Source organism: Aphis gossypii, chromosome X (assembly GCF_020184175.1).
Source record: "Aphis gossypii isolate Hap1 chromosome X, ASM2018417v2, whole genome shotgun sequence".
NCBI classification, from domain to species: domain Eukaryota; kingdom Metazoa; phylum Arthropoda; class Insecta; order Hemiptera; family Aphididae; genus Aphis; species Aphis gossypii.
In genome coordinates this window covers 15416047-15560225 of record NC_065533.1, presented here as the reverse complement: position 1 = coordinate 15560225, position 144179 = coordinate 15416047, and the positions used below count along the sequence as shown (strand labels likewise).

Sequence of the window (144179 nt, the reverse complement as noted above, 5' to 3'; positions counted from 1 at the left end):
GAATGCGACAAAAGCGTAATATAGTGTTTTGCATGTTTGGAGCTAGCTTATTAATTATTCGTTTAGTATTTCCATAAGTAACCGATTAAAATACCATAAAAGGTTACTTTTATTAAGAAATAATAGTAAAATAAATGTATTAATTATTAGTTGAACGATGCATTTTTTAGGTAAATTGTGTTTTAATATAAATATATAAAAATGTGATTAATATAATATTTTTTTTTTAGAAATATAGCATTAACGAGATATGCGGCTCAGATAGGTACGAAATGGTTTACCTAATATTTTTTACTATTTCAAATAGTCGTATACAAATTTTTTTTACTGGCAGTAACTTGAAACACTTTTTTTTACTACTATAGGTGTATATTTATATAATAGTAAAAAGAATATGACTGTTTAGTAATTTTGGAGAATTATTGATTACAACCAATTTGTTTTTTTTTATCTGATTCGTTTTATTCCTGCAATTTATTCTTAAAATAAGCTTTGCGATTAAAACAAAAAATTAAAGTATTTATAATTGTTCACAGGATGCTGTACTTAGATACTGTTTTTCATGCTATACGCATTCCTATGTTGTGTATTCTAATATTTTTAAATAGCTATTATAACAAGTTATATGGAACCAAGTAAAATTTTTTTTATCATTATTTATAGGAAAAAAATTTCAAATATTAAAAAAAATATTTCACGAGTTGAAAATCAAAAAATAAATATTTGGTGAAAATTTCAAGTATCTAAGGTTATTTGTTTTTGAATTACAATTTACAATATCTAATGTTGTAAACATAAGAACTTTAAATGCTAATTAAAATAATAATGTGACTTAAATAAACTTTTATTGTGAGTGAGCGGAGTGCCCCGTAAATGAATGTTGGTTTACTACACCACTTACTTAGACTTAAAATACATATTATAACTTATAAACTATTGATCTTAATTTCGATTTTAATGAATTTAAATATCCGAAAAAATACATGTTAATAATAACAATAAAAATGGTGTTAGGAACACTAAAAAAAAGTCCAAAACTATATTTATTTATTTTTTTAGTCTTATTTTTCCCGATTATTTTGAAAAAATACTTGGATTTTGGATTTTTATTAATAAAACTTGAGTAGTTTGAAACCACTATTAAAGTTGAAAATTGAAGCACTTTTGCTACCTCAACAGGCGATGACAAATAAAAAAATGTAAAAAGTTCAAAATTATGTCTATAAATAGAATCCTAAAAAAATTTATTTTAATCAAAAATTATTTTGTTAAATTTTAAAATTTAATACAATTCTTCCTCATTATTAAATATTCAAAAAAAATTTTTAAAGTAAACGAAAATTTAAGTAATGAACAACAAACAGTGTTGGGAATTTAAACTATTTTATTTTATGCATAACAATAATTGGTAAATACGTCAATAATGAATATAAGTCAACACTAAACACGACATGATTACGAAATAAGATAGTTAAAAATATAAGTCTTGTACCCTAGTACCCTAGACGAATAATGTGTTCAACGAAAATAAAGTTGAGTTCTATTACTCGAAAAATATGAAGCACAGAATATACGCAATAGCACGACATTTTATCACGCTAAAATATTGTAAGTATGATAAATAATATAAACCGTTGTAAATAGCAAATACAATAAAATAATCATTAAGGCAAGGACTTACGTGCATTTGAATATTTTTTCTGGTTAACTTTATCGTATGCTTAGCAAGTACCAATATATTTTAAGCGTTTGTAATCAAATACTCAACATTTTTAGTGCACATTTTTGCATATTTTGATATTTTTGGATTTAAAGGGTATATTTTTGATTTGAAGAGCATATTTTAAGTTTTACTGCATATTTTAATGGTTTATCGAAAATCAAGCATTTCGGTGAATATTTTTCAGAATTCAAGGTCAACAATTATTATAATTATTATTAGAACTGTGGATTTGTATATTAATAATATCAATATTCTAAAAGAAAAATCGACAAAAGCTTATCGTTTGCTTAATTCTGTACCTAGTCGAGTTTAGTGAATCTGTATTTTCAACGGATAATTTTATTTTATTTTGTAAAATCTGTAACATGAAAGAAGCATGTGAACAACGTTTTAGTATAGTACAATACCTAAAAACTGAATCATTACAAACACATTAGAAATAAAGCATGTTTAGAAAACAAAAAACAAATAATGTGCAACAATTGGTTACAAACCTCAATTCAAAATTATTGATAAAAACACATTTTTGGGGTGGGGGCATATAATTAACTGCATATATTTAATTTTTTGATGCATTAATACATATTTATAAATGCATGTATTTTAATGATTTTTAGTACATAAAAATCTTAGCCATCATAATTATCATTATCTTAATATTATTTGTGTAGGTACTCATCATAATATATATTTAATTTTTGTAATGTTGATGTTTAAAGGCGTTATGGAACATTAATATTTTCTTTTAACAAGGATTACAATTAATTAAAACAAATTTAAAATTTTTAGAAATCAAAATAATTATTTAATAAAATAATAGTAGGTAAGGTACCGCTACTATATTCAGTAATAAAAAGTCAGGCAAGTGGGTACTGGGGGTAACCGCTCTGCTGAACAGTAGGTGTTGAGTGGGTATTGGTAATGAATGTGTTAAATTTGAATTCAATAATATATTATATTTCGTAGATACCTATACGAAAAATGATTTCGAGTGGAGACTATATCACTATAAGTACTGTTCATGGTAAGTTTTTTGATATAGCTATTAAAGTAAATTTATTTTACTATATAGAACATAGCCACATAGGAAGTAAGTTAACAAGTATTACATTAAAAGGTATTAGCATTTTTTCGAAAACATCGCATTTATTTTATTATTAATATTTAATTACTATAATAATATGTATTTATGTCTAATTACATTATTGTTACTAATTTTTGATCCAATGCTACCTTTAATTATAATAATTTTAATAATTTCGTTCTATTTGAGTTTCAAATGTCTATATAAAAAAAAATCGTCCATCTTTAGTCAATTTAATTTCCGGTAATGTTTGACAAAATTAAATTTTCATTTTTAGATATAAAAAAAAAATTATGAATTTGCAATAAAATAATTTACTGATTTTTGTGATCGCTTTCTTCAGCAAAAACAAATATATTGTCTTTTATTTTTCAATCGGAGTAGGTACATAAAAACGGACGAGGAACTTAACCCAACCCGACCCGACTCGGTGAAAATGTCAAGTATCTGAGGTCATTAATTTTTGAGTTACACTACGATTTCGATCTCACACATCGGCGTGGTGCGGCCACAGTATATTTCATAGGTTTACAACGAGTGTATAAATAATAATACGTACTGTATAGGCCATTTGTGCTATTATACACTTTATGGTTTTGTTTTGCATATAGTTTTTTCCCTCGTACGACTCAAATACTTATACTTTAACTGTATAATATCGGTACATATTTCCAACCGACGTTACACGCGGGTATTAGGCGTGTGTATGAACGTATAGGCATAACGCTCGTATACAGCACACGTAATAACTGGTTGTAGAGCACTCGGTGATTTATGTGTTCCGGTTTGTCTTTTTTTTCCCTTTCAAAACAAAAGGCCGCCGAACGCGTTTGCAGTCGTCGATCGCAATATAATAATAATAATAATAATAATAAGTATGACTTTCGAGCACCGCGCGTGGTTGTTGTGTTTTGCTCGAAATCTCGCAACAAATAAATTCGAAATGCTCCGATCGGGCAGGTTATTCTCTCATACCAGTCAGGTATATTCATTCTACACGTAGGTATTATAAGTACCTACCTATGTGCATCGTACGCACGCCTATGGGTATACGTTATACGTATTATGTTTTGCGCGCGTGCACAGTGCGCTGTTCATTATTTCGTTTCGTTTTCAAAAGTGAAAGTCCGAAAATTTCATTATAATATAATATACCTATATATATATATATAGCCAGGTACCTCCTATACGGTGTACCCATACGTCTTTCGTATATAATACACATTAATACCGTATTATTAAGGTTTATTGCAGCATAGTATAATACATTATATAGCTGCGAATGCCGTTTTTGTTGTTTTTATTATTATTATTTTTTTATCGGGTTCGCAGATCGCCGACATTCGACGGTTCGCCGCTATTAAACTCAATTCCGTCGGACGTACGGCTGCAGCAGTGCTTTACGTCACCCACGCGCGTGCTCGTACTATGGATATAATAATATAACGTATATTGTACTAAACAATGTCGTCGTATGTTTTGTAAAAAATGTGTAGATACCCGTACGGAATTATTACGGGATCCGGTAAACTACGGTTCAATAAATGAACCCATTTACAATAATATCAATATCCGGATAAATCTGGTATCGCGATCAGCACAATGCACTTATCATACTAATAAAACAATGGTATTGCATACGCAATTATAAGCGCAGCCAATGTATAATAGTTGCCTACTAGATCTGATTATAATAATTATAGTAGAATAATTTATACAGCTGATAGTCTTACGACCGAGTGATCGCAGCTATTGTTTTGAAATCTCAATAACTCTAATATTATTGTCTTTAAAAAATCGATACACTTATTTAACGAGTCAAAATTTTTTTTTTTTTTGAAACAAATCAAAAAAAGTTTATTTTTCCAAAAGTATGGTGAAATCTAGCATAAGTCCTAATGGCGGTCAACGTGTTATAAAAATTAAAAAAATTGTTACGGGATCCATGGTAAACCACGTTCAACATATGACATATAGGAACCTATTTACAATATTATACTTGGATAAATCTGGTACAGCTATATCTATTTAAATTTTTTTATTATAATATATTGTTTTTAGTATTTTTTATGCATAATATTATGACATTATCGTTTTCATAAACTAACCTATCTATACCGAGGTAAATTGGAGTGTATATGCCAATTAGATTTATGCTCCTGCTGCATTAAATTAAAATTATGATATTAGGTAAGTATATATACCGCAACGTAACTTTATATAATGTAATAATTTATGTATAATATGCGAGAGATTTGACTTTCACGAATATTTTTTTTTAAAACATATTTTGAAAATGTGACGTTTGACAGTTTAATTGAATGCTACTATTATTGGTATAATATATTAAACTGTATTTTATTTATTATTATTATTATTATTTTTTTTTTTGTTCCAAATGATGTAATCAATATACCTTCAACTATTTAAAAACGTTATTCATCGAAAAAATATTTTAAATCAAATTTTTCTTATGTAGACGGGTACCCCGTGTATTTGCACACAGCATTAGTAAATAATTATGGTAACTATAAGTGATATTATATATATTTTAAGTGAATCCGTTGATTTTATCGATCAGTTTTTGATCAGTAGGCCATCATGTAGTATGTAGTATGAGTGGTCTAAACGTTTTATATCACTTCATATAGACTCCATTACTTCAACAAATCGTATTTAATTCTTTTATATTATGTCAGTAATTACGATGTATACAGCGTAAAACTACAAACAGCCGTTGAATTTTTTCTATTAAAGAAGTGCCAGGAAGTTCGATGTTAAATCGTTTTTTTTTTCGAGTGCGATGATTAATCACAACACAAACGTTGCACTGTTGTCTGTAACAGTGTAACACATCCGCTTCAGTGGCCCACCCAACTTCTGTATCATGTATTTTTTTACACTGTAGGTACTTATAAAAGACAATGAACAATAATACTAGTAGTGTGACATGCTCACATAATAACACATGATATGTGGGTTATAGTCCACAGATACTGTAATAAATTAGGTAAATTCTATATATGTATATGTGTATTTAGTATTAATATTATATAGTTGGGTATTTTATTATCAAATACGATTACAATTTGAATACCAATAAAACATGTAGGTATATATAAACGGCTATATAATAGGTAAGTTTTTTGAATGCCAAACTGCAGTTTTAGAGGTTATTATGACTATCTGCCCACCATAATCAACATAACCATAACGAACAGGTTGGTATCTAGTACCTACACACAAACAAATAATATATATCATATATTATTTATTAAAGTCAATATTGTAATTCAAGAGTAAAATTTTATTGATTTGATACCTATTTAATAATAGGATTAATCTAAAAAAAGTTGTCGTCAAGTATAACAGAAGTAATATACGTAGAATAGTTAAGTGAAATAGAAAAATATAAGCGGTGAAAACAATATAATTTATGTATATGGCTTAAGTATATCAGTATATTATGTACGAGTAACCTAACTTATATATGGATTCAAAATTTTACGAATAATAGATAAAAATATAAATTATTGGGTGTATAGGTACCTAATATTAATGGTGTCTAGTTCGTAATTAATTTGAGTAAAATAAGTAACTCCATGCTCCAGCATTGTGAAGCGTATTGAAACAGTATTAAAATAGTTTAGAATATGAATATAAAAAATAAATATAATATTATTATGTTTTAGATTAGATTCTTGTTTGTGAAAGGTTAGACACGGTAGTATTATAATAATAACATAAACCAAAAGAAATATATTTATATAATATTAAATATAAACAGTGTCTGATTAGGCGAGTACTTGGGTTATTTAGCTTCAATTTGGAGTGGTCTCATATTTTTTGTTAGTTTGTAATTTTTGTAATTTTTTTGAAGACCAAAATTTTGTAATTATTTTAATTACGGGAAGATTTTGCAATATATGAAGAGGAAATATTCAATATCGACATAATTTCCGGCTATTCACTAAAAAGAAAAATGAAAGCATCTAAAAGTAAATATTTGGTCAATACAAACAGTCAAAGTGTCAACGTCCAGAGAAAATTTTATTTTTAATAGCACATTATATTGTTTGATTAATTAATTTTCGAACTTAAAAAAAGAAATATCGCTTACTTAGAAATAGAAGACAAGTTTAGTTTTTTGTTCAAAAGCAATATGAAAAGTCAAATATTACCAAAAATATACGAGTACATTAAATTTATTAGATTTTTTTCTCCAATGACTTGGATAAAGAAATCTTTTTTGATGAAGTGCTACAATTCTAATATTTAAAAACGTTATTTTTTATGATAGAGTATATAAGTATATAAGTATATAAGTCTATGGTTGATTCTCAATATCAACCTTAATACCAGAGATCAAAAAATATATAAGCTATACAGCATACATTTCCCAACATTGAAACTGTGTTACAAATCTATTTAAACATGTTTTGTGAAAATTATAACAGCAATCAATCTTTTTCGGCATTAAAACATGTAAAAACTCGATTGAATCGTGTTAATCCCAAGATGGGTCAGATAATCTTACATTATTAACAGTTAAACATGAAATAACTGGAGAATTATCATATAATGATGACATCTTAGATGACTTTGCGAGAGACCCTAGAAAAATCGATGTAATCAAGTGTAACATGCAATGAATCAATTTGTTTAGTACAAATCTTATATTAAACATTTTTGAATAAGATAATACGAGGTACTTTTAGTGCCTGGCCTCAAAATTTGTAAATCAGACTCTTAAAAATATATAAATAATATAAAAATGATTGGTATAATTTTTTGTATGTCGTACATACGAAGTGGATGTAAAAACAAAAAATAATTCATTAATAATTTTTATTAATCAAAAATGTAATTACATATTATAGTTAAATGTATAATAATATAATATACATACAAGTTTTAAGTTTTAAATTTTTACGAATAATGTTTTAGAATTATAATACATATTGATTAACAATGTTATTTATCGTTTAAATAAGATATTTTTAGATTTATATGTGATCCTAATATGAACAACTGAATAACTGAATTTTGTATCCGATTTTCAATCCTTGAGTATGTTATAAAAATACAATCGTTATATAATTTTATAAACTAATAAATATTATAACGGTATTTTGTCCTGTGCTTATTAACAATATTTTTTTATGTTTGACAAAACGACATGCGTAATATATATATAATTATTACATTTTATATATATTTATAAGCCTTTTTTCGTGACTCAAACACATAATATAATAGATATACTTAATGTTATCTCGTATAATAATAATAATTATTGTCAAAATCATCAGGAAGCTCTTGACGTTTCCTCAATAGTAATCTGTTAAACGAGCGACAAAGAGTGCTGTACCTATTATAATAACAATAATAAAAAAAATGGAAAAAATAAAACAAAAAAAAAGCGCACTATCAATCGTTCGTTAAGTTACCGCCGTTACCCGTAAGCCACAGAGGTTTGTGCACGCGTCAGTTCGACGGACGTTTATGCGAAGAACAAACACCGTTGTCAGGTATGTATGTATTTTATAGTCAGGTGCCGTATAGTGGCTTTTAGCCGGCGGCGGTCGACTCATTTAACTAATGCACTTTGTTGTTCGAGGCCGCGGCGCGTTATCGGGCCACCGACTCACCCCTGCTTCGGGCCTTCACCCATCGCCCGACGGGTGTCGTATAAAAGCGCGCGTGTTTCGCGTTTAATACCGAAATTAACGATTTCTCCGTCGGTCCGTCATCGTCGCGGTCGTCGTAATAATATGAAAAAATGACCGCCGTATGATAAAAAAAAAAAAATAAAAAAAAAAAAATAGAAAAGCTTTAGCGCCGGATATCGAAATACCTCAGACCTCGCCTTCACACCCTTGCATCGGCGGGACCTCCGACAACCCCCTTACCGGGGGTGGGGGTGGGGTAATAGGGTTAGGTACATACATATAAGACTATACCTGCGATACGTGAGCGGGGTATGTGTGTGTGTGTGTGTGTGTGTGTGTGCGGTATTAACCGGAAAAAACGCCGTCGACGGGTTTCATTTGGTTAATGGACGCGCCGCCACTCGCGTGACTTCCGTCGGGGGGATGCGCGCGCGCGCCGCCGCTGCCCGCCGCGCGGGGTGGCGATTACTTATTATTGCGGAGAGAGACATATTTTACGCTCGGGACGAGACGAGACGAGCCGCGGCGGTCACACGCTTTAAGGGGAGGGGATGACCGATGGTAAAACGGCGCACACACGCACACTCGTCGTTTGCAGGGGATGAGAGGAGAGGGTGGTCGGGCCAGGGGCGGCGGAGACGATGACGATGATAATAATAATAATAATAATTTATTGTGTCGATTCGACTTACAGTTCACGTGCTGGTTTGGCCCGATGGTGTAAATAATGTTTTTTTATTTTTATTTTTTATTTTTTGGATCTATATACCTATACAAACAGACCGACACACAGATACACACACGCACAAGCCCTCGCGCGCACGCACACACATACACGTCACTAAGTGTAGGTATAGAAATTGACAATCGTTTGATTTACTGCACAAGACTATATTTTATACCATTTTCCAATATCGATAATATCATATCATTATAATATTATCGTACGCAACAACAAATAAATAAGTAAAACAAAACGGCAGTGAAATTTATTTCCAATAGGTAGGTCGCATTGTCGCAATAATGTACATTGTACATTATTATTCACACATCTATATATATTTATGCGTGTTAATATATTATACGAGCATAGTAGTGAGCTGTATAGAGTACATAGACATTGCATTGCAAAACATTATATTATATTTTTTTTTAAACCGACTACTCATATGAATACAAACGATAATATATATAATTAAATATTCTGCTTTCGTTATTGTAGAAATATTTGTTGCGCCAGAAAATCAATTTCTTTATATTTATGTGCCATTTAATATATAAAAAAAGTTATAAACAACACCTCAAATACTTAAGGATAAGCATTTAACACGAAAATTACATATTTTATTTCATTAAAACGATTTTAACGCTCTTTAGAAATCTCAAGCTTATTTATAAATCTAATTTTAAAAGTTAAAAATTAAAATTATTTACACTTTATTAAGCATATACCTATGGATACAATCTGATCGCACCGCACTTTGTTTCCTCGGCAGTGTAATAACGTACATTTTTTCTTACTGAAATTTATTTGTAAACACGGGAACACGATAAGTAAAATTTTAAGCAGGGTAAAAAAAATTCTCTATCTAAGCTTAATATAATGCTATTTTACCATCTGCAGTGAACGATAAAATGTATATACCTTAATTAATATTTGTATTTGGTATATTGCAGTTAATTAAAATAAATTATAATAATTACAAGAAGAATTTAGAAAATAAGAAAATAAAGTACAATCAAAATTATTATTCTGTATCGTTAAATAAGAACTGCACATTTCTTCGTTTTATTATATCCAAGTTATTATAGGCAATAATACCGTATAGTAATATTTATTAAATTATATGGTAATATTATTTTTCGGGGTGGTGAGAAAATGCTTCGTTTTGGACCCACCTCTAATAGACGCCAATGTTTGTAATAAATTTAATGTAAAATGTAAACAGGAAAAAGTAATTATACAGCTACATTATATACCGACAACTATTCTCGAACAGAATTACTCGAAACCATAATCATCTACCAGCGCAAATAGGTATATATAGTACTTTTATTACATTAACAGCCGTCACTGATAAAGTTTCCATAACTTGTCCGCTTTTTGCAAAATATCGTCGTTTAAAATCCAATTATTCAAATGTACCTACCTGCTGTTTTGCAAAAATGCTCACGTGTGACTAGCAACGTGCATAACCCGGAGAATTTCTAGTAATTTAAATGTGACATTAATTTTATTCGTATCATTTATGCAGAACACTCGACTCAGTGTGTCTTATCAGTTGAAAGTATCGTGAAATAAATAAACTCGTAGAGATATACAGAGGTGAAAAACAACTGAACACAGTTGCATGAATAATCAATAAAATTAACGTCTCAGAATTCTCAGAGTAGCCGGAACAACGTTTCTCGTCTGGCGCATTAGATGCAAACTTCAAACACAGTATTTTTGAGTAAAAACCACCGTTTAAGTTCCTTGAAAGTGATTGTGTTTATTCTTCAATCACGTAATGGCATAACTCATCAGTGTCAAACATTTGTATATTGGGAGCATAACTGCACAAGTCGGGTGTTATACGAATTACGATTCGTAATATTTACGACCGATCGTGTAAGGTCGTAAGGATAATACATTTTAAAATATTACAATTTCACGTATACAGGTTTTAGTAAAAACTGACAATCTTTATAATCGGTTAATTTTTTAATAATCTATATTCTCTCAATATTAATATATATTTTTATGTATAATATTATAGATATTACCCGCATTGAAAATGTTAAAGCATACATTTTTCTTCAGATTTTGTTTTCATCCCTATAAGACCCTAGGATTGGCCTAGGTATAGGTACATAACACAACTAATTATGCTGAAAACGATTATTACACTTTGATTAGTACATTTAGCAAAATTTTACTGATTTTCATATTTTTGTTAATATTTACCCGATGTATATTTTGAAATAAAATCTGCATAGTGTAAATCGATGACATCATGTGTATTAAATTATTTTCTTTATATATTATATATGCACACATTTATTTTTGATGTAAGAAAATACTACAGCGATTGTGCACGATTTTATGACAGTTTTTTCATGTAGAGGATAATATAAATTAATATTATAATATAAGTTATAACCGTATCGGATGTTTTGTCGTCACATTCGTATTGGATAATGTGTAATTTACCGGCCAATGACCATAGATCGGTTTATTATCGATCGTAAAAAGGAACAGTTCACTGCGATTGATTATTACTAAATGAACAAACAACACGATTTGTTTCTTCTTCAATTCATAATATTTAATGTTTAATTTATGATTGTAGTCGCAGATATAAAAAAATATTTCAAGCCGCCACTGCATTATCGTTCATAATAATACGGTATAAACATCGGCAAATCGTATACTTATATAGACAGACTTATACATATAATGTATGTATACTGAATGTATGATCGGAAGTTGTGTAAGATTTGCATTCATTTTTTCCATATGCTTCTGAAGAGCAAAGAATTCAGATTTTGCCTATTTTTTTTTTTTATTGTTTTCATTCATGTCGTTCTATTGTGTTTCTAAAAATCTTTTTTATAGCTTCCGTCAATGCTTTAAATGCATAACTAGGCGGAGAATAAATTTCTATAGAATAAATAGAAGCACGTTACCATCATGTCTAACGGGCTGACTGGCTTATTCATTGTTTATTTGATACACCTATTTTGTTTGTTTGATGTGATTACACATGTCTTGTTGCAATAGTTTATTGCAGGTCCGTGTTTTATTTTTCAGTAAAGGCGCAACAACAATATTATAGTTAGTAAAACATTTTTTTTTTTTTTGTTAAATTCCTTCTACCTATAGCTAGTCCTAATATTTATTTAATCCATAGCAATATGCGACTCTGTTGACACATTTTATGCAATATAGGTAAAAATGTATTATAAATATCACAGTACAGCTAATATAGCAATTGGTGTAAGAATGTGTGGAAATTAAGTCGAAAAATCTAGAATGCCAGATTTGTGGTAAAAAGAATGATTTGTAAAATAAATGAATTAATCGTACTAATAAACGTGTTTACGGGTGTTTATGAATATGCTATAACAATAAAAATTGCATTTTTTTTTTTATCAAAATTATTATGATTTCAATTCAAAAGATTATATATTACAATTTTAAATATCACCGAATTTTTTATTTTTTATTTGTAAGTAACTAACCATCACATTAGGTATAAGTCAATCTATATAATATTTTCTACGATATTTAATAATGTACTAGGTGCTTATCTGCAGTGCTGGCCGTCTAGTAATGCTCTAAAAACCGTTTTATTCAAAAACAAATAAAACTATTTTGGAACATTTCAGAGTTCAGCTAAAACTGATTAAAAGTCTACTTACCATTATGGTCGTACACTCGCACCAGCTTCAATCCAAGTGACCACAGTTTACCTTTTCATGACCCGAGTGATGAACACAGAAATACGTGCGATGTTGTCGTTTTTATTTACTAAATACATTATAATATTGTCGTTTTTGTCCTTAAGAATTATAAAAAATTGTTTATGAATGTCATAATATATATATATCATTAATAAATCATACATTTTAAAGCGGTATCCTTAAATAGGTACTAGTTTTAATAAATATTCTAGTAAATATTCAGAACTTTTAAATTTTCTTTATAAGTCATTATTATAGTTGCACTAATTTTTCAACATTCAATAAAACTCATATTTTTATGATTATGTTACTCTCAATTGACCGAACTTTCATCAAATTTTAACCTGGGTTTATTGTAAAACCATAATCACCGTAATCTCCGATGTACGGTGTATATTTGACTCGTATCGTTTAAATCACTATTGAGAATAATGGGCCATGTCTTACGATTAAAATATACATTTGATACAATTTGTAAAGTACAACGATTAACGAATAATTAAACTAGTTAGAAAAATTCACAACGTTACATTCGTTTGACTGTGCTCAATCGGGTTGTTCAAAAAGGTAAATTGCTCTCAATCGGGTTCTACCGGCCGGTTGTACCAATACCTTATACATTTTGTGGTGTGTTACACAAAATAATTTGTTTACAAGATAAACTGTACAAAAAGATGATATCAGTGTACAATTATTTTGTCATAAAATTCTTTCAAAAGCAAAAATTATGGTGAATATGGATTCTCTAGTTTGTTTATTGCTAAAACACTGACATTTATACTTATTACTTATACTTATATTTCTTTTGTCATCAACATAAGTAAACCATTATTAACAACTAACATAGTTTGTTTATATACATAATACATACAACATATATATATATATATTTTTTTTTTGTCAGAAATAGTCAGTAGGTGAAAATTATGATAATACTAAGGAAAACCTGAAAACAATATATTATATAGGTATAATAGGTATATATATGATCTGTTCACTGTTGTCAGTTATACAATTTCTATTAAGTTGATTATCATGATATACAACACAAACTTATTACGAATATGAATTTCAAGTTATTTATTATGGATTCACCTTATAAATAATATATATTTCTGTATATTATTCTATGAAAAATAATTAGTGTTAGGTACCTATCAGTTTTATAAAGTTTCACATAAAGTAAATTAACAGTTGAACAGAATTAATTTTGATTTGCTACCTTTAATAGTATAATAATGGATTTGTCTATTATTAAACATAAAGGTAAAAACATTTGCTATGTTTGCAAATTGTTTTTTACGATATTTTAATTTTTAAGCTAGTTACTTTTATACTTAAATATTTTACATAATAATATTTCATGCCATTAAAACTCTTAGTCATTCACATAATCGTTTAATGATAATAACTGAGAAATATTACAAGACATAAATGTTCATTTTATGAAAAATATTAAAAAACTCGTTTAAGAAGCTTTGATGTATACATATGATATGAGGTTTATTATTTGTTTATTGTAAATCCTCAATTATAGTTTTTCATTATTTTGTAATATATACTTCCACTTTCAAAATATTTGCTTGAGTCACTCCGTGGTAGGTAATTAATAATCATTATTGTAATAACCATCATCATTAAAATTGATACTTGTATATGGATTATCATTGTTACTAATGATTCTACAGCTAATTGTATGTAGATACCAACACTGAATATTAATTACATATTTTAATTCTGAACGGAGCGATGGTGAATGTATAAATATTTTATAATACTGCATGTGTGTGTGTTTCTTAATTTTATCATCGTCTGTTATTCGATTGTTAATATAATGTTTAGATTTATAATATTGGGGGTGGTTTTGAGTAGCTAGTTGGATCTATCTAATTGCTATTCTGTGGGATTAAAATTAAAAAAAAAAATTTCTAGTAGTTTTTGAAATAACCAAGAGGAACGAAAAAAAAATATGGAAAAACAATAATAATTCTTATACTAATCCATTTTTTCCAAAATTGAGGTTTTTATTTTATGGTAATTCAAAAATAAATAACCGTGGAAACTTAAAACTTTCATCAAGTGCTTAAACTATTATTTTTATACATAGTACAATCTTAAAAATGTCGATTATTTTTGAGTAATTTATACATTGTTGATATTTTGTTTTTAGTTTTTTTATTGTACTTATATGATTATATGAATAACATTTGTTTCGTTCTATCAAGAATTTTGACAAATTAATATAAGATCCACATAATTTGTTTTAATATTCTTATACAAATATTAAAATTACACGAACTCACATTATTTCATTTTTATAAATTCTAACCAAGGGTTAAAGTTACTATTAAAAATAAAATCACTATATACGAGATAAGTCTTGAGAATTTATTTACGAATTCAATTAAATATACATAAAATGCGTAATAATAATATTTTATGTATTGGATATTTAATTTTATGCTATTCATGATATGCGTAATACTTATATATATGTTTATATATATTATATTATAGCTTATAATACATAAATATGTAGGTATATATAATATTATATTATATATTATAAGTTATAATAAATTAAAAAAAAAATCAGTGTAAACTGATGTTTTAATGATTATATGCATAAGCTTAAATGCACCGAATGAGTCTTGTGGTTTTATCACTAAAACACTAATGTAGTGTCTAGTGTCTACTGTTAAGAACTTATAGATATAGGTAACATAAAATAGCAAATGTTTTTATAACAAAAAATCAATTGATAAGACGTACAGAAACCACAAATGACCCTGTATTTTGCTACCATTATTTTCGAAAAAAAAACATTAAGTGATTTCATAATATATAGTTTTACTACCTGCCGGACGTTAATAATAATTCGTGTATCCAACAATCAGTGTATTAATTTAAAAATTAAAATCGAAGGTTACACGGGAGCTCGTACTATGGCTTCAGGCAACCGCAAGGTATCATATATAAATGTATTCTTATATATTTATAGGTACTATAAACATAAATATATTCTACTATTCCAGACGACTGTAGTTGGTCGATTTTGATTATGTACTTACAGACATTGTATGTACATGACATACGGACATGTATCGCATATAGGACGATTACTTGGTTGCTGAACAGTAATTTTATTATAGTAATTAAATCAGGTATTTATAATGCGTTGTTGACGGAACTTATTAACATTATTTTTTTTATGACGAATATAATATATTTTACATAAACAAAATCGGTAAAATTAGTAATGTAATTTTCAATAATTTTTCATCAATCATCTATGAAGCAATGTTAAAAAAAAATTTTCAAAAACGTTAGTGTTTAGTCATCTAAAACTCTTAATATGTGTAAGTTGTTTAACAATAATAAAAACTAATAAATAATGAAAATGATGAATAATTATTATAGATTGCTAACACAGTATAGAATCTAGGAAACAGTTAATACAAATATACTATTTACAGCAGTGGATGCCAAATAAGTATTTTATGGCCTAAAGAGCAAAACTATTTAGGGGCAGTTTATTGCTATAAAAAACTGATAGAAAGTTATAGGTAGACCTTATAGTTATACTAAGTAGTTATGATGTAAGTTTCGTGACCCATGGTTATAAAATAATTAATGAATTAATTAATTAGTTTTTTATCTTATAAGTTGACAAGTTTAAGTCAAATTCATACTACGAAGCTAATGTTCATCTTTCATAGGAACCTTATTTTTCGGTTCCAAACATAAACATGGAAGTGGATTCGAGATGTCATGTAAGTATCCTGCTTCAGTCCTCTCAATAGCTGAGCACGGGTTAAGGGTACTGGAAAGCACTCATCTATAATAACGCTATATAGATACGCAGAAGCAAGTGTAATAAAGGAACCAATTTCGTCTTCGTTCCAAAATACTTTTCTTATAGTACGAAAATCATCAAAAGTTTTTACTGTACAATAATACCATAGGTATAAGACTATTACACCATAAAAATGTTTTTAAATCACTATGATTTTATTACCCTATGCTCTATAAACTGTCTTATTTTCAGTCGGTTATAAAATTGTTGATTAATAATTTTTTATTTGTTTTATTATAGGTAGGTCAATAATTTATTTTATGTTTATACAGCGCCTACGCGTCATATGCTATATATTACTGCTTTAATACCATCGTTAGACATTAGGCATTGTGTAGTTCACAAACAATTAGTATTTTGGATACCTATTATGTGACTTAATATTTTCATATTCATTTTTTTTTTTTTTTTTTGAATAATAAAACGCATCGTATTATTCTTGTGTGTTCAAAAAGTATACGCACCTCTACAATATACGTACACGATACATATGAGTGCCTGTACATTTTATTATACCTATATCGGTGTCCGTGTAGAAACATACCGAACGCGTGTCTCCCGTGTAACGTGTTATATATAATGTGTGTAACCTTGGCGTAAGTATATAAATGTCACAATGTCCGCCTACTCGTTTCTCGGGCACACACAACTTCGCCACCGCCGCGAAAACCGCGTGTCGAAGATTTATACACTGCGAGTATGATGTACCTATATAAAAATATAATAATACATAATATTATATACCACAGGTACGTAAACACATTATATGCAACGGCCGGGTGGATACTTACCTACATATACGTTGCACCACGACACTGATACAACTATATATACCTACCCACTGGCCACTATTATTATTACATACTAAAGCATGCGGATGTGTGTCCAAACGATATCGCACAACGAATTACGTGTACCATATATAGATACATAATTTTTTTTTACTTTTTTTTAAGTCTTTTATATTATACGTTATTATAGTGTCCTCGTCGTACATCACACTGCAGACTGCATATACAGCACGTACTCCTGCACGTAGCCCTTAATCATAAATTTTGGTCGTCGTCGTATTGCGTATACCTATAGACTGGGTATGTAGTGTAAGTGGCGTAATGATGCGAGGTTTTCGGTGACGCTAAAATACTCCGGCCATAGTAATATTTATGTCCACCACGAAAAATTGCAAAACCAAAACACCCCCTAAGACATAATATTCCACATAAATACCTGTTAACTTAAAATTAAACCTCGATTACCTATTATAAAAGTTATCCTAGTAGAAGTAACTGAAGTAAGATAGAGTGGTTGGTCTCGTTTGAACAGAAAATTTTGGTCTTTATCAAAAAAAAAAAAAAAACCAAAATAGTTTAGCTCTCCACTGGTATATTGGCACTGTTGAGTTAGTTAGGTAAGACTATTAACAATTCATTACGTTATTACTACATTATGCCTTATTTTCAAAAAGTAAAGTTTGTTATTTTTACATTAAAAAAATAAGTAAGTACACCACTACACCATGGATTTTAAATTTTTTAGTTTAGTGAAAGTAATGTATGAATATAATTTTAACAAGATGTAAAAAAAAAACGTGTTTTGAAAAATTGATTCAAAGCACAGCATAAGTGAATTAAAATTTTAAATAATTATCAATCACCTATCCATGAGTATAGAAACTAATACAAATTGTATTATTATTTTTTCTGAATTTTTTCTGAATTATTAATTTTTTTTTTTAATTCTTGATTAGTACATAAAACTGTGATGTGTTTTAATAATTTCCATTACATTTTTATTAATTGGGAAATATGCCATTCTCATTGTAACACTACTTATAGGTTAAGTAGGTAGGTAAATAACCAAATATTTTCGTTTAAAATTCATCATTAAATTAAACGAATTTGAGACTGTATAAGCTTAGCTGCTATGTGTATACTTATATAGTATATTATATGAATTTAGATTACATAATGTTAAATATTATAATATAGGCACAATAGGCACATAGATGTGTGCAGATCTTTCTGGCAGTGGAACAGAAGTTTCGGTAACGCAAACTATGATCAGTTATAATTTTTTTTTTTTAAATAATGATTTATTAATAACAATCGCGATTCAAGAGGTATACGATTGTCTAGTATTTTCAATTTATATGCTATATTTGGAGAAACAAATTTAGCCCGCAACAGAAGCAGATGGCCACCTTCACCGTCCCATGTGGATCCCTATGGTTAGAAGAAGAAACATAACAATCTTATGTACAAAATTCATCTTTATAATTCGAATAATTGTTTTGTATAATATATTTAGGAAATAATAATAATAAATTATAATAATACAGTACATATGTTTTTGTATTATCCAAATACTCATCGAATAACCATCAATCAATAGAATACAATTCAACGTCAATATTTCATATAGAATATAGTTATGAAAGATTTTAACAAAATTAAAAGGTCATCATCGACATTTACAAAAGATATAATTGCATATATATATATATGTTTGACCTAGATGTGCATGATCCCGATAAATCTATCGTTTTATGTAGGTAGGTACGTAAATGGTAAATGTTACCAGACATTTTTTCACCGACATATAAGTAATAGTTCAAGGAACAAATGTTCCTTATCATTAAAATCTGTAAAATATATTACATATGTACATTATACATTAACCAATAGGTAATTATTTATTTGAAGCGAAAAGATTGGTGTAGTAACGGTCAAAAAAAATTACGTAGATTCATGGTTTAACATAATAAACGATTTTGTTAAATGTTCAACAAATTTATAAATAAAACGGTTTTTATTAAACATTTTGTTTTTTCAAATTCATAGTAAATAAAAGTAACATTGCTACTAAGAATTGGGACAAATTTACGATTATAACTACACTACTTATAATTGACATGAAATGTTTAAGTTTATGAATTGTGTATGTCAAAATTTGTTATCCGATACTTGACAATAAAATTATTTTTTATGATTTTCTAAAGATTTTAAAATTTTGCACATGTTGCAATAAGACGAATAGAAAATAAGTTTTGTATCAGCATTAGTATGTTGTTTCTATAACATACTATTGTATACCTACTACATTTTCGGATATCGTTGTTTGTCAAATTATTGCGTAATGCGTATGAATGATCGATGTGTAGTGTTATGTTCTATCGTGTATTTTTTAGTTGGTAACATAACAGATTTATCTTGTACGTTAGTTTTATTATTTTAATAATAAACTATAATGGAGTTTACTACAAGCATAAGAGGAAAATAATGATTATAGGGAATGGTCGTTTTGAGTAACACGATTGAGCATATAGAATATTTTATGCGATGTTACCACATTCACGTTGCCAAAATGTTGTAATTTATTATTTTGACATATTATTCTTACACACTGTTATATTTTATAATATCAGACACAAGCCGTGAGCCGAGTCCAGCTTTATCGACAATGTTATCGATTAATAAATTAATTCCGGAGTAATAAAGTTCTATGGCGTTTTAAACATTTACTATTGGTGGAGGGGAATATAAGACAATTAAGATACGATTTCAAAATTATTATAGAAATAATATTAGTGTTCGATCACCTATAGTCGTGTCACATAAAATGCGGTTCATATAAATGCGTAGTTTCTATTTTTTTTTTTTTATATGGATCTAAACAATATAACTATAATTTTATCAGAAAGAGGCAAAGAATTGGCTTTAGTAAATTTATACAAATATAAATTAATTGGAGAAAAAAAAGGTAATATCTTAAGAAGAAGGTATACAAATAATAAATGTTCAGCAATAATTATTTCAAGTTTTTAGAAAAAACGTAAAGTAATTGAAACTTCAGGACAACATAATCACGATCAAAATTCAATTGAGAAAATAGAACAACAAATACTGAAGAAAATTGCAAAATAAAAGCTGAAGAATCAATTTCTAGATGGTCAATTAAAATTATACGCACTGAACTTTTAAATTCATCTTCAACATCAAATATAAGTAGTCAAAATGTAAGAAATGTACGGAAAGCAATATATGATAAACAGAAGCAGACCTATCCTAAATTACCAACTTCTATGGATAAAGAAGCAATTTATCAATTAAAAAACTTACAAAATGAAGAATGTTTTAAATATAAGGATCGACAATTCATTTACATGCCGACCAATGATAATTTTGTTTATTTAACTGCGGAGCAAAATATAAAATTTATGACAAATAATTGTATTGAGAATTTTGCCGATGGCACATTTAATTATGCTCCAAAATATTTTATTCAAATGTATACAATACATGAATATAAATATGGATATTACTTAGCTATCATTTGTTTACTTTTTTTTTTACAAAATAAAACTAGGTCTTCTTATGGTTAAATGTGACAATTTTTAAATAATTTTTGTTTACAATTATGCGAAAAAAATTTGCAAATTAACACATTTCATGTTATAAAATATAATGATTTGTTTGTAGATTGTTGGCGAACCTTCTCTCAGAATAGCATACATGGACAACAGTAATGAACTAGAGAAATGGTTGAACAATCATACTCATGTCTCTAATGCTATCTTCAGCGTAGAAGAAAATTTTGCAGTATGCAAATTGAAAAATGTGCTAAAAAACTATGGAACCAACGTAATAGATGAATGCATTTCTGGATTATCACAAAAAATTAAGGTATTTATCAGAAATTTCCCTATTTTTTCTTAGTTTTAATTTTTTAGTATAGTTTTTATTACTACATAGGGAGTGTGGTCCAGTATTCTTTTACAACTGATCCAGGCCGAACTGGCTCTTAATAAAAACTTTGGCTGTGAAAAATCGTTTTTTTTTTTATATCACTTATGGGAAAAAAGTTCTCATTGTTTCAAAATCTATTATTTTTGTATTTTTTAAACGTGTATAATTTTTTTTGTAGTTTCGATATTAAAAAATGAAAACGATATTTCACAGCTAAAACTCTCTCTTTTATGAGGTGAAAATTTTGTTTCTTAGTAATGACTGTAGCCTCCTTGGTTCTTTCACGCGTAAAACAGTTTTACATTTTTAAAACGGAGACCACGCATGCCGATGTAGCGTCCTCTTAAAAATCTTTAAGATAAATACACAGCTCCGCTCTGCTGTGGTTATCGAGAAATCATTATTTTTAAAACTAATTTGAAAAACGTAACATTTATTTACTTAAGTTATTAAGTTTAAGACAATAACCTATTAACTTGGCTTAAAATTCGTAACTATCATTTTTCGTATGTGTAGACACGATCGCGGTGGATAGGTTGTTGTATTTGTTTGTTTTGTTGGTGATTACTATAATTATATATATATTTTTTTTGTTCATTTGTTATTACTTATTACCTAATCCTGTAATTATTTTCACTAACGATGTACGAATGGAATTGTAATCTATTGAACGAGAGTAATTTTTCTTACGTATATAAAGCTGAATAATGCACTATTGCACGAGTAAATAATTACAAATGTAATTCGCAGTCGTATTAATAATCGATGATAAACAAGTGGCAATTACCGATATATATACATTATACGAAATAGTTATTATACTCAGCGTTGTCACCGGCAGCGAAAACAACAGTAGCTACGTTCTTATACTTACATAATACACGACATGTTAGGTTTACGCGATGTATGTCCAATGCAGTGCCGCTACCCGAGGGCAATCATTTTTACAGACAACTCAACACCATCACCGCCGTCGCCAACAGCATAACAGGTTGCGGAGGGACAACAATCACAACATTAAAAATTATAATACATTATTATTAGGGCTCGGACTTATGTGCATTTGCATATTTTTACCGGTCGATTATACTGTATGCTAATTTCCCAGTAACCACATAAATATTATATGTTTCATGAAAGTGTGAATAAAATATAAAAATACGAATTATTTTAGAACATAATACAGCGCATATTTCAAGATTTTAGTTTTTATAGGTTTTAAGGTCGTATTTGACCTTTTCATGAAAATATACACTATTTTTTTAACTTAAATAAGACTATGCATGCGATTTTGAAAAACTAAGGATTTCGATAAAAGTTGTCTAGTTATTTTATAGTAAAAGAATTAAAGATAAATGCAAAGTCTACCTACTCAATTATTATTTTACTATATTCATTTTTTTCTTCATATAATTTTAGTTTTACTTGGATTTTATACTATTTATTTTAGAAATTATAATAATATAATATTAAATAAATAACCTATGCTGTTGCTTGTTTTAGATAAAATTCCACTCTCCTTGGATCTGAGTCACCTACAAAGGTTTCAGATAAAATAAAGTTATAATAATATATCGAATTATTATTTACTCATTCATGAAAATCAAGATGTCGCCGACCTTTGCAACATAATCTTAAAATAAAGCAATACAAATAAAATGATTATGTATGTGTTCGATAAAGATGATGACACATATTTTTAAATATTTAGATCTCACATCTTTTAAATGGGTATCTATATAAAAATATAAATAGGTACCTGATTAAAATAGTAAGTTGGATAACAATTTAATTGTACTTTACATAGTACCTACCATGTAGTTAATGTCATCAGTGGTAATACGTAAGTGATAATTCGTGACTTGTACATTTTTATGGTTTTAATTTTTAATTACATACATATTATACGGGTAGTATTGTTATTTTTTAATTTTAGCTAAATATACAAATTTCATGATAAATATAAAGGAAAATAATTTAAAAAAAATCTAAATAATGGGGGGGAGGTGTTTTTACATGTTTATCAGTGCTTGGATATCTAAAACACCGTTGATCGGCTAAAATCGTTGTTTTATTAATGATCCAAATCTAATCAATAATTCAATTGGACTGCAGATGAACTAACGTTCTAGGCTCCATTTGGCTTAACACCGATCGACATCGGCTTGCCCCTCAACAGGGTTCTTCTTAGAGTTAATGAGTTTTTTTAGCTCTTATTATATTAGTACCTATAATATATGCTATGGCATATACTTTAATTTAATGACCCAGATTGTAGGCCAGACCTAGAACAGATAGCCTGCTCAATAGAGTGTTAGTTTGTTGGGAACCAATTGTATTCTAGGAAAACTTAATATCTTTAAATTTAACGACGTCGCGGCCGTTTCTCGGGTCGAACTTTTATTTGTTAACTTTAATATTATAACCATTTCAAAAGCTGTAGGTATTATACATAAAATAAAGGACAACACTATACTGTACTTCACGAGTTGTCATTGGTTACGATAAATAAGTTTTATTACTATACAACTGTGATCATAAAAAAATTATCACCCTATAAAATACCAAGGAGATAAAATATCCAATCGATATTTTGGCGGCCAGTTTTTTAATTGACTTAAGTTTTTAAAGCTTTTCTATTTTAAAATATTTCTGATACAGTTTAAACACAATAAAATTAATTTTGTATTAAAATACTACGTTCTAAATTTCAAAAAATATATCATATAGATAGTCAAAACAGAGTATATAGTAAAACAAACCAATTTCGCCGTAGTTCAAATTTTAAGTCCATACACTTTGTTTTGTCTCGGTTCAAAATGATTATTGAACTTAATTATATCCTAGTGACGGGAATATCAGTGACATATATTGTTCCTGGCATTGTTACCGCGGTAATACAAATATTATAATACACGCACGTACCTACTTAATCCGTATCAATTATTGATTAACAACGTAATAAAAACAATAATTATATTGAAAAAAATAATTTATTGCGATATTTGAATGTTTCTCATTCGAGAGAGTTAATAATTTATTTATTTTAAATAAAAATGCCGTACAGTCCTATAAATAAGTGCGGTTTACCGGCGACTATTGACATACGCCTACAGCATAGGTTTTCCGACATTGGAACGACTCTATCGCGTACAACTTATTTCAATAAAACAGAGTCACTACGATTACTTCAGATGCATTATATGTTGACGAAAGAAAATGGAATTATGGATATTTCAAGGTTCGTGAAGTTTATGAACGTCTTTTTAGGATTAAAAAACGTAGAAGCCTTAGACAAAGTACATCAAATCAGTTGCAAAACAAATAACAAATACTTAACAGGGCCTGAATTCGTCATTGTGTTGTCGCTGCTGTTAAAGGGAACCGTCTCCGACTTGATTGAATTTTGGTTCGATCTTTACAAAGATAATCTCAGATCAACCGAATACAAATGTAGCTTATTACAAATGATCGACACGAACAAAGCGGAGCACCATCAAAAACTAAACATCGATTACATCACGCACTTAGACGATAGAATATCGCTGGAAGACCACCGTAAATTTGTGAACGATATCGTGACCGGGTTAAAGTTATTGCAGTCAGTTATCCCGGAGACAGACAGAAAAGTGCCGTTTATGCTGTTATTTACGAGTAGACTGTTATACGACGATGTTCCGCGTGGTAACGTGAAATCTTATAAAGTATATGATTTTAACGAGTATAGATTGAAAAGTATGCAAAAGACAATATCTAAACTGATAACACTGCTAGAAACTAGTATGTAATAGTAACGTGTTCTATACTATATTATCTTGGAACCGTTTTCAACGATTATAATATATTTTTTATAAATATTCTATCGTGCATTTAGTTTAATTTTAAAATAAATTATCGGAATATTATAATATTATTCTGGAGTATTTTGTAAGATCGACGGAAGAAAACACTACTGCAGTTTTATGTCTTACTAGACAAACATTTTGCACTGCAAACATTGGCAATTGAGCACTGCTCTTTCTGTGCAAGGTGTGGGGGTTATAGGTACTGACTACTGGCTAAAACCTTATTTGAAATCAATCAAGTAACAAACGGCGAAATTAGTGAATGAGACAAAATTTGGGAACTGTCAGTTGAAGATTTCAACTTACTTAAGTACGTGCTAATTGTATATTTGTATCATAGGATATCGTAAAAAGTTTTCAAAGTAACTATAAATTTATGCTCTAATATAATAATTGTAAAGACTGAAGTTTTAATGCTTTATCTATTTATTTACCTGATTTTATATTATTACAATTGTAACATGGTTAATGTTAATTAATAAAAATAAATTATAAGACCATAAATTAATTATTGATAATTAATAAGTAAATTTTTTTTTATTAGTATTTTGCGTTATTGTTGCTTATAAATCTGGTTCGGTGGTTCCTATACTTATAACTTTAAAGCTGCGATTATTAAATGTATATTTATATCGGTGCATATTTTTTATCTACCAACTTGATTTCTTTTCATTTCTAGATACACGTCGACTAGTTACAAGAGATTTAACATAATATTAAGTATATAATCGTAAAATTTATTAATTAAGAATATTTAAAAAATAAAAACTGACAGCCATATAATATCGTAATAACGAAGGTATGTTCTCTCTACGTAGACCGGCGCTACAGTAAGGCACTATAAAGGGTAAATTGCTCTAAATTCGATGTTTCTCAACCGCGACTGTAGGTATCTACCTAATCAATCGACATAATTAAACGTTAATTTAATTAATATCTATCATTTACCGGTGGTGGTGTTTTTTCTCATACAAATTATCCCAATTTATTTCCACCTCTCCAGTAGCCATGTATAGTAAAAGGAGTGATTAGCCGAAAAGTAAAAGTCCATCGCCGTGTGTTTAATGTGGCTGGTTTTTTTTTTTTTTTTTTTTTTATTCACAATGCCGGACCAAGATTGATTACACGCAGACATGAAGGTCATTTTTATACGTGTAATCTAACAGTTATGCTCTAATTAATTGTAAAACAGAGAATACTCTTGTACACAGTTGACTTTTTTTTCTTCTTCCGAGTACACAATGCGCCTCGTCCAAAGTGTTCGATTCGCTTTGTTTTTTGACAACATTCGTGTAGGTACCACATTCGTTATCACGCGCGTCCTACAATCGCCACGCTCATTGGACACACACAATATTATTATTATATTCGTGATGACCATCAGTGTGTCCGACTGCTTCAGTATATACGTGTATAAGACGATAACTTATTCAAATTTAAACGAGTTTTACGCAAATTTTAAAGTCACGTTGTGTCAAAGTAGGGTTAGGTTAGGTACACCTATTGACCTACCTCATCAGTGATACAGTGACTCTATACTAATAATTTACTCGTAAATCTTAATGTTATCGTTTGATTTGTTAGCCGTGAATACTGTCCCTAGAAATTACATAATTTACACTGTTTACAGAAGGATACAATCGAACATTTCAAGCACAAAATCAAAAGAAGAAATTGAGAAAAGTAAAAGTATACATTAATTTATGATGGTATACTCGTTGATATGTTCAGTGTTCACCGATATTGATTTATCGGTACTGGTATATAATAATATATATATGACTTGTTATGATAATTTTTGATTTATTCCTTACGTATAATTATACAACAATTGTTAAATATAAATAATATTATATATTATATTATATTATAGGTACTCATTAAATTGAAATTTATGTCGAAAAGGTGTAATAGTACGTTTTGTATTCATTTTGAAAATTAACCATAATTTTGTTGAAAATTTTACTTATTACAATAAAAATTCAACGCACGCGATCTATATAATCAAAGTCAAAATAAAAAAAAACTTATAGTATAGCTGTATTGCACTAAGTAAACCAAAAATATTAGTATCCAATGATACTAAATTATTTATCAGGCAAAAGCATTTTTATGGAGATATAGAATTGTGAATTACTTAAATTGTTAAAATATAATTGTAATATTTATAATTCTTTTATTAATTTATTTATTATACTTCTAAATGAATTAAATTTGAATGTAAGATTGCTCTTATCAAGTAAGTAATTATTTACCAACTTAATGTGTTTGGTATACTTTTTGCAGTATGATTTGATAAACACTGCTGCTGTCTGGATTATTTACAATTTTTTTGCTCGTAAATGTCGCTTCATTTTGACTCATTATTTGACTTAAGTTTTCGTTATCGACATAGTTTTTACGAGAGAATTTTTGCGACATTTTTCTTAGTTATGAATGTTATGGTCCACGTTTTTCGAAAATGTTATTTTGCAATGGCGTCAAACTTTATAAATATATAAAATAAATTATGTCTCGACCACACTAGTAATTAGAATAGTTTTAATTCAGACGCATTAGTGTATTTTTTTCTTTTAAATATATTACAAGATAAGCTGTATAAATATAAAATATTAGATGCATGCAGATTTACGAATGAAATATTATATTAATAACAATAAGTACCTACTTGCATTTTGTGTGTGTATTTATAGTTTTTTTCCTAAAGGTATATCTTGATTTCTTGGTTTTAAATTCGTTAAGATTTTTTGATTTGAAAAGATAAGCTTGTGGCGGAATCGCTAATTCATGATCAACAAGATTTACAATATGTATATGTACTCCAGAGTCCATCATAATTAATTTGTATACTATAACATATATGTATTTTTTTTTATAAATTAGTTTTATGATAATATGTAAAAATCAGAGAATTTCGTCCAAATTTAATATGCATTTTAAAATGTACCCATAATTTTTAATGTTTTGAAATAATTATGTAATTTTGTTTTTACCTGAATATAAATGGATGTGTATTTAATTTATGTTTATACCATTAAAGCCCTATTACTTTGTCACCGAGTGATGTGCCGCCGACGTTTTGTAATAGCTTCGGGACTCACGTGATTCGACGCTCGTGGTAACCTATTATAATATTATTCCGTTTTCTCGAATGCATCAATGTGATTTCTTGCGCGTACCGTACCAAACATAATATAATTAAGTTAAGTCTAGAAAAGATAAATGGTTTTTAATAATATTCAATCATGTACAAAATCGTATCGCGACACACTGACACATGATAAGCGTATACTGTGCGGTTGTCACTGACAACTTTTCAAACATCTAAAAATCGATCTTTGCGATCAACCGCCGAAACATATGGGTAACATGATTTAAATGATTGGTATCGATACATTTTTGAGAAAGTAATGTTTTATGCCGTCAAGTACTAGAATGTTAGTTTTATAAACGTAAATATGTCTTAGAAAATCATATGATAGACATATATACCTATAGGTATAATAGACATATTATTATTAGTTAATTTATAATTGAACATAATTCATTACATTTTACATTGAAATGTATACACATTGTATTGTTAAAATATTGTAAATTATTATCATCTACACTAATATTAGTATAAATTAAGTTTCTCTCAGAATTTAAAATAAATTTATCATTTAATAATTCAAAATTAAAATTCATGATAATAGTTTTTATAGTGAATAATCTTTTATACTTAATGTATATGGACTGATGAGATAGGTACACTCTACATCGTAGAGCAAGTTCACCGTTTTTATTTTTTTAGTTATAGATAAAAACAATTTTGGTGTCAATGTTTGCATGTAAAAGATGTTTACATAAATATTGTTATTATTTAGCAAAGCTCGTATAAGTACTTTGTTTAATTTATTGTTTGCTGAGGGCTTATGTTTGCCACTAAAGTTGTATTGTTATTTACCCGCATACTAATATTTATATTTTATGAAATATGTAAATATTCCCAAATATCGACATCATTTTTTTTAACATTCACCTGCATATTTTGTCATTTTTGTATTTCTAGGTAAAATGAAAAAAATGTGTGACGTCATAGTAATCCGTTGTATGGATTGTATTTTTGAATGGTTGTTGTTGATACTAAACATACAATTATTCCATAAATGATCAATCTAACACAATATATAGAAAATATAGAACACATTCGAATTCACTCAATAAACTGTTCTGACTTTTACGCATGTCCCTGTAACAATGAAATACAAATTAATTTTACTTTAAACCATTTAAATATACAAATGTGCCATAATTTAAAACGGCAAGATCATATTAATATATAATATATATTTTAAAATAAATAGCTGTCTAATATCTTCAAATAAATAACATCTATTCTAAACAATTACCAACATGGAGGTGAAGCAAATAAAATTAATCTGAATAAATTATAAATCACCAAAATACCAAATATTCTGATAATCTGAAATTAATTTTGATTCTTGAATATAAAAGACGAGACCGCCACGAGATTTGAATACATAAGAAGAATTCAACGTTTTTCCGGTTAAAAACCTTTTCTTCAAAGCACCTACCACTTTTTTAATACAAAATAACCTCAATTAATCAATTTCCAACAATTTTAACAACTTATCTAAATCAAACAATATTATTATCTCTTAAGTACATAAATCATTCATACAGTCTTCTTTTAGTATGTTGGTGTAAGTATCTTTAGCGAATTGATCGATTGTTCAAATTATAAAGTATTAAAAATTAAAAAATTAAATTATTTATTTATCTTTCAAATCTATTCATTTATTGAGATATGGTTCATATTTAATGTTTTAAATTGGTAAATATTTCTTAAAACGTAATATGTAACAATTTTAAAAATACCATTTCACATTTACTGTTTTGAATAATATAAATAATAATATTTCAAATAAGGAACTACTTTGTCAACAAATTTATTATACTAGAAAATAGGATTTATGGGCCCCCACATGAAGCTCATAGAAGTGTGTATCATACATGACATACATAATATATTTTTTTATCTATATTTTGTAAATAAATTATAACATGATATGTACTTATTTTTTAGATTAGATTTTGTTATTGATAATTATTATAAGCTTAATATAATTTTATGTACCAATATTTTAAATTTACTATCCTCCATAGGTATCCTCTTTCAGTTCTTCATTAAATTATAAAATTTTTGTAATTTTTGTTTGAATTTTTTTTTAAAAAGTTAATATAGATTAAGAAATAATGAGTATTGATTGATAAAAGAATCAACCCGTACTTGCTTACTAGGTACTTATAGTAAACTATTAAAAACTATTTACCTAATATAGGTAAATGCTATTTGTTTAAAATAAAAACAAAACGAAAATATTTTTAACAACCACACAATCAAATCAATATCTTTTTTTTTATACATACCAAATTCTTTATCCGATTATTTAATACATGCATATCGATAAAAACCTACATAACAAGAAATGTGCCCACAAAATTAAAAACCTTTAAATATGCGCTAAAAACTATTATTGACATTCCATTTGCTTAGTCATGCAATTAATTAATTTATTGTTTCCTTATAGCAATAAATCTAATACGCCTAAAAAACATTCAAATATAACGAGCCCTATATTTAATGGTAATATTAACCCACACAAATGGAATATCGCGATAAATGCAAATCAGGCGATCAAAACTAATATTGTCATAATAATTTACAAAACCCTTTTTATTATCAACGCAAATTGTTTAGAAACAAATTGGACGCTGCAGAGGACTATGAAAACGTCCTTAATAGGGTATGTGCGCGATGTACTTCGACGAGAACAAAAACGGTTTGGCCCAACCGCGAGTATCCGTGAAAATTATGATAAATCATCGTGCATGCATCGCATAAAAAACATTCGTCATTACGCCCATGGACGCGTTATAATGATTAATAATAATTATCGTTATTATAATGTAATACGTGTCATATCAAGCTCAAAAACGAACAGATTTCGATTCAACGTGATATCCACTAGTACATAATAATAATAATATATAGGTCTGGTACACATAGTATAGGCATATACCTAATTTTACTACCTACCTAAAGTATAGGTATACCTATCTACCTACCTACTTAACTACCTACCTACTTATACTGCGCAGTGACAATGGCATCGACTGGAACGAGAAAACTCTATATAGAGTATCGTCCGGTCTATATCGTGTTTAATAATAGTAATATGTACGTGTGTGTGTGTGCACTAAATACTGTGAGGTATACTAGTTCATGCCTCTATATATATTGCTGTACGTATGATATTTTATATGTACAATCCATACCTACTTATAAGTTATAACCCGTTAGTCGTTGCAGGATTTACGTCGTTTACGCGATATAATATAATATGTATATAGGTACAGATAGTGCCCTTTATGTAATACACTTTCGTCGCGCGAGCATATTTTCTATTCTAAAGAGTGTGCTCCAATTTTTCTTTTCGAATTCCTGTATCTGCCCGTACGACCGACCGACAATGTAACATATTATATGCAAATATTTCAAATTGAACGCAATCTCGCCGCCGCTGTAGCAACTCGTTTCGAACATTTTATTTATTGCCATCACGCTCAAGGGGACAAATCGCGTAATGATACATTTTTATTTTATTTCCAATCGTCGTACACAATTTAGAACGTGTGACTGTGGCACACGTCCAAATACCTATTGAAAACGAAAAAAAAGAAACATCGAGTTCGGCTGGTGTACATAATATTATACATTATAATAATGTGTACAATATGTCGTACAGAAACATATGTGAAATGACAAATAATTTTTAGATCTTTATCGCGAAGAACATTAAAATAAAATAAAAATACGTGTTTTTTTTTGTAGTGAACTTTTATGTTGAAAAAAAACGTTCTGTACGCAACAGTAGGTTGGTATAAAAATAATATATTAGTGTCCTCAATAAAATGTGTGTAATATACTAATACAATTTATCAGCGTTTCATTATTGAATATAATACGTTGGACGTACGTTTAATATGAATTAATTATTTAGGTACCTACTGAATATATTTTAGTAAAAATAAGATTTTTTTCGTTAAAATATAAACACTGTATACTTATCGCATCGCGGAGAATGTAGGTATTATATTATACAGTGTGTTCACCAATTTAGGAAATACTGAATTTCTCGGCTGGATAACTTTGGAATAAATTGATTTTTTTTTACAAGCTGGTGGTATATAAATACACATTTTAGATAGGTACATTTCAAATTTTTTTTGAAATTTTTATCTGCACACGCGCAGTAAAAACTTTTTTTTTAATAGAAACACCTATTTTGAACACCATATTCGGATAGCACTAGGTATTCTTTTCAAGCAATTTCGATGAATCAACTTAGTTGTAAATTTAAAATTGATTGAATAAGAGTTATGTCAATTTTAATAAATAATACATTTTTCTATTATTTTTAAAAATTTATAAAACTATTAAAAAATAAATTCTTATTGGTTTATTTGTGAAAATGTATACGTATTATAAACAAGACTAACATAATATGGGTATAAAATTATAACACTTCTAAAAAAAAAATGTACAAATATTCAAAAAGTCTCATTCTTAGTCTAACTTTTGATTTTGTTACGTACAATGGAAATCATTAACTCTAATAAAAATAAGCCCAAATTATGTTTTGAGGGGTACAAAATACAAATACGTTCTAAAACATACCGGGAAAAGTAGTATTACATGACGTTGTAGTAAAGCAACCATGCTTAAATGTCCAGGGATTATTTATACAGATATTGAAATATCAAAAATGGAACAACGTATATTATAACACATAGACCAATAGACCAAACAAGAACGAAGTTGAGGTAAGTAAACAAAGCCGTAACTGTGGAGAGGATTCAGAGGTCCGGACCCCCCTCCTCGAAATTTTTAAAAGTAGAAATATTTTTTAATTATCAAATAATTAACTATTATGTGAATTGAATATTATAATGATAATTTATGTTTCCAATAATGATAATAATCAAATTTTATACTATTAACGTAAAAATGGCAAGTGTTCAGTATCTATATATTAAAAAAATGTTGGACCCCCTGAAATTTTTTTCAGTTACAGCCTTGTAAGTAAGTGTTATAATGAAATTAAAATTCAAGCTAAAATTACTAAAAACAACCCAGCACATATTTTTGGTGAATGTGAACTACAAATTAGACGACATAAGTCAGATGCCACCTGTAAACATAGTCAAGCGCACATCACAAAACCAAAGAACAAAAAATAATCTCTTAGACTCTGATGAAATCGTGAGTAAGTATCAATAAAAAAAATATTATTAAATATATATATATATATATCATATATAGTTAATAGTTATATAAATATATATATATATATATAATATAGTTATATAAATATATTATTAAATATAATATATATAATAAATAGGTAGTTATATAAATATATTTAATATTAAATTGAAAACAGGATATAAATAATGGACTGAGTGTCAAAAAGTGGTTTTTGACTTATTCAATATTTACTTAGTCTATTATTGATTCCCGGTCTTATTTTTTTAAAGAATAATGCAAATTAAAAAAAATACAATTTTTTTTTATGAATGGTGTACAACGGGTGGGCCCCATAATAAAAGATTTTTATTGTTTGACAACGGTGTGAATGTGGAAGACCGTATTGTAATTTTTGCTACAAGTAAAGGTCTTCATCATCTATCCAATAGTTCAATTTGGTATATGGATGGGAACTTTGGTTTGGCCCCAAAAGATTTTCTTCAACAATATGTGGTAAGAGTAAAAATACAAAAACATTTATTATATCTATATTCTATATACTGTTTGTTAAAAAGAAAAAATCAGAAAACGTATGAAAAAATGCTGACCAAAATTCTTGAAATATTGTATCCAGATCCAACGAGCTTTCATGTAGATTTCGAAAAATCTGTAATCAACGCTGTGAAATCCAAAATGAGGTTAGAAGTTGCTACAGATGAAACGAAGTTGGCACAGCAAAGTCTAGGTTTATTAAGCACCAAAAAAAAAATGACCACACTATGAAAAAAACCAAAACTTATTAAAAAATCTCTATTTGGAAATCAAATAAGAAGGAAACAAAAGCTTACCAGAATTTTGAACTGCAATAGCACACACAATACGTTTTTATTGGCCTACTTTTATTACCTACTTAAAAATTGACATTACTAAATTCTACACAATATTAGTGAAAAATGTTTTGACTTTGTACAATACGTAAAGATATCTTTAAACGTGATGTTGTATCACTTGTATAATAAATAATGACCTAACCTTATAATTTATTAATATTATAATATTGTTAATATTAAATAGTTATCAATGTATTATTATCCTTTTGAATTAAAATTGAAAATGTTATAAGCGGGACAAATTTCGAATGATTGGTTACAATTTTGCTCCCTTTAAAAAAAAACTGTAATCATACCGCTGACGCAACCCGATCAGAATTGATATAAACTGTTAGCGGCGTAAACGTGCAGGTACTTAAGTATATAATACATAGTTATAACGAGTACTTAATAAGTACTACTTATGTATAAGTACGACCTACCTACTGTATTACTGGTCTATATAAGTACTGCAGCAATATCATAATAATAGTATAATTACTAGCCTATAATCATTAATCTGTGTCCAAAACGAATTCTCGGGGCTAGATCATTATTATTATAATATATTCTTTCTTTAGCCGCGGCCGTCGCAACTATATAGATGACTCGGCGGCAAGGGTAATCCAATACGCGCACTTAGCGTGTTGTGAGTTAGGTACCTATATTATATTAGGTGTAGCGATAAAGGTAACATGAAATATTACGAACGAATGACCTTAAATTTGACTCGTATTTTTTTTACTGCATTATAAAGTACCTATTATTACTTACACAAATGTTTGTAAAATTGAAATTGTTCGTCTTTTTTTTTTATGCGTGCAATGGACAATACATCTATAGTTTATTTTTTTCTCATTTTTTACTATTCTTCTTGAGTTTCATTTTGATTTATAAGTTAATTTTTTTAAAACCTATTTCAAGGCTCGTTTTTTTCTATTTAAAAATAAATCGATTGGTAGTAGGTAAGTTAAAGTTTCAATTTATACACGTATACCTCTATCAATTTTTTTAGCTGGGTACCTATGATTTTACAAACGTTCATACGACTCCATGCAAATGATTTGGTAAAACTTTACTACAATCGGTCTCAATCAGTTTTAAATCAATCAATTTTAAAGACGGAAAGCAAATTTATAAGTCAAAGTTTTTCAATAAGAACACCTATAATAATTTCAATTCGAACTCATCATATTCCAACTTTTAAATCCTTCATGCAGTGAAAAAAACCCAAATCAAATAGTATAAAGTTGCTCATTTGAAATATTTCGTGTTCAATTTATCGTCGATCACAGTAGTTGTATACTGTACTTTAGGGCAAGTACCTACGTAATGAAATAATATATTATGTTTACCAATTACATATGCGCGTCTCAAAAAAACGTATCCGACAGAGGTCAACACCAACAGGTTACACAATTCGCTGTTGGGTGCTGCTGCTACTGCCCATCGCTATTATTCGTCAGCGTGTTTTGACAGACATCGCTTTCGTTTAGGCCATCACCTTTACACATTATGATACATTAATAACTATCAAGTTTTGGAAAGCTGCAATCTGCACTGCAGCACACATACACCTCTGACACTTATATTAGGCATGTCTCGTCCCGTTTAGCTAAGTACTTTGATATCATAATATATTCGTCGTCGTTTTAAACACAGATCGTTCGTTGTTTACAATGTGGAAGATTATATATTTATTATGCTTAGAGTTGTGAATTTAATACATCAAAATATTCTATTCTAATGCCCCCTTTGAAGATTTTAAAAAGTCTCGCTCCCTTTCCCATAAATTAAAAAATTCCATAATATATGATATATAATTAAATAAATATGAATTTTACTACTTAGTGATGACAGATTTCGCCTCCTCAGCAATTGTAGACGCCCCCCAAGTTGGGAAACACTGATTTATAGAACTATGTTTCACTAGACTATTTAGATTTAAAGTAAATTCAATATAATATTCGTCTATATTATAATGAATACAACGACATATGGTTATATTGTTTTATAATGTCATTATAAAATATCAGAGTTATAGAGGACTATTATACATACATTTTTAAAGAATTCAAATATTTTTAAAAACTATTTATTAAATTAATATTAACGTAAAATTAATGGTACTAACATATTTTCAAAAATATTTTTAAGTTATAACTCATTTTCTTCACCAACTGGTGAATTAAAATTTCATGGATCTTAAACTATACTATAGGTATGTATAATATATACTAATAAAATATAACGCACTAAGGGAACTTTATTTTCCTTATTTATAATAATTTTAAAACGCTTTTCATTGTTATAATTATTATTTATTTATAATAACTTAATTTATTTTTAAATACTAATACGAATAGGTATACGTTTTATTACTTTTGTTTTTACATCACTTAGGTTAGGTTAGGTACATTCTTGTATTTTTTTTTTAACAATTGAATATTAATTATCATTATGATATTAATTTCCTGGGACATTTTACTCAGTATTATATTTCCTCAAAATTATAAAAAATACCAAATAAGCATGTTTTAACCAATAGCCTTCTTGTTTTTAAAATGTGAACACTTTGTAAGGTCGGATAAAAATATACATTGCAAAACGTAGACATTTAATACGCTATTTATTATATAAGTAATAGGTATATATGTTTTAAGAAGAACATATTATAGTATAATACTTATAAAATACTTTATATTATATTATACTATAAAAATGTCATGATATTTTTTTTAAAAATATTTTAAAGTTCGGTGAGATTTAAACACTATTTTATATCTAATACCTAATATATTTATACACACATATTGAATCATGGTAAATGCTTGTTTAAAAAATCAATGTATAGCGGGCTTTGTAGAAATAATTCACTTTACAGATTTTTGAATTATTTCAATGATTTCTGAAATATAAGGAAATTCACCATCTACTTCTAGGCCAAAAAGATTTTTATTAACAGCTATTTATTAAATTTAAGTGATGATTTTTAAATTTCCATAAGAAGTAGAAATAATCATTTTTTTACAAAAAAACAGTGACAAATGTTCATAAGCATAAAAAAAAATATTGAATCAAGAAAATCAAAAATAAACATTATAAATTTATTTTTTATAATCGAATGTAAAAGAACTCAAAAATGGCAAACGTAAAGATTGTTAAATCTCAATCAAAAACATATGAAATGTCTTGATTACGGTAGACAATCAGTTTTTTATTATCTATTACGGCTATAACCATTAACCTTAATATATTGTTATTGGTTAGTGGTTAGTAAGTGAGTAAAAATTACATTGTGCGACATGTGTTTTGTTTTTCGTATATTGGCGCTTATGCCGTACAGTCGTATTTTTATATAGTCATTAATATTTATATACATCATACCTACGACTCATATGAGGTGCGCGTAGACCCGCGTCAACACCCCCCGCCCAAAATCCAAAAGTAATTTTTCTTTTTTTCCATCCGTAGATCCATCGCCGATTGTATTGTAGGCACATTTCATTATAATATTACGTCCCATTTAACATATTATTCGTAACCTATACAGTACAAAATGACTAGGAATTCATATTTATACAGCTGTCAGCTGCAGTACCTATATAATATTATGTAGGTACTCTTTCAATCGTGACTCACTGACGCGAGCTGTGTACGTCAAATGTACAGCTCGTTTTTATTTATTTTTCGTCGTGTGTTTATGTGTATAATTTTTTACTCGGCCCGCGCACCTAAATTTAATTAACGCGATGTTCGTTTCGTATAATAATAATTATTATACTTGACCCTAATGCGAGCCCGTCGCACACAGGTACAATATGTACACGGCCGACACGAAACTGTATATTAGCTTAATGATACTTATTCGTCTGATACCGCCGCGACGACCCTTACGCCGCGCACATGAAATATTGCCCGGTGGGGGCAGTGTTCGGTTACTCGCACGCGCCCACACATGTCATAATAATAATAATAATAATAATCATATAATAATATATGCTCACCGTGACGGTTAGGTACTTCTCTCGGGCGAGCGAACGTCGCGTTGCCACCGCGTTTGCGCCCAGTATTGGATTACATTCGTATAAATGAAAAACAAACACATTTGATAACGGTAAAAGTTTAATGAAATAAAATAATAATAGTAATAATAATAATGATAATAATAATGACAATAATAATAATAATAATAATAATAATATTATAATAACCTTAGTTTATGTAAATATTGAGTTTAATTAAATGGCAAAAAACAATTATGTATTTTTTTTTCTGTATACACGCGCTGCGCTGGAAATTGCGACTCCGGTATACCTGCTACAAGTATTATAATATTACATTGATATTCGACTGACTATAAATCTACAAAAAGAAAAAAAACTCACAATATAACTATAATATATTAATACAGTAACTAGTAATAATAATAATAATTAATATTAATGAAGTTGAAATAAAAGTATACATATACTCGTAAATGTAGGTATGCAATATTATATTTTTTTTAAGTCGACATACGTTCATTAATAATAATAATTAAAACAAATATTTTTTACAATGGTTTAGTATTAATAAATGAATAAAAAAAATAATAATAACATTAAAAAGAAAAATAGTTTTTTTTTTTTTTTTAATATTCCTAACCACTACTTAAGTTTAAAAAAAAAAACAATTATTGCTAGTCACATTTTGTTAAATTTGATTTCGAATAAGATTAAAAACTATATATGTATAAAACAAAAATAATAATAAAAAATAAAAAAATACGTTTTGTTTAATCAGGAAAAACGATATATTTTGATTGTTTTAATACAATATTAGTATGTATATACGCATAGTCAATATATTATATAATAATTATTTCTAAAAGTCGACGAAAACAAACGCAGTTAGGTATATGTACAGTAATTAAATTAAGTAGTCATCCAAGTGAATTTTATTATTATTGTCGAAGCTGAGAATTTGATCATGGGGTTTATGTACAACTAACGTGCAAATTTTTATTATTTACCTACTATCTGAGATAATATTTAAGCGATTGAACAATATCCGTCTAAAAACAGTGACAAAAGTTAAGTACACACAAAAGGTAATCGAGATTTTTACAACGCTCTATGGAAAGCGCTCTTTGTGCGCGAGTACATTCGCCGAATGTTTGTACAAAGGGACAATTATAAAAAAAAAATGTTAAATCATATAATCTGGTATTTACTGATACGATCGTTTGAGACGAGTGGTTTACATCTTGAAACAATTAAATTTTTTTTTTTACTTGAAAAATGTCTATAACAGTATTGGCAAATTATTATTTGGTTATCGTGTACTTATATAGTATTGACAATACATTTGTCAATACCTATGTGAAATAGGTACATATATAATATAATATATGTATTATTATGCTTATTGTTACTGTGTTCAATATAGAGTGAATCATCGTCGACCTAAATACATAATATTGTACAATCGTTACGCTATAATATACTATATTAAGATCAATATAAATGCAATACACCTAAAACTATCACTACGTTTGTGTACCAGCTAGGGGAGTACTCAAAGGGGAGAAAAAGGGTTCATATCCCACCCCCTACCACTGATTGGTAACTGATGGGTATAATATACAATGTGATATGATGTGATTTTCTAATTTTTAGACAAATTATGCAAACTATTTTTTTTTTAAATTTTGTATGAAACTACAATTTGAGAAACATTGTTATTCTACTACTTGTCTGTATATAAAAAATATATTACATTAAGTTTGTTAAACATTTTGCCTTCTTCTTTAAAAATTGAAATAAAAATCTATCATGTTAACAAAATATTTGATGTACTTCGGTACCCAACACGCACATGCACAGTACATTGAATATTCCCGAGCACGCATCTGTTATGTATGATAATATTATTATGGTATTATAAGTAAAATACGAAAGAGAAAAAGTCAATGCAGAGATCTGAAATCGTCCGTGTGGGTTGTTAACTATGACCCTTGTAATTTTTGTGTTGCCACAAAAATCTCAGACCATTATAGCGAATATTATTGTTGAGTGGAAAATGAAATAAAATCTCTCTAAGCAGTATACACCATTGTATAATGCAAAATATACCGTTAAGCTGCGAACGAGATTGAATTAGGCCTTCCGGAAAAACGAATAAATTTTTACTTTTTCGAGAAAAAAACCAAAAGTTACGTATTTCTATCTCCAAATAGAAATTAATGTTAAAACGTTTATAAATATTGTTTGTACTGCATTTTAGTGTTATTTTTTGGTCCAGATTCTTACCAATGACGTTAATCTTGGGCCTAAGTCGTACCAAGTGGAATTTTCGAATGAATAATGAACGTAATATTTTGATGCCGAAAAATAATAAACAAACGTACAAAGCTGCCAAATTAACACGAGATGAAGTCTGGGGAACATGCAAATGTGACTAATAATGAGTAGCCATTCGAAATTCGAAACGGGTTTTCTATGGTTTTTCGTAACATTTGGGTGACGTTATTCCAGCGTCGAGATCATCTGATGATATTTTATATATTATTATATACAAGATAGGTTAAAGAGAGCATTTATCGTCCGGTGACGACAGTTAAAAAAAAAAAAACGATCAAACAGTCGTTTTGACTCGTTGTCTTGGTGTAGACGAATATAACGTACGAGTGAAATAAAAAATTTAAACGATTTCTGAATTGTATTATAGAAAACGGAAACGCATACAAATATTAAAATGTATTGTGTTATCACGAGTGGTTTTCGACTTGAAAAATAGTTTTTCTAAAAACATCGTTGTAAATATTTACGGTCGACGACGGGTGAGCTGTATTATAAAAATAAAAGCTTACGAAACGTCAGTATCAAAACGTCGGCGTTGTTCGAAAAGCCTTAGCGCGCGGAAAGCGCGACTCACGGCGCGAGTGTCGGTTGAAGGGTGGAACGAGGAAATCCGCAACATTAGTGCCGAACTCTAAACGTCACTGTCGAAATCATGACGATAAACACACTTAACGTAATGACGACGACGATCGGTTTTCGGTTCGTCGACGTCCGGAGGAAATGAAAAATGACGCGCCGGTGAAAGAGAACGAAGGTTTTAACCCGTACTCAAATCCCGAAGACTTTGGGCACGAGACTCGTCGTCCGCAACACGACTCTACTATCGTATTCGTCATTTTCGAGTTCGTCGTGGTAATATTGTGGCCGACGACACACGCGCGTCCGGATCGTATATTTTTACATATAATCGCGACTATGACGTTTGGACACGTTTCACGATATTATTATTATTATTATTATTATAATATTTAATATCGTACTCGCACCGCGTACTCATTTAATATACGCTGTGTTTACGAGTGGGCACCGTCGTCGGACCGCAGCTCGCAGACAAGCCGAGCAATAAAAGAGAATGATGAGAAATAATAAAAAAAAAAATGTACAAGTTCATTATGACGGTATAACAATATTATTATTATTATTACCATATCTTTAAACGTAAGTATAATAATACTACCTACTCTCTATCGTATACCGTACGCAGTACTAGTGCTAGTGTGCTAAGCGAGAAGAAAATAATATTACAATAATACGATCGTTACCGACTACTCTTTATAGAAACACATCGTTATTGCGGGGCACGATAACGAGGAAAAACGAAGAAATAAAAGAAAAAAAACCGTGCGACATTTTACTACACTACACTACTACGTTGAAAGATTTGAATTTTATTTATTTTTCTTTTTCTAATCCGTAATATTTGCTAGTTTTTTTTCCGATTTCCCGCGTCGTGGTACTTTATATCATATATTATTTTCCACACACGGCGCGTCCCTCGCTAGACGTTGTGCCGTTTCATGTGCAGCGACAGGTGATCGGACCGCGAGAACGCTCGGTCGCACAGCCGACACTTGAACGGCCGGTCGCCGGTGTGCTTGCGGAAGTGCCGGGTCAGCTCGTCGGACCGGGCGAACTTCCATCCGCATCCGTTCCAAAAGCACTGGTACGGTTTTTCGCCCGTGTGCGTGCGCAGGTGCGCCTTCAGGTGCGAGCTCTTGGTGTACGTCTTTCCGCATCCGGGGTGGCCGCACGAGTGGTTGGCCGACGTCTTTTTGGCCCGCTGCGGCCGCCGTTCGCCGACCGCGCCGCCCGCCCGCCTCCGCTGCCCCGTCACCTTCGCGGCGGCCGCGGCCACGGCCATTTTCACGCCGTCCTCGGGCGGCGACGACGGAGGCGTCATCATGGCCGCCGTGTACGCCGCCGACACGGCCGCGGCGGTGGCCACCGCGGCCGTGGCGGCCGACGGTTGTTTGTGCGGACGGCCGACAGCCGCCGCCACGTTGGTGGCCGACAAGAGCGTCGGCGTCGGCGTCGGCGTCACGGCCGCCGCCGCCGCCGTCGTAGCGGTCGTCGTCGCCATCAGCTGGCGCACCAAGAACTTGGATTCCGCGATGGCGTTTCCGCCGTCGCTGTCGTCCGGCGGGCTCGCGGGAGGCGATATCTGTTGCTGTTGCTGTTGGATTTGCTGCAGCTGGAGCTGTAGCTGTTGCTGCTGTAGCTGCATGAGTTGATGGTTGTGTTGCTGTTGCTGTTGCTGCTGCTGTTGCTGCTGCTGCTGATGCTGCTGCTGATGCTGTTGCTGGCCGTCCATCACTTGACCGCAGTCGTTGACGGGCCCGGGCGAGTATATGTACATCACTCCGTTGTAATCAGCAGGATTGTAATCGGTCAACCTGCGAGCAAAAAAGTCACGGTATTAATGAATAATTTTTTTCATTTCACGACTAAACGGGCCGAGACCCAAAATCGGTAAAAATTATTATGTTGGTAAAGAAGATTTTGAGCAACGACTCTGAAATTAATTTCAGATATATCAATGCGAGTGAATCGATAAACCGTTTTTTAAGTTTGGTTACAAACGCGAATTGGCTGTTCAACCGTGGTTAGCAGAGGGTAGATAATTGCGGGTTGAATAATGTCGGATTTTAGTTATGGTAGAGAAAATGAAAATATATATAGAGAGAGTAAGATATAAACTTTAGCTTTTACTTAATACATAAGCGTGTTAGAATTAGGTATTGTCATTGTTATTATGATTTTTATAAAGTAGGATTATAGAAATAACACCTCCGTGTAAGCTTTTCAGTGGCTAGTCTATTTCTTACATAATGTTCTTTTTTTATTACCTATTTTATTCATCAAATTATTTTAAAATATATCAAAATGGAATACTTCATGACAAAATATTATAATCACAATAATAATGTAAAAAAAATATTATTTAGTATAATTTAATTATTTAAATTAATCGCTTGAAAATTATACATGTTAATAATTTCCATTTAAAAATACATTTACCTATATGTATATTGTTGTATTGTACAACTAGTTACTTTAATATATTTTCCAAAAATAAAAAAAATGAATGTAGGTACAATTAAAAAATCCATTAAATTATATAAATTAAATTAAATTAAAACGATTATAGTGACACACCTATACGATAATCAAAATAAAGATAAACGCACATCACTTTAGATTTAGTGTGATGATTATAGTACTTTTAAATACAACCTTTATACAATGGAAATTAAAGTTTTGAATTAATATTTACGCAGAATATTTTGTTATTGAGTATTTTTTTGAGGATATGTTAACGTGCAGGGTACTTGGACAAAACTATAACGGTCCGTCTGTCGACAATATTATGTATTATATAGGTACCAAAAACACAATAGATAATATGCGTCGTATACAAAGGCGTAATAATAATGATTGATTACATTACCTACTTTTTGTTAAAAAGTATTTATCAGTATGTAAACGAATTACAATAACTTTCTAATAACTATTATAATAAAATCATATGTATATATCATATACATAACATGTTAAATAATACGTAATAAAAATATTTCTAGACGCATAATAGTTGTACCTATATTGTTTGTATAGCGCACACGCGTCCGCGACAATAGTCTGTTATTAAGTTCCACGACTTATCGAAAATCGTATACCTGGCCGGTTAAGTATAGTTAACGAAGATATCGCATTTTCCGATTTGCACGCAGATGACGCGTATAATATATATAAGTAATATTATGTTCCCCCTAATATAATTAACTATCGGTCTATCGTCGTGTGATTATTATGCACCTTTATGCGCCTCGACACGTTTCGTTGTACATTGTGTGCAACGCGGTTATTATGCAAGGTTCGTGTGCTTACGAGCACGAAAACATGTGAACTGCGATACCTATATAGTTGTAGTTATCTAATTGTAATGTGGGTATCTGTATAATGTATATCTATATTTATGAAATGTGTTCGCGTATAGGTTTTCACTTTGTCATATTCGGCGGCTGCGCCTCTGAACATAACATGAAATAAGATATCACACCGCGAACCGACGTATAATATATTGTTAAACAAATTACATGTATACTGTACGATCGTAAATCGCAGCTTTCATTTTTCGTTCTCTATGTGCCGTAAAAACGGCTATCGAAATCCGATTTTGTAGTCACTATATCGTATTTCTCGCTGTAAACAGAAGCGGTGGTAAACTTTCCTAGATTAACAATATGTTTATCAGAAGGAAGTAGGTAAAGTCTCCCGAGTTTTTTTTTAAATTTTATGTTGGAAATGTTTAAGTAATCATATTAGGTGCAATAATGACAAACTTTGATGGGATACTTCATAACCTCCTTCTCCAAGAATAATAACGTTTATGAGTAATTCCATTCATATATTTTTTCTAGTAAATCCATTAATTCTATTTTTATTTGTTAATGTTCTAAAATATTTTCAAACGGATATGTACTTACTACTTATATAAAAATTTAAAGTTACGATGAATTGGTATCGTAAAAATTTATAAAATTATACAGATAAAAAAAATAATGCCTTATTATTTTTTTTGAATGTGTATACCTACTCATATTATTAGAATTAATTTATAATGTATAATCACTCTACAAACGAATTTATTGCAGACTCAAACAAGTTCAATCTTCGGGACCTCGGATAGTACCTACTGAAGTAGATTCAGGAGTATTTATCATCGGTAGAGTTTACAATACCCCTGTGTAAGGGGCTACAGTATATTATATATTTCGTTGTCCATTTCTTTGATTCTCCCCTGGCTGTGGATAAGTTTGGTTTCATTCGAATTACTACTTTCTTTATTTTTTTTTCTCAAGGAAAGAAAATATTCATACTTTTAAAAATTGTATTTTATATGCGTTTGTCATATAAAGATTTATGTTAAATATGGAATTTCTTCATTTTTCGTGTCAACTGCACGTGTGCACGCAAACGCTTGTATTTCTGTATATCTGAACCTGCAGTACAGCTAGACTACAGAGTACTGTGAGTATAGGACACCGTGCGACAAAAACCATGAAAGCGAAAATCCATTTTAGTATTTTATGACATATCGAACACGGCTGCACGTTTCAAACGAGTTTAACACGAACACAAACAGTATGTAGGTACACCTAAATTTCATAATATTATTAATAGTATATCACTGATAATTGGATTTTGTAGCGTTGTTTAAAGCGTTGTTAAGAATAAATTTGAATACACTTTATCCGTCGAACTTTTATTATTTATCGTGACCACCTGCTTATAATTATTACCAGTTAATACAGACAGACAGTAACGGCAAACGATAAGAAGTGATAATATATTTTGATCTAAATACCTCAATTGTCTGTGTAGGTACTAACTATTAGCAGGCACCGATATAATATGTTAATATTGTATTTTATTGTCACTATAATGTAGCAGTTAATGTTACAAATGAATTCAACAAACTATGTAATAATATTAGATATTTATACTATACTACAACATTATAAGTTATAACATACCATGTTACCGTCACTTATAAACAAATACTAACCATTGAAAAAATTATACATATTATAATTTAAAAAAAAAAAATAGCCCGCGATGCCAAGATAATACATGCTATTTGTTATTACATATTTTTTTTTGTCGGATAGACATATAATTACACGATAAGAATTTATATTACGTATGTATAATATATACATATATACATATATTGTATAATATATTATATACAATATGTATCTAAATGTCAAGTGTTAAGCCATTGAGTAAGTGTGACGTTCAAGTCAGATTTTTTTTTTTTAATTTAAAACATTTTATGATTTTCAAATACGTTAAAAATCAAGAACCCAGAAGGTTAGGTAGTCATTATATTTTCTGTATAAATTAGTTTTTGATTCTCGCAGGCTTGGATAAAATTTTCTTTTATTCCAACATTGACCGTTGATATAAATTGTTTAAAACTCGCATAACCGGGGGACCAAATGCAATCAAATACATACAATCTTTCTACTTAACATATAATATACAATAACCATATGGAAACCGGTTACAATAATATATTATTATATATTCTTAAAAAACTGAAATCCATCAGTGTATTTAGATCGCAATATTATGTACATAATGTTTATTGATATAATCGAAAACGTTTCCGCGACAAGCTCGGTTTAAGAAAAAAAAAACTGTCACAGTTTTAGCAATTCTCGTTAGCCAATACGCATAGAAACGTTCATAGCGGAAAAATAAATAATTAAATCATTTTTAAGAGTTTAACAATGTTTTATATGATACCATATTTATGTATTATAATATATTAATAAACTGGAATAATTATTATTGATTACTATAATATAGTATATTATATTATGTTAAAATAATAATAATAAAATACATATTTTTGTTTTTTTAATACACTCGAGCAGCAATTTATCCTCTTATATTAATATCCTGTCGTTGTGTTATTTGGAAGTGACTAAAATACTATTGCCGCAAACAGGTTTTTAGTAATTTAGGGCCACACGGATTTGTAATTACTTTGGTACCTATAAGATATATCGTGCGTATGATATGTATTTTAGAATCTCGCCGAAGGTTAGAACGGAATAGTAGCAAATTAATATTACAACTGATGATGTTTTAATATTACATTTAATGACGTTCTACCATCGCGCTCTCTCTGTCTCTCTACAGACCGTATTATATACATTATATATTATTTCGAATGTGTATTAATATTCGGATAGCGTTATTATATTTTTTATCCGCATTAAAATTTTAAATACATTAAAAATAATACCACGCGACATAAATGAGAATATGAAGTATGCATTTACCATTTTTGGTCATGTGGCATCATAAATCATGTACACTATAATGTTTTCATTTTTTATCGTAATAAAACATGGATCTATACGCGACATAGGTCGTATTCAAATGATCGTAAATAATAAATACTTAGCATGCAAAATATATGTATTATAATGTATAGGTATATACGGGGTGATCGATTTAACGCAAGACATCCATTATTTTAGATAACACCAACGTTATTGAAAACATTTCTGTTGCATAATTTTGAGTAGTTTCAAAGCAACATTTTTGAATAAAATTAATATTTTTTTCTATTTTATATAATTATCGTTTTTCAGCTTTTACTCTTTTGAATGACATGTTTTTATTTTATATTCAAAAGTACAACTTTATTCGAAGTATTTCGATCTATACAAATCACATTTTGGACAAGTCATTTATAAATTATAAGTGTTCCAATGTTTTAATACGCGGCTAGTGGTTCAATATTTTGCAGTGTATTATTTTGCTCTGCTTAAAAACTCGCTTTTTAAATATCAAAGTACTCTAAAAAAGTAAAAAATATTAAAATTGAATATTAAAAAAATAAAAACATGTTCAAAGACTGATGTACTTAGTTAAATAATGAGTGTCACGTTAATCAATGTTTCTCAACTAGTGTATTGGCGAATAAGTCTAAATATATCATGAAGTATATTAAATGACAAAATGTGCAAATATTTTTGACACTGTACAACAATCAATATACCTATATACTCTATACTCTATAAGTATTTGATATAATTTCCACGATGATTAAAAATAAATTATCTGTTATCAGAATGTATTATTTTTTTAATGTTGTGTTTTTTTTTTTATTGTGTTTTAATTTTACATTACTTATTAAAATAAAATATTAAATATCATCTATTATTCCAGTTTTTTTTTTTATTTTGTGTTGCAATTGCAAATTATGAAGTATTATAATAGGTAGTTAAAACACTGCGTTAAATTCATTACCCGGCATGTATAAAAGAAAGACAATTAATCGATTAGATAGTGTATAATATTATTCTTTGTACCCATAATAAACTTAAGAGTTATTATATGACCTTGATTTATAAATAAAATGTTTCATTAAATAATTGAAACTGTTTTGTTTGTTAGGTATTTAGTTTTTTTTCAGTTAAAACGTTTGAAAATTAAAAAAAAAACAAATTCAAAATCATTTCAGATGGGTTTTGATTGAGACAATTTATAACCTTCAAAATTTAAAATATAACGAACAACATAAATAATTTATATAAACTTACATAGGTATATTGTATAGCCATTCATTCCGTACCTATATAAATATTCGAATGCTCACACACACATACTGTTAATATATAACTAGGTACTACCTAAAAAACAGCAAGACAGGGTCGAATGATTGTTTGAAAGTAAAAACTCGAATGTGCATTTCGTCGGTCAAACATGACAATTTTTTTTCCCTTCGGTAGAAAGCGACTTTGAATTCGTTTGACGAGGTTCGCACGGACGTCTAAACTCACATACCCACAAGACATAGTAATGTATAATAGTCTCAAGGGGGACACTTTAAATCTTTGACATAACTCGATAACTACAATATAACGTTTCAACTTTCATTTCAAAAGGCAAGAACAAAAAATTAAAATTAACTTTCTAATTCAATCTTCGATCGATCATTAATTGGTCGCCGTTGATAAAAGATTTTAATCCATATCATTGTATAATAATAGCCAAATAATATTGATTATCTTCGGAATAATAGGTACGCGCTTAACTGTATAAAATCATTTTTCGATGTTTAATAATTATTTTCGTATTTAGAATTCGGACATCTTCGTGAACGTAAGTCAAGAACGAGACAATTCGAAAGAAAAACCAGAAACAATTATTAAACAGTTCTAAAAATTAAGACGATCAATGTTCCACCTTAATATGGAACAGACGTGTTAAGTGGCGTTCGCTTTAACGATTAGTCGGCACAATGCTGGACCGTATGAATATCCTGCAATAAGCCGGATAGCAGACACGACGATAATGCACGCGCGCGTTTCCTATTCACTTTTGCTTTCCGTCATCTCTCGCTCGTAGGACCATCGACCAAATCAGCACCGTGTACGTTTTTAATCAGATATCATTAGATAATATAATGTATACTATTATTTGTTATGCATTAGGTACGAGTCGAATTCGATTAGACGATTAATATTAATACACCGTATTTGCCGAGTCATTCGAACCGACATTAAATCGGAGTGGGCCTCGAGTTGCACAAACGTATAATAATAATAATAATAATATGTATTAGTATTCCTATCAGTCGAAATATATATCACAGACACACGCGCTTATATACCTATTGACTATTATATTATTATACTATATCATTACATGCGGATACCCATACAACATTTACACACACACATTACATACATATATATACATATATAACACTCTCGATTGAATGATACGGTTTCAACCGGTTCGGTTGTGTGACGTAACGCGACAATGATATAATAATAAGAACAGTTCAATAAAAATATATGTCCTGGTCGCACCGACAATGTAAGTATGTACCTAAAATGTAATGTTGCTGCTGCTGCTGCTGTTGTGGTGTAGTGATTGATCGCAATAATAATAATATTTTTGTGTCTGCTTTGTGAAATTCTAAATAATAATTTTTTGTAATTTTTGATAATAGGCGATGGTGGTCGGCAGTTAAGTACTCGTAGATAGGCGAAAATCATTAAAGCATTTCGATATATATATGTATATTTTTCACGAGTTAGGTCGCCCGCGCGGATGTGAACAGCTTTGAACACAGGTGGTTTCCCAAATGAAAAAATCGTAAGTCTTGTGTGTAAGCGCAGCATTGTAGTTTTCAGGGTTGTAGCACGCGAATGAACGTTCGAAAATGTAATTATCGTACGTAATCAAAAATATTACATACATAACAGGTACAACTGCAGATACACAGTACACTTTACCATGCAGTTATATGTGCATATATTAAAATACTTAAACGTAATTTGTAGACCGTTGTGGTCGCTTTATAATGATTTTGTTTTATAAAATATGCGAAATGTATAAAATTATTGTCTGGGCCGTGTAAAACATTCAGGAACAATGCAATCGGCACATTCACTACAAATAGGTACAGATTACGCATATTTTAAAGGTAAACGAGAAGGAAAAGATAATACGTGTAATTAGTATCTAAGTGTACAGTGAATTAAGTAAATTAATATATAATAAAATATTTAAGTGTGGTATAGGTAAGTGATTTCAAACATATTGTGGTGGCGGTACCGGTGTAAAATACAAAAGCGCATATGACTACCTACTAAACAATATTAACTGGAGTGTTATAGATATTGTCGGTTTGTTCCAAGGTTCAACTGCTAAGTATATGTTATGCACGATGCTGAGAGAACAATATACAATTTTATCATTTGTATCTAAAGTAATCTAATATTATAATATTATACATTACACTTAATAATCAATGTAATTTTATTTTGTTGTAACGGAAATAGCAATAAATCAATCGTATCGAAATAATTATTACTGTATTGTACTGCGTTGTCGTTTCAAACTTATGGACTGTGGCCAACAGTGTTGATGAAAAAAAAAACACTACTAACAATTAATAAACAATGTTGAAAAATTAATTCCGTGGAAATGATAACACGTCGACTCAATGACTTAACGTACGTATGTGTATTGCGGGATTAGGACTTTTTAAATGACAAAAAAAAAAAATTATTTCATACTCCAATACCATGTGATTCTAAAGATTAATATGTATAGAAATCAAATTGCGTACGAGTAGTATACTACTATATTTTAATTAGTTATAAGTTTAGATTGGAGCAGTGAACCAACATTTAACGGGATACCATATCACTATAGCATCTCACTCCGTTGATCTGAACTTTTAATACTTATCTCATAAATCGAAAAATCGTTCAAAATTCAAATTTTGTAGGTACATTGAAGTATCTATTGAAAAAAAGTATAGCATAAAAAAAAAATATAATCATATATTATAAATATGAACTTTTTGAAATAATAAGATGCGTTCTTTGATAAAAGAATCGCCGAGAAGCATAATATGAACGCGGACTTGGATTTCCATTATTATTATTATTTATTAGCATTATACGGTTATGTAAGATCGAAACAATCGTGCAAGTATAAGGACTATAGGTATGTCTGAATAATATAATATATTATGTTTCTATTACGAGCGTAATTTTATAATATGGGTACGCGACAACACTCTACGGACACTTTGCGGTCAATATTTAAATAATAATATATGCGTGCAACTTGCACACATATTTGCATGTGTATAAATGACGTCCGTCGACTACAATAATAATAATAAAATCTGCTCTAGAAAACTCGTCTACAACAAAAGTGAAACTTCCAACTCGTGCCAACGTTTTCCATGATATTTCACCATGAGGTATCTTTAATTAAGAGGGAGGGAGGGGTGGTAAATAACTTTTAAAAAATGTTTCCTGGAGCAATTTTTTTTCACTGTTCACAGGGTTAAAAAATTCTGTATAAAATATACAATTTGTATTTCGCCAAAAACTTTTCTTGCATGTCAAGACATAGCTATATGTTCAACTATATAATCTTGTATAATATATTTATAAAGAACTCTATTACACTATAGAGGTTTGCAAATTCGAAAATCAAATATATTACATTGGATTTAACAAATATACGAGTACGATTACAGAGGAGACAATACAAATAAAAAAAATTGCAACAGTCTAAAGCTTAATACAATAATAGCAGACAAATTATAATTCTTGTATTAAATATCAGTTTGTTTTGAACATTAATTTTTATTCTGTCCTTGGGTTTAAAAAAATTCTCTCCCTTCCAGAATATTGATCCTAATTGCGCCATGCGAATGTCATGGCTTATTAACTCGGGCAATTTTTATGATGATGGCGAGCATGATGCAGCGGGCCCACTTTACGGATAAAGTATGGAAAATTATGAAAGCGTACAATACATTCTCAGCCTGCTAGTATACGAAAACTGATAGTTTATCTACATTCGAAAATTGTTTAAAATCTATTGCTAAAATCGTTGTAACGTTACATCTTTCCGAATCAAATCTAACCACTACACGACAGATTTCCAGTAAAATGCATTCGTTCATTTTCAAAATACCTTCATTGCTGATAAATTTGTATGTAAAATCATAATTAATGCATTCCTTATATTTTCTATTCGTACGCTATTTTCGTATTTGGTGTTTTTCCGCATTGAGCAAATATCTATAAGTATACTAATATACACATAATATGCAGATTTATAGTAAATTCACTCGGCCTGTATTATATAATATACGTATATATGTGTATTATACATAGGTATTATACGAGTCGTGTGAATAATCCGATTCGTATATTTATTTCGCAACTCACGCGATTCGTATACGCACATAGGTACTATTATAATAAAATATGCCGTGTACGATATTCGATTTAATTAATTTTTTTCCGAACACCTCTCTCCCGGCAATGGTTGTCGACGTCTAATGTCAAGGTCAGTAGGAACAAAACAAAATAAAAAAAAAATAATAATAATAATAATAATAAAAAAATGATCTAGATCCTTATAGCAACTGTGCTACCGCGGCGGCGGCGGCGATCTATGTGTATGACGTATGCGCCAATACCATATAATAACATTATATTATATTATTATGATTATTGTTGTTGTTGTTGTTGTTGTTGTCGGTACGAACTGGCGGCGGAGGATAATATATTTTATTATCATATACATATATGTGCTTTAACGCATATTATTCGTTGCAATATGTCAGTATATATCCTGTTGGCAAACTGAATACCTATACTCGTACAATACATTACCTACTCTGTGTTTACGAGCGTAAAAAAGGAATTAAAAAAAAAAAAAAAAAAAAAATCGAAAACAGTCGTGCTCTTTTAATAATAATATACGCGTATTTTATTAAACGGACAAAGAAAACGACTATATACATTATTTCTTATAGTAATCTCTTTAGTAATTTCAGTGACTCGTACGACTCAAATACCGCGAAATCGGTTAAATCATAATAATATTAACATTTACGATAGTGTCTCTTACGAGCATTGTATGCACGTTTTATAATAAAAATAATATTTACAATAATATCTAACCTAATGCCGTTTGCATAATGCGTATATAAATGACACGAGCACCATCTACCTCGCCGTCATCGTGTATGTTTTGTTGCCAACAGCGAAATGTATTACATTTATAATATATCATTTTCGATAATTATTATTAATCATCAAAATATATAGGTACCTCTAGGTACGGTACTTTAAAATGTAATGATATCGCCTGAAACAAAATACCTCACGCAAGCAGAATAAATTATTGATATATTTTTTATTGCTTAATCACCTAGGTTAGGATATGAACAATATCGGTGCCTATAATACGGAAATAATGTTTGATTTTATTTTAGAAGATAATTGGCGAACGAATAGATCGAATGCACCACCATATCGAACTGCATTACCATGCATTATTTTTCAAGATACGCCATTGCACAAGTACCTACATTCTAAACTATTTTTCATAATTTTTGACAGGTATAGTCTGAGGTAATAGTTCTCGACCTGTGGTACGTGTATCATTATAATGGTATGCGAAAAGTTCACAAGTATAGTACGCAGAAGAAATCTCGCTTTTATAAAAAAAAATTTATGGCAAAGTTATAACACAGAAAACTATATCACAGATGATATAACAATTAAAAATTACTAAAATAGTAAATATTTTTTTGCTTGAGATAATAATCGTTCAATTTGTACCTACACGACTAAGCCTTTAAGAATCTTTAGGTCTGTGGTTTTTTTTTTTTTTAGCGTACCTAATAATGGACTTTATAAATTAGAACATAATCAAAACGAATAACGCAATAATAAAAAATAATACATACATAATATTATACACACAAGAACGTTCGTACGTTAATTAAAATGTTATTTCGACGACAGGTTTGCCGAAAACCATGCTGCGGTTATATGTATTAATGTGTTATAACAAATTACAATTACAATTTGTTACGACAATGTTTTAAAATAATTACCATTTTTATTTTCACCATCGCCTCGGGACCACATGACGTCGCGAACATTTATTTAAGATAATAAAAATGGATCAACAGTCATAGCAGGCTTAACACATACTATACTACCAAGCTCACTGGATATAGCACAAATCATAGTCGGTACTCGGTGGTATAAAGATAGGGTGGCCTAGATGACCATAGGTTTCCAAATGCAAAATTTAACTAGTTTAAAATGTGACACAAATAATAATGATATTTTTGTGTAAATTAGTAATTGCAAACTTTAAAAACGAGGTTTTTTAAATATCTACCTATAACAACCAATAAGTCGTAGGGGCTTAGCATATTTCTATAGGAAAATATATTTTTCAAAAACAAGCCTTTTATGAACTAATCGGCTAGGTAGTAAAATATTGAAGTCAATAAAATAATGACTTAATAATTATTACCGTCGTATTTTTTCCCCTATGTATAAATATGTAAACGCTCCTTTACCGGGTTTCATATTTATAAGTTTTGTTTCAACGCCCAATTATTACCTACTTACTTTACAATTATTAACATTTTGATGTTTGATTGTCTGCTCAAAAATAGTGAAATAGACTGTATCATTTGTTTATCGTTAAGTTTCCAATGGCTCATGCTAGATATTTTATACTGTAAGGACCCCCGCAATCCCGGATACGCCACTGACCACATGCAATAATATATGCATATTATAATTTTCAATCACGACGTTTTCTAGGGAAATGGACCATATCGCGCGTCGTCGGCTGCAGAACTCTATGCGCGTACCTATATATAGTGCACGGATAGATAAAAGAGAGAAAAAAACTGAATATCCACCGGAGGTCGTTTGTTTGTTTATACGCTTATTTATTATACACACATATCCCGGAATATGCGAGTAGGTATATTATTATACACGATATGCATATTATTACACGGATACGATTTATAGTGTATACATTTATTGGTACGCTACCGGTCAGTCGTCGACACTTGCGTTTAAAATAATATTATATATTATGTAGACCGTCACCACCGTCCGTCCGTCCACCGCGCCGGTCTAATATATTATTCCCCGATCGTAGTGTACACATTATAATAATAATACCTCTATAGTCTATAACATACATGACGTATAGAGTCTATAATATATTTTATATAGTAGTACGTTGTTATTATGTACGGGCCGTTGAAATTTCACCGCTGCCGTGACCCCGTACACCGCGGTATAATACATCGGGTGATCCATATTATATGACGTAAGACATTTATTTATTTTTATAAGACTGTTTGTTATTAAAAAAACCTATTCGCTTTTACATGATTTTAAGTCGTTAAAAAAAAACATTTTTCTAAGAAATTATGTTTTATTAAATTTTTAAAAATCGAATTTTAGCCGAGGAATTTATTAGTTGTATAAATATTTTTAAAGCGTTCGCGTAAGCGAGGTGGAACGGTACAGGGTTTGTGGGCATTCCACTAAGTTTTTGTCCACTACTTGTGACTAATAAGCTAATAAGCTACTCTACTGAAATTTGATTTCTATCGATCAAATTATACTCCGAATGATTTTCCTCTTAGCGATATAAAATTAAAAACGTTGTTTTATAACGGTTTAAAATTATACGTGAAATATCTTCAAAAAAGTTAATATGTTTTCCCAAAATAAGTAATGCGAGTGTTTTACATTAAATGGATCACCCCATATATTATATGTGTATGCGTATGTTACACGCGAGCTTTACATTTTAATATTATGCCTCATAATAGTTATTATAAAACGCACATGCCATTAAAACGAAACGCGTATTACGACCAACGATTATTATAAAAATAACGATCGATCGATCGTCAGACCAATCGATATTATCTCACTATGCGAACACCGCAAAACCGGTAGCTGCGGTGCATTTTATTATCGGATAAGACGAGATTTATTCATGATGTCAGGTGTATGTGTGTGCGTGTAGGCACCAGGTTGATGTAGGCTACATTGCGCTATCTCGGTGCCGAATCGTCGGAATCGCAACGCGGCTGCCGATAACTGTATAATATCATTATAAATTAGACAGCTCGGCGACGGACGATGCGTCCGCATAGTATCTACCTATCTATCTATATATAATATATGTGTGTGAGCGTGTGTGTGCATTGGATTTCAGTGACATCATTTGTCATATATACATACGTTTGCCGTCGCTGTGTCTGGTGTAACTGCAGATTTAATAATATTCACAATCATCTATAGCTGGAATCGGCGAGTTTTTACTTTTTAACATACTCCGATTTTGCATCACGCGAATTCCATGCAATATCTCGAGACCGGGAATTTATTAGGAAAATTATCATATACATATACCTACTGTTCGTATAGTACCTATATTTCAGTATCTAACTCGGATTACGGCAATAAATTATTTGAATGACTGTAATAATTTTAAACGTAACGACACGTACTGACAAGTGCGTCGGTGAAAAGATTAGATTTTAAACGTGTGTGTGATGAAATAATAACTAACATTTCCCAAAAGATAGAAGAATAGATTCGAAATATTCTTTATTTTCTGGAACGTTACTCAATGCATACTCCTAGTGATACTGCTGTAGCCGAACTATGAGGTAACTAATAACCATATGTTTTGTATTTTTCCACCAGAGTTTTCGCAGAAAATACCTTAACCCTTTGTAACACATAAACCGTTAGTTAGAAAACTGATTTTGGAAATAATTTTGAAATTTTTTGAAAAAACCGTTTTTCACCGGTAATTAAATATTGAAAATACCGTTTTAACCAATGATTACAATTTATTACAGAATCATAATAATAATAACAATAAATAATAACACGAATAGTAATCGTCTTAATAAAATCGACACCGTCGTCGGGTTCGGAGATAAATTATTATATTATACAATCGCGAATAATATTCCATTAGTCCTGCGACCGTTCGCCCACGCACCTATATAATATGCATATAATATAATAACCTCATCGTACACGCGCGTGGGACCCCGGACCGTTGTCCACCGGCTGTGGCAGTTTGTTAGCGACGTCCGCCGCTGCACCTTGCCCGCCCGACACGCCTCGAAAAACATATTATAGCGCTTAGAAAAAAACGAGGAATCAAATATTATTATTACTATTTGTAATGTATATAGGCACAATATGTGACCGTTTTCGGATTTCCACATCGCCGCCGCCGCCGCCACCGTAAATCTCTTTGGAGTGAAAAATATCGTACCTAATCGCATAAAATGCAGATCGTTTGTTTATTTTTAATTTCCAGTGTATAAGTTTGACAACGTTATACAGAATCATCGAGCTAGTGCACGTGCACGAGTGTTCAAGCATTAGAAATGTATCAAAATTATATGAGCTCATACCTATATATTATAGTGTATGTGGATTCAAGATTCTGGATGATTTTATATTTATTTATAAATAAGCAATAAAATATGAACGCGCGATATGGAGAACTATACTATTATGATTTAGTTCAGTAATAATGTGTCTTATAGCAAAAACTTAACGAATATTTTAATGTTTAATACAGCATATAGAGACAGTTTCACAATGAGTGAGCATTTCGTTATTTCTATTGACATAAGCCGATCTAAGTAAAAAATAAAATACGTTAAACATAACAATAATACAATTATTAATGTCGATTTTAGATGGTGTTTTCCGTTTAAAAATGTGAGCACATCATGTATATTCATTTTGAGTATGTCATCTGAAGGATATAAAAATCGTATACCAAAATTACACTTCAATTAGGTCATATTTAGTCCAGATAGTATACCCTATATATGCCTCATGATAACTAATATTGTATTATAGTAATAAAAAACATTAAATAATTCTCGTCAGTGGCTATATAATATTACATAGTAATGGACTGTCATTACTTGTGTTCATACTTAGTGTACTTACACTTTATAGGAGTTTATTCAAAAAAAAATATATATACATATATAATATTATACACTCCGTTGAACAAAATAAAATAAATTGTCAACTATGTTGGAAAGAGTACAATATTATGTACGTCGTTAAGTATGTTAACTGAGGGAGTAGTACATTGTGAAAGCAGTACTACACTGGCTGGTATAGTGGTGCAGGTTCGATTAGAAAAAATATGTTGACCAAACCTGCAAGATCTTACAATGTAACAATAAATTTAATCTAGATACATAATATTATGTCTTTTCTTCATTTGGATTTATCAATTCTATGTGTTACAGTCAGCGTAACTGTTGTTTTTTCAAACGAGAATCTAGCGATTTTATAATAATATTATCGTTTTAATAGGTTGCTATTAAACTATTTTCTACGAAATATGAATATCTAAAGGTCTAAAATTAACTCGCGGAGTACTCAATCGTCCTATACTCAAAGTCTTGGTTTCGGCTTCACGTACCTACACTACATTTTAATTTAGAAAAAAAACACAATTATTTGATCTCCTTTGATCATGAATTGGGTACTAATGATTGTCGAATTTGCAAGATAATAAAATATAGTTTAAGTTTAAGTTTCTGCTATTTATTTTATGTTAATATTATAACATTTATAACTTATAACTATATATACCTGCTGTAGTATGACTTGTCCGTGGCGTAAGTTGTCATCATGACATCCGGTGGTACGGGGTCGTTGGAGCCACTATGTTGGTCCGCCACGTAGTTGATCAACATGTCCAGGTCTATAAATTCCTCGGTCCCGTAGCCGACAGGGTCCTGGGGTGGAGGCTGGTGCTGATGGTGCTGGGCATCGTCAAGCGAATGATTGTCGACGTCGGGTGCCATCGAGTAACCACGCCGGTGGCCGTCCGTTGACGGGACCAACCCGGGAACGGTTCCCGATCCGCACATGTATACCGGTGAGGCCTGAGGACCAGTCGGGTTACCCAGCCAGGAGATGGTATCCTGCCACACTTGCCAGTCATCCTGCAACAAAAATAGGAAGGAAATCAGTTCAGTTACAAATAGTAGTAATGTTGCACACTTCATATAATAATCAATAATACATGGTTAAGTATAACGAAGAAATAAAAAAATATAAATAAACACAAAATAAGCACTTATATAAGTCATATAAATTAGTATAATAGTAAGTATATAATATACTCGACAAATTTGACGAGCCAAAGATTCTATAATTGCTGGAAGCTGGAATCATATCTAATGGTTTTAATACTTTATGACATAAGTTGTACATACCAAACCTATTTATCTCATTAAAATTAAATGATAGTAATAAATAAACGTGTATATACTATAAAATTCCATTTATGATTCTCAGATATAAAGTAGTAGTATTAATTGAGCTTTCAATTCATGTAATTATAATCATGTACCTATACCCGATTAAGTGATTACAAACAACACAAGTAATAAAATCTATCAATAAAATGATTTTCAATAATACGACGTATTATATATGAATTATTTTTTTTTTTTTAGTATTTGCAAAAGTTTTTTTTTTTAAAAGAAAAATGTATAGATTTCAGTGAACTCTCTCTTGATGTGTATTTGTATATAAATTTAAATACTATTTTGAATCCAACCTGATAACGATATTACACACAACAGACGATTTGAATGTATTATATTATCTTATTGTGTGTAGGACTGTAGGAGTATCTATACAGTATACATCGAGCACACAAATAAATAGATATGTGTCTAAAATTATGCATAAACGATTATGATTTTGGCACACTCGTGATGGTGTGAAAGCTTGTTTTTTCTTTCGACATAATATTTTATATGGTCCATTTATACATTTTGTTCGAATCTGTGTGTGATAACTTATTATAATAATATGTATTATGTTGGACAGTATATTATCTTAACACTCGCGAACGCTGGCCCTGAATATAAATTGTATACGTATTTTAAATATTTTAAAGACATTATTGTTGATTAAAATTTACAGAGTCATCGAAACTAGTTATTACAGATATTCAATTTAGTAATACGGCTAACTCAACCCAAAATTATTAACATAATTGGCGAACAATGTAAGTAAATATAGTAAATTGCGGTTGTGTAATAGGTAGGTACAATTTTAAAAACGCGACGGGAAACCTCGATTTAAATTTATTTATATGATTCTATACTGTAAATACTATGAGTACAGAGTACATGCTGTTATTCTGTAGGTAGGTACCTATTTATTATTTTAATTTTCATGTGTATCCAGGATATTCGTGTCAATTATTAATGCACACGCTGCACTATTGCAGATATAAGTTATGAAAAAATATTTCATAACTAAGACACTAAGCTTATAATAAATATGAAATAAAATATAAAATACAAATTGTTTAGTGTCGAAAAGTATTTTATGTGCCCATAGCGATACGGAAAATATGTATTGATTTGATTTTAAATAGTTGGCAAAACACTATAATATGGACACTGGTTAAATAATGTATGTGGCTAAAGACAAACTAGAATATTTTAATTTTCCAATAAATTGAATTACTTATTTTATTTATACATCATTCGATTTTTGATATACACGGATAATGCGATTTGGGATGGCACTCTGTATAGTTTGCATAAAATAAATATAAAATAGTATTATTTGATATCACTTTAATAATATTAAAGTTTTTTGGACGTATTTCTAGTACAGTTGTATAAGAAATTAATTGCTAATTTTCGTTTTCTAGAAAACATTCTTGTGCCATCGTCTACGCTGATTACAACACAAATGGTTAATGATTATACTACCTAACATTCCAATAGTAATTAATAAGGTTGTTGGTAAGAAGATCGTAGGTACAATGAAATACCTTGGAACCTGTATGAATTGTATTCTAATAAAAGATAAAATAAGCATTGGAAATGTTGCGATGCAATCGATGCAAATATTTAAATTGTTATTCTTAATATTCATTTATTATGAATGCGAATTGAAATTTCGAACACAAGCGCTACATCCTAATTTAAAATACAACTATTATTGTGAGAAAGTAAATAACTATATGGAATTGTATTTGTACAAAATATTCCTAATAAACTCAATTCAGTTAAAAAATTACGAATAACCATATAATTATACTGTTATAACACTCTAAAACGCAAAAATAACTTGTAAAAAAATAAAATAGTCATTATACTACTATCAACTATATTTTATGGATAGTGTATATTTTTTAGTGCTGTATAATCTTGCACTATATACGTACATGTACAGAAAACAGGGGACTTCCAAACATCACTATAAATAAAAACAAGGGTCTCCAGTCCAATTTAAACTTTAGTTAAAGATTGGCAGCATAACACTGATTGAGAATCACTGGTATAGTGTACGTTTTAAAGTTCTTATATTTTAAATAAAATGTTTGAGTTACGAGTGTTTTTCCATTCTGTATAAAAAAAGGTAGGTACAGATATTTTTTATACTTCCTGTACTCAATAGGTACGTACCGCAAACGTGATCAGTTTTTACGTCGAATTCAGCCGACAGCAAATCTAGATTAAAATTCGATATCAGATAACAATGTTTTTTTCTACCATTAACTATAGCATCCGACTATCGTTTTATTATTATTAAACATTTTTTTTCCGATACGATTCACCGCGCGAGTTCGTTTGATTCCTGTTTGATTCGATTAGAATACACGGTAATTTAACACGTTTAAAAACGGAAAAGATTACGTCGGCTGATATTTTAAATTATAATTTTGTTATCTATACCTATAACAAGGGTTATTATAATATGTTTGTATTTAGATGATTGTATATTAAAGATATTATATAGTTTAAATACGCTACGCTCGTCTACACCGAGTAAAATTATGTACCCATAATATTTATTATTATATAATTTAAATGGTGAATGAATAATTGTCCGATTCGCATACCTAACCAACGATAATTCCAAACCAACAAGGACGCGAACCCAACAACAACAATTTTCTTCCAATCTATGTGGCCATCTATAATAATAATAATTACATGTATAACCAATTAGGACCTATATACCAGACTGGACGACTAATTTCAGACCTAAGGAAATGAATTTGGAGCAACTACGATCTTCTCTATTACAAATCACACAACAGGTACTAGTTGATCAGGTTGCTTCCAGAGTTGTCTGAATAGAATGAAGAGGACACGAACCCCACGATGCTTTTACTGTACCTACAAACCAGTGTGATTTAGTTGTGCATATTCTCTTAAGTTAGTTAACAAGAACAAGAGTGGTCATGATGGCTTATTTTTTTTGAACAAAAAAAGTTGATAGCTGTTAGTACAAACGGCTTGTGGTATAAAATGTAATGTTCTGATATCGTTGTTGTTGATAACAATAATGTAATATTATTAGATATCAAAAAATATTTTTCTAATACTCGTATTTTAGCACATAATAATTTGGGATTTTTTGCACCGCCTCGTTTTTTATTTTTAAACGTGTCCCGGGGAACTTGGGGCCTGTGCCGGAGCTGTGATTTGAACGCACCATTAACCGAACGAGACCACAGCTTTAAACACAATTTCAATCAACTTTAAGAAATTGCTTTTTTTCATTATTGATAAATGATAATAATACCAATAAGGTAATAATATGTTTACGATGCCTATAAATTATTACCTATATGTATATAATACTCAAATGGCGTGTCGGATAAAAGAAAGCTCACACCACTGTAATTACAATTATTGTTGTTGTTATTATTATCATCGTGATTCGTTGTTAAACAGTCGGTGAAAATTACGGACAATGACATAACAACCGCAGCGGCACGACTGTCGACCTAATTGGACCAGTTAGGTATGATGATCGACGTTCCATCGATTTCGCGCGTACTTACTATACTTACCTTATATTCATCTTCTTCTTACTATTATTATATTATCGTTATTAGGTACCTGTGTTTTGTTGGAACTTAACGATTTATGTAGACGCGTGCAAAGCTGCAAATTCAAACCCGCGATCACCAGCGCTAACGAGTAGGTAATAACATTATACTATTGTTACAGTGGTCGTGACAAATATCGATCAACTTAGCTATAGGTAATTTCTAGTAATAACGAGTTATAATCGAATTGCGTTTGAATCGCGACGGCTTCATAAAACATATAATAACGTAATAATCCAGACACATTCATAACATATAAATTACGCGTTTATATTATATATTGCGAAGCTGATAAAACGGTTCGAAACTTAAAGAGTTCTGTAAGAAATCGTGTTTACACGCGAATAGTTTGAATCGGTTTAGGAGGCCTAACCTAAATACTTAATACACTTTTGATCCCTTATGGGTATATTTCAATATTATTTTCCATTTATTTACACAATTTGTTTTTAAACCGATTCGAAATTATAAAACGGTTTTAAATCATTGAAACCATTATTATAAGTATAATAGGTACAACTATTACCTAATACAAAAGTTATGATTTTCAAACTAATTAACGTTATAAAATAGTTTGAGCCTTTAAACAAAAACATCGTTGACACGAGTTTATCATTCTTCCGAATTTTTTTTTTTTGTTTTGTTTTTTTACTGTCTAGATAAATTGCATTTTGGATGTATTTTTTTTCTTTTTACTAGATCTGATATACCAATGCCGCCCTTTCAGAATTTTTACTTTGAAGTTGAGCCCGTGCAGAAACTAATCAGCAGTGTAATGGATCGAATAAAGACCGCTGATTTTTAACGTCGACGAAGAATCGAAGACGGATTAGTTAAGTCTCTTCGATCTCGAGACGAAACTATGCCACGGGCGTTATTATTATGTCACGTTTCTGCCGTGCAACCAGTGCGCACGAATCCCGCCACCGAGTGTTAGCTGTACAGGAATGTCCATATACATACAGTAACAATAATAATATGTAAGATGTAAAGGTGTGATAACGAATATCGTCGTACCGATGTGCTCTAATTTCCCAGAAAACGATGAAAATTACTGTGGACTTGCCCATTTTTGGACGAGTCGAGTGGAATTGTTTTTACTCGGTACAATCGACATTTATATCGTCACGAGAATTGGTTTTTTGAAAGTCATTACAACAATAAAGTATTGTAAGAACTGACGTCGAAAAGGAATTTCAACGACGTGGATTTTACGTAGGTATAGATAAAACAATAATAAGTTAATTTTTATTTTTATAAATAATTGATTTTACTTGACAGTATTTTCTGCGTATACCTGCGTAAATATTCTATGTTCAACAACTAATTTTTTCTACAAAATATATTTGAAAATATAATATATAGCTATTGATACGTAAAACTATAATTAATATTTAACTTCAATATTTCGTTTAATTTCATTTGGCACGGAGGAAAACAAATCGATTATAGCCAATGTGTTTTTTTATATACATATATTATGAAGTATGAAATATTTTTACTACATTTTTTGCTTTATTTTAAAATACATATCTATAAAGCTACAACACATGGACTCTTATTATTATTCAGTGAAACCAATTGTTCAAGTATTGGAGAAAGGATATTACTGCATAATAATTGTAAATCCTATTTAAATAATTTTGAAATAATTGTTTAAATTAATGTCGTTGGATATATAAAGGCTTGTAATTATTTACGAGTGTCGAGTATGCAATTTAGAACAATATATGAGTAAGAATTTAAATAAATTAAATTTTTCATTCATATTGCTGCAATATAATAACGCTCACACGATATTATCGTTGTTCAATTCTAGTTACTGTTTATTTATTATTTCTTACATAAATCGTGGTATGACCCAATTTAAATTTATCCTCGATTAACTGTTTGTTTGTCTATAACTGATATGTAAATTCATCGATACACACTAACGGCCAATGTGTATTGAAGACAAAATTAGTGGCAACAGGATCAGTCTATGTTGATAAAGTTCGTTTAAGCATCGTTGAAAAAATTGTTGTTGGGTCCGAAAATTTGTGTTCAAGCTCGAAAATGGACACCCGACCGATAGATCTAAGTCATCATCGTATCTATATTTTATTATATTTTATTATCGTCGTTTATATCTCGTCTGGGTTATACTTACCTATTGTTCATAACGATCGCCGCCTATGCGACTACTATAAGCGTAAACATCGCTTTTAAGAATAATATCACATTGCCTCTGATAGAGCGTTAAATACCGCAGACGCGACATTTTATCGAAAGACTCGCAGAAGGTCTGTCTGATGGCATTTTAATTTGTCTGTTGTAAAAAAAAAAAAAAAAAACTGTTCGAGGAACTATAAAATGACAAACATGAAACAAACGAGTTTAGGACGATAACATTTTCAATGTGCCGTGGGCAGTAAATGACCATCGACAACACATCTAATCGGTATTAATTATTATAATGTAGTCCAATTGACAATAAGAAATATCCGTGTTTCGAATACGGTTTTCATTGTAACAAAAAACTAGGTAGGTAGCTAATTAAAAAGAAATGAAGCGTAAAATTAAATTCTTGTACAAGAATTTTAAATACCCATACCTGTAATATTTATGTTATCTTATAATTATTCTAAGGGGGAGCGATGAATGTATATTGATAATAAAAAATTTATATTTTTATAAAAAGGAAAACCTGAAATTTTTACGTTATTAATTCAAATTGATTTTTTTTTTTGAGGTATTTATAGACATTTTTTTCTATAAATTTCAATAAAAAATGCTTTCTCAAAAATCTTGAAAATTTATAACAAGATTTCTCATAAGTGATTAGTACTGGGAAAAAAGTTGAACATAAATATAATAATTTAAAGTATATAGTTAGAATTTTAACGAAATAAATCGTAAAATTTGTGTTGTTTTGTAATTATAAATCTATAAAAATTTTAATATTCATACCTAAGGTATGAATGTTGGTAGATAATATTTTATAATAACAAAATTTCATATAAGTTGTTGTCTTATTGAAATTTAAAAACATTACAAATATACAAGCTTTTTTATGCATGTAAAGTTCAAATATTGATAAAGTTTCTTAAATTCAGGAAAATTTACAAATTTCAATACTTATATCTAAGCCACACTTAAGGTGCCACTGCTGAACGGCAATTCGTTATTGACCTAAAAGTGATTAAAAAATATAATACATAATATTTAATAATAATAAATTTATTGGTGGTAAAAATTAATTCAAACTATCGCGAAGTATACTAATAGTAAAATTAAAAACAAAGATAAGTATATACATTCAACATTTTTTTTTAATGTTTCATAATATTTTAAAATAAGTTCTTATTTCTTAAGCTGTATTTTTTTTTTTAATAAATATAACAAGTTCTTATTAAATTATGTAAATTAATGATTAAAATAATATTTTATAAATCACAGAGTTGTTAATCTAGAAATATTATAGATGGTGATTTTTTAATAAGTACTAAAATAAAGGAATGTCCTCATCATCGGATGTAGATATTAAATTTTGTTTTAACGAATTTGAATTTAAACACAAGTAGGTAATAACTAACGATCATAAATTGATGATTGTAAATTTTTTATAGAAAGCCTGCGTATTATGTGCTGTATCTTGTCACGGTACAAAATTTGATCGTTTATTCGCGACCTGCATACAATTTATGAAACTTTATTGAAATTTTTTCTCGCTTCCGGTAGTATGTATTTTTGCGGATTCTCGCGGATTTATCCGTTGCCGATGGCAAAAGGTCCGCACTCACCCAAGAGTTGATTTACTTAAAAACTATATATCGATAGAAAACGTGATGGAATTCGTAAGGCTCGTACGACGGCTGCAACACAAAGAATTCGCGTGCCTATGCACATAATATTATTACACCAGCTATTATAGGTACAGTCGTGGTTGTCTATATAGTAAATAATAATAATAATAATAATATATAACTACACCCGCGGAACACGATCTGAGCACCGACTACCGCACGCGCCGATCCGTTTCCGGAAGTGTGCCTACATACCTGTACATAATAATATACAGAGCGTTCGTTTTGTTTGGCACATATTATGCAAATTTTTGTTGTTGTTGTAAAATTTGAATATTATGTTTTTGTTCAGTGATATTTCAACCTAATGTTTCTCAATTTTCAAATCGTTTTTATCAAATTTATGAAAAAAAAAAATCCATTTATATATGCCAATAAGAATATACTTTCAATGGATACAAACTACTGAAATAAACGTAAGTAATATCAATATGACTCAAACACAATAATATTGAAAAAATATGTATTTTACACTTATGTGTGCTTAAATCGTCAAATACGTGTATTATAAATTAACAATTGTACACTTGTTTAGTTTTGATCGGAGTTTATTCTTTTGGCAAATGTGATCGGATTGTTATCCTTATTATATAATAATAATAATATTGTGCTAGACTAGTATTTCTCCTCTTAGTTTTAATATTCCGTTTATAAAGGTGCGAAATAAAATCAACACAGGTATACAGTTCGAAAACGGCGGCGACGGCGGTTTATCAATATCAATATAGTTTTACAAGACGGCCGAATGAAATTTTCACGGACATTGGCGCATACCGACTCGACAAAACGATCGCCCTGTACAGCGTACACGAACGTAATGGGTATCGATACACGGGTATAGGCGACCGCAGCAGAATAATGCGCGGCACCCTCGGGTTATATACGACTGCGACGGCGGTACACGGTCATTTCTACAAAGTCAATATTATATACCTCTAATAAAGTCAATATATGTATACACTATACCTCTATAAAGTATATTATAGACAAAAGAGACCGGCCCGAGAGTTTTTTTCCTCAAGTCGACGTCGTACCGTATGTGCCTTATTAATGCACAACGCAAATTAAAAATATAGACAATTTTAAAAATCTATATTCTCTGTTAAGTATTGTTTTTTTTCGTTACTGTAGAGAGAAAAGACCTACTGAAAATTTTTTAAATTAATCTTGAGCAACTCGTAGGTTGTTTAGAGTACCTATTTTAATTACGAAGCAATAGTCATCATACCTGCCGTTTGCGTTATGTAAGATCCGAGTAAACGTACAGTTAAACTGCCAAAGTACTTGAATCATTTGAAGTAGCATTTGCACTTTCCGTTTTATGAGATCTGCAGTAGGTTAGTTTTTGTTCTTATTTCTATTATTTTAAACGCTATCACGACTCACAGACTTGACAATTTCGCGTTCTTTTTACCCCATCTCCACACACATTTTCTCCACGCCACCGGCAAAACAGCTCAAAGGGAAATTCTCAGTGCATTTTTGCTTTTATTAATAGCGTTATGTATTCATATCCGATAATGTATATACCCGACATGATGTATATATATTAATTCAATTTTTGTCTTACACTTTTGCCATCACATACGCCTGTAAATGAAGTGGCCATTAAATACTATACAGGTAAGCACCGTACTCCAATTATATACACATCGCAATTCGTCTTAGAAGTTCCGGCCGAGTGTTCGTTTAACATTTGGACGTTATAGATGTTCACGACATGCCACAGCAGGTTATACGAACGCCGGAGTGCCACCGGCACCAAACAGTATTATTTGTAAGTATTATACACAAAGTCATATTGTTTTTCACCAATAAATATACCCATATAGTCACATATTCATGTGCAACGCGTTTACGAATTTCATCATTAAAACGTCGTGTAGCCGCGGCGGCGGCGTTCGAGTGGTAAATTATTGCGGCGGCCACGACCCCCGCGCACGGTTGACGTCGGCAGTGGTGTCAAGGGCGATTCCGGCGGTGTATATTATAAAATATACAATAATATATAACAAATGTGGCATTTAACCCGTGCGATATAATTAATATTATTATCATTTCGCGTGCTGATCTATTATTCATAATAATAATAATACATATATCATACGACGCGTGCGCACACCGTGAAGTATAGGTATAATACACACATAGTCGTGCATATAAAGGTACGTGTAGGTATATAGATAAATCGGAACGTCGGGTGGACACTGTACGAAATAATATAATACGCGTGTTCGGTTATTGGCGGACGTTATTATTACCTATATAGTATATTATGTTATTATCGCGTCCGTTGAAATTCCGTATGTCTAACCACCGCAGCAACAAGGTGATCTGGTTCGCGAAAATATTCCGCACGTGTACCCGCGGATATATAATACGTATTATTATTATAGACACTGCATCTGTGTAATGCAAATCAACGTGTTTCCATTTTATGACACACGAGTAGTAGCGCAAAAATAAGGGCGTTCGCGTGTATATACGTGCGGGTATATAATTTGGCGGCCGGAGGAGGGTTGAGTGGTACTCGTTCGAATGAATTAAAAACGAATACGATTTCGGTCGCTCGGGTAAACGTGCACTGAAAGACTGGAAAGACGTCAAAAATATTATTAGGTATATCAGTTACTAGGACAACACACGATACTACATAAGTACCTACCTATTATTTGTTCCCGAGTAAAGCAATGAGCACGCAGCAAGTCGATGCAACCGATCGGTGAAAAATACGTGCGCACGTCCTAAATAAATATCATGGATATCGTGAAAAGTCTGTTGGGTTAATTTAAGTAGATAGTCATTGAGCGTATTGGGTCAGGTATAACGTACAACTAACACAAGCTCAATACCAATAAGTATATTTCGGATTTCCAAGACTACTTTCAGATTAAGTTAATTGTGTATACCCGGAACCAACCAAAGAACTGCAGGGACTTGGTGAAAATAAATATCTCTTAAATTATGTACTCAAAATTTATATATTAGAGGTCCCAATGTCCAATCTTAAACTATATTTATTAATAATACGGCAGTCTAAAATTGATGCGTACGTTTGTACGTGTGTTCCTCTTAGAGAAAGCCTAAAAAATGACCTAAAACGAATTGAAAAATTTAGTCATTTTAAAATTGGTGACTAATGGTTGTAGAAATCTATAAAATAGGTATGTTAATTTTTTGGTATGAATATATTTTATGCGCGAATTACGATGACTGATGACTGATGACTAACGGTACAACAATGCATGGAAATAAATCATTGATGTTAGTTATTTTCAATGAAAAATGTATAAAAGCCATTGAAAAATTAAAAATATTCCACCAAGTAAAAAAAAAACTATCGATTTTGTATTGGGTACTAGTCTACGCGTGGGTATTATAAACCATTATAATCAGTATAGTCTATGTAGCTACTTTACTTAAGCTAACTCATAGTTATTTACATTGTGTGTGTGTGTGTGTGTTTAATAAATCTATTTACAGTAGTCAATATTGTACATAAAATTTAAATATCATAATATTATAATAATAATATGTTTACCTATTATTATAATTTATTTAAAGATTCAAGTAAAGAATGTAGCGAAGAAAGAGTAGAAGTAGGAACTAGAATTTAAAATAATTCTGAAATTATAGTTAATGATGTGGAAATTATTTCCAATAACATTGTAAGTTTAAATATAAATATTAATGTAAAAAAATAAATAAATAAATTGAATAAATTGATAATATAATAGTGAGTACCAAATACAAAACTTTAGAAGAAACTACAATATTATAATTGCTAATAACTACTTCTGTAGTTTTCTATTAAGTACTTATCATTATATTAATGCACTTTTATTATTATATGTATTTATTTATTTATGTTTGTTTAAATATAAGTGCTCCATTATTTTCTTAATTAATTATTAAATAAAATTTACATTAAATTAATGATTGATTTAATTAAAACCTATACAAATTAAATGTAAATGAAATGTAGTATTTATTCAATTAATTTATTATATTTGTAGGAACTAGATAACTCATGTACCAGCACCACTAACGTTTTAAGGCAAAACGTTTATTTTAAATGGGTTTAGAACATACCAATAGAATAGCAAATAACATAAATGCAAAAAAAAATGTGCACTGTGTAAATGTAGAATGAAGTGTTCTGAACAAATTAGTGAGGAAATGTGTAAAGAATTATTTAGTTACTACTGGAGTTTAGGAGATAAAAATAGGCAGTGGGATTTTGTAGCGAGATACGTAAAAATACTTGATAAAAAAGTATCAACAAATTCGAGTTCACGTAGACAGTTGTCAAAAAAGTATTATTTCTCTATTAAAAATGAAGAAATTCAGGTATGTAAAATTATGTTTTTGAAAACATTTTCTACATTGAAAAAAATAGTAAGTAATGTGGGTAAAAAACTAGCGGTTTCTCCTTTGATACCATCTGACAAAAGAGGTTTACATAAAAACCGACCTCACAAACATAATTAACTAATTAATTAATTTTAGGAAAATACAAAATTCCTCATCAACATACCCGTAAATGTTATAGTATTTCAGATTAATGTCTTTTTTGTATGTGTGCAGTTCTGGCACAGTGTCGTCTTCAAAATTTATCTTGTCAAATAAGGCAAAAAAAAAAAAAATTAAACGGTTAACGAGACAAATTTATTAATATTATTGAACGGAAATTTAAATACAGTTTGATAAACTCGTCCATTTGTGCATACAGCAATTATGCAATTTGTAATAATTGAAAACCGGTTTTCTCTCTCTTTAAATGTGAAATACCACAGTTTTGTCGAGTACCTCTAACTATATTTACATCTGATTATTATCGTGTGGTCCTTGAGGAACGGTTGAAATCAATAATTGAGTATATAGATCACAACCGCCGTTTTGGTCGAACCGACTTTATGCCGCTTATTGTTATCCATACACGTGTATTCACATTTAATAAAATCATAATCAAAAAATAAGATTTGGCACGCGATTAACTTTCGTTGATATACTATGCCATGTAAAATTACTAACGGACAATGAAAACCGGACCACAGCCACTTTAAATTATTGAAAATTCAACTTGGAGAAATTTTTATATTGTTAACTAAAAATAGTAAAATGGTCGGGTAGTTAAGTGTTTTGTTTAGCTCCCATTATTATTTTTTAATTCTTAGTATATAATTATTATTCTAGATTTGAAAGCAATACTTAAAAATCGGTATTTTTTCTATAAAAAAAATATTATTATTATTATATAGGTATTAAATGGTTAGTAGGTATCGTGGTTATTGACATCAGACTAATTTTATTTTATTACATATTTACATTAGGTTTGTACATTTTTTATACAAGCGCATAAATATAAATCAATTGTGTGCGTTCAAAAGTTATAATGCTTAATACACAACATATAATTATGAATTTATTATTCGTACGGAAAACGTTTTAATCTAGACACATATTTAAACGAGTATGTACAGAAAAATATATAAAAACTAACGACTTAGTTAAATTACTGGTTTCTTAGAGTGATTTATATTACTCAATAAAACTAATAATGTTATGTGTTACCCAATCACATTATTCGAATTTTGTTATTATTAATCAGATCGAAATAATATCTATACGTAAATAGATTTATTATCCCCTTTTCAATGAAATAGTAAAATGAGTAAAGGATACACAATTAATAAGCATTGAGTTAGGAATCTTTCATTTAACAGATTGTGAATATTTGGTGTGTAAACACTAAAATCAGGGATATGAATATTATAACCAGAGGTTTTTTTAACCTAAAAAGAAGAGGAATTCGAACAGTCTATAATAATATATGCGTTTCAAATAGAACACAATTAGGTACATGCGGGTGTTCTCAATATGGATAACTTTTAATTTTTCCAATAGTTTTCGACATGATTTCGAAAATCCTACGGTACTGCATGAAAAACAGTCAAGTCTTATCGCCCAACAGTTATCGAACTCCAACAAACACGATCCTGTGATAGCTGCATTCATGTCCATGTAAGTATTACTGCGCGCAATATTTTGTCGTTGAATCGGGTACGTTCAATAATCATTGAACACTGTGCGCTCCCCAATAACGCCCCAAAAAGTATTTTCCAGGACGAGTTGTGCGGCGGTGGAGTGGCAGCTGGGTTCGGAGAAATGAAGACGAAAAATTACACGGACCACTGTCGCATAATAACAAGTATAAAGCCTCTGTTGCGCCGCGCTCGTGTCGTTTCCGGTCGTAAAATCCAATTTCGTATTGTTCACTGCGCTAGCGGTTAATTGAACGAGCGCATCAGAGAGTTCGACGCAATATTGTGTACCTATAAATTATAAGTACCTATCTGTCGCAAGATGCCTGTCTCAGGTTCCGGAGAACAATATATCGTAATAATAAACGGCGACACACTATTATTATAAACGTTATTATTACAAGGTACCTATATTGCATTATATTATATTATATTTTACATGACGGGAGGGCTCGGCTGCAGCACCTATACAAATTGGATGATGTCGGGCGATTTAAAAACGAAAAATGCCCGGACGGTAAATAAAAAATTTAATTTAACTAAACCAAAACTCGTCGCGTACCTACGGCGTGTGTGTGTTTAGGTGCCACCTTAAACCTACCTATATCTGTGTACCTAATGCACACGCGTGTATGGCTGATCAACCGCGCGGGGGATAAGAATAACGGACGTCCTTTGTATCAGCGAAGCGTGAAACGAGGTTAAAAAGTTTCATCCACGGTCGAACGATTGGTGTGCATATATATTGAGCAACTGCACCAGCGTGGTGTACGGAGTCGTACAATATAATATAATATAATATAATATGTATGGGTGCGTCGTCCGTTTTCCCGGCACATATTATAATATAGGCACGTTACAATAATTAACGTGCCAGTTATACAGGTTTATATAGGTACGTTGTTGTTGTTGTTGTTGTTATTGTTATAATATTATAGTTTTATTATACATATATGACGATAAATCCTGATTAGTTTTTAAATGATCGTATTGATGGTCCTGAATTAAATTTTTTAAAGATTAATTTTTTTAATTTATAAATAATTTAATAGTTATATACATTAAAAACACCGTTTTATTTTACAATATCTTATCTTGATATTTTCTTTTTAGGTGTTTTACCATTTGATTTTTATAAAATCGTCAGTGTACTTTTTCGTCTACATCTGTGTTCTGAAATTTTACGCTTTTATGCAACGATTAAAACTTCTTTACAGACTAAACAATTTTATTTGGACCAGTTTAAAAGTTTAATACATCGTGAATTGTGAGACGATGCAGATGTCGGTTTTTATTTTTTAAGTAAGGTAACCAATTAGGATGTTATATATAGAGGGACCACTGAATTGAAATCGGAAATCGTGTCATCGTTGTTAACACAACACGTTAAAAAAAGTCTTTAGATATCGTTGTAAACGCCAATAACTACCTATATAATATACGTATATGATATTATATAAACACGTTATGTATTGTTAAACAGAGGTTTCGTGTTCGTGTAATTTTTTTCGCACATATTTAATTTAATTATAATATGAAACCAATCCGTTTCATGATGGATTTATGCGGGTTTAAAATATAAAATAAACGTATTTAGAATATTTTCTGATTTCTTTCTTAAATAATGCATGTGTGTTTTTTTAAATACAATTAATGTTTCGAAACATGTTAAAACATTATAAACAAAAGATATTTTTACTGTAAAAAGTTGAGACCCCAAGAGCCATGTTTAAAGTATTCATTATCCGAATAATTATATCTTATTTAAAACACGAGTATATAATAGTTAGGTACTAATTATATATTATTTTTTATTCGATATCAATACAATAAGGTTATTTATTTCATCGAAGAGGTATTACAAGTTTTTAATGTAACCTATTATTAACTTAACCTAACCTAATAGGGTATCTGGGGTAAAATGAATTCGTGTGGTAATATGAGAATATTAAATATTATAGTAGTAATCAGTGGTTTATATTTTTTCTAATGCACTCACACACTAATAATATCGTTTACTATCAATGCACAATATTATATTATATGAACAATATTAACGTATTTATTTACAAAAATACGTTATTGACTGTCTATTATGCGATTATGACGTATATAATTCATAAAAAAATCAACTGTCAATTATTGAAGTAATACAATTAGATGACCCCCTGTTTTGAATTCAATAGCTTCATAATTTAGGACCAAAAATATATACAAAAAAGTAAAAATATAAGTATATACTATACAGTGTAGGTTTTTATAATAATTTTACTTTAACTATATTTTATGGACATTGGAATTTTTTTTTTTTTGAAATATGATAAAATGTATTATGCATTATGCTTGAAAATTTAATACTAGGTACATAACTTTATAGGATGTCTAATAAGAATTTTGGAAAAAGTTGAGCTTTTTTTTTTTTTGAAATATGATAAAATGTATTATGCATTATGCTTGAAAATTTAATACTAGGTACATAACTTTATAGGATGTCTAATAAGAATTTTGGAAAAAGTTGAGCTTTTTTTTTTTTTGAAATATGATAAAATGTATTATGCATTATGCTTGAAAATTTAATACTAGGTACATAACTTTATAGGATGTCTAATAAGAATTTTGGAAAAAGTTGAGCTTTAACTGACATAATTTTTTTAAATTAGAAGTTCAAATTTTGGAGACATTGTGGATAAAGAAACAAATTATAACAATTTATCAATTTATCCTCAAACATTTTTGTAAATTTGTATAAACAAATTTTTCAAAATAGTTTTTATAAATGTCTAATTTTAAGCTATTTATTGTAATTATACTTATTACAAAAATAAATTGTACTGAAAAAATTAAATGATTTATATTTCACATAAATTAGGTACCTATGTTACAAATAAAAAGTTTCAGTTTTTTTTACACACATTTTCACACATTGTCAATGTTTGAAGTTGAAAGAAGTCAGAAATAAAAATTTAAAACAATTGCACTAGATAGAATTAAAAAAAAAAAATAAAATAAATATGAACATTGATTGTTAAGCTGACATGTCATATTAAAATAATTTAACAATATCATAGCTATTATTATGGTACAATAAATTATATTATATGTACCGATATTTTTAGCTCAAGGATATTTTATATATCGTTATAATTTACTTTATTACAAATGATTAATATGATAAAATATATTTCAATATTTCAATAAAAATCTATTGAAGCTTTGGCTGATTTTTGCAATTTATTTTGCAGCGTTAAACGTATTTTACAAAACTACTTTATTTATTACCTATTTTATAATGTGTACAGGAAAATAATTAATATATCATATGAATTATGAATATAAGTATTGTTTATTTTTACATAGTAAATTACAATGTAATTATCTACTCCAAGAAAACGATAGCTAATTTTGTATTAACAATTTAACATTTTCAAGGTGGTAATTGACAAAAATGACCAATGGAAAATGTTTATCGAACGTAAAAAAAAATTAACCAATTACTTTAATTTTATTGCATTTCATACCTTTTTTTTAAAATAATCAAACCAAGTATGAAAATAATAACTTATTACAATAATTATTATTGCTGCGGGCGCAAATGGAAGTGAGATAAGTAAGAACACTCAATTTGTTATTGTATAAATGATGTAATTATTGCTGTCAAATTATATCATACACAAAAATAATAATTAATCGAATGCATTAATTATAATATCTATTATCCAATAATCTTACGTTTACCGATTGTCTGCGATTGATGAATCGTTAGGGCATGAGATTCGTCCGATCACAAATTACATATATTTATCATTAGACACCCAGCGTTAGAAAGTCATAAGCATCATAAAGACGAGTACCAAAATGAAGTTTCATAAAAATAATTTATTATGTGTTTTTTTTATTGTAATTAATATTTGTGATACAAAATATATCTTATAGGACTAATTTCTTGCAAAATGTTTCTTATCCCCTTAAAAGTTAATATATAATATAGTAACATATCAATAAGTCAACTTTGGTAAAACAAAAATACATTAGTTTAAAAAATTGTATAAGATTACTTTCTTATATGTGTATACGTATTATAGTATGTATGTATTATTATCGTACTTTTCTCATGTTTAGACGTAGTAATAGGTAAAATTAATGGGTTGCTATTAATAATTAGGTATCAAAAACAATATTGAGTAAAATTACAATTCTTGACTTGCACGATCAACCCATTTGTATTATGGATCATTAAATCACAATAAAAAATGGGTAATCCAATAAGTCCAATAAGTATTACTCAATAATATATTTGTAGTTGATTCGCCTAAAGTTGCGTGGTAATACCACTTTTATAATACTTACCTGTAATTAATTTATATTAATTTATGACACTCGACTTTTGAACACATGATCAGATTTCTGTCATCATATAATGTACATAAACGGAAACCGATTACGGTCGATCTATAGTTACCACCTATGATTAAGACAGACGGCCGTTAAATTTGAAAAATCTCATTTCTAAAAGCGATCTACAATCCTGTGTCAATTATGTAATATTATTAAGGCCTCGCGACGGATCGTATCCAAAGCGTTAAGATCCTATGGAGTTTTACACACGTCTAGACTTGCGGACGACATCGGATGTGACTCGATCTCTTTGGTTATACCTATACCCGCCAGCCAAGTATACGTATGCTGCTACAGATTAAACGAGAAATACAGAATTGATGATTAAATAAAAAAATGTGTGTCGCACTGTCGCGTCGAACGATTATTGTTGTATAGAAGTCTCGCGTTTTCATTAGTCTGCTTTGAAGAAATCTTCGCTAATTGGCCGTGCAAAAGAAAAACGTAAACAAAAACAACGATTCTCTCAGATTATTTTTTATTTTTTTTTTCCCCAACAACAAAATCCTGCCCACACCACTCTGCTGTTTTATACGCGCCGCATCTGACGACGACCTTGATACCAATATGGTCTAATACACCAGACATTATCGCGAGCTTATAATAATAACCAACGGTATACATTACACGCACACGCACACGCGTGTTCTCAAATTGAATACAAATCTGCCATTACACGGGGTTAGTAGAGGTATTTCTTCTTCTTATTATTATTATTATTATCATTATGGATTTGTTGTTTTTAGTTTTTTTTTTTTTTTTTTAATTTTCGCTTATCCTGTTTCGCGTGCGATCGTGCGTCGAGAAAAAAATACACCGACAGTGGAGGATTGCGTGTGACCAAAAACCGAGTAAAATTACAGAGGCGAAAGAAACAAAAAACTAGTTTCGTTTTACACTCGATCAAATACTCAGTCGTCGGTATACCTATGCCATCACAACGCTCTACATAATATCGATTACGAGAAATGATATTTTACTATACAGCGCCGACTAAACCCTTCGGTTGCTGAACGTGTCAATAGAATAATATAATGTGCTTTGTGTATTAAATTATGTTTGACTTATGTTCAGAGTGAATATTTGTGGTATGGGGGAAGGGTTGGCGAGAAGTGAACACATTATATACTGATTCTCTGAGACTTAAATTATGAAAACACGATGTATAAAAAAAGTATACATAGATGCGTCTATCTAATAAAGTATTATTACAAGGACACGGGTCCATAAAATCTCCACTCGGTCGTCAAATTTGTGAACACATTACACGAGCTTGGTGTAAAAATAATAATATATATATTTTTTAAGTGCGACGGCTTGGTACAGATTTTTTTTTTTTGCAATACCCCGTTTACATTGTAGATATTTGCGGGGCAGAGGTACGTCTACAACAGAAACAAGTAGCACTGTCGACGAAAGATTATAATAAATATTCGACTTTAAATGATTGACGGTTATAATAGGTACTAGCATAATGTTCTCCGATTCTGTTCATGGTCGTTCGGTTTCCTACCGAAAGGGTTAACACAACACATACAGGTCCGATATCGGTATACCTACGTGTGGTTTTTTTCCCCGTGACATTGAGCCATCCAAATTTGTCATCGTCTATACAGTGGATGCAATGGTTTGAAAATATTTTTAAGCGTTCGCCGGGGATTCTTTGCACGTTCCCAATAAATAATAGTATAATAAGGAGGTATTTAATTATTGTCTTGCAAATCGTGTTTACTTTTAAATTAATTAAATCGAGTTTTCAAGGGGAATTAAATTGAAGCGGGTATACGCTCTGTAGGTACCTATATAATAACATAAATTACAGATGTGATTATACTTTTTTTTTATACGTTGATTTAATTTAAGCATGATGGACATTATACCTGAAACTTGTACTTTGTATAATGTAGTTAGTGCATATTATTATACAAACGTTTAACAATATTGTAGAAATTGAAACCCGTGTAATATGCATGCGTGTGCTTAAAATTAATGGCTGTCTGTACTGTCTGTGCACAGTAGAGGTTCTTAGTGTCGAGCCAGGGCCCTCGTGGTGGATGTGTTATTTTATTTGTGTTCGTAAAATGTTGCATTGTTTTTAGCCAATTATAATACTTATATTCCTAGTACAATATTTGAATTATTGAACACAGAATTTAATTTTCTAAACTGAAAGTATTTTTTCATTTTTTAAATATATAATTTTTGAGGCATATTTAAACGAAAATTTTTTTTTTTGAGATTTTAATTTCATTTTTAAGGTGCATTAAAAATATTTCTTTAGTCATAATTATTATCATGTTAATTTCTAATTTGAAAGAAACGATATAACTTTATCTTATTTGTAAACTATAAGTATCTCGAAGCTTTTTATGTTTTTCCATGCATGTACAGCTGTAAGGGTTGAAACCTATCATACTTACAAATGGGTGAGTATGATAGATATCAGCGAACCTTACTTATTTTATTCATTACTTCAGTACCACAACCATAGAAATGTGAGCAATGGTCATACAAATTGTGGATTTAAGGTTAAATATTATTCTGAAAAACCTTCAATATTCCATATGGGGTAGGCCAGAGTGAGACGTACTTTGATTTTTCAATGTCGGAAGACGAGATCGCAAATTAAAAACAAAACACAACAATGTAAGACCATTATCTATATTTTATACGTTTCAAGCCTTAAGCGTTTGGCTTGAGATCTAAAAACAAAAATCATACTACATATTTGGTATTCTCGTAATGACGCTATACAGTAGAGGATAATATAGAAGCTACTGGAGCACATATATAATATTTAATAGTTATCAACGACGATAAACTAAAATAAAAAATCTATATACCTAAATATCCAAATCGACAGATATTCATCAGGACGTATACTCGTCGTACATACATCGTTATTATGATTAAAATACATCGACTCTGCTGAGATGGATGCGCGAAGTATATAGCAAACATCAAGGAGGTGGGATAAAAAGCGTTAAAAAATTAGTAGAAACGGTCACAGTATATAATAATATTGTTCGACACGATTGGTATTACGGCGGCGGTGGGTTCGATTAAAACGGGGGAATAAAAAAAATAATAATGATGAAAAAAAAAACCAAAACAAAGAGAGCGAGAAAAAAGACCGCTGTAAATATCGCAGTAGCCGTAACTGGTGTGTGTAATATTATTATTACCATTATAATAGGTCTGCCGTCGACGAGCGATAAAAAATAATTAACTCGCGTAAGTACATGTACGTCGCCGCCGTGTGTGCTACCGATCGGACGAGACATGATCGGACTATAAATCAATTTTGACGGACACCGGCCGGCAGCGATCAGCGTTGATTCTCGAACACAGAAATCGTTTACGAATTTTATTATTACAATTTTTTAATGGTTTTACCCGCAAAATATTTCCGATTCGAAAACCGCTCGAGCTTTGGGTACGTTCGCCGCGGACCTACCTACTGTTATATTAATGGCAGCATTAAAGAAAACGAAATCACCAGTCGATAAATAATGATAGCATGCGACACCGTAAACCGGTGCACCAAGACTCCTCGAGTTGTTATCGGACGCTTGTTCCAAATAAAATCTCAACTCACATCGATCGGGAAATAAATAATATTAAAATGCATATATGGGTATATATATAGATTTAAACACATTCAAAATACAAAATTAAAATAAATAATAAAACCATGTGTTTTTAATTTTTTTAAAATCATAGAGTTTATCTGAATTCTATTTCAGTATCTTTTTTTCAAAATTTAAACAATTATCGCACATTTTTATGCTGTTTTAAATAATTTACATAGGTATAACTTTAAAAAAATAATAAATACAAAATTGATTAAAATTGATGTCTCATAGAAACAAAGAATTTTTTTTATTACACTTGACATGCAGTATGCGAGAGTGGTTCCGGTCGTTCTGGGTTTCTAGTAGAAATGATGGTTTACTATTCAGTATTCACACAACAACAATAAGCGACCATCAGCGTTAAAATAATTGCCTATCGAATGCTCCTTAGAAAAAAAAGGCGCGCTTCCAATCGCCTTTAGAGAACGTTAGAATTTTATCGATATTTTAAAAAGTGTACTTAGAGTTAATTATTATAATTTTAAATAATCGTCATAATTCGCTTTAAAATAAAATTAATGTTAAATCCAACAACATACCCTACATAATAATAACCTCGCCTTTAAATTATTCGACGATGGGTCAATTCGTCAATTCGTCTATACGTTAAAACTATAACGACACAAAATAGATCTTTTCGCGCACAAATTTATTATGTTATATGCTATACCGATCGTTTGTGAGACTTGGATAACGCGGTATACGGCTCTATAATAATTATATTGGTCTGTGATGGAACTGACCAGACACGTCTGTCGTCTTTAATATTATAATGGTATATATAATATATTATCGATGGTCGCTGCCGTGCACGGACGTCTGTCACTAGCGATATAATTTGATACGACGCCTGAGGGCGAATCGCATACTATTAAAATATTAAAATGCACACGTGAAATTTGCGTTCAAACGACGATCGGCGTGTATGTATCCATTTGCATACTTGTGCAGTACAATATGTAAAGCGTATACATAATAATAATAATAATACACGAATGGGCCGTTTTGAATACGATTATTATTAGTGGCTAACAAACGAGTTTTGATTATAACAACAATCATAATATTAACAATGCAAACGCGATTTCATTTCGAAAAAATGCTGTCTCGTGTACGATCGTTTTTACCTCGGTATAGGGATCTTCGAACAGTATCTCCGCGATTTAATACATAGGAGACCACGACGTCGCAAAATTATTTGTAACACTCGGACTATTATGTTATTTTGGGTCGTACGTGATGTATGCAGTCATACACTCGTCGTACACGCTCCTGCACTAATGTGCAATGCGTGTTGTAGTAGGTGCCAAGCGAGCGTGAGAAACTGATAGAAATATAATCCGAGGAAAAAATGTTTTCCCTGGGGCGTAGGTCCTCGGACAAAAAAATGTCCGAAAACGTGATGTACACCGCCGTTCCGTACAATCGATCCGTTTAAAATAATGACGTGTTCAATTATTGTGTTCGTTTGATATGATTCTCAATGTCTTAGTGTTATAGTCGATTTTTTCACGTGGTTACTTCAACTCTGTTCATTATATTCACGTACCTACTATAGTTTAGTTGCAGTTGCAGCGTGGTTTATGCAAAAATCGTTTTTGTGAATAATTAAGATTCGCGTGTGTTTAGGGTTTTCGTTCGTGATTTTGGCCAAGTGCCAATCACGTAGTAAAATCGATATCCATAAAATATATAGACGTTGGTTGAAATTTGAAATATTTTCAAAACGGTTTGCTGTGGGAGGCAAACGGTGTTTTTAACTCGGCTGATTGCGAAATTTACATAAACAAAAAGCGTTTTACAAGCTCTTAAAATATTAAATAATTAATATCAATAATAATAAAGTTTGTATTGTTAATATTTTTTCACAAAAATGAATATACGGCCGAAATGGAAATATGAGTAAAACTAACTGAAAATATTATAGGCGTACCTTTAGTATGACGTATTCATTTGTATAAATGCAATCGCATATAACAACAAAAACATTACTTACGAGTATAAAGAACAACGATCAAGATCTTAAAAGAAGAAAAATTCAAAAATTGGAAACCTCATAGTCAAAGTCACAATTTGGAGGGAGCTTATACTGATTCTTACTTTGAATTAATAAATCAATATGTATAGAACAGAAAACCATTATTAAATTTGTGAACATTTAGGGGCGTGTGGGTGAATTTGCTCATCAGTGATCACAAAACTAACTGAAAAAATGGGACTTTGGTAGTTTCATATTTCTCATCGAAATTACGCTCAGAGTCAGAGTAAAACGAATCAATACGATAAGTATTTTGTACTAATCTATATTTATAGAAGATACCTAAGTCCTAGTAATACGACTTTGAAAATGTTGATTCAATATAAAAATATTGCATACATAAACACCACTTCCGGTACATATTTTTGAAAACAGAAACCGTCATTATGAAGGGGATGTGAGAAAAAACCGACTGACCGCTGTATGATGTTTATTCATAATATAAAATTTAATTAGAGTAATCCATTTTGTTCGTGTAATTATTGTTTTTTACAAATTTACACATTTTATCTTTATACATATTCATGGGCGCCCATAAGTAAAATTTTAGGGGGGGTCAAAATAAACAATTCTCAAATGTAAAGATAATAATTTATTGAGTTACAAGTTTTTAATATTTTTTGTCCAGGGGGGGCAAGTGCCCTATCTTTCCCCTCCCAATGGGCGCCCATGTACATATTTAACACAGTGTTGGCGCAATCATATTTCATCAACAATATATCTAAAAACCACGTGGTCAACTCGACGTTATGTTGAACTTGCAACGATAATTGTTGTTCCTATCTATAATCTTTTTACACGGACATTTTTATTTCCATTATCGTTTCGTCATACAAAATGCGACGGCGACGATAGTAATATTGTTGTAATATTTAAGTGTTATTGTGGATTGATAAATCATAACAACTGGTATTGTAACCGAAATGCTAATAAGCTAATAATATTTTATATGCAGCGTTATAATTTTCCACATTGGAATTTGCATATTATCATAATAATAAGCACAACTACGAATAGAAAATGGATTATAAATATAATATAATTCATCAAGGTATAATATTATTGCACGTTTCATTAACAACTATTATATATATTAATAGATTTATTTCTGAAGGTAGGTGTACTCAAGACACCAGTAGGGTTAATTAAACATTTTTGTGTCGTTGATAATATTGTTATAATATTATAAATTTTTTTTCTCTCCTGTTGCACACATTATAATTGCTAGGTGCTACTAATTATAATTGTTAGTGGTACCCGCTTTACGATAATATGTCTTTATGTACAATCAATAAAAACAAGTATGAGGCAATCTATAATAATATTATTATTATGCGTATACAACAAAGGGCGGTGGGTGTTAATAATAAGGAAATTCGCCCCTCTCCGCGACCTTGAGCCTGTTATAATGCGTGGTGATTGTACGGTAAAACGTGACAATAAAAACTCGTATGTTCTTTAAATATTTATGTTTTTTTTTCCATCAAGTTTGACATTTAAAAAATTAAAAATAAGCCATTATTCAACTGTGAAACGTGATTGTTGAGTGCCGACGAATATCGCGGGATTAATCAATGGAATCGAACTCCAATTACCACCCCGCAGCATACAATGGAATATTTGTGTTTGACGTGTCCTTTATAAATTATCATTATCCGTGTCATTACCCAAGATCACATTTGGTGTGTTGATTCGTTTTTACTTTTTATTTATATATCATAATAATTGTTGCGTACAAATGTATAACGTGGGAATCGACTTTTATATTTTAGCTATATACTTATATTTAATATGTCCTGTAATCATATAAATGTATTAATGTATATTATATTTTTAATAATATAAAAATCTTAAGAATATAATAACATATAAATAGCATCGATTTATTAAAAGTATGTAGTAATGTATATAACCTAACATAATACAAACAATGTACCTACTATCGTCAAAAACAATTTAAGATTTAATAACAATTGTACGCGTCTTACTTGTGGAAAATTTATTTTCAATGTTTTTATAAATACATTAATTTTAATAATTTAATAATATACCTACCTACCTACTTAAGATGTGGTCAAGACAAAATTTATCTAAAAAGGACATGTAAGATGTTTAATATTTTAATCTTAAGAGGACGTTGTACCCTCGTGTGTTGTCTCCGTCTTACACGCGTACGACATAGAAAATTGTCGTTCACCAGTTTAAAAAGTATGCTGTTAGTTTTGATATTCGAGCGAATTGACCGAATATAATGCAAAGGTAATATTATTATCTAGGGCCCCGCGTAGCTTTTTATTGATATTAATATAATATTATTATTTTTAAGCAAATTATGATCTTTTTGAAACTCTACATTTTAAAATGATCATAACTTACTTAAAAATAATAATATCAATAAAAAGCTTACGTGTGGCCCAAGATAGTAATTTTTCCTTTAAATTATATAATAGGTCAATTCACTCTATATCAAAACTAACAGCATACTTTTTAAACTGGTGGACGACAATTTTCTATGTCGTACTTGTGTAAGACGGAGACAACCCACAAGGATACGACGTCCTCTTAATAGATTTGTTAATCTAATTTAAAACTTATTAATCACAATTTTAAATTTAATTTAATAAACATACAAATACTATACGAATAAATAATAAATAATATTATAGAAGTACCAATACAAGGTAATAAATTAAATTAATTGATCTGATTGCAATTGTATTTATATATTATGTATAAGTATTGAATATTAAAATATGTTTTGTACCTACTTGTAACATAAAATTACGTACGCTCTAACCCATGAATATTTGATTTTTTTACAAATAAATAACTGTATCAAATTGAATAATTTACTTAACTTTTATTTTTTTTTCATTTAATATTGTGTACTTGTATTATGAGTTAATATTTATGAGGACTCCTATGATAAAATGTCATAGGTATGTTGTCATATAGTCGTATGTCGAGTGATACGCTAGTGATCATGAAAACATTTTCAAAATGAGTTGTTGTATTCTGTGTGCTGAATAGTATCAAATCTATACTATAGGTAACCGAAAAATTTTCATTCGACATAATAGGTGTCATAACTCATTACACCAACACTTATTTTTTAAAGTGTTTAGTGAGTATGAAGTATCTGATAGTTTATGATAATGGACCGGAAATATTTTGAAATAAATTGGAACGTTTCATCTATAGTGTGGCAGTAGCAACGATATGCGAATTCGCATGTTCATATTTATCATATTAAATATGACATACCATCGTCACAATAACAGTTTTAAATACTTGAAGAAGAAAGGATTATTACACTAGACGTTAGTAAAATTGTATAATCGTTTACGGTTCACGTATAGTTCATACGATTGTGTTGATTTGGCACGAGTGTCAAACATCCATCAGTCGTTTGTCATTGTCATTCACTCGAAGCCATCAGTGTAGTACACTGATAATATACTCTTTTTAACTAGGTGTATACGATTCGTGTTTACTGTGCTGTTTCATACTAGCAAAGTGAAATTTTCAAGTGCAATTTTATCGCACAATATATCGAGTAACATTGTGTCAATATATGAACTGTCTGCAGTGCGCGTATACAAATGTTATGTCAAAACGAAAGTCAAGCGAAAGAGTCATATGTCACTATAAATTATCGTGCGCACGTGTATGTAGGTATTATGCACGACCGTTCAAATATGTACGTACTTATATGAGTGGAGTATGAAACGATTTCCTAGAAATCCTCAAGGCTTGAGTTTAAGCGGTGACACGGTGTATAAGCTTACAGAAATACATTAATCCAATTCGATTATTTAAATCGTAACTACAATAATAGGCTTATATAATAAAAATCGGTTGTAATTATAATCAAATATATATATATGAGCTATGTATATAAATTATAATAGGTATTATGTAATACATCATGTACGTTTAAATGTATACAACGTCATAAATTATATTTTTGTAACACTTAATTTTGTACAATACATTATGATAAAAAAATACAGGTAACGCGTAAAATATATACCTATGTTAAATACGAGTATAACTGCAACAGTGATGGATTATAAACTGTTAATTAAATTAACTTTCTTAAAGACATCGTCAAGACGAAGAAAAAAACGACGATAACGACGATGAATCGATTAGACGATAACGGACGACATGGTGCTCTCGTGTCCTGCAAGTGATATTATGTGTGTTTAGAAGGAGAAGGAGCGGTCGGAGTAAAGGTGCACGGAGGGAACAGGAGGATAGCTGACGCTGGTGGCCAAGAAAAGGGGTTGACGTTCTAGCTGTAACAATAACCGTTGGATGATGATGAGCGAATGGTAGTGGGAAAAGGATACAAGAGGACAAGAGGAGCTGCGATGACAGGGACGGCAATCGGTGGGATGTCTGGAAATCGCTGGGCGAAGTGTTCCACGTCTGGCGTTGTTTGACCACGTGTGTAATTATTCGTGAGTCGAGTCTAGGTATATCTAAAACAAATATCCAAAATGCGAAGTGTTCGAAATCACGCCCAGCTTTGAGGGGTTATATAACATTCCATATGAAAAAATAACTAAATCACTCGTCGTTCCCACACCGGCAATATAGGTACCTACGTATAATGCCGAAGTATGTATTATGTTATAATATTATCTCGCCCGCGCGCGTTTCGTTTTTAGCGAGACAGTCCGAGGCGTAAACGGTTTGAAAAAAAAATATTAATAATAATAATAATAAAAACTTTCCAAGACTCGAGTGGTGCGCGCAATGTGCGCCGACGTTGCGTTGCCCGATATTCGTAATTAAATAATTAATGCACGTGACACCACCGCACGGGTGGCCTGCGGCGACTACGGGTATTATCCAATTAGAAAACGACGAGATCGACAGAATTGTAACGAAACCGTTGCGCAACACGAAAAAAAGTTGATATGTAATTATTATTATATATTATATTGTGTACCCGCGACACGCGTTATTTACTCGAATCGAAGTCGTGGCAGCGGTGGTCAAGCCGATAAATTTCGTTCAAAGAATCCGACGGAGACTCGTTTGATGGCGGCGCGGCGTTTTGAACCGCAAACCGCACGCACCAAGGTCGCGCGTTTTGGATTCGGATTCGTTTCGCCGACGTCAACTCGTTTTCCGACATCGTAATATACTCGTATATTTGACTTTTGGTGAAGTGTAAACGACAATTAATAACGTCTTTTGAATAGTTTCGATTGGGATGACGGACTCCAGAAATTTTAAGGATACAAAATGAAAACGAACGGGTTAGGTGTGACAATTGTTGTGCACAACACACGGACGGGAAAATACGTCTAGATAGATAGGTATTATGTTCCGGTTTGTTAAAGCAGTAACACTATCACTATAAAAAGTAAAAGGTCCGTTTCTATTGTTACATCTGATCTGTAATACAAGAATATTTTGAAGGTGATAATGTTTTACATAGATAAGATATTTTAGTATTATGCACACATTTAAACAACTGCACATTGTTTATTATCAATTAATAACATTATACAACATATTATACAAGTTCTAGTGACTCGATCGACGTGCAGTATAGTTGATACAGAGTGTACGACCATTACGATTTCAAAACAGAAATAACTAGTGCTGCATTAAGAAGAGACAAGATTGTATAATACGGCTTATTGATTATTATACGCGAAACATAATTATCGAGCGCCGATAAACAATATGTAGGTACCGAGTGATTCTTTAACGAACAAAAATCGAAATTCAGACGAGTAGTTTATAAGTATTAAGTACCTATTAAAAGTTTAAATGAACGGATTGAAGTGATATATGGGAATATCCCGCAAAATGTTTGTCTACGACTCAGTACTTATAACTTATAAACTAAAAGTTCGAATTTCAATGTTCATGTATCGAAATACTCCTTGTCATTCAAAAAAAGTGAAAAAACTTAAAAAATTATAACTTAAAAAATATTAAAAATATTAAAAAAATTATTTTTTAAAACATATCATATTTTTATATATTAAATTCGATAAAAGTTTAAGTGAGTGGATTGAATTGATACAATTAAAATACATTATTATAAATCTGAAATGTGCGCATACGATCGACTGCCCATAATAGGCTCTACAATATTATTTACCTACCGCTAAAATATATAATATTATGTCGTTTGATATGCCCGAAATGAGGGAGTATCGAGTGCTTGGGGGGGGGACATTTCCGATATATTATGATGTATAGAGATCACGGCAGGTTATTACGGGTCTGGTATTAAGGACCCGTAGCGGTTCGCACACATATTACACGTAGGTATATATATATATATACACGTTATACATAAGCGGCGTGCGACAACTACGGGTTTATAAAGGAAAAAAAAACTGTAAAAATCGAGTCGGAGAGCATATAATAATAACGATCTAATAACATGATCTAGTTACGTGATTGCCGGCCCCGCGCGCGTGTGATACCGGCCCGACGTCGAGTGGACCGCTTTCTATACGGTGGCGCGCGCGAGCGATTCCGCGCGTGGAGAGCGCGAGACCGCCGACGTCCGGCTGCAGGACTTTAACCTACCTACGCGATCGCATTACAACTGTTATTGTCATATTTTTTTATCATCGTGTAACGGCCGGTCGTCGCGTGCACCGCGTGCGCCGGCACGTTGCGCAACGGATCGCTCCAGCCTCCGGATCACTGCAAACGACCACCGCACAACAATATAATAATAACAATAATAACGATAATATACGTATACACCACATAATTACCGGCTGTATACCATGTCGGGTGGTCACCTCGAAGGTTAGGTAACCACTGTAACCACCCGGCTGCAGAGACGGACGATAGGTGGACGCGGGCGCACGTCGTCGTGTGTGTCCGACTGCAGAGAAAACAGCTATAGTAGGTAGTTGCAAATATGCTCACGAACTAAAACGACGTTAAATTAAGGTAAACGTTACAATCCGAAGTTCGTTCGTCGACTCGGTGAACTTTATTACTTCATCGTTGTCTACTTATTGGGACACTAAACCAGGTACACATCCGTCTTGTACATATGTATATATGTATATAGGTACCAGGCATCTATATACCCTTATATTTTCGTTCAGCAGAACCGATTTTGGAGTATACGAGTAAAACACATTATCAAACTATTAGAAGAAAAATATTATCATTACAATCCTGGTAAATCCTTTGGCCAAAACCTGATTAAATAAAATGAAATCCATAATTCTTAAAACAATCATTCGCACATAGAATAAAGGAAACGGTTATCAACAGAATAAGAATAGGTCATACTACCTAGACTCACCCACAAATATTTGATGTCTCGTTATATATAACCTCTATATTATGTATTACATGTGGTGTCAAACACATAACTTACCGAAAGTGATACTGTTAATCAACAAACATAAATAAAACATCCGATGACATGTATTAGTTGAAACCCTCGAAATGGATGTAACAACTTTTCTAGAAATCGTAATGGATAAATTAATTTATCAATAAAAAAGTTACAATGAACGTTTTGCATCATTATTTATTATGTACACTTTTGTACTTAAGTATTGTGTATTAATAATAGAAAAACATTATAACAAATGTGCAATTCCCAATGGCTACGTTACCCGCGAAGGTTATTATAATAATAAATAAATAAAAATTACTATAAGAGGTATAATTTTTTTGAAAATAAATAAATAAATAATAACTATAAAATAAAATATATACCTAAGTAAATAATTCAATATGTTACTGTGAATATTGTAATGATGTTGATTAGATCAGTGGCGTTTGTTTTTCCCGGATATAACAGTACCTACTTGTTATTGAGAAGTATTAAATGTTTATCGATAATGTGTCGTTAATGAAATACGTTTAAGAACTACTGATCTAATGTACCTCGTGGGATTTAATTGATATTTAAATGTAAAAGCTAGTTATGAATATTTTAAAATAAATATTGTAATATTTACATACTCATATATCTCGTTTAAAATAAAATCATCAATATAAAAGTCTAAACTCTAAGAAGTAGTGCCCTAGATAATATTCTTACCGTTAACTTATATAATGGGTTAAATTCACTTTAAAATTAAAACTATAAATTATTAAAAAAAATAGCTGTTGCATTTTAAACGTCGGTAAGACGGAGATGAAACATATAAATTTAACGCCCAAGTGCGGTTTTCTATATTATATTATACACTAATCCGATAATTCTCATTCATATTCTATATTCGATGAATAAAATAGTATGGCGATTTTCAAATCTTTTAAAAGTAGAATTAACAGCTAGTAGTAGATAATTATTCAATACTTTCCAGTAGGTACGAATAACAGTATAGAAATTAACCCCAAATAACGGAAACGTCATAATAAATTATCATCACATTTTCACAATCCGTTAAGATATTATCAGAATAACAGAATATAACCACAAGCGCATTACTGAAAGTTAAAAAGCAACACTTACGCTAAAAAATGTGTTTAAAAACATAGAAAATGTTATAAATTATAATTTATAAATCTCGATAACACGTACCAATCAATTATTATGAGACTTTGAGGTAAACAGTTATGCTTCACAATTATTATACATAGGAACATTTTATTTTTAAAACAATATTAGGTACCTATTTCCTTTTGTCATTAAACGAATTGACAACAATTTGTGATTATTTCATATGCGACCAATATTTATGTTTGTAAGATTCTACACATACACGGATAAAACAATTACAAGAACAAACTATTTCAATATTTTAATTCACAGACGTTATTGATTAGTTAATCTAAATTCTTTCAGAGACGATAAATTTTAAGTTTTTAAACGTACCGATTTACACGAATACGTACTTATTATACGATAGTACGAAACTATAACCACGTCGTGATATTATTTCAGAGCACTATAGTTGATTGTCGGATCACGCATCGTTTCACATATCTTACATTTTAACCAAATGTGTTTTACATTCGCAATGACGCGTACATTATAATGTTATGTACAGGTTATATAACGACTCACTAAATTTTGACGAAAACAAATGTTATCTTAGGTCAAGGCGCCCACTGTACTCGTATACGTACGGTTTTGTCATTATGATTGAAAATAATAATATTACGATACACGACACTTACTTAACACCTCGTAAAAAGTCACAAAAATCAGACCGTTCCTGTCAGTCATAATCGTAAACTACGGGCCTAACTATTATTATATGGTTCACGAGTGAGTTTACGACCACGCACGATGTGACTCAATCCGCCAGCGAGTCGTAAAAGCATGCGATTACCGTGTAGCTTGTACTTATTATTATTATTATATAAATCATTCGTCCGTTTAATATTCTAATTTCATTTATTAGTGTACAAGAACATAATAAGTATACAGCGCGTTTGAAAAACATTGCACATGCACTATAATATACTGACGCATTTATACGTTTTTGAAACGCGATAGGCGATAGTACCTATTTATAATTATTCATAATCACTAATCGCCTTTTTCATCGTACACCACGAGAGATTTCTGTGCATTAAAATACTTATATAGGTACCTACGCCATAGCTACCGGGTGCGCGCATTCGGAGCGAGAAGCTTAACTCGGTTCACATAATAACGAGTTTCGGTATACCTACGTTCGTTTCACAATTGAGTTGGAAAAGTATAACGGTGTCGTTGACGCGTTAATTATAGAGTGTTTATGCAATAATTTAAAAGTGGCCGGGAATTAAAACCCGGCTGCAGTAAATCTTTCGAATTGTCAAAAATCGCCTACAACCGCCGACCGATTTCGATTGTACAACTACGTCAGGTGTTTTTTTTTTTTTTTTTTTGTCAATGGTATAATATTGTCTCGCGTTGGCTACCGGTTTTTAAGTCTGTCGCGCGCGTTCCCACCAATGCCACCCACTATATACGAGTTCCGAAAGCCAGTAGTCATTTTATAGCGATGTATTACACCTCGGTAGTATATTATAATGTCGTCGTCGTGACTTAATTGGTTTTGGTCGCACTATTTCTGGCTTCTAAACGCTCAATATTTTATAACGATATTTATAATCGTCCGAGTCGAAATGGGACACGCGCGTTCAACCCACTCCTTCCTCATTACTTACAGGAACCGATCCGCAACATACGACGCATTGAGACCAAATGCCCAAAATACCTTATCGAAGCGCGAAAAATCTTTATAAACCCAGCCTCACTCCAACGCGCACTTAAGAAGAAACTGATATAAACTTCAGTCAAACATTGTAAATAATGTCATTTTATTTACAAACTGTATCTAATTTAAAAGTAAAGTAATAACCATAGCTTTTACATTAGCCTTAACAAATAATAATAAAATGTATATTTATATAGTCGTCGTTGCCACTATCACACCTGAACAAACATTAAATTACCTGTTATAGTATTATTTCTATTAATATTAAGTTGTGTATGACGGAACCATGTTATTTAATAACATCTGTCAACTCATCCTAAATTTTATACCAAACGATGCTGATGTTGAGTTAAGAAATAAATAAAAAAAATATATACGTAGGTACACTGACAATAATAGGTACCTTAAATCGTACTTTATACAAAATAGGTTGTCGGTAATATTTTAAAATATTTGTGTTCATTAACGATAATTGAATAATATGGGAAATTATTACTTTATTAAAAAATACAATGAAATACATAAAACACATTAGATAATCTGAACTAGCATAATACAATTAATTGCTAAAAGTTAGGATTTAGCGATAGATAATATAAAATTGAATACAGGTGAATTAGTTAATATCAAATATTTTAAAAGATAATCCCAAAAAGTATTCAAACTGCATGTTTATTCGTTTTAATATAAGTTTAAGTCGGTATACGTATATCGGTTTATGATAAAAATACGGTAGACACTCTGTATAACAACGACAAATTCGACAGACGGTGTAAATACGAAATAAAACATATTGTACAGAAAAAGCAGTAGCAAAAAAAAAAAAAATTACTCATTCGGACAGGAAACAGCGTTCCGGTATTGTGGACGACCATCCCCGATAATAAAATGTGAGTATAGGTGGCAGGACGGTACGCACCCGTTTCCCAGCAAACCGCACCGCGATCGAAACAATAATATTATTCAACGCGGAGGTATAACCACCCACAACTACGGTCGTAATTCTATTTTACATAAAGACGACATATTATTATTGTTATTAATTCTTATTATACCTACTCGTCATGGCTGTGTGTATTAGGGGACCGTTTCAAAAATGGTAAAAAGTAAACGACGCGCGTTCGGGTGAATTCGCATAATCCGACATTCCTACAACTCGACACGCGTTTAGTACACGGTCAACAGCTCCGAGTCGCATGGTATTTCGATAATCCCATTAAATTTTTTTCACAGATTATGCAGGTACAAGGTGAATATCTCTACGTCACATTACACTCGTTCAGCGGTGTACATTTGTACCGTGTTTGAGAAAATGTTTTTTGCTTTTACCTAATTGTTGTAGTGTTATTGTAAATTTACAATGCTATTGGAAAACGATTTTAATTTTATTATCAAGGTTTAATTAATTTTTTTTTTTTAACTCACGATCTGAATTATTAAGTAATTTAGTAATATGGTTCGGAAGATTCCGACACATAAAAATTGGACTGCTCGTCGATCAATCTAGCACATATAACTCTGAATTCTTATATAAACAATTAACTAGGTACCTATCTGTTTCGATTTTTATAAATAAAAAATCGCAGAAACATATTTTAATTGGGAATAAAAAATATCTATGTTTTTATAATAAAAAATATGTTGAAATGACATCGTATTATATTTTTCAAAAAACAAATTAACCGGTGAATTACTGTAAATATTGATAAATGATCGCTCTGTATATGTGTACTTTCCTACTCAGTCATTGTGGGTACTCTGATAAAATATTCATCAGACAGGTAGGTGTATTGTACACTGTGAAGTATATTTAAAATGTACAAGTTGTCTATAATATAAGCACTTGATCGTGAACATCATATCATTATATATACAATTTAGCCAAATATCGGTTGAAATGTTCATATCTGTTCTAAACTGCATTGAATACATACCTACGATAAATTACGATACAAATTATTCATAAACTACGCAAATATATTGTAAATTCGTATTCATGTAATTATATTGTTGGTCTTGAAGTCACTGAAATCGTAAAAGACATATATTAAATTCTTGAAGCACATGAGCATAATATGTATGAACAAAAAAATGTACATACAAAAAAAAACCTTATTTACCTTGTTAAATGTCACAGAATACACAATTTTGAAATTAAGTGTAGGAGTTTTGGGTCTTATAATATACATAATAATATCGTTTAATAATAATTAATGTCTAGTTAACATTATACTCAATTTTTCGTAATCCAACAAATTAGAGACATTGAAAAAAAAAGTATGAAATCTGAAAAATTTTAACAATCAATTATACCATTTAAAAATAGTTGGTATTTAAATAAAGCCAGCGGTTAGCGGAATAGTAACCCGTTATTACAAACAATTTTATTCTGAGCTTCACTCCAACTCCTTTGATACGTTTTTGTATTATTTTTTCGATTTTTTTCATAAGTATTAAGAAAATAAAAACATCTAAGTAAACCAACATATAAACATAATTCATGTCTTTATCTTTGATTTATTTAATTTCAATAAATATATTCTAGTACCTACAAAAGCTAACAAACACAAATATGGTACTGTTAAAAGCAAAATTTAGTATGTTGTATATGGTTTTGAAAGACGAATACACCATTTTACGCGATTCAGCCGCGTCCTCTAAAAGCCTAAAATAAATCTAGAAGCAAATTTAATGTTTTAACTAAATAGTTCATTCAAAATCGCTTAATATATAATATTATTGACTGCGTTTACTTTTATACATTTATATTATAATATAGAATATAGAATATATATAATATATAAGTTTTAAGGTACGCCACAAAAACACAAAATTTATTTATGGAATAATTATTAAAATGTATAAATAAAATAAAATATTTAAAAAAAAAACTAGCAGTCTAATGTTTTTTTCCGTATTCGATCGATACACGTTGAATTCCAAACAATACTTCAGACACTGGTCTACTATTATTATACACTCGTGTATTAATTGTTATTTGATAATTAAATAGTATGCAATGATTATTATTTATTTAACATATCAAGCATACAAATGAAATACGCTCCAAATAAGCTAGTCTGAGTAAAATTTAAACATTAAAATTATTTAAAACCGGTATTTAATTTAGTTCGGTAAATATTAAACTAATGCAAAAAGTCAAATAGCTATAAAGCAATAAAATATACTTTATGCCCGAAATGCATATTTGTGTATTTTATTTTTCACAATCTATATCACAATATTGATTAATAATAATATAATGACCTTCATTAGCTATTCACACAGGTTTGATTTAAATAATGTGCTTTGAGGTTTCCATAACTTTAAGTAGAGATTATTTGTTATTATTATTATATTATTTATTTTTTTTTTGTTCAGTTTGCATCCATTTTTCTTCTGATTAAAGTTATTAAAAAATGTTTATTTCCTGACGTATGAAATATTTAATGTAAGTACATTACATATGTACCGTATTATAATTATTATGACATTATAATATATTAAGATCGGATATAATTCGTGCCTTACGATTTACATGAATTTATACATGTCATATAATAATGAACATCTACGTATAATATAATCAATTTTACAGGCCATATTAACATTTGTTAGTACTTCTTTTAACGCGAAAACGTGTTTGTCAACACATTAAGTTAATAATAATAATAATAAGACATAAACCAAAACTCAATATTTAATTTGCTTTACCCACTCAGCATGAAGCACCATGAGAGTTGTAGAAAAATTAATATTCAACGAACTATAAACGAAAAAAACAAGATTAATGCGATGATAAATAGATAAATAATAAAAGTAGAAACATCATAATTAGTATACTTATGGCGGTCAAATTACAAATTTTCTAACTAAGAAGTTTTTTTTAATTAAAAATAAAAAATAAATGATCGACGTTTAGATGCGAATAAAATACATAATATACATTATATTATTTTGTTTCTCTTTACAGCCGGCTACGATGGCCTTGCTCTTAAAATAACTACTAATAATGATAATAATTTGGTTGATGTAATTTCTATTTACAAAAAAAACGTGTAAAAACTGTCGATAAATGGTGCATCTAACATATACATAAATATATTTGGTTGTTGATCCTATAATTATGTATATTTTCCTATACCCGAAAATTGAAAATACACAGAGAGGGACCTGGAAATAACAAAAGGGAGGACTAGACACAATAGTCAATAAGTATGCATTTATAGCTAACATAAATAAAAATAATAAAAAAATAAAAAATATAAACATAGAACAAGAGGATATAATATATCATTTTATATATTAACTATAATATAAATGATAAAAAAAACTTAATATGATTTTTTAAAAAAAAAACAATATTTAATTTTTTTTTTTTTTTTTTTTTTAATTTCTAAGAGAGGCCTGTTTCAGTCCGTTCCTTTGGGGTTAATAAAATACAATTATTTGGTGAAATGTTACTGTTTTAAAGCACCTATAGTATCAATTGGTACAATTGAATACAGTTGCATAGTAGATGATAAATGGATTATAAAACTGGTACCTATAGTACCTTTATGAAAATACTGTTTTCATTTTGTTATTTTTTTTTCTGTATGCATCCATCGTGGTTATCAATAATAGCTTATTTCCTCCCTATGCATTTAATATAAAAATAATATATAATTAGGCTATTTGTGCAAGTAGTTTATTTAAAATAAGGATTTTTCCAGTTTAAATATCCAACACTTTATTACTAAAATAATTGTTAAGATAATCTTGTATTTTTTATTATTTTTACCAGTCTGATATTATTATGTTCCCCTGAATTATCCTGATTAAAAGAGCATTTACATCAGTTTGTACAAACAGGAAATTAATAGAACGGAAAGTAAATTACTGGTCAGCAGTTAAGCACATAAATACCACGTTGAACACCCGGAGGGGATTTTTGATCGAATTCTGGCCCGCGACCGGCTAGATATGTTTTTGGTTTTAAATAAATAGTGTATAGTTGCAACGATTGATGGTTTCGAAATTGTTTCGATGCGATTGTCGATCAAAAAAAAATTCCTTTGTATTCTCGACTGATGAATATTGTTTTAACGGATCACCATTACTATTTGCTGATGTCTATACAGTCATTGATATCGAACGTTGGCGAGCCGGTTATAGGTACATAAATTTACTATTACAAAGACTTAAATCTTGTCATAGTGAATACCTACGTTCAAAATCTATCTATACGGTTATAAAGAGACCAATACGTAGGTAACAATAAATACTATTGCATTTTTGGTGATGATTTATTTAACTTCAACCGGTTTTAAAAATGATAAAGTGAAAAAATTTATTTTTCAAATCCATATTTTTTTGATAATTTTATATTTCAATTCTCAATAATATTCTTGTTATATTCATGAAATCGAAAAATTTACAAATTTTTAGCCCCCAGAAACTATGAGTGTTTGTTTAGTATATAAGTAATATTCAAAATGGCAGATATTTTTAAACCAAAGTCTAGTAAAAATGCAAAAATAAAATAAAAATAAAGTTTCCGTGTAGTGCATAAAAAAAAATTAGGTGACCAATATTATTGTTATAAAAATAATAAATATACATCATTACTATTTATAACACTTTTGAAAACTTTTGAAAGATATACTTTATAAAACTTTTAGTTTTCTAACACTACTTTTGCTTCTTAAATTTTTATTTAAAAATCGATATCAACTTTTAATTTTTAAATTTTACTCTGATTTACATAATTTAAACCAAAAAAGTTTCCTAAACATTTGATGTATAATTATTAGATTAATAGCGAGTAAATAGTTTGTTATTAATGCATTAAAGTATAGATTATATAAGAATGAAATGACACAATAAGGCAAGTTAAGCCACGAAATCATTGCAGAACACTACTTCCTACAGATTCTCATCCAAAAATTACATAAATTTAAAAAAAAAAACTATTCGTTCGATTTATATAAAAGAGTGTTTTATATTATGAAATTACAAATATAATTATATTGTGTTTAAACGGTGAACAGTGGTCAGTGAGGGATTGCTCTACACATAAGAACACTAATGACAAACGCTGTCTTATCAAAATGAAATTCCGATAAATTTTACGGTGGTGTTAATAATTGTGTTCAGTGGTCGTGGCGTTTAATCGGCGTTGGTCGGACAACTCGGCACACGAGTCGATATCGTGAAAAATACACGCGAGAGCGCAGTATTAACGACAAACTGTTCGTACGACGGTAAAAGTAAAAGCGCAATACCTATACCGTACGTAGGTACATTGTTCGACCGCGGACCAGACGTTTATAATTTACATGCAAACGGAACGAAAGATATTTAGTTCGGTAAAAGCATTTCCCTCTCACTTATTATTATTATTATTATTATTACTACCCGCCGACGGACCCCATTGTGTACATAATACTGTACCGGCGGCAACCGCGGCGGTGATCGATGCAAAACCGATGAACACCGTATAGTGCGGCGGCGATACGTTCAACTGTATACATCATGATATTTTCCACTCGAGTATTTAAATTAAAACGTTTGGCTAGTCCGAAATATGAAATTCCGACACAACGAAAAGACTAGATGACCACTCCCATTTAAATGTCTAATCCATCAAAATATTCATCAAAATTTTTGAACACAGTTGAAGGGCCAACTTTAGGGACATCATACTACTTTTCTGTCCGTTAATAAGTAGGTACCTACACGATAAGTAAATATTAAGTAATAGTTTTTATATTTTATAATACATTTTTAACGCTTTGACGACTATTAGTCACTATAGGTGTGTATTTAGGTACGCAATTACACTGCAGGCCAAGAGGAGGGGCAGCTGCAGTGACTTATACCCATCACACCCCTTGTAAAACCGCCACTGACATCAAAACGCATCAAATAATTACATTTGGATTACGCATTCATATGACGAAAACATTTATTATAATTTTGTCGGATAATCTATTTCATACAACAAAAATTGATTAAATTCTCGAATTACCTAATATATTTTTCATTTAAACATAAACATAATCGTAAATATTATATATAATACAAAAATAAATTATTATAATGTAGTAATTGTCTTTTCAGTGAGGCGATTGTAATTGAAAATATAAGAAAATCTGGCTTATGGGTACCAAATGGCATACAAAAATATGTAGCAATGTCTTTTTAATACTATTTGTAGAGGAGCATCGTCATCATAAAGGTACCTTTACATTAATGTTACGATTTTTATTAAAATTATCGTTTATCCCCGCGACTGCCTCTACGCATGCATCGTATAACCCTGATGTGCAGCCCACTCCGGTTACTTATTTTTCACCCTGACCGCGTTTTGCCGAGCTTTATATAGGCGCACAACAATGATTGTAATTATTTATGTAAACAGTTTCGGGCAAGCGCATAACAATAAAATATTGAATTGTAGAAACCTATTACTAACCTCATTACGTAACGTATTAGCACCTTTAATACAACGGTTGTCTAGCATATTGTGAGAGCCTATTTATGGACAGTAAATTACTAAAGAAATTACGCATATTGTCGCATTATAGATGATGCACCGTGATGTTATTATTGATAATAATAATATTAAGAGAACGTCGTATATGAGAGTTGTCGGGAAAATCTATTTTACTCTGTTATTTTTCAATATTACATTGAGTTACATGACCTAACTTTAAATCGGGGAAAATTAGTGAGAGTATAAGGCTGCATGTACATCGCTGCTGATATTATATACGAAGAAGTTACCTTTCCGAATCCCATAAGTATTATAATTCCACACAACCGAGTAAATTTATTATTCCACGAATAAAATAAATACCATTGCGACGGTTGTGAAAATAACAATAATTTATAACACCATGCATAATCATATGTATAATCTGTTTTCAATTGTTCGGTCGGTTTACGCATTACGTAAATAATTAGTTGGTTAGGTAAAAGGGGTTCCACAGCTCGCAAGGCACGAGTTCGTGTGCATAAAAAACAATTTTAACTGACGATTCTTTTCATTAGTTTTATGAATAGTTCAACATTATAGAACGTGATTATAACAAATATTTATCAAAGAAACCACGGAGTTTACACGGACAAATAACATCTAACACAAATACGCAAATACTAATCAAACTAAAACTAATATTATTTATTTTGAACGTTAAAAATTCTAAATCTCTGCTCGATAGATAACTAATTGACTATTTTTTATTCGTATCGAAATATTTACCACACTTGCTGACGACGTACGAGTAAAATATTAAAGAGTCTGTAGACTGGTATTATGGTAAATATTAAGTTATAACGTAGACATTAGACAATAATTGAAATATTATATTATCATGTTACTAATAGACTAATATGAATAAAACGTATTAATAATATTATCAATGTGCACAAACGTTTTATGAAAAAATTATAACAACACACGAACTAGATGAACAAACGAATCGCTCACCGGAGATAATATTTGCCGCAGTGAATGTTTCATCCGGTTATATTATTATTGATTATTATGACATCTTATATTATCTGAAGCACGTTATGGACATTCGTCCATAAACCACCTTCGAATTACATTTTTTATATTCTCATATTATAATTAACGTTTACATAAATACGATATTGAACGATTGACGTACAGAGTACAACTACACAGTAAACCATTAGAAATGTGTATAAAAAACTATCACATTCGGTATAAAATTGTAAAAAGCCGGAAAACCCTACGATGATAATACAACAATATGTAAACATTCTTTTTATTTATTTTGTAAAAATATGATGTTATGAACTGTACTTAGAATCGTTGATGAATGATGAGCAAACATCGACTATGAAAATAATTAGAGTAAACAATTAAGTGGTTCAGCCCATAACTAAACATATTATTTTTAATTATCATTTATATATCTGATTATAATAAATGGGTAAGTACTATACAGTAATCTAACCTATAGGATACTAATGTGTACAAATCGTAACATGCGGCTTACTCCTATACAATGTACATTATACATATACAGAATTTAAGTATATTATGCATGTTAAATAATATATATATATAACCCTGCATGATATTAAATCATGGAAAGTTTAGCATATTATATTTTTAACTTATTGTTCTTGACCAATGACTACGTTACGCATTGAAGAGTAAGTAACACGCGTGTTGTAATCGATCACAGAACACGGCGTGTGTATTACGGTGACGTTGTCGTTGGAAGTCAAATTCTTAGTACTTAAATATCGCACTATTGTCTGCTACATTGAATACCCATCAAACACGTGAATACTGTGATACGGTGATACGTCTGACTGCTGTCGATTTTAAACCTCAAAATTAATTCTATCTGAAATGTTTTTAAAGTTAGTAAAATATTGCATAAAAACTGATTTAAAATACCAAAATTTAAAGTTTGAGGATTTAGAAATAATATATTGAAATAATGAAGTATTTTGATTTGATTTTGTTTCGATTATCTGTTAATAAAATTTAAAAGCAAACACGAGCCAAAAACTTTTCAGTACCTACTCTTATAAAATAAATGATACAATTATAAATTATAGTTGTTTAAATATTAAATAGTACATGCTCATTACTACTACAAACACTTAAAAGTTATAAGTAATTTAAAAGATTGCTCTTAGCATACGATGTTCAGTGTGAGGCCAGAGCGCATTTCAAACAAAAATTAAAATTATAGAAAATGTAATGTATTAAACTTTTCGGAATAGCTATTTAATCATACTTCATTAGATATCTGTAATAACTTTATGTTATTAACTTATAAAAACTTTCGGTGTCATGGATTAATAAAAATATCAGCATTTTCAATGCTATATTTTCAATATTTAGGCTAAATTGTTTTAATAATATTACGTCAGAAGACTAAGAAGACTAAGATTTATGGGAATTATAAAAAAATTATATATGTAGATTGTAGGTATATATTGTTTTATACAAATCAGTAAGATAACCAGACTCAGGATTTCTTAAAATACTGATTTTTGAACGAATTATACCTATTAATGATTATTTGATCTATTTCTGATTAATTCGCTTTGAAGCCAAACATAGGAGCTCAAAGACACTGTTTATTTAATTATTTCGTCAAAAAATAAATCACACATAGGTATTATGTCTAAAATATTTAGTAAAATTGTCTTATATTTTTGCATCTTCTAACGTTTTTTTACATACAAAAAATATGGAAGTTTGAAGAATTTTAAAGAAGAATGACGGAACATTACAGTTCTACAATAATATTATAATTTTACTTTTTAAATACTTTTGATTTCTTCAATGATAAATGATAATATAATATTTTATTTAGTAAATAGTAGGTAAAAATAAAAATAAAAACATTCTATTTAATTGTATAGCGAAACTTGTGACATTGAAAATGCGTTACATGATTTGTACTAATATAACATATTTTTATTAAAAACGTTAACCAAATATTTACTATACGATAATTAATTAAAGCAAATTATTTTTATGAGCATTATCAGGTATTTAATGTTACTCCTATACCATAATATGTTTATATTTGTTTTAAATTATAATATTAGAGGTCACGTGAAGTCCGTATTCAGGCTCATACTATCTTAATTGTTATCTCTTTATAGGTTATTTGTCATACCAAATGTTCAAAAAGTGTTCAAACTCTTAGTTACTGTATGCAAATTTAATACATAAATCAAGGTGAAATAAAACCGTTGTACATTTTTAAAGTACAATATTTAATAATATTATGAATTATATAATATCATTGTTTATCAGTCCCAATTAGTCTAATGATCGTTTCCTAGCTTTTTTAACACACTATAAATTATTAGTATGTTTCGTTTTTATTATTTGCGTAATGGCAATAAAGCAAGCCAATGTTTTAATAATAGAAAATTATAACAAATAAAAAGTCTTTAATTTATAATACATTTAAATTTATTTTATTCATATCTATGTTTTTTATTCTACTTTATATAACCAATCATTAATAATATAATAATAATAGCTAGGTAGGTATTATTTTGCTAAATTAAAAACAAATAAATATCGTTTTTATATTACAGTAAAGTTATACATTTATAATATTAGAAGTTTTTTATTTTTGTTATTTCGTATTATTTGGGACTAATTGAAGTAAGATTTCTATAATTAAGTGCATATACAGATAAAGTTATCAATTTAGTGCAACAAAAAACCGTAGGTATTATTAAATTATTAAACTTATAGGTTATCAAACATAATCTTAGCTAGGTACCAATACAAATAGTATTTTTATTTACATATCATAACTGTATAAAAAAGTATAGAAGTCAGCTTATGTTATATAAATAATAATATTATAATGAATGATTCGTGACCTCTGAGCCCGCAGTTGATTTGGTGGTCTAAACCAAAGTATAATTATTTTTTACTCACACGCCTGTATTATAGTTAAGGTGTACCGTGCTTATCGGAATAGTATACGATATTAAAATAAATGTGGTATCAGTTATAATAATAATGGTAACGTAATTTATACGCAGCGATGGTGTTATATATACCTACATTGTATGACGTCGTTTTACTCGTATTCACATAGGTTGAATTGAGATTAATCACTTCAAGATTTTGACTGTGTGTTGACTGAATCGAAAGGCTTAACGCATCACTAAAATACGGTGTGGGAAATTTAGTTTTCTTTATAATTTTCAGTATCTTTCTACAGTTATAAAATATGACTGTTCTTAAAAACTTTTTTTGCTTAATTTTTTCATATCGATTGTTTTTTAACAATATATAACATTAATATACAATTCCTAAGCAGTTATGTGTGTTACAAATCGAAATTCTAACGAGTTATATTGTTAGTTAAATAGTTAATCGGTATTATTCGAATTATTATAGGATTGGCATTAAAAGTGTATATTGTCGGTTAAAAGATTACATATTTTAAAACTATAAAATGGTTTTTAAATATATTATGTTTAATTAAAATTGTTTACAAACATACATTTATCGATAAAATTGTTGTATAATATAGTAGTTGTAATAAAAAATCACATAAGGACGTTAATCATTCCAAATCTACTTATTATTTTTAGTTACTATTTTACTCGGTACCGCATGTATAGTAAGTTTAATTAATTAATCAACTTAAATTAAGTATGAGTTGGTATTGAAGAATGATTTTTGTGATTTTTTTTAAATGATTTAATACTTATAGTTTATTTCCGAAACGGAATGTTTTTTAATATGTAAAGGTATCTATCGATTATTGAACTACTAACCTGAAGTTGTGAGTTGTACAAGTTTTTAAAATTGAATTCAGAAGAGTGTAACATCTGAGGGTATCCATTATATAGGTAGGTACCTAAGCATATATGGCTATAAATATTAAAATGTATTTAAGCTTAAAACTTATAATAAATGCATAGTTATAGTTCTATTGGTTTGCGCCAATACTCCATGACTGTAAAATAACGTTACTTCTTTCAAAATCGCAAAAAATAAAAATAAAAAAAATATCGTATGTGAAACGTACTAAAATACTAAATAGATCAAGGTTTGAATGTAAATATATAAACACTGTCAAAATATTTATGAGTTACTCGATTACTATACCGCGGTACCATAAAACGTTATATCGGCCGTATACTATTAGGTGGCTAGACAATGTACACACAATGTGTTTATATGGGGTATTGTATCCAGCTTGATTTTTTTTTCAAGATGTGAATTGTATTAATTGGACCAAATTGTGCGGTTGTTGTATTTGTCCTGTTGTAAAACCAATTCCATAATATCTGGGCAAATATAGGTACGATAACGCGTGCATTACGAGTTATTGAAAAAAAAAAATCGTGATTTTGTGACCTATTGTACAACTCCGTTTGTACGCGGGTCAGTCTAGAATGTCGTGACCATTGGGTATCGATTTTTAATCTATAATCGATTACATTACATAAACTCAATGATCTGATATTATCGTACTATAGGACTAAAGTCATTTAAGTACCTGCGCTAAAAAAGCTACCAAATTCGCAATAAACTATTATTTTTTATCTGTAATCAAATATACAACCCGAGAGCACTACGATAGAACTCTACATTGTCAAACTTGCACTAAATAAAGACTAAAAAACTGAGGAAGTCATTCTTTAATAAAAAAGAGTGCATGTACAGTCGTTATCGACTATAGGTCATCGTAATGTAAGTATCGAATTTAAAGTCAATAATATAGATAAATAATTGCATATAAAAAACGATTTTGAACGGAAGCGGTGTGTCAATATAACATCTATTTCTAATAATATTTTATAGTTTATTTGTATTACCATTATATAGTAATTTATTTTTCTATTCTAAGTAAATTCGGTATAATATTTTTTGGCAAAACCATCGCATGTAATAATAATATGTGTATTATTGCCATTAGCCTCCTTATATAAATAGGTCAAATCAATGTACTTACCTTAAATGTTATAAATACCTATTTTGAAAATTTGATTTTGTATAGAAAATAATATTATACAAAATAGTAATACGTTTCAACACATTAAAATTAATATATTTTTTTAATAACAATAAATAACCTTATATCGTTAAACGAAAATACGTTGATTTCAGAAAAAAATATTTATTCTACTTTTAACAAATTTTTTTAAAAATGATAGGAAATTTTCATACTTTAATTCAAATATCGTTAGTAAAGAAATTGTATTAAATGATATAAATCTATTCGACACATAATTTTCAGAATTGGCTACATACTTTTTATTGATAATTAAGTTTATTCTTTTATAATATTTGTATTAGAGACTATTTTAGAATTATGTAATATTATTACTATTAGATTAATATGTATTTTTATTAAAAGTTAAAAACAGTACATTATTATTGTTTAAATCATATATACACCTATGTAAATGTTTAATGTATATATTGTAAACTTGATTTATTTCCGTTAATAAATTATGATTATATTATTATAATGATTATTAATATTTTCAAACTTCTATGAGAACTGATGAGGAACAATGGATTAAATTTTGAAGATTTTTTATTAGGAATAAATGTTATCAATGAAAGATTACCTAATCGAATAACAATAATAAAAAAAACCAAGGTAGATGAGAAAAGTATTTTTCAATCACATAATAAATTGATAACCAATACAGAAATTCCTTATTGTTGTACAAATAGTATAAAATAAAATGAAATTTGAACCTAAAACTTTTTAATTTTCTTGGTATAGATCAAAAAAGAAAACAAATTTTTTCACATAATTTAATAGATTTCTACTAAAAGGTGTAATATAATAATAATAATAATAATGTAATAATAACTGTATACTTTTGTTTTAGTGGTAAAGAGGTTGTAAATAAAATTTATTTGTAGAATAGAATGTATGGAAAGTTGTTTAATAAATACTTTGGCTAAGAGCTCACATGACAATTAATTAAACAATTTAATAATTTATTTAAAGAAAGAAAAAAATATTTAATCCATCTATCAACAAAATATTAAAGATTATTAGATCTTTAGCTATTAATTAAATGATGTATTAATATTCTCTAATTTATGACTTATTATACAAATAAAACGTTGTTGTTTTTTTTTCTATTTGTGTAACATTTCCAGACTGATAAGGAGAATATTATTATAATATTTACAATGTTATTTAGTCTATTCAACTTATGAACGTATTAATGAGCAACATAAAGTTTTCAATCAAGTGGGATTGTTGAAATAATGATAGTAGGTACCTACATTAAAGAAATGTAAATGTTCAACAATGCCACATTAAACAATTTCTTTATTAGTTTTAGGTATATACCTATAATATTAATATAATATATGTAGTTTCTGTGTTGACCAATAAATTTCGTTGCACGGTGATTTCCTCGTTAATTGTATGGTCTTATTGAAAAATAAATTATTCGCGCCGATAAGATTCAGTATTTGGGCACAAAAACACCGCCAAATGTCAACTCGAAATCACTATACAAACACTGTCGCACACGAGGGGCGGCAAATTAATAATTATGCTGATATTATACATGTATATTGTTATTTTATATCGACGTAAAATCGGAGCGTTGAGAAAGCATAAAAAAATAAAATAAAATCGTCGTCCAAACTCCAATAAAAAAAAAAAAAATAAAAACCCGTTGTTCGTGCGTTGCCCGCCAACGTTCCGCGTCCGCGAGTTTGTATTCCATTAGATTATATCACATTGTAGGTACTTATCTATATACAATATTATATGAAAATCGAAATCGTTTTGCTTTTCGGCGTGACCGATTTCTAGGCGGTGGCGGTACGTACCATTATTTTCGTTGTTATTATTGTACTACACAATATCGGTAGCCCCCACGAAACCGCTCGTTCTCCAATGGTCGGCGCCCGCCGCTCCTGGAAAATGGCCGATTTCCCGCGGGCCGCCATTGGCCAAACGATTTTCCTTTCGGTCTCCCGCGCACCCGCCGTCCCGTCCGCTTGTCACAGTTGTTCGTTTATTTATTTATTATTATTATTTTTTATTATATTTTGCGCGTTTCATTTCGTATTTTTTTTTCCTGCTTTTGGTGTTATAGATTTTACGACCTGCAAGCTCGTAAACGGCACATAAAATATGATATTATTATTTGTTTAGGTAAGTTTCTACTCGCCGCCCGCCTATATATATCAGCTACACCACCGTACCTATATCTACCTAAAGGACGTCGGGCATACCGTGCGACAACGATGCTCCGCATGTGAATTTAACGATAATTTATCGTCACGACGAGACACGCGTGCGTATTATTTATTATATACGAATAGATTTTCCTTTTACAAACATTAGTATATTATCTTTTTCGTATACCGTCTGTAGTTATATCATATACGTATCGTTATTATTGTTATTGCGCGAGTGAAAAATACAAAAAAAAATATCCTATATAGGCCTAAACTGACTATTGATACAATATTCATTATTAATAAGTCCCGAGCTATATGATAAGTTGTGCACTAACCAGACAATTTTACAATATATAGGCATATACAATTATATAATATAGGTACAGAGTTGACGTTATATTTTCTTAAGGTGACCTTCGATTTGAATCAATTTGGTTTAGTCCATTTAGGAAAATTAAAAATGTTTAACACTTTCGCAAATGTCTTTAAAATATTTAATTTAATTTTTAATAAAAATATTCGAATACTTATATTTACTTTTAATAACTTTTTTCATTAATTTAAACCTGTAGGGCTATGGTGTTATTTCAATATTACACCAGATTCCAACAAATTATTATTAATGTACCTATCATTAATTTGGTAATTTATAGGACTTTAAAGCTAATTTAGTTTAAATGAAATTGTGTAGGTATTTTATTCAAACAATACTACCAATATGAACACTATTTATTTTTCATTTTTAAAACGTAGGTACCTAATACTAGTGAAATACTAGTGATTCTATTAAAAAAAAAAATTATCTCAACCAAAAATATCAACCACAAAGGGGTCAGATTTATACGAGTAATATTGTAATAATATCGAATACAATTCTGTAATTTAATATAGGTATAGGTACTATTGAAATTAATATTATAGGCTATTTTAGGTTAATATTGTTATGGACAAGTAACACGGCAACTTTCAACGATAAAAGTTACTACGTTTTTGTGTATTGTCTTATTGAAATTTCATAGTTATATTTTAGTTCCATTAAAAACCCTGTTAAAATTATTGGGAGAGAGGGAGACTCGATTTTGTATGATTTACCTCTGGGAGAATACAGTTGAGTTGGTATTAATATAATTATACAACTTTCAAAGTTAAATTTTTTTTTTTTTTGATCAGCTCATAAAAAAAAATCAACAGTGTTTTACGGATAAAAAATAAAAATTTATTGATTTTCATTACGGATTTATTGGTGAATCACGTTGTATAAAAAATGTACTTTCGACGTGAATCAGCTTAATCGTATTTTTATTAGCAAAATCAATATGACTTTACAAAACAATATTATGTCTTATTTACTTAGGTGGTCGATTCAAAAATCCAATATTCCATTATCTGTATTAAAAATTATAATATTATTTGTTCCGTTAGTTTTTGATAAAGGAAAAACTACAATATAAGTAGGTACGTATTAAATACGTTGTAGAGTAACAACTCATCATTGTATTTAATATTGTTATTATACCTATATAACACATATAATGTGTTTTTTATTTACTTTGACATTTTTATGTTGTGTAAAAATAAAACAAATATGCAAATACTAAAAATCCTGTGCCATATATTTATCACTATATATAAGGCGATGAGATGTGAAAAGTAAATTTTATGTAGCCAATTATAAAAATATGTACCTATAGGGCGAAGACTTGCAGGAAAGTTGACGAATTGATAATAATTAGTAAAAGGTTATATTTTACATATATTATATATTATATTTTTACATTAGAGATTTAATATTATTGAATAGTAAGAAGTTAGAAATTTCTAATGTTTTATTTGTTTATATATTTTATTTAAAATAATTGTATGTAATCATATGTTACTAACTTTTGATTTAGGTAACAGCACTTAATAGATGATTTTTCAAAAAATAATTATTTTAAAATTAATTATTTATTCATGTTCACCAAAAAGCGTATTTTGTGAGACTAATTTTCATATAGATTTGATATATGAATTCCATATAAAATATACATATTTGATTTGTTTAAATATATATATATATATATATATATATACTTGTGTTCAATATAGTTATGAGAATATGATATTACTATAGTTGAACTACATTTTTTTTACAGTAAAACTTTAAACTTGCAAGTACTTGCAATTTAGCTTAGTATTGTTGGAAATAACCCGAAATTGTATTTTACCCCGTAAGTATATAAACACAAGACACACTAGTACTATATTATAATGACGATTAAATTCTTCCAGATAGAAACTGTTATAGAAAAAAATATTCTTTACGTATAATATACATCAAACTTATCTGAAATTAAAAATAAGTAAAACAAAATATCGTTAATAATGCACCAACATATAAATGCATGATCGGTACTTGTGTTATCAATGCAAATAGTAATTAAATAATTAAAATTCTATGCTCTGTAAATTTATTTTACGTCGTTATACAAAACACCTTGGGATCGTATATTATTACCTATATAGTATATATGCCTAAGAAATGTTTAGGTATTCTATATTATATATATATAGTATAACGATTCGAAGTATTCTATATTAAACGACAACATTATACACATTACTGCTAACGTACGAGAACACGCTATAAGTAGATATTATGCATAGATAATGTTAATAAATTCATTTTTATTACACTTTTACGCTTTTATACTTAAGAAAATTGCGTCTACCTACAAACATTATATAATACGTGGTATAAATATTAACATAACATTAAACAAAATCGAAAAAAGAATTATTTTAAATAGTTAGGTATGTCAGTCACTCGCAGTCACTTGTCGAAATTAATTTGAAAAAATATGTAAGTAAAACCTACAAGCATAATATAACATAATATTCTGATCAAATAATTTATGTACACAGATTACATTACACTAAATTTATTGAATACTGTAAGATATCCTAAAGAATCGTAGGTACAAACGCGTGTACAAAAATATAGTAAAAATGGCATTATAAAACGGACACAAATTAATGGCCTCCTATAGCTCTCGCAGAATAATAGTAATAAAAAACGAAACTCTAAAAATGACTTGTTCGGATAGGTACACATATTTTAAAACATAACAAATCGTGTGTATACAATATAAAATATATATACATCTACGTATAATGTATATTAGCAGTAGGTATATAATATATACTATATTGCATAATAAAATATCCGGTTTTGCCTTATTATTGTGTCTACTATTTACTATTATAATAATAAATTTATACTTTTAAACTGTAACATAATTAGTTTCCATTCACTTTTTTAGATCAGGATATATGGTTACCATACGCGATTATTTAATATGTCAATTATTATATATTTATAGATATATGTATATTGTATGTATTATTTATAGAATAGATGCGTTTTAGGTTTTTTTTTTTTATGTAATTTATTTATTGAAAAAACAAATTAATTTTTCATATCAATTTTAATTTCTATAATACGTCAATCGTCATAAACGATTATAAAATATATATTTTACTTCTATACTAAACTCGCCAAGAATATATACTATACTGAAAAATGTCATATTATATAACACGCATAGGTACTACAATAATAGTTTATCATGATAGATATTTATTTGTATTATATTTATTTGTAAGCTTAAAATTTTCTTATAAATGCATAAATTAATTTACCATTTTGAATAATAAAAAAGACACATAGGATTATCCTGATAATTCTTATAATAACATTTTAGTATTGATACATCATTAAAAAGGTTGTAATTTATAAAAATCAAGTTAAGTATGGAGTACTGGTGTAATTAAAAATTTAAATTTGTATAATATATCATAACTTACTATTGTTTAGTCTAATGTAATACTCAATCATATATATTTAAAACTTAATATACCTATAAGTAACATAAGATTATTAAGCGAATACGCTAATAATTAAAGATTGAAAATAGCAGAATATTTTTACGTTAATTATTGAGTTGTCATGTTGCCAAAATAATTGTTTATATTTTAAAATAATAAAATTAACACAACCTGTTGTTATATTATAGAAGACGTATTAGTATTATTATTATTGAATAAAGCGTATCATTAATAAAAACAATCATTGCCAGGTACATTCAATTATGCTTAATGCAATAATACCTATACTACTACATCAGAATTGATCATTTCACATTTTTTAAAACATTATTCTTATCACGTCATCGAGATCCTTTCTAAAATTAAACTTTCAACAATACATTAAATGCGATTAAAAATTATAATCTAATACATTTACTTCCTACGTAATAAAAATAACCAAACTTTAAAGTGCTAAAAAATCTGTATAGTATAGAAAATTTTGAAAACAAATAATGCCAGATACTCTATTGAGCAAAAAATATCATAAGACATTTCTTATAACAATATTTTAGGTGAAATTAATTTTGACGAATTTAAATTAGAAAGATAATAATTTAATAATTAATTAATATATTTGTAATAATTTATGCTATTACAAGTATTTGTAATTTTTAACTAGGTACATGAACAAATTTTCCCTAAGGTGAATCCGTTTAGGTTCGTAGCCAGAAAGTTTAGTTTTATAGTTGTACATTTAGGGAAGTGGGTGTATGTCTAATCAGAACTTAAATAGTACGGTAATCAAAAAATATAAATATTAGGCATATCATTGATGTCATAAGGGCGTGGAATGAATTGATATTCCCGTATTTTAATAACAATAAAGTGTAGTTTGTCTTAGACATTTTTTTTTGTTTATTACCACTGTAAAATTTAATAAAAAGAATGCTTGTTTTTGCTATTTTAACTAAAAGTTACAAAAAATAAAGGCCTTCGTCCTCGTCCTTGGTTTTCTAAATTATAGATATCGAATCCCCCTTTTACATTTTCCCCGATGCACGTCCTTGAATATAGACTAGAGCAAATCGTAATACAATTAACCAACAATATTTGTAGTTCCGGAAAGAATTTACAACATAAAATATGCCAAATATCATTCCTTACGAACGATTTCATTACGCTCAACACAAATGTGTATACTCGGCGAATTATGCGATAATAATGCTAGACTGTACTTAATTTGCCTACATAAACGCCTCATGTACATTAAGTAGTTGTGGGTGAACTGCTGTAGGACGCGGTCAAACGAGTAATAACACTGCATTTAAATAGAGCGAATATTAAATCTTAATCGACACGGGAACAGGATAATATTTAAATTTCATATAAATTAATATTCATTTAAAACCATAGTATATGTGTATAGGAGCTATAAAATAATAAAAATGTAATTTTATAATATATTATACATAGTTTTTTATTTAGTGAAATAACTAATGTATTTTGTCCTTTTCGATTTTTACTAAACACAGCGTGATGTAAAATATTTAGAGAATTTTTTAATAAATTGTACACGTTATTCATATGATAGAACTTGTAGTAGAACCTAAAAGCTATACCTACTTATCAGATACTTCGCGGTTGTACTCATACATTTTAGCCAATCACATACGGCGTGACTTCTTTATCATACATAGGTTTTAAATTCAAATATTTATTTTATATTAGCAATTGTGGACTTTATTTAATTGGTTCATTATTGATCTTCGTTTAAACACCAATGGCATTTAATTATCAATGACGTTGGAACTTGGAATATTAATAATATAATTTATATTTTTTTTATTAATTTAATAAATCCACAAAATGATCAGTTATTGGTCTCGAGGTATGTATTAGATATACTTTGAAACGATCACCACTGCTGATCCAAAAATAATGTAGGTAGTATATACATCTACACACAATACTAATATTGTCAACAACGGTTTTGTGTCGGAGTGTATACATAATAAATTTATACGTAGGAGTGGTGTTGTGTATAAATTCAGTATGATAAACCTCTACTATAAACGTCAGTATGGCTAAGTTATATTATCGTTTTAACAGTAACAATCGACGTCGCTTGTCTGTATAATGCACTAGTCTATAAACGTGTATATATATATATATATATAAAAGCGTCACGAGGGAAATTTTGATTTAGATCGAAAACGGGAGTTCGAATTTAAATTTCACAACGCCGTTTTACCGTATGAAGCATGGCAAGACATTACATATTATGTAGGTACTCTATCGCTGTTACAGGCACCAATATTATGTATGTAGAGTCTGGTTCGCAGTCGGTTGCCCTCAGGCGAAATCTGATCATATTCGGCAGTTTTGAATTTTAGAGAAAACGACACACGGTATCTACCTACCTCTAAACATAATGTTATAATATATGAACCGAATGTGTCGTAACTCGTATTATCGGGATAACATTGTAGCGCACGCGTTCAACAAACTGGCGTACACGATCGTGTATAGACATAAGAATAATAAATTTTCCTCTCTGGTATGTAACAATAATATATTATGTAGGTGTACAAAAATACGGAGCAGTCTAGTTTATTTGTTTTTAATTAAAAAACATATGGAAATTAAAAAAAAAGTATTAGAGTACCTATATCTTATCTTTATTAAATAAATATATAGAGATTATTGTATAGACATTGGTTTTTTGTTTTGTGTTGATATAACTTCTTTGGTAGAGATTAAATAACGAGATGAAATATTACTTGTGTTTTACGTTGTAATAAGTCAGTTTTTTTATCCTATTAAAAAATAACCGAAGAGCCGATAAAAAAATAAAAAACAACTATGCCTATCTTAATAATTGGTAAAACGTATTTTTACACCCTGATATTTCATTGATATTTTTTAAACAAGCTATTAAATTATTGTTCATATTACACATTAATAGTCAAATTTATTGGTACATAGGTACACGATTAATATTAACAACATAGAGATGTATAGAATATAACTACGGTCAACACATTAAATGCTTAAGATTTTATTTAGTAACCTATTGAACGTCAAAAACATTTATAAATTAAGAATATGTATTTAATATTAAAATGTAATTTTTTATTTAATTCTTCTTCATCTTCTTTTTCTTATTTTTTTTTTTAGATTATTTCGTATAAAATATATTTATAAAATACAATTAATTAATTAATCTCGGATCTGGAAGAATTTATTTAATAAATACCTCCTAAATACTTGACGGCTCCCAAAATATAATATAGTGATCAGTTGTGTAACTATGTTATTATTAAAAAAGTTTGAAATCTGGTTCCAAATTAAAAAATTGTTTTTACAAATTTATAATAATTTAAAATATTAACTACCACACCAATATTTTTAGAAATTATATCGATATTGATAACTTTATGTAACTTGGTGTAATATATATAGCACACAGTAATAAATATATGATTCGAATTATCTAATTAAAACAACTGTTGAATATATATGTACATATATATATATATATATATATATATATATCAAAATCGTGTTTAAAAAAAATCGTAAATCTATAATAATACTCAGTACACTCGTTAAAACTTAAAAGTATAACGACAACTGAAAAAGGGGGAGATTTTCAATCGTCAAATATCGTAAAAAATGTACGTGTTGCAAAGAGACTTAAACGCTGTCCCGTCATCCACTCTGAAGACAAGATATACACATAAGGCAAACATGCCTGGCGAAGAGTTTCTTGGCGGTGGATCAAAATAAAACCCAATATGTCTAAGTAGGCACCGATCGGAAAGCACACGACGTGACTCGTTTTGTCCCGACTCAAGGTGTATTCTTACAAAACAATGATACAAGACGTGTGTGCAGCGTGTTCCGGTCGGGTATTTGGGTTAGTGGTTAGATAAAGCTGGAGACAAAATGATATAAAATAAATAATAATAATGATAAAAGTTCTGTAGGAGTTCTGTGTGCCGTCTTCCGCGGACGGCAACTGCCGGTGTACCCAACTACGCACCTCAATACGTATTTATACAAAACATGACGGTATTGTTAAACAAGCTAGACGGTATAGGTTTGGCACTCACTTCCTGTAGAATTTCCAGTGCCCCGGCCATGTGGATACCGTGAACGATTTTTCCTCGCGGTCGCTTCGCGCTCTCAGGACATCGCGCCCCGCGGTACAGGGCCCCTCTGGGTGTCACTCGGACAGGGAACACGCGGCGCGGCGAACGTTCCGAGCACGTTCGCTATGACGAGCACGGCAGGATCGTCGCGCGGTCACAGTGAAGAAACGGTAAAAACGTTCGCAGGACAAAAAAACCGAATCGGACGGCCCGCGAGACGACTGTAGTAGTAGTAGTACAACACGACAAAATATGTTTTCGATACGGTTGAACGGGCGAAATCAAATATCGCACAAACTACGAAAAACAAAAAAAAATAAAAAAAAAATAAACGAGCCGCACTGCAGTTGCCGCGAACCGACGGCGGCGCGGTAATAAAAATATCGTGTACGGACGTGTTGTGACCGAAAAGCGTACTTAAAATAATATCGAACGGTCTTCTTCCGCGCGCTGCTGCTGCTGCTGGTCGTCGCAGGCAAACGGATCGGCAGCAAACGTGCCGACGAGCTAACGGATCGGATCAAACGAAAACGAACGACGTTTTTCACTCTCCCTCGGCCGCGGCGGTTCTGTGCTGTCGGTCGGCGGTCGGCCACTGTCGGCTGCAAGCACGCGCGCCGTCGACACGCCGGGCGCGATTTACCTACTAATGCGGCCCGTCACCGCCGCCGCCGCACCTGAACCGCGCGCGCGTGCGTACGAGGCGCGCGTTCGCTCGCTCGCGTCCGCCCACCCCGGTGATCGCGCGCGCGTGTCGGCGACGGTCGCGCACGCGCTCCGTTTATCCTACGCCGGCGCCGCCGTCCGCGAGTGCGGCGGCGCACGGCGGGTACGTCGTCGGGCCCCGGCCCCTCCCCCGGCGGCGGTCGCCCAAAAAAGTCTATGCCGGCGAATGACATCAGCTATATTATTATGATATTATAACGATGTGGTCGTCGGACGTGGCAGGCGAGCGGTTTGTTCCTGCGGCGGCGGGACACGTCGCAAAGGCTGGCGATCATCGTCCCCAAACGGTTTTTGAGGTTTGTGGTGAGGGGGGGGGGGTAGTCTGTATGATCGCAAAAACAAGACGCACGATGCTGCTGTGTATTTGTCGTCGTCGTGTGCAATGTGGGAACGACGGCGAACATATTATAGTACGCGTAGGACACGTTTTATTGTTGGCCGACGGAATAGTTGTTATACATCACATTTTACACCGCGGTAACCGATATATTGTAAAATAATGTCAATATTTGTTGTGTAATAATAATAATAATAATAATAATAACAATAACAACAAGAGAAAAGTTATAAATACTTAGACGGGTTTTAAGTTTTTGTGTCAGTAGGTGAGGGGTAGTTTCGATATTTGCCCTCGCGGATAAATTAATGTTCACGACATAATGCACTGAACGAAAAATTATTGTACAATTTAACAAAAACAAATTATTAATTATCAACTGATGAGTTTATATAAGTTCAATCAATCATATTTAGTTTAAATTAATTACAATTTTATTACTTAGGTATTTGTATGAATGTAATAAAATAATTATTGTTTTTATTAGTTCAAATATTATTGTAATTAATTTAATAATTTGAGTTTGTTAAATTGACAATATTTTTTTTAAATTGATGGCAATTATTATTATTATTTGTAATGATGCCGGTTTTATTATTTTTAATATCGTTATGAATCCACCATTGGGTTTTCTCGGACTCCCTGTATTTTAAATTTGTATTGAGTTCATTCCGCATTCGGAACATAAATAGGCAAATAAAAAAAAGCGGGTAAGTGGGTACCTTTCTGCTGTACATTAGGTGGCGTGTGGATCACTATTATATATATTATAGGAGTGTTAAATTTGAATCCAATGATAGTTATCATTGTATACGAAAAACGATTCTGAACGAAGATGATTTGTCAGCCTAGGATATAATTTCTAGTGGTTGGTGAAAAAGGTGGTTTATGTTTTAATGGCCTGAATACAACAAAATTTAAGTTCTTTTATAATAATTGTAAGCTAAACTTATGAAAAACCTTGTATTAAATTTTCAACTCTTAGCTACTTATACAAAAATTTTTATGAAATATACCTACAAAATAATTTGCAAGTATTCATAGTTTTGACGAATTTTTGTCAATATTTGAACTTCAAATGCTAATAAAAAAAAATTGTGACTAATTGTTCAGAATCTAAAATAATATTGTAAAATGTACAAATATTTTTTATCGATTATAAAAAATTATTATTCTCATTTGTTATAACATTGTTTGAGCCACATATGTATTTTACGGAATATGCAAAATACCCATCATATCTCAGTGGCGTATTTGGGATAATTTTTCAGAGGGGGGGGATTAAAATACAAAAATATCTCAATGTTACAACTTAAAATATAAGGAAATTTGAATGCAATGCTGTATTAGTTATTAGACACTGGTTCAAAAATGTATACAGTTATAAACTTATAAACCTAAAAATAATATAGAATAATAATATAGCACCTCGTTGAGAGATGGTATTTTGCACCAATTTTATTACTTGTAATTTGAGCCAAAATATAAAAATATAACATGTATAATATTGTACCACATATACAAATTAATTTAGGTATTTTGCGCCATGATAGAAAACGAAATGAAATACGTAATTTACGCTACAGTTTCAACAATATTCAATTTATCAACAAAATAAAACTGACAGAAAAGGCTTAGTTTTGTAATTAAGCTATAAGTATAAAAAAAAGGTGAGTAAGTTTGGTATTATAAGTAGCTAGGTATTTTGTTGAAAAATTATATGTTATATTAAAAAAAAATGGTACAAACTAAACGAAAATTTACTTATTTAATGTACATGGAATTTGTTTTACTCTCTATCTCTCTCTATGTGGGGTGGTCCTTATTTTTTTTTAAATTTAATCGGGCTACATATAAATTATATATAAATTCATAGTCGGAGACATCATACATATCCTTACTTTGATGTAATCAAATCATTGTCAAATCTCAATCAGTAATCACCTTCTATTATTTCTTTTCAAATATTTGAATTTTCTTTCTTTCTATTAAAGTACTAAAAACTATAGGTTACCTATATTTTATATATATTTAAATTTATTCACACCAATACAATAAATTATTTAACACTATTGGAAATTAATGTAACACGCTTCTAATTCATCAGAATATCACATATTATAGTATCTACTATCTATCATTTTTTTAAGAGACCAATAAGTACCATTTACTTTATTACACCAAATATGAAGTATACTTTTTTACACTTAAAAATATAATTTAAATAAGCAATTGAAGTATAAATATTTTAGTATATTGGTTTTATAAATAAAACGCGTTTGTATAGAATATGAATATTTATTAGTATAATTTATTTATATTTATACTGTACGTGTTTTTAATTTAAAAAAATGATAATTTATTTACTTTAAGTAATATACTATATTTTATAATGTTTTTAATAAATTGACTTTTTACATTTTAATAATTTGCATTATATATACTTACCACTTGGGTATATAACTACAGACATTAACATAGACCATTAACATATACTTTATGTATATAACAGTACCTACTAAATGTCCGCGTTATGCAGTTAAAACAATGGATCGTACAAAATTACCGTTTACCAATAATAATTAATATTCACAAATAGAAAAAAATAAAAATATTATACATACATTTTTTTTCATTTATTCTTATGACAATAATTATATCAGAATAAAGCATATAAAATGTCACTATGAAATCATTGAAATGTTTCATAATAGTCAAATCCAAATTCATCCTTCAAGTTCACCTAACACAAATAAAACATGCAATGGTTCAAAATTTAAGTTTTACAGTAAAGATAATGATATTCAAACTTTCATTAAACAATATTATCCATAAAAAACTATGTTTTTTTTTTTGATTTACAATTAACCTCTTGATCGAAACATTTTTTTTCCCCTTATATTTTTCCCAGGTCATAGATTGTTATAGACTATGTATAATAATATATACCTATCTAGTTGTATATTTTGGTATTTTAAGTATTTGAAAAAATAAACCAATATACTTGCTACGATCTGTGTAAGTTTCAAAACGATCGGTCAAAGGGTTGATTTTATACGATTTTCCAAAGGGCGTTTAGCTGTTGCCGGGAGAGTCTCGCGGTAGACCAACAATGCACAATGAGATCGCTGTCTCCGAAATATTTTAAGTAGGTTCACCAAACTCACTGGTATAGTAGCCCGGGATACTTGCTACGATCTGTGAAGTTTCAAAACGATCGGTCAAAGGGTTGATTTTATACGATTTTCCAAAGGGCGTTTAGCTGTTGCCGGGAGAGTCTCGCGGTAGACCAACAATGCACAATGAGATCACCGTCTCCGTGATATTTTAAGTAGGTTCACCAAACTCACAAGAATGGTAGGTCGAGGTACTTTCTACGATGTGTGTAAGTTTCTCCAAATGACTTACTCTATGACCTCAAATAGTTTTAAGTCCCTAGATTAGCTAATTGGACTTGTAGTGGTGGCTAAACGTAGTATTTTAACCATATACGCTTTTCTTTTAATCATTTGTTGTAGTTAATATTGCAGCAAATGACTGTGTTTGTGATCCTCAACAAAATGCATATAAATTTATGTTCATAAATTATCCATTTTGCAACCATAAGTTAATTTTCGAATCAACATTACTGTACCACTTTAATCAGGTTCACATGAAAAAGCCCAAAAGTCATGAAGATGGTAAACGTTCAAAGGTAAACTTTTTTTTTTTTTTTTAAACTGATAGAGATACTAAGTGGTGTTTTCTTCATTTCAATAGAATATATTAAAAATAATTGGTAGCGCAACTCATCAGTTCCCTCAAAACGGCCACATGACGTCCCTAAGTCTTTTGTATTTGATCAGAAGCTACGGCTCGAGAACACAAAATCTTGATGAGTTAAATAGTTTAAAGACAAAGACCAGTGTAATTCAATATGTGATATATAAAAAAATTAATGTATGTAACAATTATAATAATTATAGTTAGGATGTTGATGACTTGTGCATTTTTTTCCCTTGTATTCTGTACAATGCTAACCTAGCTAAAAATGTGTTTCATGCTCCCTTGATGCAAAATTTTATTTTGCTTTTTTTGCATTTTTTTTTTTGTTTTTTAACATCATTTTTCTCAAATTATAGTTTTTAGGGCATATGTTACACCCAAGTTTGGAAACAAATTTAAATAATTTTAATATTGATTAAGATCGTTTTTGCACTTTTTTGGGTTTTTTTATATTTTTTTAGGGCATTTTTGTGTGTTTTTTAGGACCACAACATCCTAACTCGAATAATAATATTTATGTATACAATTTCACGATGAAAATAATTACACAATATTTATTAACAGATACTTTCAAGATACAAAAATGTTGAAAATGTCATTAAATTCATAGATCAAAATGGGCTTGCTGAATTAATTGTAGAGTCCGATCAGCAGACAATTAATGGCATAGCAAATAGATACACCTTAGAAAAAACTCATAAAAAAATGGGGGAAAAAATTGCTATGTTCAGAAAATCAGCAATCGATATACTCAAAAGCAAAACAGTTTTACAACATTCAAAATTTATTATAAGCCTTAAACAAAACCCATCTGCCAATAATTCCAACCTTACACCTAACAAATTACAATTTTTCAAAACAATAGTTCAGTCATCATCTACACAAAATACATTAAATATCAACGATTGTCTGCAATCGGCCAACTCATTATTACACATCGATTATATATTCTGTGACATTATATTACATAACTCCCATAACAGCCTTCATGAGTAAGTAACATCTTGTAATATATCTTAATGCCTAATTTGAGTAGTTTAATCTTATTGCATCTCATGTTTCAGTATCCAAGTGTGTGAAGTGGATATATTGCAAAAAATCTTTATTAAAAAAAAAAAAACCCTTGTACAAATGTTTGTTGTTGTCAAATACATTAATATATTTAGAGAACAAATTAAGGGGATAGTAGATGAGAAAGGCAACGCCATTATAAACTTTTTACCCTTTATTAATTGTAACCATTTGAATGCAATTAACAAATTATTTTATGAGTTCTTGAATTCATTAGAATCATGGTGGCAGAACCCGTTTAACGATCTCTACTATGAACACACGAAGTAAATTTTAAAATTCAATATTCCATCACATAACCTAAAAAATTAAAATAAATAATGTAATACATTAATTTTTAAAAAAATAGGTTAAATATAAGGGTTCCTGATTTTGTTGTAGAAATTGATGACCAGTCAGCGGTCATTCAATTCTTTACACCAAATCAAGAAATCGATGATACCAATAAAGCTTTGGTATTGGCATGTATATTTGTATATTATGAAAATTTAAATTTCAACGAAAAGTTCACAGTATGTTGATAATGTTTAGACATTTATAATACAGCGGTTTTTAATTTAAAAATATTATCATAAGAATTCATAACATTACAATCACAAATAATATTAATACCGGGTGTTTCTTTTATCATTGAACACTCATTATTTCAAAATACATTAACGTTTTTGGAAATATTTTTTTACATAGTTTCAAGTTGTTTAAAAGCCAACGTATTTATTAGAAAATTGTATTTTAAAATATTTTTTATTTTTATAATTTTTCAATAAATATGTTGGCTTTTAAACAACTTGAAACTATGTAAAATAATATTTCCAAAAACATTAATATATTTTGAAATAATGTGTGTTCAATGATAAAAGAAACACCTGGTATAAAGTTATAATACTACTATTACAAAATGCTGTCTGTTACTACATAATTATTTAAAGTGTATTAATGACTTAACAATTACTTTTCTTTAGATATCGAATATAGATAAACTTATAAAAATAATAATGTGCATCATACGGCATTTCTTTATTGAAAAACCTGATATAAAAACTACATTATATGAATTAGTTGATAAAAATTATTTAAAAATACAAAAATACCATAGTTACACAAAATACAACGCTAATAAACCAATGATATTCAACTATATGCAACAATTAAAAAATTTTCAAACAGTGATAGAAATAATGAATATACAAAAAGAATTATATCTTACGACAGCTGTTTTTTTCAATGTAATTTCATTTGTTTGTCTTGAAACATCTGCAATGGTTCTTAAATTTAAATAATGTATATAATTATGTGATTGTTTCAGCTTCCAACACCAATTTCCCAGATTCCCTCTGCACCAAACCCACCTGCAACAAACAAAAATTTTATACTAAAAAAATTTCAACAAAAAGCTTTCTTCATTCAACATCTTTTAAATTCAATCATTGCAAAACAGTTCAATGCTACTTCGTTCGATGAAATATCACTAATATATCAAAAGAAAACAAAAGATTACAAACAAGATATATTTAAACTACTACAAACTTTGCCAAAAGTAAAACCAAAATCTCAATTATCTGTTGATGCATTTATTGTTTAAATTATTGGAAAAATATCTTAAGTATAAGATAATAACTAAAAAGTTAAACACATTTAACTCCTTTTTTGGACAAATATAAACTGGACCCGCGATTACCTTTTTTATTGTAAACTCGGCTCCAAAAATTTTAGATAATAAATTAGGTAGAATCTAAACTCGGCTCGGAAATTTCAGGTAAAATAATATATTATTACTAAATTTATTACTTACGCCAACATTCACAACGGGCGCAATACTGCGCCTGTATAGGCTACCCGACAGTTGGGTGGCCCTTAAGGGCATAGTACTGGCCATACCTTTTTAACAGTACTAAACCAGTACTGAAGTACTGTACTGCAGCCAAGTGCTGATCTAGTACTGGCATAATATGGGCCCCAATGGATAATAGTTAGCAAAGGGCAACCAGTGTTTGTCGTGTTTATGCCTACGTTGGCGGAATACTGGCACTATACGGGCCCTGTTTAAACTGAGAGTAAAGGCCAGTAAGTGTTTGTCGCATTTGTGCCTACGTTGGTGGAATACTGGCATATTACGGGCAAATTAGTCATCCGGCATCTTATATAGGTAGCCAGGTAGGTTTAATTTTACAGCTGTTTTTACTTACTGTGTCATAAAGGATTAAGCGTTTAAAACTATGTAGTCTGTCGTATCTAAAAAACAATTTTCCGTTGGTACATTATGAATTACGATACGATTGGTAAATGGTAGGTATACATATGTTTTAATATTTTAATAAAGGCTTGTTCTAGTAGCTATTTTATAGTTATATGTACCTACGACCAAACCTCAGATACCTTGTGAATTGTGATTTTATTTAATTGTTTTTGTAACAGTATTTTGCATTGTCTTTATATCAGTGTATCAAAGGATTCAAAGGTATGTGATTATAATGATTTATAATAAATTAAGTTAAAAGTGATTTGTACTACATTTGTTTAATTTAAATGTATCAAATACTATCATATTCAATATTATTACGTATTATTTTTGTATTAAGTCGTACAAATTATAATATTAGTATATTACAAATTAGTAATTACAATACAATTATTCAAAATTCAGTTTCTTGGATATGGAGGTTTAATTTTAATATCCAATAATATATTATACTGTTTAGTATAAAATTATGATTTATGTTTTTTTTTTTTTTTTATTGACATAAAGGCTTCAATTACACAGATTATTAGCCTATAAAATTACAAAGTGTTAAAGATTTACAATATGAAGGTTGAAATTATCTTACTATTATAGGAGTACATTATTATATTTACAGTTTTTTGTCTAAATCTATTTTTTTGAAAAATTTAAAAATGTTGCCGGAGTTTTGTTGACTGAGGGCTTCTTCGAGTGACCTTGGATTATTGAGCAGAAAACGTGCGGTTGAGTATTTGGGGCAGTCAATAATGATATGTGCCATTGAGATGTGGGTTTTGCATGTGTCACACAAGGGAGGGGATTCCTTGGTTATTAAGTATGAGTGAGTGATGTGGGAATGGCCTATTCTGGATCTGTTTATAATTATTTGTTCGCGCCTTGATGCGTTCTCAGGATACGCCCATTTGGACACAGTTTTTTTGATGCTTCTGAGTTTGTTGCTGGCTGGTATGGAATCCCAATGATTTTGCCATGTTTTGATTATCCGTTTATGGGCTTCGTCCGTGAGATCTTTATTAGGGATTTTATTTATGATGGAAGAAGTTGTGGATGACACCGCTTCGTTCGCCATTTTGTCGGCTTTTTCGTTCCCGGGGATACCTATGTGGGATGGGACCCACATAAACTTAATTATGTTTTTCGATGAGGAAATAAGGTCTTTTGTAAGTTGGATTACTTCATTTTGGGGGTGATGATCTTTTAGTGAGACCAGGGCGCTGAGAGAGTCACTAATTATAAGAGTGTGTGTATAGTCTGATTGGATAGCGGATTGGACTGCCGTGTATAATGCATAGGCTTCCGCTGTGAAGATGCTGGAGAAAGATGGAAGTTGGAAAGTTCTAACTTGAAGGCCGTCTACAATTGCGAAACCTGTTCCATTTTTGTTTTTAGATGCATCTGTGTAAACAAGTGCGAAGTCGTGGTATAGGAGGTCAACAGATTCGTAGAATAAGGAGACAATGAACGAATTTGCGGTTGTCTTTTTATTATATTTGAGAAGATCCGTATTAATATCCGGGGACCAAGTCCAGGGCGCTTGTATAGGAAAGGAAGACTTGTTGGTTAAATCTATATTAAGATTAATATTCTTCTTTATTCGATTGAAGTTTTCCAAGATCGTAACGGGAGTCTGCGCTTTGGTGTTTTGAAAATGTTGGTGGAAGTTAGAGGAGGATATATGTTTTGGCTGATTTGAAATCTTGATCATATACTTCATCGTGTTAATGTTACGAATGATTTGGAGAGGAGGTTCTCCGGCGTTACATAGAATACTGGTCACTGGACTTGTTCTGAAAGAACCAGTGGCAAGTCTGATTCCTTGATTGTGTATCGGGTCGAGTAAGGAGAGTGTATTGGCTTTGGCGGTGCCATAAATGACAGAACCGTAATTCATGAGTGAAAGAATTAATGATTTGTAAATCAATATAAGGCTATTCTGGTCAGAACCCCATGAAAGGTTTGATAAAGTTTTAATGATGTTCATTCTACCCATGCAACTAGTTTTTAGTTTTTTAATGTGTGTTTTCCATGATAATTTGTGATCGAATATAAGACCTAGGATACGTAAGTTGTCTGAAAAATTTAATGGTGTCTTGTTCAAGGTAATTGAAGGATAAGGTGAGTTTTTTTTTTTATTAAATATGATACCTTGTGTTTTGGTAGGGGAAAAGATAAAACCAGTCTTAGAGGACCATATGGTAAGTATGTTAAGAGACTCTTGTAAGAGATGAGAAGAGGTTATTAAGTTTGTCCCACTGCAGTATATGTTGCAATCGTCTGCAAAGAGTTTGTATTTGACTGGAGGAGGAAGATTGTTGCCGATATCATTAATAGCTAACAAAAAGAGAGAGACACTTAGGGCTGAACCTTGCGGGAGACCATTCTCGATATAATATGAATTGGATAAAGTGTTTTGAATTTTCACTCTAAATGAGCGATTGGTTAAAAAGTTTGTTAGAAACTTTAACATAGGGCTGTTAATATCCCATTTGATGAGTGTCGATAGTACCCTGTCTCTCCAAACCATGTCATATGCCTTTTGTAAATCGAGTGAAATTAGAAGGAGATGTTGGTTTCTTTTGAAGGCTGTACAGATGTCAGTGTGAAGAGAAGATAGGTTGTCAATGGTAGAATGATTACGTCTGAAACCGCATTGTTGGTTTGAGATTCTATTTGTCGATTCAAGGAACCAGATAAGTCTCTTGTTGATGATTTTTTCCAGGACTTTGCTCATAGTGTTTATAAGGGATATTGGTCTATAGTTGTGAATTTCAAATTTGTTTTTTCCCGGTTTTGGGATGGGGATTATTGTTGTGTTCCGCCATTGATTTGGGAAGATACCCTGTATCCATATTGAATTGAAAATCTGGAGGAGAGTCGTGATTCCATTTTCGGGCAGGTTTTGAATAAATGAATTTGGGATACTGTCGGGTCCAGGACTTTTACTTTTGCTGTTTTGGAGAACCGATAGAAGTTCACTAAGGTTTAGAGGAAGGTTAAAACAATGTTCGTTGGTAGATGGGGAGTCTGTTGGTAATGATGAATAAGAATTTTTGAAGGCTAAAAATTCATCAGAGTAGTTTTGGTCGCTGTTATTGTTTTGGAAAAATTTGGCGAACGCTTCCGAGACGCTATCAGGTGATGAATGAATATTATTAAGATTATCTCTCATCCGGTCTGGAGTATGAGAAGTTTTATATCCTTTTAAGGTTCGAATTTTGTTCCATACTGCTGAGGGGTCTATTTTATGATTGATAGTAGAGGTAAAATTTTTCCAAGATTGTGTTTTGCTTGTTTTAGTAATATATCTCGCTTCCGCTCTTGATTTTTTAAGAAGGATATGGTCTGACGGGTCTTTAGTTTTTTTGAAGCGGTTAAGTGCTTGTTTGTATTTTCTAATAGCGTTTTTGCATTCGGAATTCCACCAGGGTGTCGTTTTGCGTTTGTTGTTTCTTGGTTTAATACCTATTGCTATGTTTGCTGCTTTGAGTATTGTGTTAGAGAAATCGTTAACAATAGAATCAATATGTTCCTGGGTAATGTTCGCATTCAGGTCAATTGGATTATGAAGCAAATCGTGTTCGATGAGTTCGGAGAAAAGTTTCCAGTTTGGTTTTGAGAGATTCCATTTAAGAGGGGGGTCGTATGAAGTACTTTTATTTTGGATACGGATTTCTATAGGCCAATGATCACTTCCACTGTAAGAAGTTAGGACCTGCCATTCAATTGAAGGCACTAAGTTAGAAGAGGTAATGGTTAGGTCTATGGCAGATAATGATCCGTTAAAACTGTTGAATCTGGTGGGATCTCCGTTGTTTAATAATATAAGAGATTGTTCGTGTTCAATTATTTGTTCAATTATTTTGCCACGGGAGTCTGTGATGTTACATCCCCAAGCTGTATTACGGCTGTTGAAGTCTCCCATAATTATGAAAGGTTTGAGAAGTTGGTTTATTATATGTTTAATGTCAGAAGACGTGAAAGGAGTACTGTCTGGTATATAGATGTTACAAATACAGGTTTGTCTATCTAATTCCACTAACGTCGCTATTGTTTCTAAGTGGGTTTGGATTGTGACTTCTTTGCTTTCAATATTTTTATGGATGAATGTCGCTACACCTCCACTAGCTCTATTTGCAACTGTACGATTTTTAATATATCCTGTATAGTTTTTAAGGATGGGAGGTTGAGGATTTTTTAAATTAGTTTCTTGGAAACAGAGAATAAGAGGGTTGAGTTCGAAAAGAACTCGGTTAATATCCACGGATCTTTTGAAGAATCCGTTAATATTCCATTGAATAATACTGGTCATGATTAATTGGCTGGTTATTTATGTGTACATTTATAGTGGTTTTGAGGTTTTTGAATTTAGAATTTAGAATTTAGTTTTGTAATGAATTGTTAGTCTTCTTGAGGTACCATACTTTTGAAAAGGAGATTAGCTAGTTTTGTAAGTTTGGATTTCATTGCTCGATCTGAGATTTTGGGTCGGATCTTTTCAGTTATATCTATTAACGTTGGTATATCTGTATTCACTTGTTGACACAGTGAATGAATGTTAATAGCATTGTTTGAGAAGTTTTCTATGACATATTGAAATTGGAGAAGGGATAGAGGATGGTTGTTGTTATTGATGAAAATCTCTTCAGCCGGTTTTAGTGGATTATCCAACATAGTATCATCTAGTTTTGAGAAAGAGTTCGACCGGGAGTTGATTTTTGCTTTTTTTTTTGTTGGTTTATTTGTAGCGGCGGGAGATGTTGGTAAGTTTGTTGTAACAGGAGATTTAAGTGGTAAAGATGCTTCAGAGATAGGTCTTTTATTTTTTTCATTTAATGAGATAGGGGTAAGATTATGTTTAGGAGTATTTGATACATGTTCAATCATTTCTTGACTGGATTTAGTTTGTTTATCATTTGGAGGAGGCGGAGGGGAAGATGAAGTCAAAATGTCCACAGGGGAATCAGTGAGTTCAGCCCTGTCCGAGGAATTGACATCAAATGAGGCGTATATGGGGAGAGCTGAGCATTGAAGAGAGTTCACTGTTGCGTCGGATGTTGTAGAAGGGGGTGACTCTTCAGTTAGAGTATCCGAGGTAGTGTCATGAGTGTTCATTTCGTTGAATTCAATAGGGTCATTTTTAGATTTAACTTCATTATTTTTTTTACAGTTGGATGTTGTGTGACCAATCGAACTGCACACGAAGCATGTGATTTGGTCGTCAGTGAAAAAGATTCTGAACTGGTTTTCGTTAACATTAATTAGTAGGGAGTTAGGAAGTTTATGAACATCTTCGTGGTTGAGGAACATTTGGCGACGGAAGCTCATTATGTGTTCGTAGCCTTCGATTTTGATCCCAGCTTTGAGGTGGTTAATATGAGAGATCGGATTAATGTCTATATTTTTAAGAGCGTCTATTATAGTTTGGTTAGGTATGGATGGGCATACGTTAGAAATAATAAATCTTTTTGCAGGATTTATAAGTCTACGTATTGGAATTAAATGGTCGTTGATGTTTATATGTTTCGTTGTTAGCATTAAGTTGTCCAAGATTTGTTTATTAGACAAAAATATGCAAAAACGGTTATTGGATATTCGTGAAACGAATTTAATGTTTTTCGGATGTACTATTTTACCGATTGCTAGGATATTTCAATTTGGGGAACGCCGTCGACGGAATTGAAAACTATAGCCTGTTCCCTGCTCGGAATCTTTTCTGAAGCGGCGGCGGTTGCGAAATTTTTTTCTTTATCTGTGTTGTTGTTCGATGTCGTATTAAAGGTTTGGGTAATTAGAGCTTGTGCGTTGTCGGAAATAAAGTCATTAGTGAGCGGCGCGATAGTGTTCGCTGCCTGTGCGTTATCGGCGAGAGGCGTGCGGGAGGTGGAGGGTGAAATGTTCTTGTTATCGGATCGCTGTGTATTGTTGAGTGTGGAAGACGTTTTACGTTTTGTGTCTGCCACTATGGTATTAGAAGCTGTCCGAGGGATTGAAGATGATTTAATATTTTGTTTATTAAAAGTAGGTTGTATTGATGTTGATGAGATGTTAAGTTTTGGACTATTAAGTTTATTATGATTCAACATTTTAGGCATGTTGTTGCCCTTGGGGTTATTCATGGCTTGACTATAACAGTGTGTATGAATTGTATAATAATAATCATAATATCATACTACCTGCTGGTTGTCGATAAGGTTGGCGACTAGACTTGCTATCGGCAGCTATAAAAACGTAAGCGAAGTAACACACGTGTTGCACTGTCGGTGGTCAAACACGAACTGTATGATTTATGTTATAAATATAGAAATCTGTTGTTGTTGATCAGACAATTTTCGGGAAAAACCCTATAATGACTTCAGACTTGATGCCCCCGCCGTACGTTGCACTACCCATGTATTATCATTAATATCGGTCGGCGATCACACAGACACACACACGAAATACACGAATCTCTATTCTCGATACACTCTATGTGACCATCATGTCTATTGTCTATACTATATTATTTTACTCTTTTCTACAGTCTACACTCGTTTCTACATTTCTACGTCTATGTCAATGTGTAAAAGTGTAATATACTAATGTGCTTATGACGCTTATGTGTAATATTGTAATATTTAAAATTTAAAATTGTAATATTCAATTTTAATTAATATTAAATTGTTACTTGTTGTTACATTGTTACTACAAGTTCAGTTCTTTCTATTTTATCTACAACGTGGGAGTTACCCGTTTCCGCCAAAAGTGTACCTTTACCTTTTCCGCAAATGCACTTTTCCACCAAATGAAAAAATAAAATAAAAAAATTACATATAATATTTATGTTTCATATTTGTATTGAATAAAATAATTGTCTTAAAAAATTTAAAAAAATAAAATAAAAAAAATTACATATAATATTTATGTTTCATATTTTTGTTGAATATAATAATAATATTTATGTTTCATATTTGTATTGAATATAATAATTGTCTTTAAAATTTAAAAAATAAAATAAAAAAATTACATATAATATTTATCATATTTGTATTGATTATAATATTTGTAATATTGTAAAATAAAATATTATAAATGTCATTTGGATTAAATTATGTCAACTACATCGAATATTACGGTTTACTTTAACTATTTTTTTTTTTTTTTGTTATTGATATTTTTAAAACTTACTATAGTTGTATGATATTTCTTTTACAAAGTCATATCTGAAAATTTAAGAAAAAAATAAATATAAATATTGATGTCAAATTAAAATAGTCACACTATACCTGTCAATATATCCATTTTTATACTGAGTTATAAATTGTTCATTTCGATTTTGTCTATCTCGAACTCGACGATCTTGTGCCACGTTTGGTAGATGGGTGCTTCTAAGTTTAACATAGACTTCGGTTTGTACTTCATTAATTAAAACGTTTACCGAAGTATTAATAGACGGCGATTCTTTGTAAAAACTTTTATTAAAATTTGCATGGAATGACTCACAATTGTTGGTCGTTCGTCTTAAACTTGAACTTGCTGATGCCCAAAGTGTTGGAGGATAATCGCAATTTTCGGTCAGATAATTGTCTACTAAATAGTCTGAGTATTTACTAACTTGGTTATCTATAGGACGATTAGCCATAAAGTTGTCAACGAAACATTCAAAAACTTCATACGGTTCTAAGAAAAGTAAGCCAAAAGTATGACGCAACCATTTCCCTACTTCTGAAGATTGGGCTTGGTAGGCAGTGGATAACCCTAATTTTTGAATTTGACGATACCACGCTTGGGTGAGGTGAAACCTACAACCAATAATTTGTGTTTGTGGCCAAATTTCATGAATTGCATTAATTATAGATTTTTCGAAATCTGTTGTAATATACTGTGGTAATATTTGCACACCTAATGTAGAACATTTGTCAACAATTAATCGAAAAGCATATGCATATATTTCTGTGGTTTTAGTTGGTAGTAAACAAAATATTAAAGGAATATAGTGTCCATTTTTGAGCCCGTGAATCGTGAATAATTGGATAAAAAATCGTGCTGAATACTTGAATGTCCCATCCATGTATAATGTGTCAACTTCTTTTAAAAATAAAATATTCGTATGACACGAAAAAATAACAATATTTTTTTGTTGATCATTAATTAACAAAAAATCTTCACCTTGCTTTGTTTTTAAATCCATTGCTCCTAAATATTCGTGGACTTCTTGTATATTTTTTGGATTGGCAGGTAAAACTTTTCGTCGAGCTTCATAAATATTTTTCCTCAGCCTTTTAATGTCTGTTGTGGTGAATTGTGAAGCTTCTTTATTTTCTCCTATCTCTTTTAATATAATTTTTTTTGGATTATTACTTATATCATCGACTGCTGTTCTTTTACAGGCATTATTAACGATTTGCCTTGATATTACCGTCCGAACATAAGGTTTATGGTTATGAATTAAATATTCACAATGATCATGTACTACAGCATTATTTTCAGTGTACACTTTTGCTTTATTATATGTAATTTTTTTTATTTTATTTTTTTAAATTTTTTAAGACAATTATTTTATTCAATACAAATATGAAACATAAATATTATTATTATATTCAACAAAAATATGAAACATAAATATTATATGTAATTTTTTTTATTTTATTTTTTAAATTTTAAAGACAATTATTATATTCAATACAAATATGAAACATAAATATTATACGTAATTTTTTAAATTTGGTGGAAAAGGTAAAGGTACATTTTTGGCGGAAACCGGCCATGCCCTACAACGTACGTGTCGACTTACCTTCATCAGTAACACGAAATTCACAGTTGTATTAATACATTTTCGGTAAGTACCTACCTAACTACTTATTTAAAATTATTATCGTGCTCATATTACTTATTATTATAATTTTATAAATTGTAATTTCGTACTAAAACTAACTCTATCTGCATGAATTAGAATTAATAGAATAATATAAAAATAATAAGTTAGGTATATAATAATTTTTATAAACAAATACCTAGGTATTACATTTTGTATTACGCATATTGTTAATTCAAAATAATAGGACGTACCTATTTGTATAGTATAGTGTCGGACTATTGTGGTAAATTTTCACTTATTTAACATTATTACAATATAGAGAATAGAGAGCCTAGATAATACGAAATTATTACTAGTACCTAATATTATTTAGTAATTAATTTGTTACTTGGTATTTAAAAATGTATCTATGTACAATTGTATAAATTAATTAATACTTAAACTTAAGATTAATATCTAAGCTTGCTTATGTATTAACTTTGTCGGCTTAAACCAAACGTTACTATAAGTTATAAGTGTAACTGTAGGTAGGTATAATAATAGTTTTATAAAATTAAATCAATAATATATTAATAAATTTACTACTTAACAAGTATCTTGACAACTTTTAAATATATTATAATATACCTATATTATTGAAATGTGAAAATTCATAGGTAAGTAATATAATACAGGGGATGAAGTGACCAAATAGCATTAGGTATACCTATTAAATTTGTATTAAATAAAAAGTTTTGAAAATTGTTTATTATTTCATTTATTTTTAATTTTATAAAATATGTCTATAGAGTTTTATTGTAGTTGAATTGTTGTCTATGCTTTTTGATACCAAAATAAATTTGGTACCTTCAAAATAAAAAATACTTATAAAAGTTTAAGTTTTGAAAATACATGTATACATCAACAATTGCAGTAGGTAGGTACTTGAAAATTAATTAATTTGTTATTCCTAACTAAAAAAAGTTAGAGTTGATCCTTTCCCACCCCCCTTTAATGTTGTTTTTTTTCATAACTTTTGGTATACTTTTATATGATGTTGTTCAGTCACTTCTCCCCGGGACATAGTTAATTATAATCAAGATTATATTATATACCTACCTAATTTTATTTAAAAGTATGTTTAAACTATTTGATAATGTTGTACAATGAAACAAATATACATAGGTAGTATAATATTATATATGATTATTTAATATTAGATTGACTTTAAAGTGTAATTTGTATGTAATTTATTAACTTTGGTGTAGGTATTAGTTATTATTTGTACCTTTTAATGAATATGTAGGTATAACATATTGTATTATTTATGATATGAAGAGTTATGATTCAAATGGTTTAATTTGTATAATGTATATAGTGAAGGTATTAGATATAAATGTATAATACATATTGACTTATTAGTTATTAATTATTTAATATGTATCATGAGTCATGACTAATCCTGGTTGTACTTGAACATTTTATTCTATACCTAACATTATTTAATTTAGTTGCAATATGACTACTCCGTATGAACGGTTGAAAAAACATCGTCAACTGAGACAATTAACTGAAAATGCAGTATCATCTGATGATTCAACAGATGTTGAACTTGACAATTCTTACTCATCTATAAATTTGGAATTAGAGGTTGATGATATTGAACATTATTGTAGTGACCATTTATATAATGCCGAGTATAATGCTGAAAATATTGAAGACAGCTACCTCACAGATTCATCTGTTTATAACAGATCTCCTGATTTAAGTTCAACAGATAATGATTCACCTCCGTCTTTTTCGTCATCATCAAACTCTAATGATAGCTCTTATGAAGAGAATAACGAAGAAGTGGCTACTATTCGTGATAAATTACAAAGTTGGGCAGTAAAATTTAGATCTAATCTTACAATTGAAACAATCGATAGCCTCTTAGATATTTTACATTCAGAAAATATTGATGGTTTACCGAAATCAGCAGTTACTTTATTACAAACTAAAACCGATAAAAATATAAAATTAATGATGAGCTCAAAGAACACCAATGGATCTTACGTATATTTTGGTTTAGAATCGGGGTTGAAAAGAATAATTACAAATGAGTTTACTGAGGACACTATAAAATTATTATTTAACATTGATGGATTACCACTGTACAATAGTTCAAGCCAACAGTTTTGGGCGAACTCGGGGCTTATTCTTCACAGTAATTATGAATCTCAACCCTTTATAGTAGCTGTGTACAGTGGTGATTCTAAGCCACAAAATGCAGATGATTTTTTAGAGGACTTTATCAAAGAGTTGAAAACTTTGATTGAAAACGGTATAATAATTAATGAACGGGTATTTAATGTAGAGATTGTTGGCTTCTCATGTGAGACACCGGCTAGATCCTTTATTAAAAAATGTAAAGGCCATGGAGGATTTTATGCATGTGAACGGTGTGAAACTAGAGGTAAAACTAGAAATAAAAAAAGAATATATCCTAGTATAAACTCGAGGCGTCGTACTAAGAGGTCTTTTAAAAACCAAAGACAAGTTGAGCATCATTTGGGAAGATCACCTCTTTTAGACATACCAAATTTTGATCCTGTAAAGTCAGTATTTTTAGATTCCATGCATTTACTTTATCTTGGAATCATGAAATGGATACTACAACAATTAATTGGTGCAAATAAAAGGGTTAATAGGAAATGCAAACTCTCTCGCCGAAACATAAGACATTTAAACCTAAAATTAAAACTACTAGGAAGATTTGTACCAAAAGAGTTTCAAAGAAAGAAATTCGATTTTGATGAATTTAGTCATTGGAAAGCCACACAGTTCCGTTTTTTCTTACTTTATTGTGGAGTACTTGTGTTTCGTAAAATGTTACCCAAACAAATGTACCAACACTTTTTACTCCTAGTAGTTGCATGTAGAATACTTTGCAATCCCGAATTATGTGTTGAATACACTAACTACGCAAAACAATTATTAGTAAAATTTTTTGAACTCCTTCAACATTTTTATGGTTCAGATTCACAAGTAATGAACAGCCATAACATAATTCACCTAGCTGATGATGTGGATCAAACAAAAACAAACCTGTGTGCAATTTCTGCTTTTCCCTTTGAAAACTGTCTGGGGAAAATAAAAAGATTAATTGTAGGAAGAAATAATCCATTGGCGCAGTTAGTAAGAAGAATGTCGGAACAAAAAGCATGCACTGAAGTGATAAAAAAAATGCTATACGTAAAAAAAAAAACTTGTAATTAACCCTTTACATGCAAATCAAGATGTATTAAAAAATATAGTTTTTCATGGAGTTGAGTTAAGTGCCACTACACCCAATAATATTGTAAAATTGAATAACAACAAAATCCTTAGCATTACCGAAATTAGAAAAGAACAACAAGGTATATTTTTACATGGTTTTTTGTTCAAAGATGTCACTGATGCCTTCACATATCCTTGTGAATCAACCAAAGTTGGTATTATGAAATTAGGACTGCTATCTAGACAGAAAACAATAATTTCCATTGAAAATTTTAAAAACAAATGTGTTCTTTTTAAAGATAACCATGATACTTTTGCAGTCACATATCTGCATACTTCATAAATCATAAGTTTCATAATGTATAATACCTATTGTTTATTTGTAGTTTTTGTATATAATATTTTATCTTCTATATTTAATCAAAAAGTGCTAGGTATCTGATTTCTGTTTGTCCTTAACTGAAATACTTTGGTATTTATATTATATTAAATAAATAATGTATTGATAAATTTCTTTAACTTAGATTTAACTTGTTTTTAATAATTTATTTGTGTACTATGTAGTAAAATATTGTAAATAATAATGATAAGATTAAGTATCTAGTCTAACCTTTTTGTTACATTTTAGTTATAGTTATAGAAAATGGAACAAGAAAAATTTGAAAAAGACACCACCCATGCCGTTGTACAATTAAATGAAAAATCTAAAGACGGAAAAAAAATAATTGATCTTGTGCCCATTGCATGGGTATATCAAAAAAATAAACAACTATTTTGTAAATACCCCTCAAAGAAAAAAGAATATAATAACTTAAATGAAATGTGTAAAACATCTGCTGCATATGGCTCATTTTGGAAAAGTTTCGAAGTTACTATTATTAAAGAAGCTAGTAAGTGATACAATTTACAACTATGTACTCAGTTATATGGGTTTTAAAATAATTATTACTGATTATCAGTATTGAGTCATAAATATTGTTAATTTTAATGTTTCAGGTAATTATAACCAGGGAATTAGAAGAATGGAAAAAGCATTTTCAGATAAAGTGGTTCAAAGCAGTAATATAGAAGATTATAACAGTTCCGAAGAAGAAGAAGATAGCTTAAAATTAGATGCAGCTGAACTAAAAAAACATTTAAAAAATGTTCCTTCTTTTAATAAAAAGCATAAAAAGCGTGAAAAGATGATTTAGAATCAAATGGTTATTAATTTATTATAAATAATAATCTATATATATATATATATATATTAATTCATTAATATTAAATTATTGTTTATTTATGTTTAAAGACGACAATTATAGTATCCATTCCAATGACCATATGCAACAAAACTTGGTATCTGATCATAGTACTTCATCAGGGTCATCAATTGCACACTCTTTTATTAAAAAAATCATTAAAAAGATCCAGAAGTATTTTATCTCCAGATGTACGATCTAAAAGTAAATAACAAAAAATAACAGTTTGTTTTAGAACTTCCACATTCTTTTAAATTTCTTTTAAATTTGTTATTAGCCTACCTTATTTTTCATTTTCAACTTTTTCCAAGAGGTTATGTTAATTTAACTTAAGAAAAGAACATATTTTACATGATTACATGATCAATATCCATTTAATGATAAATTATTATTTTAGACCATGCTACAAGTTCTAGTTCATCAACCATGTCATCACCTACGTATCCTTTGATACCTAAGTATCAAAATTTGTCATCAGCAACTACTAAAATAATTAAACTTCAAAATAAAAAGATACAGTCTCCCATAAATATAAAATTAAATGCACTTCAAGGAAGCAACAATAAAAAAGGTACCTACATCTTGTGTATTTACATAGATTTAGTGAGTTTTATTAACTTGACATGTTTCCAAATTATTCTAACACTAAACTGATTTTTTTTTAATTTAAAATGTTATCAATATTTTACTATTTATTGTTTTTAGCTCAAACTTCTTCAAACGTTAAAAAAATGAAACCATGCATAACATGTGGTTGTACATGCTCTTCAGGTATATTTTCAGTTAAATTCCTAAGGTATTCTTATATAAAAAAAACCATTGATTATTCTGAAATTTACTATACTTTTCAGTAATTAACAAAAAAAAAAAAAAGATTTGATTATATTAATTACCAATTGCACATACCTAAATTTTTGTTTGTTATAGGTACGTCAGCTTTAGAAATAGTTACCAAAGCTCATTTAGAGTCTACCAGAAGAAGTATAGAGTATAGGATAACACAAGAGGCCAAAATAACGAGACACTTGTTTGCAGCCCATAATAATGTTGGAGATATTGAACAAATAAATGACATGCCCAAATTGAACTTGGAAGATTTTCAGGATTTTGATACTCTGTTGAAAACTGACCTTGAGCTAATAAAGAAACTGGTAAAATTAATTTTGAAATTAAAGATTCAATTAATAAATCTGTTATTTTATTTTTTAGAAATGTTTTATGATGATAAACATAAAAAGTGGCATGAAAGTAACAGAAAATTTAACTGCAGTTATACCGCGTATAATGTCTAGAGATGTCCAACTTTTGTATAGTGCTTTTGGGAGAGAGACTAATGGTAGTAAAAAACTGAATTTTTCAGCAACCCAAACTTACAAATATTTACTAGGTATTTTATATTGTAAATATTTTTTTGTGAAATTATATATATTATTCTTTAATTTATTTTTGTATTTCAGAAGTCATTACTACCAAAGACCCGGGTCTAAAAATTAAAGATACATCGAGCCAACTTAGCCGATGGTTTTCAGGTGCCAAGGACCGTGAAGGTGGGAAGAAGGAAAGGCAATATTACAAAATGATGAAATCCAGCAATAGTTATAATACAGAAAATAAAAATGAATAGAATTGTGAATAAATTAAGTGGTCATTAAATTACACATCAAAGATTATATTATATTCTCAGAAATAAAGAATAGTTTGATAACTAAGAGTATTTTATTGTTTAAGCTATATGCATAAACATGCTAAGTTTATAATTTACTGTGAATTTTATTCAACATTTTAATAGTTACTACAATCTAGTAATTTGATTATTGTTTAGCATCCATAATCTATTTCAAAATACTGTTAGTATACCTAATGGTCACAATAAATGTCTAACTTTAGGGATAATACTAGAAATTGTATTTATATTATATAGACTAATTTTATGAGAAAAGGTATAGGTATTACGTACCACCATACCAGACTTGTACCAGTTATTCTCCATCATATAAAATGAAACCAAGTCAGTACCTACCACTAGACTAGTATAGAATACTATTGTGCCTGTAATGATAGTTTCTACTGCACTAGCTATGTAATTTTGGTACTGCGCCAGTTACTAGTCTGTACTTAGTCAGTACTGGTCTAGCATTGAATGCCGTTATCAATTCAGACATATACCAGTACTGGTGCCAGCACTGCTAGCCAGTAATATGCCAGCATTAGCCAGTACTGGCGCAAAGATTCGCCAGTTGCTAGTCAGTACTATTCCGGTACTAAATGTCGGTACTGGTCCAGCACTGAAAGTCAGTACTGATATCCAGTACTGAATACCGTTATCATCCCAGACATACACCAGCACTGGGCCGACACTGACTGCCAGTAATGTGCCAGTATAAGTCAGTAGTAGAGCAACGTTGCGCCCGTTGTCGATTTCCGATTGGATACATAAATTTTTCCGATATTCGTTGTAATCTCGGCCCGATGAAATATAATAAATAAGCACGACATAATTTAATTTTAAAAAAATAACTCTTAGAAAAAAGTAATGAGTAATGCTTAATGGTTCTCAAAAATATTATAAGAAAATTGTAAGTACATTTTTTTTCTTCGGGCAGATCTTACAATCGCCCCCTTTTTTTATAAATTATATTACAATTATATTTTACATATTTACAAACCAAATATTCCGAGTTTTGTTCGTTTCAAAAATCAATTAGTGGTAACAACATTAGTCATAGGTGCTAGGAAATGGTAAGTTTAGCCTATCAATATTATTTTAAATTATACATTTTTACAAATAGGTATTACATGGACATTTGTTTTTAACATTATTCCGAAGACAGCATGATTTGTTTATTACCACCATTTTATGAAAAGTTTTTGCCTTTTAATTTTCATTTTCATTTAACTAAATAATTTAAGAAAATCAGTAATTAGGTAGAAGTCTATTATATGAAATTGTATTTAAAAATAATAATTACCTACGTAAAAATAAAATAATTTATTTTTATACATTGTCTAACTAGTAAATCGCATTTTTATTCTACTTAGGAGTAGGTATAAATTTATTATACTATACACATTCAATTATGTTTTGAAATTCTTACTTTTTTCAGCATTAATTTCAAGTACCTAACACTTTACATTTTTAACCGTACTCTTTCATAACAAGTTTTCAGTGTCACGTTCTAAAAGTATTCTCTCAATGTACCCTATATGGGGAGCTACCCATCGGAAATTTATGACTTACGCCGACACTCACAAAGGGCGTAGTACTGCGCCTGTACTGGCTACCCAACAGTTGTCTGACCCTTACAGGCACAGTACTGGCTGAAATGTTAGCTAGTACTACATAAGTACTGGAAAACTATAGCACCTGCAGCCAGCATTGACACAGTACTGACATACTACGGGCGCCGAATGAACTGTGAGCCAAGGCTAGCCAGTGTTTCTGGTAGTTGTGCCCCGACGTTGGCGAAGTACTGGCATATTACGGGCCCCACACGATATGTGAGCAAAGGCCAATCTATGTTTCTCGTGGTTGTGCCAACGTCGGCGGTGTACTGATAATTATGGGCTTTATTTTAATGGTGAGCAAAGGCCAGCCAGCATTAATTTTAGTTGTGCCCAAGCGCTGGCGAAATACTGGCATATTAAAAAAAAAAATAATAATAAACTACTGCATGATTATTTCTTATTCGTTAGATTTTTATACAAATGCATCATATTGTTAATTATTCAGTTGTTATATACATACACTTTTGTTTATGTAAATAGATTGGAAATGAAACACAATCCAGTAAATTATTATTGCAACAAATTATTAAGTAATATTATACACAACCAAAATAACGATGATACACATAAATACAGAAAAATATTTATGACCATTTCGAAGGAAACATAATATACGTGATCTACAGTGTTCTGTTGACATTTTTATTTTTTACGTTTAGCCTACCGACTATATTTTGACATTATTTAGTTTACAGTTTTAAATAATCGATAATGTAGTATTACAAGCCAATAAATAATAATTATACCCATTACACATAATATGTCTGAAGTTGGAACACAATTATTTTATTTTATTTAAGTAATAATAATATTTATCAAATTCATAGTTGAAAAATAATTAATACAATAATAATAATATACCTAATAATAGTATACCCGTATCTTTAGCATCTTTGAGTTTTGGGTTTTTCTATTACATATTATATATTATCATTTGCATTTGGATTCATTACACGCAGTACACAAGTTATGAAGCCATGGACCCGATTTCAAGAAAAACAAAATTTATTTTAAATTTATGCGAGAGAAGGAAGTCAGAGACTCTGCAAGTCGGAGACAAGGTGATTCCTTGGCAGAATTGGAGACCACTTAAATTTAGTAAAGTAAGTATTTTTTTTCCGAATAAGAAAAATATAATGTGATGTAGAAATAAACAAGGCTGGGCATTAACAAGTTAAAACGTTTTAAATCGGCATCACCGTTATTTCGGAATATAGAGCTATATTTGTAATCTAAATATATATTATCTTTCTGTTTCTATTTAGTTGGCTTACTCCCTAACGATGTTCATGTGCCACCAACTCAAAAGTTTAGTTACAACAGCTGCAAACATCTGCGTTTTAGCGTCGTATGTATAAATTGTAAAATAGTTTCTATTCATATTCAAAAAATAAAAAAAAATAAATGTTTTATTTTCAAGATAACTGCAACATTAACTACAATCAGTAATGTTAGATAAATGTAAGAATTTACTGTTTTTATTAGTAGACTATACTTAGGAAATAAGCTCTTAATTTAGTTATAACTACTCTAAGTACTAGTATAATGTATATTTTAGTTCTTAAGAACATTTTTCATCAATCAATGCAATATTTAATAATTTATTTTTATTATTTTTGAGAAAAATTGGTATGCCAATAACTGATATGTACATATTTGAATTTTTTGTTATTGGCATAGGGTGCCAATTATTGAAATTGACATAAAATGTATTAATTTATTTATTGGCACTTAATTTAAAAAGTAAAGAACCTGAGTAAAATTTTACTTGACTGGTCAATAAATATTACTTATTCTTAAATAATAATGTAATATTGTTATTTAAGAAATGCCTAGAAAAAGGGAAAATTTTTCTCAGTCAAATTTGACTGCTGCTGTTGAAGCAGTAGTCAATGAAGGCATGTCAAAA

The 144179-nt window shown here is 29.9% G+C and overlaps 2 protein-coding genes and 1 long non-coding RNA gene across 4 annotated transcripts; 1 reads left to right on the top strand and 2 right to left on the bottom strand.

The window, feature by feature from the left end:
* Positions 1 to 27527: 27527 nt before the first annotated feature.
* Positions 27528 to 28671, bottom strand: LOC126551984 (uncharacterized). Of its 2 annotated transcripts, none has more exons than XR_007605848.1 (3): positions 28365 to 28671; positions 28040 to 28220; positions 27528 to 27856 (listed from the first exon to the last, which is right to left on the bottom strand). It is a non-coding gene; the product is annotated as an uncharacterized LOC126551984 (long non-coding RNA). The 2 variants fall into 2 exon arrangements; XR_007605849.1 differs by having other exon boundaries at positions 28421 to 28671.
* A 9993-nt stretch (positions 28672 to 38664) lies between these two features.
* Positions 38665 to 118235, bottom strand: LOC114124521 (Kruppel-like factor 3). The gene is made up of 3 exons (XM_050206012.1): positions 117537 to 118235; positions 59465 to 59820; positions 38665 to 43294 (listed from the first exon to the last, which is right to left on the bottom strand). The coding sequence occupies exons 1-3, from the start codon at positions 117564 to 117566 to the stop codon at positions 42400 to 42402; spliced, it is 1281 nt and encodes a 426-aa protein (XP_050061969.1). The 5' UTR covers positions 117567 to 118235; the 3' UTR covers positions 38665 to 42399.
* Positions 118236 to 139055: 20820 nt separating this feature from the next.
* LOC126552056 (uncharacterized) lies at positions 139056 to 140666 on the top strand. The gene is made up of 6 exons (XM_050206523.1): positions 139056 to 139189; positions 139383 to 139556; positions 139691 to 139756; positions 139913 to 140136; positions 140195 to 140372; positions 140443 to 140666. Exons 1-6 carry the CDS (start codon positions 139060 to 139062, stop codon positions 140607 to 140609), a joined length of 939 nt encoding a protein of 312 aa, XP_050062480.1. The 5' UTR covers positions 139056 to 139059; the 3' UTR covers positions 140610 to 140666.
* The last annotated feature ends 3513 nt before the right edge of the window (positions 140667 to 144179 follow it).

Excerpts from the sequence above, each read along its gene's own strand:
- LOC114124521 (XM_050206012.1), bottom strand. The coding sequence starts at position 117,566 with ATGGCCGGGGCACTGGAAATTCTACAGGAA. Across the intron at positions 59,821-117,536 it reads CACTGGAAATTCTACAGGAA|GATGACTGGCAAGTGTGGCA; the intron begins GTGAGTGCCAAA and ends TTTTTGTTGCAG. Across the intron at positions 43,295-59,464 it reads GACAAGTCATACTACAGCAG|GTTGACCGATTACAATCCTG; the intron begins GTATATATAGTT and ends TTTTGCTCGCAG.
- LOC126552056 (XM_050206523.1), top strand. The coding sequence starts at position 139,060 with ATGACCATATGCAACAAAACTTGGTATCTGATCATAGTACTTCATCAG. Across the intron at positions 139,557-139,690 it reads AGGAAGCAACAATAAAAAAG|CTCAAACTTCTTCAAACGTT; the intron begins GTACCTACATCT and ends TATTGTTTTTAG. Across the intron at positions 139,757-139,912 it reads TGGTTGTACATGCTCTTCAG|GTACGTCAGCTTTAGAAATA; the intron begins GTATATTTTCAG and ends TGTTTGTTATAG.